The 129,074-nt window shown below is 37.8% G+C and overlaps 3 protein-coding genes and 1 pseudogene across 5 annotated transcripts in view; 2 read left to right on the top strand and 2 right to left on the bottom strand.

Annotated features, from left to right (window-relative positions):
- Positions 1-10,260: 10,260 nt before the first annotated feature.
- PMCA (sperm plasma membrane calcium transporting ATPase) lies at positions 10,261-70,534 on the top strand (the record flags this gene model as incomplete). The annotated part of the gene is given in 23 exon segments (NM_001033650.1): positions 10,261-10,263; positions 10,265-10,269; positions 10,272-10,283; positions 10,285-10,522; positions 12,159-12,284; positions 44,031-44,183; positions 44,530-44,553; positions 50,830-51,024; positions 51,583-51,785; positions 52,068-52,310; positions 55,665-55,906; positions 57,035-57,132; positions 57,135-57,163; positions 57,166-57,175; positions 57,178-57,272; positions 57,729-57,905; positions 58,907-59,101; positions 59,663-59,854; positions 60,603-60,816; positions 61,456-61,667; positions 62,102-62,383; positions 69,256-69,448; positions 70,343-70,534. Coding segments are annotated over 22 exon segments (3,140 nt in total), but the record flags the coding sequence as incomplete, so codon positions are not given.
- Positions 70,535-85,189: 14,655 nt separating this feature from the next.
- On the bottom strand, positions 85,190-85,387 carry LOC115919577 (annotated as a pseudogene).
- Positions 85,388-88,566: 3,179 nt separating this feature from the next.
- On the top strand, positions 88,567-118,665 carry LOC590611 (ubiquitin-like modifier-activating enzyme 1). 3 transcript variants are annotated; one of them, XM_011674098.2, is made up of 24 exons: positions 88,567-88,687; positions 95,870-95,974; positions 96,286-96,347; positions 96,876-97,044; positions 97,656-97,790; positions 98,703-98,900; positions 99,412-99,495; positions 100,971-101,117; positions 101,649-101,795; positions 102,342-102,518; positions 103,317-103,424; positions 104,755-104,835; positions 105,402-105,557; positions 106,302-106,467; positions 106,931-107,192; positions 108,923-108,971; positions 109,348-109,494; positions 109,852-109,926; positions 111,037-111,172; positions 111,805-111,950; positions 112,660-112,752; positions 114,071-114,262; positions 114,844-115,037; positions 115,872-116,007. In XM_011674098.2, the coding sequence occupies exons 2-24, from the start codon at positions 95,870-95,872 to the stop codon at positions 116,005-116,007; spliced, it is 3,165 nt and encodes a 1,054-aa protein (XP_011672400.2). In that variant the 5' UTR covers positions 88,567-88,687. The 3 variants fall into 3 exon arrangements, with proteins under 3 accessions (XP_011672400.2, XP_030828830.1, XP_795302.3); XM_030972970.1 differs by lacking the exon at positions 88,567-88,687 and adding an exon at positions 89,177-89,348; XM_790209.5 differs by lacking the exon at positions 88,567-88,687 and adding an exon at positions 89,403-89,502 and having other exon boundaries at positions 115,872-118,665.
- Positions 118,666-119,166: 501 nt separating this feature from the next.
- The window catches only part of LOC100888904, a 17,487-nt gene continuing 7,579 nt past the window's right edge, over positions 119,167-129,074 (bottom strand). The window contains exons 2-6 of the mRNA XM_030972971.1: positions 124,578-124,737; positions 123,235-123,429; positions 122,634-122,869; positions 120,730-121,617; positions 119,167-120,444 (exon numbers count right to left, since the gene is read on the bottom strand). Coding sequence (XP_030828831.1) covers positions 119,690-120,444; positions 120,730-121,617; positions 122,634-122,869; positions 123,235-123,429; positions 124,578-124,714 — 2,211 coding nt within the window. The 5' untranslated portion in view covers positions 124,715-124,737 and the 3' untranslated portion in view covers positions 119,167-119,689. The remainder of the gene's footprint in view (positions 120,445-120,729; positions 121,618-122,633; positions 122,870-123,234; positions 123,430-124,577; positions 124,738-129,074) is intronic.

Genomic DNA, 129,074 nt, shown 5'->3' with positions numbered 1-129,074 from the left:
AGGATCAGATGATTGTGAAGATGGTAAGAAGGATGAATATGTTGTGGGAGATGAGGAAGGGAAGATGATGATGAGGGAAGATGGAAGTGAAGAAGAAGAGGAGGATCAGGTGATTGTGAAGATGGTTAGAAGGATGAATGTCTTGTAGGAGATGAGGAATGGAAGATGATGATGATGAGGGAAGATGAAAGTGAAGAGGAAGAGGAGGATCAGGTGATTGTGAAGATGGTTAGAAGGATGAATGTCTTGTGTGGGGGAAATTGGGTAAGGGTAGATGATGATGAGAGAAGATTGAGATGAAGAAGAAAAGAGTGAGGATTATTAAAATGAATGTGAAGATTGGTAGAAGGGCAGAGATGTGTGGGAGATCTGGAAGATGAAGATGAAGATGACAGATGAGGAGGAAGAAGCTGAATATGGCATGGATGTGAAGATGGTTAACAGGGAGATTGGTGTTATGTGGGAGATGGGGATGAAGCTTGGGAGGTAAAAAAGGAAATATTATGCATGCCAAAATAGTTGGAGGTAGACAATGTCTTATAAAAGCTGAAGGCGGAGGACGAGGGGGAGGAATTTTCAAAGTACGAACAAGAGAAGTGGGGGTAGTACAGGATTACTCTGTCATGATAATTGGGTTAAGAGAAGTTCAATATAGGTGAAAGGTTGGAAGTAGTCTCAGAACTTCATATATATTTTTTGAGAGGGATCAGGATTGTGGAAACACTGACAATTTCAAGTCAATAATAATGGTCACAGGTTTAGAAAATCATGATTTTTCTTCAAAAATCAGACTATTGAATCACATGAACATGCAATTAACTCGACTTACCCAGCAGATGTGCAGGGCCTTGTTACATTTGATTTTTTTTTTTTTCTAATTTGGGAATTGTGATTTTAATCAGGGGATCAGAACTTACTAAGGATGAAGAATTTGTGATAATGTGTAGAAAATAATATCTGTTGTGCTTAAAGCCGAAGGTGTTCAATACATTACACAAGTACAGAGTTAAAATCCACCAGATGACATTATTGTGTGTAGGGTCATGTATGGTCTGAAATTAGGATAACAGATTAAATTTCAATTGTCTCAGAATCTATGTGGCCTCTTATTCCATAATACATTTCTAGTAGAAGAAAGGAAGCATTAGCTAGGCATTACTTTTCCTTTCATTGTATTCATGATATCATCTCGCAGGTGAAAATGCATCTTGCTCTTTCTCCTCATCTCTCCCCCGTCCATACTCTTGCCCACATCATCCCCCAAGCCAAAAAAGTGGGGCGAATGTTAACTTCCCTTTCTCCCATCTCCATATGACGAGCTTGTTACCATACGCCCACACCCTTCTTACTCAGCTCAGAGCAAGTTATCCTAAGGACAGTAAGGATAAAATTTATTCTAAGTTTCCAGACTCTTTGTCCAATCTGATCATGTTTCATATTTTATCTTCATTCTGTTTAATTTGATATCTATTCAACAATTGGATATTACGTATATTCAGCCCACAGTGTTCCGCTCTAGACTGTGTTCAATGTCTGAAAACCCCATCTTAGGAAGAAGAAAAAAATGGGTAAAGTAGGGACGTATGGAATTTTACAAAAGTACCAATCATGATAGTATTACAGGACTAGCTATTAAAAGCGAACTAGAAAAGCAGACTATATTTACAGGCATGGCTTTAATATCATAAATGAAATAACATCACCATCTGCAAAGTGCACAGGTTTATACTAGACACCCCTGCAAGGTGTTAGAGAGCCTGTGGAGTGACCTTTTATGTGAAGTATGTCAATCTGCAACAGAGACAAACTAGCTTTGGCACCAAACACGATACTGCAATTACATGTAGATATACATGTTATGCATTTTGAATGTTTATACTATATCTGGACACAGATATTGTAAGGATGTGGCCAGATTGTGAGTCAATTTTTTTTAATTTTAATTTTTATGTTTATTTTTTTAAATATTTTTTAAAAATATTTATTTATTTATTTATTCATTTTTGATTTGATTTTTTTTTTTTTTTTTTTTTTGGGGGGGGGGGGGGGGGGGGGAGGAGGAGGCAATTTTAATCTTGTTGTAGAATTTAAACAAGCATTGCCCTGGCATATAATTTTTTAAAATGGTGTCAGTATTATGTCATTGAATCATTGGGTATGTGTGGCCATTTTGGGGGATGCTAGAAAGTAAAATTTCTGGTAAAATGATATGAATCGGAAGCAACTCCTGTGTATTGCAGTATACATTTACTGAAACTATGCAATATGTGGATTAACTCATCGCTGCGACTAAAACTAGTGATGGTTATATACTGTAATGTCTTTTGAATGTTTATACTTTCATTTGTTATGTGTGTGTAATATAAATCACTAATACATCATTGAATGAACTGCATGCTACATGTATACCCCCTTTCCTTCATTTTTCACGTAACTTTACTTGAATTACAAATTCCCTACTAACCTCTCTCCAATCATGGACTTACTATGCTCCAATTAATCACCACTAACATCCATGTATTTGCTCACGTTGTAAATTATATTCCTGGAAATTAAACCATGACCCTGAAAGTAACTCCCAGGCCTCAGCTCACCTTCCTCATGTAATGTAATATATGATTATGATCTTACTCCTAGCTCTAGTTCATTGATTTTTAATCAAGGTCTATGACAGGTGGCCAAGGTTATACACTTCGGGCTCGTTCAGACTCGATGCGTTAAACTGCTTTAAAAAACGCTGAGCATCACAGTATATAATGATTATAAGCATCACATGCGCCATATTGCTGTATCAGATTATTGAATATGCCTTGTTGCACCCACCTCCTTTTAATTTCCCCCCTTCTAACCTTTTGTTTACTTGTAAAAATGGTTTGAATATGGCTAAGTTTTATTTAGAATTATCGGGGTGGTTTCATCACGTCGTGTCTGAACAAAGCTTTAATAATGTGTTATGTTAGACCCTGTGATTTTGCATTGCTCTGATTTGAGCGCTTATCCCATCTAATTCATCCGACCTTCACCCGGTATTTGTGTAGGTGCATGCTGGGATACAGCTTAAAATGCGACAGGATTTGTGATAGAGGGGATGCTTACAATGAATGCAGTTGTATTATCTGTGCATAGATTAAATCAAATTTCTGTGAGATTACTTTTGATGTTTTGTTTCTTCTAGAGCGTTTGAATTTTGGACTGGGAGAATAATAATATTGATAACATATCTTGTACTGCACATATCACACAACCTATCTCTATGCACTTCAAAGGGGTTTGGGAATTATTACCCCATTAAAGACATGACATTGCAAGCTAGTAAATTTTCCAGAGATAAGTCTCTCACCATTTTAAAATTTGTTTTTGCTTGAAAAATTACGATTTTTATGTTTACAAATTTTGCTATTTCTTTGTTTCTTTACAGGTAAGGTAGTATAGATCAAAGATATTTTAAAATTGTTTGTGCTTGAAAAAAATATTTCTTTGTTTCTTTACAGGTAAGGTAGTATAGATCAAAGATATTTAAAATTGTTTGTGCTTGAAAAAAATATGATTTTAATATTTACAAATTTTGCTATTTGTTTGTCTCTTTACAGGTAAGGTAGTACAGATCAGGCCATTCTAGATGACGGAGTACGCCAACATGGCCGACGAAACGGATGATGCCGCCTTTGGCGTAACAGTGGAGGAGCTTCGACAGTTGATGGAACTCAGGAAACAGGACGCAATCAACGAAATCAGCGCCAAGTACGGCGACACTTTAGGACTATGCTCCAAATTAAAAACATCGCCCACACATGGTGAGTTTGAGGGGAGGGATGATGGGTGTTATGTTAGGCAGGGCATCATTTGATTTCAAAAATGTGTTTTCTCTTTTGAGAGTTCATGCTACCGTTACATGCATACCGTGGTTGTAAAGGGGGCGGCGTATAATTTCGCTAATGGACTGTATAAATGGCAATCAAGCAACATCCATCAAGAATGTGATATTAAAGCAAGACGATAGGCAAGAGCGATCTTGTTTTAGAAGTCAAGTAGTTTTGATGTGGGCACAATGATATCACAAGTGGGCAATGGGAGTAGTGAAGACCTCACGTTTCTCTTTGTAGAACATGCAGTGTAGAAAGTAATTAAAGCCCCTATCAGGGATTTGCAATCTCTCAAAGAATTATCTCAAAATTTGCCAGTAGTATTAAGAAGAGTTCAGAATAGTATGTATACAATCTTTTCTGCTTTTTCAATAAGTGAAAATTGAAGCCCTAATTTTGTTCACAACAAATGGGTTGAATAAAAATAAAATTCAAAATTTGAAGAAAAAAAATGACTGTAATATTACTAATAATTGATATTTTGTCACATACTTTTAGGAAATTTAACCATTTTTTATTTCTGAGATTTCTTATCATGCAAATCCCTGCCACACCCTCTAAGGCTAAATAGACGATATAATTTTTTTCAAATGAAAGAATTGATAGGACACAAAAGTACAAGTTTATCATTATTGTTGCTCCTTCTAAATAGAAGTTCTAAAACCAAACACAAAACACAGAAGAATACAGTGTTGCTCTGACAATAATAATAATAATATGTTTACAAATTTTAAAGGTAGGAAATTCATCACTGGATGTGCACACAATGAGTTCAGTGCAAGTGTAAACTAAATTTTTGGAATGTTTGAAATAAGACAGGTGTATTACAGTCCATGCTTAGACACTTCATGTTAGATAATTATGGTACATGAGGGAAGGTGGCAGGGGCATATTGACTGGGTTTTTAATTATATCCCAGCTTCGGTGGCGGGTAATGTTTGGTCTTTAGGGTCCCCGAGTTACTACGCCAATATTTGAACAACATGGCAGTGTTGGCACATGTCCATTCAGTTGATTGATACAGATTGCGTTAACTTTTTGCATGGGCAGGGGGGGTGTTTCACAAGTCAACCTTAACTCTAAGTTGGACGTAAACATTATGGAGAGTCATTTGGAGTCTTCAAATAAAATATATTCAAAAGCAAAAATTCAAGTATTTAAGACTTTTCATAAATTCCACATCAAGAACATGAAATTTCCTTGATAATAGAAACATAAATGATTTGAATTAACATTTTATGCCTTTAAAATAAAGGATACAAAATATTTGTAAAATATTTTAAGGGCATAAAATGTTGATTCAAATCATTTCCAAAGATGCTAACAGCTTTCCATAATTGTTAAGACTAACTTCCAGATAAGTTCAACTTAGGTTCTTTGTGAAACACCCCCTCCCCCCTAGTTGTTGTGAAGAGGTTGAGTTTTGCGTGATGGCCATCACTCCTGCTTGGATTCAATTAAATAGTGCTACAATGGTTTGCTTAGGCTATAAATAAAAGTCATTAGATCAATGTTCTGTAGTATTACCCTGTCTCTATTCAGAATTTTTGATGTTATCTACACAAATCGTTCCGTAAAATCATGTTGGCAACATCGATTCTTTGATTACTAATTACAAACTGATGTCTTGCGTGGATAAAATGCAAATTAACATGGACATTCATGAGGGGGGAGGGTCCAATTTTTTTATTTTCAAGTACCTTCTGCCTCTACTCTTTCTCTCATATTTTCTCCAATTTTAGAATTCTATCTCATTTTCTCCTTTCTCCTCCTCCCCCCCCCCCCCATCCACTTGATAGAGTAGGGGGAGGAGGCACATGCCCCCATAACTACACCTCTATCCATAGTTTAGCATTCAGTGTTCTGACTTGCCACTTTCCATTTACAAAAATGTGGTCATGTAAAACAATAAGTATAGGTGTTCATTCCAGTATACTTCTATCATCCAAAGGTCAAAGTACTGTCTTCGTGATTTCTTTGTATATCTATAACATGACCATCTGTTCAATTTAATGCCCTTGTGATTCTGATGAATACATGTATCCTTGTGTCTCCTTTGGAGGGCTTTCAGACATTGAGGCATTCATTATGAAACATATTCATGTAGTAAAAGTGGTTAAGAAGGACTTGTGATGCTTGTATGTGTGTTTGATTATATGGGAAATTGCGTTTTTATATACCTACATGTGTAGATCACATGAGAACATTATGATGATAGCTACATTTATATCGTGCACATATCTATCCAAAGGAATGCTCAAGGCACCAACAAAGCACCATTATCACCCGTGATTTAGCCTAGCTACGATGTGGAAACTATACAAGGAATGACTTTCTAATAGGTAGCAATTTACTACAGGGGGTAGATTGTGGGCTTTTGTGGCAGGTGTAGTTTAACGTCTTCCAAAGGACATTGCTGCCATGGTGGGACTTTTTAATTATTTATTTATTTATTTATTCGTTTTATTTAAACAGGGTAACTTTCTCAGTATTAATACTGTTTTTCTGAGAGGCCCTGTACACAAAAAATGATTACAAATACATGAACCATGTGATCCACAGTCCGCTGATGTATCCACTAGACCCAAACATACAAGGAATTTGGTACAGTGAAACCTGTATATAAAGACCACTCAAAGGTCTTTATGAGCAGGTGGCCTTTGTGTACGGGTGACTTCGTTAGAGGTTTAAATGAGAAAGTTTCTAGAAGGGAAACAGGAAATATAGTCTTTATAAAGGTGGTCTCTTTATACAGGTGGTCTTTATACACAGGTAGTCTCTATTAAAGGCAGATTTAACCATATATATATATATTCATTATCTGTTTCTTTTTTCTTTCCCCAGGTATCAATGGCCTTCAGTTTGATATCGCGAGGAGAACAGAATTGTATGGCAAGAATCAAATTCCCCCCAAACCCCCTAAATCATTCCTGCAGCTTATGTGGGAGGCTATCCAAGATGCCACTCTCATCATGCTTATGATCGCCGCTGTCATCTCGCTTGGACTCTCCTTCTTACCAAAGTCTGAAAGTAAGTCTAACAAAATATTGCTTGATAATAAGCCATTTCACGGTTGCAGTCTGAGCATGAACAGATAAAGGTCATTTCAGAATATATTTTGAAATACACAGAGACAAAATACTGGATACGTGAAAGTTATTTAATCACTATTCATTTATGCCCAAGCAGTGCACTCCACGATACACTGGTGGAAGCATACTTTGAAATGGGAGACGAAGGCTATTTATGTAGCACCTCCATCGCTGTAGGAGTGATTATTTCAAAATGTACAAAGTGGGACCTCGTCATGTTTTGAAGATCTGTGGATATTCGGGGGGTCATTTGAGACATGTGCTAACCGTGAACTGGTCTATAGATAATAAGCCGATAATTTATTTATTCTTATCCACAAATGTGGAAATATACCTTCCAGCATCATCAACAGGCAGTGCAGTACAATTCAAACAGGAACAGGAACGATAGAAACACATATTGACTGTTTACATTTGAACATAATCCATTTACATTGATGTTTGCCTCTTGCTCGATTCCCATTTAACACCTGGATTGAGAGAAGAAGTGTGGATAAAATGCCTTGCTTGAAAACATAAGTACAGTGTCATTTTTATACATTCTAAAAAAGTATACCGCTGTTGTAATATCTTGGCCTACATAACTGTCTATGGTCTAGACGTATCTCAAAAGAAAGCCATCCTTTTCCAGAGAATCAAAATTGAATCAAAACTTGTGATTCAGGGGAAAATTAGAAACTAAAGATGAATAATGTCCTCTGTATGACGGCAATATTTGAAAGTGAGTGACTCATCTAAAATTGCACTTTTGTGCATGTCTTTAATGTGATTTTAAATTGCAAAATGTAATTTACTTTTATTTACTTGTACTTCATAAATCAGATGGTTAATGTTTGATGAAAAATCTTAGAAGTTGAGTGCTTTTCCATCAAACCTTATGGAAAATTGTTTAAAAGGATGGAATGGAAATGGGTCAGAAACATTCATGTTCATGTTTATAATTTGTTTAGTTTTGTGGCAAGGAGTTTGTATGATAGAAGGAACACCGGGAATAAAGTGATAGTTATGAAACATGTGGTATAATATTTTGAAGTATATATTTCTTTTATATACTCTTATCATTTTATCGGGGGGGGGGGGGGGGTGGCTGTGACGAACAAAATCCAGTGCAAAACACATTTGATATCAGGATACTTATGTGCACTTTTGACTTTTGAATTGCACTTAGTAACAAATACAAAACGGAAAAACTTCTACTTAATAAAGAAATGATCACCTTTTTCAGGCATTACCCTGACTGGTTTATTTAAGTATTTGGAGGTACATTTAGACACCCTTCAACTGCCTTTATTGTTATATTGAAGAAGAAGAAAAAGTCAGTGGTACCTTAAATTGTTCTCTGATTCAACAGACCACTTATATCCTGTCATACAGCTAGTACAGGGAGATGAAGACACCTTTGGTTGGCTCTATCATCTTACCCATGATATCTCTGTTTGATAGTAAGGAGAGATTCAGGGAGCGTTGGCTTGAATTCAAATGAGAAATGAAAATGCAAGAAAGAAAGATATTATCTGTGAGAAAATAATTGCATTCCTGTGATTTCCTGGAAATGACCACAGCTGTCTGCTGTATCTCTCCACTTGTTATAGTCTCTTCACCATTATTGATGTATTTCTATTTTAATTCATTTGATGTGTTTACTTTTCTTTACCACCAGAGTTTTATTACAAATATATAGCGCAGCCTTTTTTTTCTTTTCTGTTTATATATCGGCTGTATGATAAAATAATATATGTGGACTGTTATCATAGAGATATAAATATAAAAAGCATTTATTGGTAATTACAGTTCATAGGTACAGTCTTCACAAGAAGACATTGTATTATGAGGGAAAACCCTTGTGTCTAGACAGTGAGACTGCACAATGACACACAGTGTGCTGCTTTCAGGCTACTGGAAAAAGGGAAAGACACGGTTGGAAGAACTTTAAATACTCGTTATTCTAGTATTAGATCATATGAATACACTAGGAGAAGGCACTTGATAGCAAAAATCAGGAAACCAGTTTAAGTTGACCTTTGATTTTCTTTTTAAAACAGTGCCAACCAATTTTTTTTTTCATCAACAACTTTTCAGAGAATGAGTTATTTGTGCAATTCAGCACCTTCTTCCGGCCATGTTATTTTAGATGCGCCATTTGTAATGTGCTTGTATCTATTTACATGAAGAAGATGTTAAGCTCACCCAAAGATTGATGAACTAGTTCATTGAGGTTCTGCCAAAAGGGATAGATTGGATGCCTCAAATTTCTTCTTGTCGTATTGATCGCCAGATTGCAATCAATCGCGACCAGCTCTCCCATGGCCCAGGCAGCGGAGAGAACATGCAGCCAGTATAGGTCATGCATTAGACTCCTCTGGCTGGCTTCGGTCCCACAAACAGTCTTACGTGTAGGTCAGGTCAGGTGCGAGTCAGTGATAATGTGATATCCCCTAGGCTTGCTGGTATGCAGGTAGGGTGTTGGATGCTGTGAGATTTCTCAATCACTGGCCGCTTACGAATGGTGGCATCTTGAAAGCAACACGCGCCTATCTGCTTACCAATGAGGATGGAATAATAGGCAGAGATAATACCTGTATATCCTGCAGTGAATCATCAGTTCAATTTGCAAACATCTTTTTTCCTTCTAATTAAGTGGTTATTTTTTAGCATTTGAATGGAGAGGAGTTATAAGCAATGGACATATCGTCGCTGTTTTCATGAAGTGACGGTAGTGAAAAAAAATTGCATTCACTTTGCGTTACGATTTTCCTCACTACCGTCACTTCGTTAAAACAAGGACGATATATTAATTTAAAAGGTGCACTTAGACTGAATCAGTGCTTGTAGTTGATTAATTAACACTGTGCCATGATAATGACTTCATTAGGAGGTACAAAATGTACTCTCATGCATTAAATACATGATATTGTTTTAATCATCTCTTTTAATCTGTTACAGTCTTTATCAAATTGTAAATATTGTATATTACATAAGTACATTCCTGTTGAATTTTGAAAATACATGTAGTATCTATTTATTTACAAAAATGTATTGCTACTTCTAGTAGCAGGTTATTTACTGAATCTCTTACCAAAGTAGATGTCCCATATCTTCAGCCAACCATGGTTGGTGAATTTATAAATTAAGTAAATAGAGTAATAGTTTTTTTTGTATTTTTTATATATTCAACATGTGCAAATTACAGGTTTAAAGCCCTTGAAATATTAGGTGGATATATTAAAGTCCATTAACACAGAATATGAATGCCATGGCCTACTGCTTTGGTCAGGTCAAGATATCTAATTAATCCACTCCCACCATCACTCTCTCTCTCTCCCTCTCTCTCTGTAGCTGAAGGTGGAGAGGCAACGGCCAACTGGATAGAAGGAGTAGCCATCTTGGCTGCGGTAGTAATTGTCGTCTTGGTAACAGCATTCAACGACTGGTCCAAAGAGCGCCAGTTCCGGGGCCTGCAGAACAAGCTGGAGTCGGAGCATACGATAGCTGTGATTCGAGCGGGAGACGTTGCACAAACAGTAGTCCAAGATATAGTAGTAGGGGATGTATGTCTAATTAAATATGGTAAGACAATTGTTTAATTTCCTACCTTGTGTGATCGTAAGTGTTTCAATGTTCCATTAGAGCTGTAAAATATTGGCTAATATAGGAAAGGGGTCATTTTGTTTAAACAATAGAGGAAAGATTTTTCTTTTTTCAATAAATATTTTGTCAGATACAGATTTGATTTTATATGTTTTACATCCTGTCCTTATTGACTGAATATTAGATATACTGAACAACAAAGTATTTTTGGCAAGTTTTATTTTCCTTTTTCTTTTTGTTGATGAAATAATATGGAAAGAGATAAAGAGAAATGTATCAGACCTATTATTTATGTGTGGAAGAAAGAATGAATATGAACAATAATTCTAAAAGATAAAGAGGGAAAAATAAAGGAGATTTTTACCATTTGTGGGTTGTTTTCTTCAAATCAGGTGCATCAGTCTAAAAAAGGGTAAACACGATACTTGCAGGAGAAAGCATACAAAAGATTAGACAAAAGTATACAGACAAGTATTCAAAGATATTGACAGTTAAAAGAGATGATTTTGACACATTTCACAGGTTGTTGGATCTATTTCAGACACTGATAGGCTTATCATGGATACCTTGTGTGGGCGTATTGATTTTTCAATCTTGCCAATATAATGACAAATGTTCAATGACATTTAAATCATGTCCGTGTGGGATGAATCGATATGGCATTCACAAAGAAGAATTTGCAGCAGAAATAGCTTTACAGCAGCTGGTTTAATTATTTCCCTTGGGGGATTTTTAATTTTACGATTTGCGGTTCCCTATTTTTCCTCCAAGCTTATTTAGATTCTAAGGCTTGTATAGAATGTGGTGAGAAGTACAGATTTGTGCAATTTAAAGCAAACTTGGCTCTAAAGCCTGTCTGCACTAGTTTGGCCAGGAGGGATTAGACCTCCCCGCATGGTCACTGACGGGTGGTTATCTCATCAAATCAGCTCTCACTTAACATAAGAAAAAGGGGATCATGGGGGACCAACGGGTGCCACTTAGGCATTGTTTGCTATATAGAGGGCGCAAGTAGCTACAAGTAGTGCAGTCCCACTTTAAACTGATGACAAATGAATACCATTGTAGTGATGTCAATGGTGGTAGTGCTTTAGATGATGATGGCGAATTAAAATTTAGTAATATAGAAATATAGATTATTGTGGGTATGGTTGTGGTAATGAGACTAATATTAACTGGATCGATTTATACAATGATGGTGAATAAGCTTTTATAGTACTTGTACTGGTGTAGTGGCATTACAGATGGCAGTTATCATTTTCATGCCTCAGTAAGCCCTGTTTAGATGTGGCGCTGTAAAATGCCCCAGATATTCACTATGGCAAAATTATGAACTAAAAAAAGGGAAATGAGTGTATAACAATTGGTACTCTTTTATCTGTAATATGTCTGCTTTACAGATTTTTGCTTGTCTCATTTAATTTTGCTGCTGATTTTTTGCTTTGGTCACTTAACCACATCACATGTGGGTGGGGGGGGGGGGGCATAACAAAAGTAAATTGGCTATTTCATAATGAGAGCATGGTATATGGTCACAACGACAGATGATATTGTAAAGGCATCATTGCATGGTCCATTGCTCAATGTTTTCTCCTTGTTCTTCTTCAACTCCCAGGTGACCTTTTACCTGCTGATGGGGTCGTCATCCAGAGCAACGACCTCAAGTTGGACGAGAGTTCACTCACCGGTGAATCAGACGCCATCAAGAAGGGCGTCGAAAGAGATCCCATGCTCCTCTCTGGTAAGATTCATTAGATTGTTACTTTTGTGCCATCTTATGTTTGTCCGTGTGTCTGTCTGTCTGTCTGTCTGTCTGTCTGTCTATTTATCATTAGGTCTTAAAGTGTATTGCTCATGTACATCTATAGTATCTATATACCTGTCTGTATTTCTCTTTGTATGTCTGTGTCTATCAACCCATCTGTCTGTTTGTCTATATGTATATGTATGTACCCATTTGCATGTTTTCTATCCCTATTTGTGTCAAATAGTTCATTTGCCTGTCCTTCTATCTATACATACATGTATATACGAAAGTCAGAAAACTCTATTTTGGCAGAGCTCTTGAGAGTTATGATGTTTTTAAATCTTTAAAAAATGTACGGTATCTAGTTGTCATTTGAGGTATCTTTCTTATCGGCTTTGGGTGTGACTCTTCTACACACAAGGCCTCCAGTTAACATTCTGTCCAAAGAACGGAGTGTTTTTTCCCCCGAAACCTGGGCCTGCATCGAGAACAGAGGGGAGAGGTGCACTTTAATATACACAATGCCTCTTACTATGTACATGCAATGTTCTTTGGCTTTTATTTAGCTGTAACTCTGTCTCTTTCTTATATATGTTTATCACATACCTGATAATGAACCTCATCAGTCGCAGTCTCTCTTTCTCTCTCTCCCACTCCCTCTCTTTCTCTCTCTCTCTCTCTCTCTCTCTCTCCCCTCTCTATTTCTCTCTCTCCTCCCCTCTCTCTATCTCACATAAACTCCCTCTTCATTACACCTCCTCCCCCTCTCTCTTTCTCTCTCTCTCTCTCTCTCTCTCTCTCTCTCTCTCTCTCTCTCTCTCTCTCTTTCTCTCTCTTTCTCATTCACTCGATCTCACTTGTCTCTTCAGTACTCTCCTTATTGGCAAGGAACGAAGAAGGCTTCTCATTTTCAGTTTTAATCGTATCGTCTCTGTGCACATGAAACTTGATACTCTTGGTATGTGTGGAGTGTTTGGTCCATATAGCCGCCTGCCCTCTGCCGTTAATTCCTCTCGTCACTCTACATGAATGTGCATCTCGATCGGGATGCATGCTGTAGTTGATACATTCCTCTACCAGTCGTATATACCTCAAGTTAGGCATTTTCTTACTAAATGTGTGCATGATATCTGTGTTTTAGAGAAACCTGTGATGGAAAGGAGATATGTCATAAAAAATGTTTTGAAAAGGATAACATATCTTCTCCACAATTCATTTAAGACCAGCTAGTATTTAGTCACTGACAACTTCACATCTAAGTTAGATAGAGCTTTTCCAAACATGGGCTTTCCCAATGAGTAGACTTTGAACCTACTCCTTCATTTATCAATTTTATATTTATTGATTGGTGTTAGCATAACCTGTTGTGTAAGTAGGTTTTGTTGGAGTTAATTGTGGATGTGTTTTTATCAACATTGAAAAGCTTAGAATCTCTTGTTTCAGAAAATGCACAAAACTAAAAATGGGTTCCCTGGTGGATTTTTGGCAATGGATGACATTTGATGACCTCATATTTTAGACCCAAAACACCAATTGTCATGAAAATGAGACGGTAATTTCATCTTTTTAGTAACACCTTGTTGAATGTGGATCAAACACATCCTATCTCTGTTTCAACGATGTGCTACATGGTGACATGAGATACGAAAATACCCTCTGTTTGAGGATCGATTCGAACACCCGTACTGGAATAATGCATAAAATAGTCATAATCAGATAGGATTCCTAACCATTTTGACTTGTCGTGTTTGTATTTCCCTGGAGCCCTATCCTATCTTCATTGAATGGCCACCCCAAATACCTCATCTATTCTGAAGACAGCGCCCTTCTAGACTTCCCCTGAAAAATTTTGTTTGAAAGGCTCTCTCCAAGCTTTAAGCTGAACATTCAGATAGATAATGCTTACACTTTCCTTTATAATAACCAAATGAAGTGTAAATTTACAGTGGTCATTTGATGATGATGCCAATTTCAGCAATTAATGAACCTGGTCCCATGTATAAGAAATCATGTGGGCTATCATATAGTAATGTATAGTGTAACCACCATAATGGAGCACTACAAAGTATGTTCCAGTTTCAAAGAGAAGTCATATCTTCCATATTTCAACTTGAGGGTAAGAAAAGGCGTGGTGAGAAGGTAGGACGGAGAGGAGAGGAGAGAAAGAGAGATAAAATTGAGAAGATTCTTTAAATGTATGAGAGGTAATTCAACAGCTCTGCATCACCCTCTTTGTATGTGTGATGGCCGCAGGACAAGGGTTGGATTGCTCCTGCGAATGTGGCACTCCTCCCACGGGTAGGCTAATGTTGCAGACATTGATGGTTAGGGAAATCAACGGACATTTATCAAAGGATCTCGGTAAACATAACTTGATGGTGATCGACAAACCTATCGTCTTTCTGAATCACAATATTCATATATGCGGATGGCATGAGTCACGACAGGGAAGATCCAAATAGACGACGTGAGTGGGAAAACAACCCTTCGGGACGGAATGTCTGAGACATCGCAATCAAGACATGAATGTCCTTTTAAATTCTTCATATACGAAAACCTCAAACTAGATATTGCTTGGATTTTGGGTTCGTACATCTATAAAGTTCTAGACTGAAACTGTGTTGAGATAAACTGCCTTTGAAACCTTTTTTAGTTGTTATTGTAGTCTTTAAAAAAGCCATCTCATATTGAAAGATTGTTGGAACCGGTAAAATGAAATTGAAATTGTTTAAATTTTGCTGAAAATATCATTTAATGACAATCATGTACCTACTCCGATGGCATTTAAGAACAATCATTTCACATTACTCGATACGCATGCAGCCTTTTTGCAATTAAAAAGAAAAAGGGGGGGGGGGACTAAAAAGCTATTGCTTCATGTTGGTAGGTTTATACTTATAGTTTGCAATGTCTAAAGATGAATGAACTGGATAAAACTCATTTAAAATTCATAGTATGACTCATGACATGAGCATTGAGACATGATTAAAATTTAACAGATTCAAGTCTCTCCAATGAATGAATGGAAGGCTCTGATTATCACACTGGCAGGTGCAAAAATACTCATTATTAAAATCGAGGAGAAGTTTGAGCGACCTCGTATCAATTTCATGTAAAAAAAAAAATCATCAATGTCTCCCTGTATGCAAATTAAAGTTGGCTTCTGGAATCTGCATAATAATCTGATGGGGACATGAATGGCTTGAGGGCGGTGGGGGTGGAGTGTGAGGCTAGGATTTCTCTCCTGATTTCTTCCTGTGGCTACGATTTGAGACGATTTGAGAGCGTTTGAAGCAGGGGAGGTAGTATCTAAGCAGCATGATTCATCAAGACAAAGTGAGTCATCTTAAACTTCATTCATTCATGTGCTTGTTTGGAGAGATTGCCAATCGCTATGTGGTTGAGTTGAATCGTTGGTATTCCCTCCTACCCCTTCAAGTCAACTCCCACCCTCATCCATCCATCCATCCATCCATTGGATAGTGCAAGGAAAAGTTATCCCTGGTTTGGTGATTTGGGGATGAGCAGTGTTGGTATAATGGATGTTGGCAGTTAATGAAAATTATTCAATTTTGTTGTAGTCCTTTCTTCAAGATGTAATAGTCTAGGTCTTTCACAGGATATCTAGCTATCCAGGAAATCAAGGAAAAACTGGTAAATGGGTTACCTTTCTCCAGTCAGGGAAAAGACAATTTAAGAAATTTTTACTCAAATCAGGAAGAAGAACAAAAATCAGAGAATTTCATTGCCCCTCCCCCCCAAATAAAAAAATGTAGTCGGTCTGTTATAAGATGTTTTGTGTTTAAACAGCATATCCTTTGGATGATCCTTGATTTTTGAAAATTCAATGATGAAAAAAGATGAAAGGTTTGTTTCATGAAGTGCTGAAATCCTTGTTTCAACAGTCAAAGCAACACCAGAGACCACCTGTATTTCGAGATGATTATCTTTCTGTTCCATTATGTGAATTTTTAAAACTGTGATTGGCTGGTTATTTGGTTTGGTAACATAAGCACAGTCACACCAAAGACAGTCGTAATGTCAGTGGCATATGAGGTTTCCAGTATCAAGTGATGTAAATCTTGTTCCGTAGTAGTACAGGTACCGTTACAGTGGCCATGCTGCTTCCAGTAAACAGATATGATCTCCTTTTCACACTTTCAGCCTTATTGGATACTATCCAAGAAAGAGTACATCTCTGCTTCACTATCCTCTTCTTCTCTGCCAAGTTTTCTTGTGCCTGGAGTCAAAAAAATGTCTTTGTTTGGCAGCATTTCCCCTCCGTTCTCTTGGACCTTGTTATGCGGAAACTCTAGAATGAGACACTTGTAATCAAAGGGCACTCCCAACAATACACGCATTGTACGAGCGGGTGCATTCAGAAACTGGCTGCTAACGTCTTTGCCATGTACATCCTAGATGAATAGAGTGCCCACGTGAAGGGAAGGAAAAGAAGTCCTTGTGCTGCATTCTGCGTGCTTCCCCCTCCGTCTCGTAGACTCATGCCCGGCTTCTTTCAAGCTCGGCGCAGCAGGATAAACACAACCAATTCCTTGAGTAGCTATAGAATCGCTCCCCGATCACAGGATGTTGACATAGGGATTGGCTATCGAATTTGCGAGTATATTCACATTTATAAAGCACATGTGTATGAAATGAATAACGCTGCTTGAGATATTGTAAGAGGTAGAATGAGCGGAGAGAGGAGAGTCAGTGAAATTATTCATGCTGCTTTTCATTCAGGTTTTGAAATGGAATGACTGGTTGAAATGGAGTAGAATTGAATAGCATACCGATAAAAGGAGCTCACTTACAATATGAGAATGGAAAGGAAAAGCTTCTTCATTGAATTTGACATTAACGTGACATCACACACAACTACGCAAATATGTACATAGTCAGGAATTTCAGGGCTTAGGGAAGGCTTTTGTGACTGTTTTGCCAATAATTCCCCTTAATAGACGTCTAAATTTCTGCCTCAGTGACCATTTTCCATATTACCGGTAGTTCCCTGTTAAGGCACACATCCCATTGTTAAAAGAGAAGAAGGAAAAGGAAAAGGAAAAACTTCTGCTAATAATCTCCCTAAATAATAGACATATTTCTGCCTCATTGACCATTTTCCATACTACTTCCATGAAAGGAACCCAGCCCGTTATCAAGGAAGAGGAAGGAAAATGAAAAACTGTTGTATAATGTACCAGCCCGTGGTAGTGCTGATTACTATATTGTTCAGACTTCTAGCGCAGCACGAACAGCCATTCGTGCACTGCCTCTGTAAAGGTTGAAGTACTTTAAAAGATGAGCATGCCTGTTGGAGTAAGTCACAGTGATCTACATTCATGTGCAGAATATTCTAAGATGGAGATATAACTTTAGGTTATTATTACACAAGCATCATGCTCTAATTAGCAGTGTAGTATAATAAATGGCAACAATCTTTGATATCGAAACACTTTACTTTACCTTTGCCCCTACAAAACCGAATGATAGTGATTATAAAATCATACTTCTAGAAGTAAAGCAATTACAAAATTTATGTAATTTAGCTAGTCTGATTAGTTTTTAAATACGTTTCCATGTATAATTCAACATTTTAATGAGACTGCAAACGTATTTACAGAAGGATCATGGTTTACTCTACAGATATGATGATTGTGTTTGACAGTCATTTTAAACTTTCTTTTCTTTGTATATCTACATTCTTTGCTGTCAAAATGGCTGCTTTTGTTGATGTTTGTTTCTTTTCTCTATTTGTTGTTGTAAGAACTTCCTTGTTCCTTTTCTACAGAATTCCATTTTTGAAAAGAGTTTTGAAAATGGCTTTTGTTTCAACAAGAGAGTATACAGATAGGTCTCACGTGGCACATTAAACTAGATGAGATTTAGTTATTTTGTTGGAGCTATGGGATTCTTTGTATGATTTAGACAGTGCATAGCAGGTTACCGGTACTTGCATCTTTACTGTTCTTTTTGTATCGGTATATTTTCTGTTTATACCAATTTTACCAGAAACATTAAAATTCATGGAAAGTTTTATTTTTTTGTATTTGTGCTAATCTGCATCTTGTGTCCGATTAACTAGGCCATAATTGCTATTAGGTTTAAGTATAACAAATCCCATTGATGTTTTATATTATTTTACCGGTCATGTCCAGTGTCACTAAACTCTGAATTTGACAATTTACTTTCATTTATCATGGAGTAAAACGCAAAAATTTCAGGAGGGATATTTTCTAGCTGATACATTTTGATATTTCATAAGATGCGACATGTTTTTCTACGTAACAGAAATGATGAATGGTATTTTCCAATGAAGTGTGCTAAATATATCTCAGTACAGGGATTACCAGTGATCGTACATCTGAAACATAATAAATCTATATTACCCAACTAATCCACGCTGAATGCACAGCATATTTCATAGGGGGGAACATACAGGGGGAACATCGAGGTAACAATTTACATTCGATTCTAAACAATTATTATTACCTTGATGAAATTAAGAGGATTGCTGTATACACACTACCAAAGCCTTGTGTGTTTAGATAACCTTTCCGTTCGGACAGCGGGGAGAAAAAAGGCTATTGAATTACGAAACAGGCTTCTTTTTTTTTCCTCATGTCCTTTTTCTTTTTTATATTTGTATGTACTGTCTGGATGGATGGCTGCTCAGCTAACACGTGGTCCACCCACTCTCCGTTCGAAACGTCTGCTGCCCTCAGGGGATCGCATGTCGTAGGGTGTTACTGACAGCTGTCCCCAGAGTGGTTATTAGGTCATGGTAATATGGACGAGAAGGGTTCTGTCCCCTACGAGAATGTTACCTCTGAGAATTGTGTATTCTAAGATATACATGGAGAGAGTGCAATATCGATGCACGTATTCTTGTTATGGAAACATTCACGCCTTAACCCAGGATGGTCTCAACCACAACCTGATTTGCATAATTTTCTCTCTCTAAAATTTCATGGTTTCTCCTTCGAATTCTGTTTTGGAGGAATGTAGATTAATATGAAGTCATACGAGAATCGTTCTTGTAAATTAACAGATAAAATTGCATGATCTTTGCATACTGGTACTCCTCAAATTTACTTATATATTTCTGCTAACCAATACACATAGCCATCATATACATCAGTATGTTTGCTTTAAATCGTATTATTTAATCCTTCTGCTTACCTATTCTATCTATTTGGTTTCACTTGATGATGCATTCATTCTTTACACAATCTGGCTTGCACTGATATTTGGTTTTGCAACCGCAAAATCAATGAATGATTTGAAAAATGAAGAAAACTATTCATCAGAGACCAAAAGAAGAATGAGGGCACATTATGATATCTTGAGTAGATGTTAATGTAGTCCTCTATGTTTTTACCATATCTCTTGAAAGTCTATGTCTCCCTCTTTTGAAAGTTTTTAAAGTGTATAGGTTCATGTAGATGCTCAGTTTGCTCACATAGACCCCATGCTCTATATTCATATTATTTACAGTTTTTAAGGTTTATAATGTGTTAGAATGACCATGCTCATTAATACTAGTTCAAATACAGGTGACATCGGGAAATGGAATACAAACTTGATGATCCATCTAGATATTAATCTTTTAGCACGTTCAAATTAAGATCTTAGAACTTGTGAAATTGTAGAAATGGTATTCTACATTTTGTGAGTAATCAAATAACTGTCTATAAATCAATTAAACGTGATCAAAGGGGGCTGCTGATTTGATGGGGTAATAAACGACATAATCATGCGTAAAAGAGGCCGCGTCTTTCAAAGTCTAGGGAAATGAAAAAAAGATCTAATGAATTTCCCCTAAATCATGTCAGAGGTAAATAACGGAGGTCAAAACTGATTGAATTTACGAGGATGGTTATGAAATTTCTGTTTATGCTTCCTGTGAAAGGAGAGTGATTGCTTTTCTGATATGACCTTAAAAAGCATGCTTAATTTGCCGTGGGAATCCCGGGACGGGTAATTTCCAACCACTCTCGCCGTGATTACTCCTGTAAACCCTTTGCTTTCCTCTTCGCCGATCATAATCCATTTACAGCCCAACATTTAGCACATTAAGCCCCACTCTCCCTGCCCTTTTATTTTTGCTCACTCCCTGCCCGCCCGCCCAAACTGGGCATGTCCTCAAATACCTCTCTCACTGCCCCATTAATTGATCGCAGAACTCTGTCTAGGCGGTGCAAGCCACTGTCGGACTGCACGTGGGGTGTGTGCGCTGGTTAACAGTCACAGGTCATGGTCCTCACAAATAGATACATGCTGATCAAACTCTTGCTGTGGGAACACCCCCCCCCCCCCTCCCCCTCCAACCACCTCACCCCACCCCAACTTGCATCCCTTTACCCATGTACTTGAATACATCCAATTTCACATGTGCAAGTTCTAACCGTGATAGGCAATTTCCCTGCACAAATAATGGATCTTAGAAAGGTAGTTGATGACCACAGGGAATAATTTAGGGCTAGTAATGTACAAAGAATGGATGTTGTAATGGGTATGGACATTGCTTCAGTGGATTCAAATTCAGAAGAATCAGCGATTAGAGTCGAGTTCACCAGGGTGTCAGCGAACAACTTCTGAATGTGCACTTGGCTTTGAGATAAATCAAACAATCAAAACATGCGCTTGCCTTTTTTGCGTTTTACAAAAGAAGTTTGACCATCTTATCATTTAATTTGCTTGTTTCCCTTATATTAGTTCTTGTCAATTGTATTAATGTGAGATTAAGGAGCTGGTTTTCTCATTCGTTCTTGGAATCATTCAGTTCCAACTCTGCAGGAAGATCTGAGATTGGCCAAAGTACCAACATTTGTTTGGTTGGAAGCAGTTTGGTTACTCCATAGAATACTTCTCCAATTTCTCTAAATTTATATCAATTATTTTCTGTTCAGGGTAGTTCATTGCAACCATTGCATATACATTTAAGAATTTCATCCTCTTACTGTAACATTGGCGCCATCTTCATATAATGTATTTTTGTTTTTAGCCCAAGGATTATCTAAGTAAGCCCTAGAGTAAATGTATTTGCCAGCGTTACATCGTATCACTGGCAAATGTTGTTTATACGGCAATATTCCTCATTTTCAGTTGATATTATCTAGATATTCAAAATTCCAAACAGTTTTGCACATTTCCTGGTGGAGTAGTAACTGAGTCAAGAGGTGAAAGGTAGTTCACAATACATCACCATGTAATGAATACACTTTTATTCCTTGTAACTGCTGTTTAATCTTTCCATGGTGAATTTAATGAATAAGGCAATATTGAAGTTGTTTATATCCACAACACTCCTCGTGACTGTTGAGGACATTTTACTCTGTAGACACCTTCAATATTGCCCACTTTAGTCAAATATTAGAATTTCAGATTTGTCACTGATCCCTATTGCAGCTTTTCCGAAGAAGGTTAAGAATCGGGAGAAACGCTTGCTGAATATTCAAGTGCAAGTTTCTTTTCAAACCTTGCTATGAAGCAATCGATGTAGCTTTCATGGAATTTCAAGTCTCATAATGGGATTTTTTGTTCCATCAGAATGAATGCTGTTACCGGTATGTTTAATTTCAGTGGGCTTAGAAATTTTCTTTCCTTTACATTGATATATCAATGAAAATAAAAAGTGGGAATTTGAAATTAGCATCTGACAAAATCAGTCATAGATTCATATTTCTCATCATTTCTGCTTTTATCACTTATATACAAGAAAGAAATGTAATCAATAAATTTGATCACTGATTAATGCATCGTGAAGTCACAGCCAAAACAATAGATATGTCTGTGATATTGATCTTGCTTATTTTTAGCGCAATATATTCGTCAAGCTGAGCGAAGCATGCTCACGTCATACCTTTGCGTTCATTGATTACGGGACTCCTTTCGATCAATAAGATCAATACTGTCAGCACCCCCCAAGATTGGCAAGAGGAATTAATCCATTCCGATCCTAGGTTTACCACCAAATTTCATTCCAGATGTATCTCTCAATCAAGGTTTAAGTGCAGAAGAAAATGATAAGAATGCAAAGCTCATCTTGTGCTCGGCTTATCCACAAGCCACCAGTGCAAGATCTTAAATCTACGCCCCCTCTTAGCTTATTTATGTTCATTCGCCGTCTCTCGATTTGCACCAATTTACCGCAAACGGGGATGGATATTGGACGTTTCCTTGGATGCGGTCTGAGCAGTTCATGGTATGAATTCAGGATATGTCAGGGGGTTGCGTCGGTGATTTGATTTATTTCCCGAAGACCCCCAAAATGTCAAGACGGGTCGCTTCACTCTGGGCCGTTATTCGTGAGCCATGTTGATGGTTATGAACATGGTTGTTTACGATCTTGTGGGGAGTATAATCCGTGCTTTCCTCATCATTGTCAGGGATTGGAAATGTCAGGAAAGCTATTCCATTTCATGTGCTCCAGTGCCACAGAGAGCCTGATCGAAATTGAACTCCAAACGATTGGATAGAGGAAGACCTTACTAGTTGGATGTCTAGAAGCTTAGAGAAGTCCTATCTGTATGTCATATGACGATTGCTGAACAAAAAGTTCTATATCGAAGCAGTAATTCCATAACCAGTTCTATAATCATGTCCTGTCTGGGTGTCTCTGACACCATTCTTCTTCTGCAAAGGTTTTCATGTGGTGTCATGACACAATTTTAAAAATTCCATTGGTCTTACCCCTGTGTTCTCAGTGCAGCTTAAGGTTGCAGGATAGAATGTATACATTCAGAATTACCAGAATGTGTTATGCATCATTTAGAGAGCCCACCCATTTCTGTACATACATGTATATTTATTAAAGGTACTACAGTGTATGTCCCTTTTGCAGGCCAAAAAATGAAAAGGTTAGATTCCAATGGCATTTGAAAGATAATACTAATTTAGAACTCCCCTTAAAAGAATGGGTGTTAAAAACGTCTTTAAGAGGGAAAATAACGACTATTAGTTGTCAAATCGACTTAGGAGCCATAGAGCAAATAAGTAATAGTCTTGATTTCAGACCATTGTACCGCATGGTCATACGTTTTATGCTGCGCAAAGATTCAATCAGTTTAATTTTGGCCATTACAAGAAGTGGGTTATTGTAGTAGACAAATCCTTTACAGCTCATTGTATGTATGTTAATACCAAAGAAGAAGAAAAAGCCATTCAGTCACTCAAAACTGACAATAGTGTCTGACAGTGAAGTCTAGCAAGTAAACAGGTTTTCTTGCATAATTTGAATATAAGGACACTGCTAACGTTTAAATTTCACAGATAGGATATACATGACATATTCATAATTCCTGCAAAGTTCTACAGAATTTGAGGTTGGCTGCAAAAGGGACATAGTATCTTTAAGTGTTAAAACATTTATGCCTCATCAACACATGATGGCATACACTGCCTGAAAAATAATCGAGGCAAATTTTGTTTAAACTTTGGCGTGATATGCTCCGAATTTACCTATCTGATAAAATACAGATGTGTGAGTATGCTTTAATAGGAGCCTTTGTTGAGAGCAGCTACTTTTGTTCACACCCTTTTGCCATGCGTTTCCAGGTAACTCTTAAACGTTTTTATCTGCATGGCGTTTTTTGAGGGAGCTGGTTTACAATGCCACGTGTGAACATGGCCCGAGCGTGTCAGAGCGTAGTGCTGTCACCAGGCCATTGTGTAACTCAGACTGACTAGATTCATACAAAGATGATCTAGATCTCTTGCTGTCAAACTGGTCTGCAGTCATCTTGAGAGACCAGGTGAGGCAGGTGTGGGTGTCTATTCCTGTAGTCCCATGTGAGTTCAACCATGTACCTTCTCATTGCTCATGCTCTTGTAAACCTTTTGCTGCCGGAATGAGGTACTGTATCCCTTTCACACTGCCAAACCAACCTATAACCAACAAATTTGGGATACTCAAGGTGATGGTTGGTTTTATTGTAAGTTTTTATAATGAAACCTTTATATAAAGAACACTCAAAGGAGACAAGAAATGTGGTCTTTATGAGCAGGCTGTCTTATGTGTAAGTTCCTTTAATACAGATTTCAATTAAAAACTCTGCTCAAGAGACACAAAACATGTGGTCTTTATAGACAGGTGGTCTTTCTACACAGGTGATCGCTAAAGCATGTTCGACTGTATATCAGTCTTTGATTGGAACTGCTTGCCATTCAATGGTTTTTAGTTGGTTCTTGAATTTCGTGGGCTCTGATCTCTTGGATTTGCTCAACAGATTTTCCATCAAATATAGTCACAGTTTTGTTGGTGATCGTAAAGGAGCAATTTTGGAACAATGCATCATGCATTGGCTTTTGACAAAGTGAAACTTGATCATTTTTTTTGTCGGTCTATTGTCTACTATTGTCGGTCTTGCCTGTTGTGCCTGGGGTATTACACCGAGTGTAGGTAGGGCAGGGTATGAACTGAGCTAATAAGAGAAAGGAATATTGACTGCTTATTGACTGAGAGAAGTAACGGAATACCTTGGCTGGTTGTTTGCTAGTACCTCTGCATCAGGTTTTCAATAAAGAGGGTTTTAATGTCTCTAACTATGTTAAATCTGAAAATTTATTTATTTACAAAGAAAGATATCTTGCCTTTATTCTTCTAATTATCTTCCAATTTAATACCAGTTGTATGCATGCAGTATCAGGAAGAAAAGGATGTGCTAGATCTACAACGAAACACTCTATGAGTTTGGAACGACAGGATCTAACTCTGCTCCTGTGCATGTTGATACTTCTATATTAGATATGAAACTGTTCCATTTTGTTACTTGACTGTCTAGAAGTGCCTCTCTCTATATAGTACCATGAATAAATTTGAAAAAATATATTTAATCAATAACGAATGATTTGTTATAAAAATAACTCAGACTTGTTCTTCTTGATAGGCATTACATTTAACTGAAGACCCTTTGATAATTGTTTTTTCCCCGGAGAGAAAAAAGACAAACCCAAATTACCTTGCGGAATGTGTCACTGCATTGACAAGAAGCACACTCCTTATAAATCTGTTTCCTTCCGGATCAGTTGATTGCCACCTCCGTGTGAGATAGAAATCAGATCGGGCGAGACTGGTAACTCTGTGATTCAAGACAAGGGACGGGGGAAACTAGGCTTGATGATATCGCTTACATGGAGACCATCTTAAAGGTTAAATCATTTTGAGCTATTCCCTAGATCCAACGAGTCCGGGATGCATTTTAGATATATGTCGTCCCCCCGAATAGTGCATCTACGCAAACACGCTGTGCCTGTCGTCCGTAGTGTCTGCTCCACACGTGTCTGCGAAATGCATCGTAACTTGATATGATAATGTATTTATAAGTGTGTGGGGCCACTTTTGAAATGTGACCACTTTTGAAATGTGACCGAAAGGTTTTTAGGACGGTGGTGTTGTGGATGGAAACAGTGAGTGGGAAGAGCATGTTCGTTCAGTCGTAGAGAAGGGAAAGATATTGTTGAAGATAGAAAGAGATTAGGTAAGAATGTACTAAAGCACAAAGAAACCTGATGGAATATTTAGTAAGTTGCTGTATCTTGATACCCTGAAACTGGTTCTTTGCCTGAGATGTGATATGGCTAGTGGAACGTGCCTGACATTTAAGGTTGATATAGACCAGTTTGTACGTACATGTAGCTTTGGTACAAATGACCCCGAAATATCCACGGATCTTGTACACATGGAGACATCCCACTTTGTGCATTGTAGAATAATCACTGCCAAAGTGATGGAGGTGCTTCATGAATACCTTCTGTTTGCCCTCTTGAGAAGAATACCTCCACCTGTGTATCAGAGGATGTACCATCAGTAAATGAGTGAATAATGAATACATTAAACTTTCATGAGCACAAGTCTAATATTTGTCTGAATGGGTTTTACAATTTTGGTACAAACATCCTTTATCTGCCCATGCGCAGATATGAACTGGCTTCTTGACTGGCCATTGTGATCCCTGTTTACACTCTTCCCCCTACAGCATCTGAGCTTTCAGTACATTGCCTGGTAATGGGAACATCCCTGATTCCTCAGGTAGATGTAACCAAGCCAATGAGACCTTTGTTTACACTGGCCTTGTTTGTTGAATCATGTTAAAATTTGGCTGCCCTGGGAGTTACATTAATCATGGCTCACAGCTCATTGACACAGAATGTGCAGTCAAAGATTTATCTTGGAAGAGGGCAAAAGAACGTAAAAGTTCATCAAATACCAGGTCAAATCATCCATAGTGATAGTCTCCCCTGAATGTTCCCCATGTTGTCTGTAACTCTATCTTACCCTGGTTTACTTGAGAAATGAAAACAGAAATTAATTATTGATACAGTACAACAAGATATTTTACTCGCCGCCGGGCGGAAAAAGAAAGGAAGTATGATAGTTAAATTCACAAAAAAAACAGTTGAAGCTTTAAAGGGATCCGGTAACTTTGTCTCAGATTCTGAAACAAAATTCTGGATTTAGCTCATGATGCAATGATAATTATAAACCTTTAGGTAAGTCAGGAGCCCCATGACTTTTACAAGCCGATCGCCTGTCTGATTATCAAGATATTTATGACTGGAATTACAAATTTTGAAAACCGTTCGCCTGACGGTTTTCATAACACTACAGTCTATTGGGAAAAACGAGTATGGTAAAACCGGTCACTCAAAGATTTTTACTTTTTTGAGGCACTTCTTGATCATTTTGAAGCGCAATTTTTTTAGGGCTTCAATATTACACCATATCACAGACACTGATAACACTTAGGGCCGTGTATCTCAGATTTAACATTGTTAAACGATCCCTTTAACAGGGCAGAATCATCCATAATATCATTATTCAAATGACACAGCTCCATCGATCTGCTTCATCAATCTGTACTGTTTAAACAAGGATATTCTACCCTGAGCTAGAAGGCTGTTACCTCTAATTGAAAGTACATGAGTTGATGCCCTTATGACTCCAATCAGTCAATATCATTCCCCCATCGCATGTAGACATCTGCAGCCTATAAGCCCAGTTTGTGTTGAAGAACAATTCAACAGGACAGATTGATAAAACAGATCCATGGATCTGTGTCAATTTGAATGATGATATTTCTACCATGTGATCGGGTCTTTCACCCAGATACTTGGCAGAAGCTGGGGCGGAATCATCATGCTGCTCCACTCCTGTCCATAAACTGTAGAGGCCCCCTCTTTCTCAGTCGGTCGGTCGTATCCCGTCGGGCTTTCTCAAATCCAGATCCTCTGAATTATGAATTTCATGAGGTTTCATGTATCACTTTGAGCCATGCTGTATCTGCAAGTTATACTCTGATGGACAGAAAGCCACAAAAAATTATTCTTAGACGCATAAATGCAGTTGTGACATGGTTTTAAGGAAAGCGCTGTATTAAAACAGGTACCACGTAAAGGATGCATTTTGGGGGTTTGTGATACAAGATGAATTTGATTGCGAGCGTTGAACAAACAGAGGGAGGGGTACAAGTTTTTCATGTAACAAGAAGAGCAGTTCACAGATAATGGGATAATGAATAGGATGAAAAGGATAATGATAAATCGAGGGGTAGAGATATTAGAGAAGCAGAGGGAGCATACCATATACAACTCTCTGTTCATTGGGCTGACTGGTAGTAGTATCAGCATGTTACAAATATTATGTTGAGAGTCAAAAAGGGCTTATAGCTCCTATAATTCACAGACCTAATGCCCTTGTGGCTTTTAAACAGATGAAATAATATGAGATAGAAGTAGATGGAGAGATTTTTTGTTGACTGCCAATATCTTGAACACACAAGGAACCAAGCAAGCAAGCCATGACACTAATGGAGGTACTTGCATGATGTCTTGGTCATAGCCTGCCAAACATCATATGAGGGGTAGATCAGAAATACTGGACAGAAGGGATCATCCTCATTCCATTTTGATCCCCCTCTTTCTCTTGGGGATCAGTATGGGTGTAAAGATCTCCATCCCCTTGATCCCGTCTCATGCTGGCTGTACCGTGAAGGAATTTGGCAGGTGTGTTACTCACCAAAAAATGCAGCAGGACTATTGCTTCTTGCTTAGATGCATTGTAAATGCTGTGTTGAGGGGTTGACCCGGTCCGTCCCTTATTGATTTTGAATACAGCAGGGGCCTACTGTTTGAGGTTAGACAGAAATGGGGGGTTCGTTTTGGGTTTAATGAAAGGCTCATGCTAAGTATATAGAGCGATGGTCTTGTGTTTAGTAGGCATTGTGCTTCTAGAATAGGTTCTCCACACTGATTTGAATATGCACATCCTGTGGTTGCTTTCTTACAAGCACATGAATACTTTCTTATGTTTCATATAAAATGAAAACGAATGCTAGGATATTAAAAACAGGCATACACGTATACTTGCATTTAAATCACATTAATTGTGGATCTGTATACATCTGATTATTCTTTGATTCTGACTTGGGATGCAGAATCAAGCTACAGATCTCATTGTGATGCTATCAGCTGTGTCAGTAGAGCCCATTCTACTTTCATAGTAGGTGCATGACTAAGAATTAGTATTGTCCAAGATGTATTAAGTCAAGATTGCTGTAAGAAGAGAACATTTTATTAACTACAGTGCGAATTTGCCCAAACAAGGAAATGCATCACCCTTTTAGAAAAGATTATCTCCCTAATTCAGCTAGAAAGGAAATCTTCCTTGTCAGGTAAACCCCCAAATCAGCTCATGAATAAGTGGTATGTTAAGTGACTCTAAGACCTCGGATGCATCACATCGATTTATGTTAAAGATCCTGGAAGAGACCTGACCAAGTGCTCAGAGACTGTCATTCATCTCCTGTGGTTTCAGCCCCTTCATGATACCTCTCAGCTGCCTGCCACAGTGTGGTTGTATGTTAGAGGTCAAGTGTTTGTGACACATCGGGGTCTAGGATAGCTTTCACATGGCACAGGAGAGTCCTTATCCTTCCCGCAGAGCTTCCCTGCAGTTGCCGACATGGCTCAGGGTGTTAAAGGTCAAGTGCAGGTGCTACAAGTAGAACAGGGCTGATGATTTTAATTATAGAGGAAGGGGGCACCCGGCAGTAGGATAACATTCTCGTTTCTGAGAGTCATCACTGTTATACCATTGCCTACAGGACCTGGATGGTTCCTGTATTTAGCCAAGGGACGATGAAGGAATTCAGTAGTCTTTGGGTTAGGGACAAGTGCCTCCCGCAAGGAGAGCAGGTCTGATTTTAACGCATGGGAAAGGGCGGTTCAGCATTCTGATTAATTGCTGTTCAGTTGGTATATGAAGCCTAACTTCTGAGCCTTTGTTGGCCTGCAGTTTATATAGGTGTCCTATTCCTGAAATGATTCATGAATGAATTTGAGAAAGCATTGTTCAAGGAAGATTCTCACCTTCACATACTATCATGCTTGGTTGGTGGTACCTCTTTTGTACGCCACCTTAATGTTGTTAGACTGGAAGGATGCACGGTGTGATCTATCATTCCTGAGCCATATGCCAATCCAATTGCTTCTATAGTTCTCCCTGGAATAAATAACATGATTGCAACATGAGCATTCTGAGTAATTCAAGGGAATGGTTTGCAGTTAGGAGGGTAGAGACCTCTGTGATAGCATTCCAGTAGCTCAGTTATCATGGGCAAGAGGGAGAGTGACTGTTAGTGGGAAAATGTTTGTCATTTGTAGGGTGGGGAGGAGGGGTGTTACATAGTGATAGTGCCCGTGTGAGTGTTTGTCATTTGTAGGGTGAGGAGGAGGGGTGTTACATAGTGATAGTGCCTGTGTGAGTGTTTGTCATTGGTAGGGAGGAGGAGGGGTGTTACATAGTGATAGTGCCCGTGTGAGTGTTTGTCATTGGTAGGGAGGAGGAGGGGTGTTACATAGTGATAGTGCCCGTGTGAGTGTTTGTCATTTGTAGGGAGGAGGAGGGGTGTTACATAGTGATAGTGCCCGTGTGAGTGTTTGTCATTTGTAGGGAGGAGGAGGGGTGTTACATAGTGATAGTGCCTGTGTGAGTGTTTGTCATTTGTAGGGAGGGGGAGGGGTGTAACATAGTGATAGTGCCTGTGTGAGCGTTTGTCATTTGTAGGGAGGGGGAGGGGTGTTACATAGTGATAGTGCCTGTGTGAGTGTTTGTCATTTGTAGGGAGGAGGAGTGGTGTTACATAGTGATAGTGCCTGTGTGAGCGTTTGTCATTTGTAGGAAGGGGGAGGGGTGTAACATATTGGTAGCGCATGGGTGAACGTGTGGTGGAAGGGGGGGGGGAGAGGGTTCAGATAATGATAGTGACTAAGAAAATGTGCGTCATTCAGATGGGGGGGGGGGTACATGATGATGTGCCTGGGTGAAATAGTGGAACAGGGGTACTTACAATGACGAGACTGAGTGAATATATGACATACAAAGTGGGGGGGGGGGGGATACAATGAATGACAATGAGAAAATGTTGTGTCATACAAAGGTGGGGAGAGCTACATGGTAGGGGCTGGGAAAATGTGTGTCATGCAAATAGGATATATATAGATAATGGCTAGGAGAACATGACTTGGGTGGGGAAAGGGTGGGGGGTTCTGGAGCTATGCTGATCCTCATATGAAGTATGCTGTGTTAAGTATGAAGGCCAAGTATGTTTGTCATGTGTAGAGCTTACAACGTGACAAATTGAGGTATTTTATTGTGCACAGCATCCCTATACTTCCAAAGGTCATGTCGACTACTTGAACTACTACATCACTTTGAATGTGACTAGCAGATATTCTTAATGATTTATTACCTTGTAAATATGATTCAAAAAATCTATGTGTCTTGCAAGAATTTAGAACCATACAAATTATAAGAAAACTCCATAATCTTGAACTGGGGGAAAAGCATACATGTAGGAAAGCACTACACACAGACGTAAGCATATATAGGAACACAGCAACATTTGAATAAATGTATTAGTCATAAGTAATGAGCTATTTTAGTAATTTCTAAAAATATTATTCTATTAATTTCAGAAATAAAGCCGCAGATAACTCTTTACCTGCTTTGACCAGCCAATGGAACTAACAGTTGAATGCCACGACTGACTTTTCTCACACATGCATTTGTGGTATACAATATTCCAACAAAGTGGCAGTACAGAGATTCACTGTGTAGATGTAGGAATAAATGAATATCATCAGTGTCACACCACACAACGTCTGTTAAGAGGCAGAAGGGTGTTAACTCATATCAGTTTACATGGAGTTAACGCCCTTCTGGCTCCAAAAAGATGACATTTTACTCGAAAGTGGATATCCTATTATCCTTCACCTATATGAGATCCTATTTCAAACTGAGCATGTGACCAGATATTCTTCTCTTAATTCAACTTCCAGCTTTATTTCATTTCTGTCACTATAGCCGTAATTCATCCAACACCACATACATGTATGACTTGCCCTACATATCATCTGTATAGAGGTGGAAAGGTCCTAAGTACTGCCGTATTAACACAGAGGATTGCAATGCTGTTATACAAGACGATTCTTAAGGATGGTAGCTGCAGGGAGCAAACTTTGAAGGAGATCTCATTAAAATTATGCAGCTATGTATGCATGTAGGTAGTATGGTATATAACACTGCCCTGCTTCTATGCTTTGGTTCAATGAATCTGTGAGCCAGAAGCGCATTTAACATAGAGTTAACTCCATTTAGTCATCGGCCCACAAGATAATTTATCTCGTGTAGCAAAACGCTAAGTCCATGTGAAAAGAGTGGTTGCTAAATATTTACAGTTTAAATATGTAGGTGTTATACATAATGTTTAAAATTTTCTTTTCAGAATAGTCACAAAACATTTTCTCTAGGGGAAAATATTAATTTTTTTTGTTGCTAAATAAATTTTCTGTTGAAAGCTATGTTTTTGAAAAATATATGAACATCCTATAAGAAAGATTATACACTTTAAAAATAATTAGTTATCTTTGAACTTTGTAATAAAAAAATAATAATTAATGGATATTGTTGTAAATTCAGGAAACTGACACTCCTAGCGGTGTGCATTGTAGGTTATTATGAAACATAGGTATTGTGTACATGTAGGTTCTTTGATTCTCTTGGGAATTCCATTGGATCAATTCTAGAGCCGTTCAGTTAGCGTATAGCAATACAGGTCAGACTGCATATTGTGTGTGATTATGCATGCTGGGTTTGAAGTGGATTGGATTGGATGAAGACGGCCGTGTGTGTGTGTTGTACAGGCACCTAGGGCTAACAGTCTGTAATCCAACCGCCTTTATACAAATACGCGTATACCCACAAAAGGTCACTGCGGAAAAAATAGTAACTTGAGGGTTTGGAGAGAGAATGCGGTGAAGAGCGTATGATGGAGAGGGTAGAGAAGGGGAGGGAGATGGAGGAGGAGGAGGAGGATAGAAAGGAGAGAAGAGTGTAAGTGGAAAATTTGGGGAGAGAGAGAGAGGGAGGGTGGGGGAGGGAGAGAGGGGGAGGGGTGGAGCAAAGGAAAGAAAGATAGACAAGAAATAATAGTAAAGAGAGAATTGCATTTGGTTTAGTGCATGGGAAAAAATGTTGTAATAGAGAAAGAGAGAGAGAGAGAGAGCAAGAGAGAGGGGCAGAGATAGAAGGAGGGGGGGGGGGGTGACAGGCAGACAAGAGAAGTAAAAAATGAAGTAATGTTAGTCGAATGAGTCAGTGCTGACTTTTATAGCCTGATCCAGAAAAAGACAATTTAGAATGGTTGCATGTAGCCATAATACTTTGGATAGTGTTTTAAAATCCACTCAAGATAACATCCCCCATAGCAGAATGAGATTGAGATGTTTGGATATAACCATTAGTCATCAGGTAATGTTTTAATATCTACTCAAGACAACATCCCCATTGCACTATACATGTTAATCCTTCCAACACAATTGTGGGAAGCTAGACTTTTTGGTTTTGTTTGTTGTTACATGTTTGAATACATTTTCCAATTTATTGAGATTCTAGATAAATAAACATTTAGTGTTAGAGTTGATTGCCAATAATAAATGCACATACCAATATTACACTAAAGTAAGTAACTTAATTATTCACTAAAGAGCTTGATCATGATACAATGATTATTTGTTTTCCTTGCATTCTGCAAGTTGTCAATTCCATATAGCTTTTCATTAATTGCATGACATCTAATTATCATAGATATCAATGATTAGCTGAAAAATTCAACATATTCAGTACTAGTTTTAAGTTAAAAAAGAAATGCTGTAAAGTCTTGAAATGACACGACATAGCATGTATATACTACAGCTGTTGTATACATCTAGGCTTCCAGTTGGGCCCCGCTTAGCTGGCTGTAGCTAAAAGTGGAGTGCCATTTACTGCGTTATTGAAATAGATCTGTTCATTAAAGCAAATCAGCTATCTCAGTATATTTATCTTGGTGGATATTCTGCGATAAATGCCAGCTGTATCAAGTTTCATCTCCCTGGTGATTACATGCCAGCATAGCTTTGCGCAGCATGCTTAAAGAGAAGGTCCAGTTTTGGTAAAGATGGAAAATTATTTGTGAAAATTCTCTTTTTATTTTATGTCAGTTTGTAAAAAAAGTCATGATCGCATTGTTACCTGAAAAGGATTACTCTTCAAATTCCCTCATTTTCAAAATATGACTAGAAATAACTGAAGTGCTTTGACCAAATAGTCACGTCACTTAGGGTGTGTAGTCCCATCTACACATTTCCAGGTGACTGAGTCGATTTCCTATCAATTGGATGATTTTGAAGCCTTACATTTACACACCAATTCCTATGTAGTACATAATCTTTTCCATTTGCTTCCAGGTAGTTTCTTTCACAAACCAATTCCAATGGCCCCTTCTTATGAAGAGTTGCAATTGATCCAAATCAATCGCAAATTCTCAAATCAATCACTTGTTTACAGTCCCCTATCTCTTATGTACATAGTTGCGATTGATATCAATCACAAATAACTTGCGATTAATATCAACTCTGTATAAGCCGGGGCCACCCAGCAGAATTCGACTTTGCCTTTAACTCTGGGACATATCTCCCGATGTGTGGAGTCATCACTGATGATCATTCACTGATATTTATTTGGAGTATGGCAGTGTTTGTCAGGAAGGGGAATGGTGTATCACTGCATTCGGATGGAATTTCAGAATGGATGTTGATTTGAGATAATAAACCATTGGACACCATTGGACTTCAGAAGTGTATGATAGAGGAGAGACGTGTGTCAAAGTATTCACCAATGTTCTCCTAAGAGGTGGTAAACAGCCAGCCTATAAAGCCATTTTAGGTTGTTTATCATTTTGCTTTGTTTCCACAATTTTTTTAAGATGTTTAACCGCATCAGGTGTGAACAATGCTTTATAAGAAACTAGTTTCATTGATGTCTTTTCTTAAGATATATTCTAAACCTGGTGAATTTTTTTCTCCAGTCTTTTTGTACCAGTGCATATATCACTATGAATATGACGGACAAAGAAAGAGGACAAAATATACAGTTCCTCAGGTAGACAAAGGAACATCCCTTGACTGCTATTATGTAAAAATGTGTAGAACAGGTGTCACATGCATATTCACCTGTTTTACTCATTTTTACATAATAGCAGTGAAGGGATGTTCCTTTGTCTACCTGAGGAACAGTATATTTTGTCCTCTTTCTTTGTCCATCATATTCATAGTGTATATTGCCCCTTTCAGAGCAAACTGTATTCTTCTTTTGTTCAATGGTTAGCAAGCGGTGTGTGTACCACTTTTGTAAAGAATCATTGCTTATTTTTAAAGAAAACATATGACTCAGATTGATAAGTGATGTAACTGCTGCAGAAATGAATATGAAATGGCAATCTCATCACAACTTGAAGAGAGCACAGTGACAAGAAAAGAGAAAGCTCTGTTGTATCCCAGCACAATTATCACCGTCTTCTTGCTTTATTATCCCCCTCTATACCTTTCCACTGTTCTAATATCAATTCCTAATAGAAACCTCCAGGTCATCATCATCCATTCATTCAAGTCTATCCCATGGTCCAGCCAGCCATTAAACAATATCACTTAATGGCACCAATATTGATTTGTACGATGATGAAGTAGCTGTAAATGCCTCGTGTTGCTTTTCAATTTGTGGTTGGGTAATAATGGACAAAAGCCCTTCAATCTGGCCAATGTATTCAGCCATTTCTTGTTTCCATCCTCTTTTGGCTGTATTAGAAAAGAATCGGCCATTATGAACCAATGCACCTGAAGATATGCATTTGTGGGGATACCAATATTGTAATTGGAGGTTTTCTAGGTGGAAAAGCCATGAGGGTTCATATGGCTTAGTTAACCACCTTTTTAAAAACAAAAAATCAACAGTAATGTACAGTGTAGTGTTAATCTAAACAATTAGAAGACCTGTCTAGACGCCCACACTTTCTTGCTATTTTCCTTCCTCTCCAAATGAATGCTGTACATTCTTGATAATGGTTCTCCTCTTGTTCTCTAGACGCATTTTATTGGTATCTTATATTTTCTCCAAGTCTGATGTATGATTTCATTCCCATGTTATTCATAATTCCAAAGGTTCCATTCCTATTTTCACTCCTCCCCTTTGCTCCACATTTCCCAATCTCTCAACTGGCCATCATACCATTCTCCTCCTCATTCTCCTCCTCATCCTCCTCCTCATCCTCCTCCTCATCCTCCTCCATCTCAAATCACCACCTCCTCCCAACCCTCATCATCGTCCTCCCTCAATTTTCTCCTTGTCAGCTTCTGCATCGTTCCTGACAGAGATTAAGAGTGTTGTATGAACCAGATGTCAGTCACACTTGCCAATCTACCTCTGTTGGATTTGTTTCCTCTCCAAACAAACTCATGCCATCATGTTTGTCACACAACTTCTCTTTTCCCTCCCGGTTGTGTTTGCACTCCCAATTTTGCACGTCAATAATGGTAATTTCAAAGAAAACGGAGCAGCGTGAAACATGCATAACGTACAAACTTTAATCTGTTGTTTTGTTTATGTCTTCCAACTGCATATCTTGTTTTTATATGTCCGTATGACCATCGAATCAAGTATGATTGGGCAGTTTGTGTACACTGTTTTTTTCCTTTGAAATATTTTTCATATTTCTTTGAATGTTCATTCTCTTGTGATTGGTATTCAAATCCTTATCAAACTAGCTTTTCATTTGTTTTTAGAAGAAGAGCCATTCATGCATCTATGCATTGTGGATGTAATAAGTGTGCTCCACTTCATTCAGAAGGAAAGAAAAACACATTTATCATATTTGAGGGTGAAATTGGAAGTGATTCAATTTTGTCCAATCTTACCGCAAATTCCGCCTCATCAAAAAATGTAGGCAAAAAGGACATTGCCCTTTACATAAAATGAGAGAGGACTATCACCGCACAATGTGAGTCTGTTTTCATATGGATAGTCTTGCTCCAAGACTTGTGTATTATTTGTTCATTCTGTGGAGGAAGAAGGGAGAAGTGTTCTATGAAAACAGAAATTTTCGCAATTTGTAAAGACAGTAATTTTCACGGGAAGGAAATTGCAAAATCCAAACCCCTCGTGAGAATTGTGAATCATTCACATTAAATTTTCTAATTTTGGACCAAACATATCACTACATTTGAGAGCATTTCATGAGGATATGTACTAGGCATGATAAAAATGCCAAAAGCAATGATAAAGAATTTATTTTTATTGGTCAAATTTACAGAGTACCAAATCTGAGTGCAACTCCATATTTTTGGTCTGTCGTTCAACTCGTTCCTCTACTTTGCATTTCACATTATGACACCATGCCTCAGAGAATGATAATCAGAAACCATCGGGGGGGGGGGGGAGGATATCTTCCATCGTAAGTCTATTCCTGACGATCTGTTGTTTCACTGCACATGAGCTATTCGTTGGTTTTCACTCACAACAGTGGACGAGATCCCCACGCTGCCCAGACGGATCATCATCTCGAGACCATGGCAATGTTTGGACAATGGGAGGACTGATCGGCTTTGTTATTCTACCTTTTAGGATTCATCCTTCATCGTTGAGATAAATGGAGTGGGATAACTGTCCTCTCCTTGCCTAAGAATGTTGTAGTGGCCGTTCCAGTCACTCATTAATGGGGAGAAATAAATTTGAACCAAGTTCTTGTTTGTTTTTGTTTTTCCTTCTTATTTGACTAGTGATTGTGAATTAATCATGATGTATTGATTAGTCTGATGAAATTGATTCCTGCAGGTGGCTGTGCCTTGCATGATTTAAAATAGAAAAAGAAACAAGAAAAAGAAAAGGTCTTCAACAGACATAATGCACATTTCAAGAAATAAAGAGCCACACCTTGTAGGCAAGAGTGGGGTTAGTGCTTGTACTTTTATTCAGAAAAAATACGCGCTATTACCACCTTCATTCATTCAATTGATAGTAATTGGCTCTTAATTTTTGCTGTCCAGGCACATAAATCTTTTGAGTACATGTATAATGATATTGAGATAAAATGTGCAAACAGACAATATGACGATTGTAGAACAAAACTTAAAGATTAAAACGAATTATTTTGGGATGTTAGATTGGTTCATTTTTAAGCCCTCAAGTTATACATTACGACATATTAATAATAAGAAAAAGAATTATTGATATCTCCCTCCATTCATCATACAAGAAAATGAGGTCATTCTGACTGGGAGGGATGAAACTGAAATTAGGTCATAAAGGAGAGACATCATCAATACCCAATAAAACAAATTCACATTGAGAGAAAACCCTGAATAATTCATGGCCACCGCCATCTTCGGGGAAACACAATATCACTTCTTAAAATGCCGCTTTCCGGGAACAAGTTTCCTCTGCGTTTCCCAAAACGATACATCGGCACACCTTGAGTGGAGAGAGAACTTGAGGAAGATGTACACACGTTGAAATAGAAAGAGAGAACCTGCATGCTCTGAACGTATTTACTAACACTCTACAGCATGAGCTCTACGTGTTGACTCATGTAACTAGATTTCTCTTTGAAGTATTTTGGTTCGGCGTCACAACCTGCTCACTTCAAAGGTGTGCATTCATTCATGTCACAAGGTAGTTCTAGGATCTACATGTATTTGTGAAAATGAAGAAGGCTTTGTTACCCTAGTTCCAATTTCCTTCTCTTATATTAAAATTTGAAATTTATCAGGGAAGCAAAAGAAAAAAGTCTTTACGAAAGGGTTTCCTTTAATGAATGTAAGCACACCCTTTATCAAATGAATTACATATACATTTCATGGTTAACGAAAGACGAATGGTTGTTTACAGAAATGGAAATAGAAGAGACAAAACCAGGAACTGTAACAAAGAACCTGTCTGAACTGTTTCATTTGTAGCATAATTTTGTCACTGAGGGAGAGAGAGAGAGAGAAAGAGTTAAACTTTAAACTGGAGTGACAAAGGCATTTCAGGTAATCCCCAGAACACTTATCATGAACCTGCCTAGTCTTGTGTGTAAATGGCTGCATCGGTAAGATCAAATTCAGACATGTTCGTCAAGTGTCTTGGCAGCACCACCACACTGATCCCGAATTCTGACATCTTCAATTGTCATAATGCAATGAAACTGTGTCGTGCCTCCTCGGCTGAACAAATGCACACGAGCTAGCTCGTGGCCCGGAATTCGCTCAATAAAAAATAAAGAGGGAGATAGAGAGTGGGAAGAGGGGAAGAGAAAGGTGAGAGCCTCGGCTAAAAGAAAAATTAAGCCCTTTCTAAAGGGTAGAGGTTGTGTTTGTAATTCTCCCTGGCAAGCCCTCCTTGGTAGCGTGGCCTCATGCATGCATTTATTTAAAAGCAAGAGCAGGGGAAAAGAAAGAGGAGATTAAAAGCAAGCAGCGGCAATTTGAAGAGGTCTAAATATTGCAATCGGCACCTTTGTAATAGTGGGAGATGTAAACAGATTAACTTGTATTTGATTGGTGAGCTGGCTGGTTTGATGACTTTGGTAAATTGAGATCATTCTTTTATCAGTCCTCTCATGTATCACAATTGATTTGTGTCTGTACAGGGAGTATTACAGCTATGTACCTTTTATCAAATTGAGATATCGGATTGTGTGAAATCATAATATTTATTTTAATTTAAATATATATAGGACTGATGTTCTGTTTTTTTTTCATGTCGGACAAACAAGTAAATTTTTTAATGTTTTAATTTTCGTACAAGGTAATTGCCTTTTTGTACATACTTGCTTCAGCTTCTCTCACTTACTCCCTACTTCCAACATTACACTGTATGCTAAGTTGCTATCTTGGTTAGATAGTAAAAGAGTCAACAGGACATTGTTTTTAATACACATGACTAGCAAGAGTGTTCTATAAGTACCACTTCAAATCAATCACATTCACCCCTCTCGCCCCACTCCCCCCCCCCCCAAATAATGTCCACAACTGCCTGTAAGAGTTCACTCTATATGTAGTTATCTTAACATGACACTATGAACGATTCAACAGTTGGTAGTTCCGTCTTGACACGGCTGCTGTTGAAAGTGTTGTAAATGTATGTTTATCCCCATAGTGTTCAACAAATGTTTGAAGTAAACTAAGCCTCACAAACCTAATCATAGAACCTACTTATAACACTCTTCGCTGACCTATCAAGCCTCTCATAAATCTGCATTTCCTCGGAGCCGCGGCGCACACACGTATCCCTGTCGCCGAGCCCCAATTTGCTGCTCACCGTGACAGGGCCCCTCCACATATATCTCGTGTCTGTTATCTCAGGTAGCAGCGTTCTGTAGGTCATTCTCGGGACACACCGCTCGAGGGAGGTCTTCGGGCGGGTGCATCCAAGCCGGTCAGCTTGCTTGCTGCCGATGCGCTGCGAGCATGCACAGAATTATGCACTGCCTGAGATATCAAGCGCATGCCGTGGATTGGCAGGGATGTTTCCCCTCGAATGGCTCTAGTTGCATTATTACTACAGATAAGACTAAGTCGATTCAGTAGTGAAAGCAGATATATTCCCTTTACTTTAAATGCTAAGTAGGTCTTTCTCTTATGGTATTTCCTTCATATTTAGTTCAAATATCTGATCGCATTGGAGATTAAACCAGGGAAATTAATACGAGATGGAGAGATGGTCAGGAAAGTAGGAGATGCAAGAGTCTTTCAAATTGGACTATTTATTTTAGAGAAATTGCCTCTTACAAGAGTCATGTTACAACTCCTTGGACTACTTCTTCAATTTACAAAATGTCTGCAGAGACCCAGAAGGGGATTATGTTTGTCGAATGATACAAAGATCATGCCTTATTTGGCTCTTAGCAGACAATATTGTCATTTGAGAGGGAACTAGGTCACTGCAATTCAACTCGATGCTCTCAAACACATTCTGTTTTTTTCTCTTCAGTTTGGATATCTTCTTTTGTAACCATCTTCAATACCCACTATCGATAGGTTTACCATCTCCCCACCAACCAATTTCTTATCACAGTAAATTTTATTGTCACTGGTCTTTTCAATATCCCGACAATGATTATTTTTCACACTGTGCCTCATTCCTTTTTACAGTAACAACAAAATTATTCATACCTCTGATTTAAAATCTTTTGTGTTTTCCTTGAGAATGAAAAATGAATTTTGTAAATGATATAGCTTAATTATTCTTACAATTGTTTGTCCCATGCTTATTTCCACACTAATTATCTGAAAAACAGAATTGAAAAAAATTCAAATCTTGGTAAGAATATGAATGATTTTGTTGTGAACTGTATATCATTCTTTTTTCCACAAGTCGAGATACAAGCTCTATTTCATGGTTGAGTTCCTATCCTCATACATTGACCTCTGACCTCGCTTCTATTTTAAATAGCGCCCTCAAGATCATTGTCCCCGTGGCAATGCTCTTGCCTATTTAGATGTAAACATATTGATTGCGTTTCGCTTTGGAAACCACTATCATCATCATCTAACCATTAAATAAATGCATAGAGGCAGATAGTGATATGACTTTGGATAGCTCTCCAATGGCTGTGCGAGACTCAAATTGAGCTCTGAAAAACCAACAAAAAAAAAAAAAAAATCTACTCTGGTAATTTCACTTTTATTGTGCAAATCAAAAATTATCGTGTGAAAAGTAGTTTTTATATTGAATTATCATTTGGCTGGTAGTTGTGGACCAAAAGATAATATCACAAACATACTCCAACCTCAATATGAGATTTCCATACTGTCCACCAAAGAGAGGTCCAGGAGAGCAATACGTTTTTCTATCACATGTTTCTTAATTATTAATGGTTACCTATATTAATAAGCAATACAGAATTCATCGCGCCCAGAGTTTTAAGAAAAATGCATTGTTATGCATTCTATTGCTGATGATATCCTATACCAGTATCTGATGAATGTCATCCTTGGTCCTTCAAAGCATCGGAGCTTGCTATGCCCCCTATCCAACTCTCATTATTACCCTCGTGCACTCTGTAATACAGACTTGATTAGATCTTCATTTATTGAGTTACTTCATGCCCTGAAATTATAACTGTTAGCAGGAATCCTGTCTCTGGTACGTCTCTGGTATGAGCTCGCATCAGATCAAATCATGAAGCTGGCTGGGGCCATCCTATCATCGTTAGAGCAGTTTATTGGTAGGGGAGATTTATGAGATCCGAGGAAACACAATTGCTGGCAGCATTCGTTTAAACTTGTTTCATTTTCATTATTGAAAATGATGAAATATCCCTATAATTACAAGCATTTGGAAGAGATTTAGGATGGCATGAGATGTGTATGTACATTTCACAAGTGTATTTGTACATGGATTCCATGAATGTTGCATATAATTTGGATATAATCAGTTCTAATTACTAGGTTAATCATGTGATCAATCAGTGATGCCTTTTCAAAGAGTGTAACATTGTCCCACCCTGTAGGCATAAACAGCTGATGCCAACTTGCATAGTCAACCTTTCTTGGATGTTCAACATTAGATGTAATATAGATGAAGAAAAGCTATGTACATGTATTAGGAATGAAACTTATGAAAGATGCTCACCCTTATTATAGTACTATCGTATCTTTTATATCAAGTTTGTGCCTCTGAAAAACACGCTCTTAAGCCAATTTTGGAAACAACCAAATAGAGCGGATCAAATTCAAAATCCTATACACATGCGCCTATTGATTTTTTAATTTTTGTAAGTATAGATATAATTTAGACTTGTAATTGCCTAGTGAAGTTATGCTAGGTTGAAATAATGTATTTGTAGCTACCTGCTATAGACAGCATAAACAAATTCGGAAACTGGAAAACCTCAAGCTCAAAGCGAAGTCTGTTATTGATTAGGCGACCGCCTGTTGCGCATGCTACATTAAACACGTGTACCTCTGCCAATCTATCTCTTTGAAAAGAGCGGGGGAAATTCTTAAAGGAAATCATCAGTTCTGGTGATATCTAAAATACAATTTTCTGAGAATCTACGAAAGGGAATGTTGAAGACTTTTACAACAATGAAAAAAAATTGAAGACTAAAAAAAAATCATAAAGGATACAGACAAAAAATATGTATGAAAGCAGAGGCTGCACATAGGGTGCCTTTATTGACCAATTTTTTGCCTAGAATCAGGTTTCTTAAACGTCTTTCAGGCAAATTTTTAAGGTAATGAACGCAAAGCCTTTTTCAAACATCTTTAGATATGGGCATATTGTTATGCCAAAAAAAGTGCGTTTTGAATATGACATAGCCAGAATCACGTATCTGAGACATGATAAATGCAAAGCTTTTTTGAACCCCACATACAGATCGGACCTTCCCAGGTTAATTTCCGGTCCGAAGGCTAGCGCGGGCCATGTGTTGTGTCATGTTGTTGTACAAGCATGTGTGTGTAGTTGACCTCCGAGAAACTGTCTGCTTCCCGGGTCAAACGGCGCAAAGCAGCTGCGCAGAGACAAGGCCTTTATTTTGAATCGTGAAGAGACGATAAACGCGACATCTCGCAAATCACGTTCGTATTGTGGGGTTCGATATGTACATATCTAGTGGCAAGACACGATAAACGTACCCATAGATGAGGAAAGTAGGGAGATTGGACTGCCAATGGTAATGCATGTATGTGGATCCGTGTTGGCTTACATGTATATGTTAGTGTTGATCTATGTTGGTTTTCTTCGCTTTATGTGAATTATAGCAAGATTTTGTAAAATTGTTTGCATGTTTCATGTGAATAACACTTTCCTTTCATACAATTTTTTCCCATAAATCTAGTTTATTTCAAGAACTAAGATGACTAAAGATGATTTTCTCTCCAAATAATGACCAGAATAATTTTCTCATTAGGGATATTTTTACAATTTGATATGTTAGGTATGCCATTCTTTTATCTATTGGTATACTGATGATTCACATCTACTATTTGCAGTGTATTTATTTTAACAGTATTTTACATTAAATATCATAGTATGTTCATGTAAATGTATTTAACTGGCCATCATTGAGAGCATTTTGATAACTGAAGAATCATCCCTGCTAACTGAATATAACTGGGATAATAACCCCAACCTGCACCAGTACAAGGTATACGGATTAGGGTCAGGGCCATGGTCAGGGGTAGTGTTAGGGTTAGTGTTGGGATTAGTGTGAAAGTGAGGATTGGGGTCAGGCGCAGGGATCAATATAAGGCTCTAGGGTCAGGTTTAGGGTTGGGGTTAATTGTGTGATGGTGTAATCTTCAGTTGTTAAATCAATCCTTAAAACCGTTCAAGATTTCTGTCTCAACCGCAAACTTTCTTCTTTCGTCACCGTGCAGGAACTCATGTCTTGGAAGGAAGCGGGAAGATGGTCGTGACGGCTGTAGGTCTCAACTCACAGACGGGACAGATCTTCTCCCTCCTACTAGATGTCAAAGGTCAACGAGGCCAGAAGCTGGAGATGGAAGAGGCAGCCATTGGCAATAATGACAGTAAGAACATAACTTGTTTCTTTTTATGGATCATTTTTTGTAAATGTTATTTTTTGATGTGGTGTGATGTGATGTTTATTTCCATGTTAGCAGCATATCAATACATTGACATGGAATAATAGATAATATGTAACGAGAAAGAATTTGAGATATTATATCACATATTAGGTGTATATTTGGGCCAATCAAAACCTCACGATTGGACATGTCCAGAACAGAAGAGTCGTTAATGAATTGCCTTTCATGAGTGACTTGTATTCATGTACATACCCTACTTGTGCAAGTTATCGATCTCATTTTTTTTCTTCCCAAAACTGTTATTGACTTTGTTCTCTTTTCTTGACAGACAAGAGAAAAGTGATATACATAGGTATGATTATCCCCTTCTTGTGAATGATGTAGAACTAACAAGGTTCTATAACTTAATAAACAGGCTTTTAATTACTTACTGCGGGGCTCGACACTGACATGGGTACTGTAAATGTAGGCCTGAAATGTATTCTCTGGACCTCAAATTCTGGAAATTGTTCAGTGTCCCAGACTCTAAATTTTCAGGCAGGACCCCCATGTGAAAAGAGTTAGTGTGGAGCCCTGCTTTCTGTGTTACATGTTTTCCACACAACTTGGAATATACTGTAGTCTGCTATTCACAGCACTATCTTGGACTAAAACTAACTTACTGTGATGATCATACTAATAACTTTTTCTTGTTTCTGAGTTGTGAGCACAGAGACAGTGGTGTTTCTCACTTTCGGTTTTAAGTGCATGATGTTTCTTACATAATACTTGGATTTACAAAAAATTGTTAAATTAAAATGAGATAACAGATTTTTCCTTTATGGTGGTTTGTTAATGGAAGATGTTTGTTTCTTTTTTTTTCCTTCTGTTTTCCACTCTTCTTTTTTTATTTAATGCAAGTACATATAGTATATACCTGTATATGTGTTGTAATGTGTGTGGAGAGGAAGATATGATGGGGAGCCCTATACGTCAGCGACTCAATTTTTTTAATTTGAAAATGAGCAAGAAATATTTTTGTGTCATTCCTGAAGTTATGCACAGTAAATGTGCCAAAAAAAATCTCATCAAAATTTGATCAAGAACAATTTCATTTTCGCGGGAAGAGACGGCTCTGTCATTTTAGCATTGCAACAATATTAACGCCCTTTGTCTGCAAATGTCATTCATTCGATATGTAATCCAGGATTTTTTATGTAAAAGTTGACATTTGAGTGTTCGAAATGGAAATTCAGACTTTGCCAACAATTTTGGCATGCTTTTACAATGAATATATATATATTGCCAAAATAGTGACTCAAACTATGTTGCATGTTGTATATAAAGTGTGCCATTATGCACATTCACAGACAAGGGCACTTGAAAACGTACGATCTTTAGCTTTACTAACTAATAAATTGATAACAGTTGCCACATAGTTAATCAGAATTATGTTTGTGAGGCATGATATTTGTCTGTTTCAGATTTTAATCATAGATTTTATGCATTTTTTAAAAAATTTCTTCTTCTTCAGTTGTTGTTTTTCCATACTGACATAATAACGAGGAAGGCAGAATATTCTAGAGCAATGTGTTTGCAATTGTTCTGGGTGTTTAGCATAGAAGAAATCACTTTATATGCCATTTCCAATCATTGTGGGCATTCATTTTCCTTCAAATTTGTATAAATCTCATGCTTAGTGAGGAGTGAAAACAGTGCTGCAATCCATACCGGTACACACTCTTCAGACATTTTTCCCCAACTGATAAATATATATGATACCTATCAAATTCAGCCATTAAAGTGTTAGGATTGTAACAATTTATCTCATTTTCAATCAGACTTCTCAGGATTATTGAAAATTGCTTCCGAGAGTTTTATTGTCTTCTTCCCCCTTACGACATATCTCGACACATTAGTCGAAAAGAGAGATCTGAATCTCATTAGTAAATCCAGTTGTTTCCTCGATACCCCTCTGCAGAATGATGTTAGCTATATTTAGATTGTGGAAATACATACAAGTCTAATGCCATCAAATTATGTCTAGAAAAGACGTTATGCTCATTTATATTCCATGTTCTGGAGGGTTGCACAAGAAAATCTGAGCAATTTATTTGAGATATGTCTTTCATTTTGAGATGAACATGAATTTCAAAAGGGATATTCAGGGATTTGACAATCATGGAACTGATTGGTCCTAGCAAACATTGCCTTCCCCTGAAATTACAGAAAAATTTGAGGATTTCAATTTATTTTTAGAACATTTAGGTCAAATAAAAATAAAATGCATGTATAGTTAGATTTTAAACTGTAACGTTGCCAGAATTTGTGAGATACCTGTATTAAATATTTTTTTAGAAATACGATCAATTAAACTACTTATACATAAAAAGAGAGGTGTATTTTGATCCTACTGTGTGTGTGATATCATCTTTTCCCCCCTGATAGTTTGTTCAATTTTTTTTTTAAATATTAAAAAACTGATAATTTGGGGTTAATTATAGGTCACATATTACTCTGTAAATGTAATCGAAGAGGATCCCGTCCTGTTTTCAACTTGGCACATGCTAAGAAATCTGATATGCAAACATTTTACTACGACCTGCAAGAGTCACCCAGAACTATATTTCACATTTCAGTTGCCTGAAGTCTAGGTGTGATGTGTAGATTTTTGACAGGGTGGGTGTGAAGAATTGGATTAACAAGTTTGGAGTGTCGGCCACTTTGATCTCTCTTTTTTGTCTCTTTTCTGTTTGACTTTGGGGTTTTCTCTATGATTTGTTTTGATCTTTGATGAAAGTGCATTAATGAGGCAAAATGTATTCCGTGCATTGCAGTTGTAGTGTGGAAATCGAAGAGGATATACCTTACAAGCGAGGTAAGAATTAGATATTTGAAAATCTGTTTTCTGTGATGCTTAATTGGATTCAAATATCAATGATGAGGATGTTTAAAACAAATTCAGGTTGTGAAAATTATTGTTAAAGATGAGGTTGGACAGACATATTTTAGTATTGATTGTCCTTAATGTCATTATAGAAGTTGGGCAAAGCAATTTGAAATTATGAAAAGCCTTTTGAATTAGTTAAATCATAAAGCAGCGTATCTTTAAAAGAAATATTTAAACAAAAAAAAAATCTAAATTATTTTTAGTTTTTGCATTGAAAAATGGATTCCGCAATGCCAAATGAATTGAACATTTGGTTCTTGAGACATTTTTGTAGACTAAATTTTGTAAATAATCACTATTCATTAGATTTATTTTGATCCTGTATCAATATTTTTAGTGATGCAATTATTTAAATGAAAGAAGAATTAACATGCAATATTTTAGTGATATTTACTAGATAAAGAAAAGTATGCCAATATCAATGCATCAGTAGTGATTAGAATTTATGAATTGTATTTGATTTGAAGATTTTGTACTTTTCATGATTGAAAAAAAAAAAGAACTTTGTTAGTACAGGACATATATGGATATTTGATTTTTTTTTTAATGCAAAGACAATTTTCATAAAACTCACTGTTTTTTACAAGTTGTGTTAAGCCTGATTTCTTGACTCATGGCTAATTGTTGCAAAGTGTATTACTGGGCTTATTTTAGTACCAGAACACTATTTTCTACTATGCAAACAGTTTTGAAGCCATTGTGACACAGATGAAAAGTTATAAACAATTGCTTTGAAGCCTTTATCAAGAAATTAAACTAACCATCATTTTGACAACCCCTGCCTTACCATACTACTTCATTTTCATGAAATAATTACAAATTTCGTAAACTTTTATTTTCTCAGTTATTTATAAGGGAATAGATTTCTTTGATACAGGGGTTTTATAGAAACATATTTGCAATGATCATATTTAGGGTGCATGTATGATTGACATTTTTTATAGTATAGAGCAAGTAGAAAGGTACCTTGCAAGATACTTCAGAGTTGCCAATTTATGTTTGATTGATCCCAACTTCAAAAAATTAATCACTCTTTTTGTTTTAATAGGATTTTGCTCAAACTTTCACTGACCTGTTCCTCTCATTTTTCTGCTTTTATTAAAAACCAACATAATATCAGGATGGACTTCCCCTTTAATGGCCGCCTGCCTTTAGACAAACAATAATTATTCCAAACATCCAGGCCTGTTACGTTTCCTTTTCATATTACAAATGATATTTTGGGCAAAATTCCCATTTACAAACATCAATTTGGATCCATGCCAGATGAGTAGGAAGTATAATCCACAGCATATCATGTTCTTAGCTTTGTTTGGGAAATGACTTGTGTATAGATAGCATGAGTAATGGGCTATATTTAGATTTGTTTTAATCATGTAAACATCAGTTCACCTGGATGTGTTGGATTTAATAGGCATTTAGGAAATCTGATATTGGTCTATTTATGGTTTTCATATGATGCAGACTGATGTGTAATGCATTCACTTTTCAACAGTGATGCAAAAGATATAATGGAGGTTGTATTCATATTATGCTTATCTCAACTTACATCAGAGAAAAAGATATAGGTGTATAATTTTCATACATAGATATTTTTAGATATATTAGGATATCAGGTTGAAATTTCAAAGCCAGGTGAAAAATGTGTAGAAATCATTTTAGCCATTTAAAATAAAAGAGGAAGAAAAGAGGGAAAAAATGCCTGCTCAGGGCCCCCCAAAAAAGTGTTACAACTTGTATTTGGCTTGAATGGAAAGAACAACAAAAACTGGAAGAGTAAAGAAAGAAAAAAAAATTAAAAAGAGAAATTAAATTTTAAAAACAAGAAAGAGAAATATTGTTAGTGTATCCTAATCATTGCTATAACGTTGGGAAAAGCTATCTTGCAGCTCTGACAGTTCAGTGCCTTTGAAATAAATATGTTGTAATAAATATATTGTAATAAATTACCTTCCAAATTGAAACACCTATTAGTGAGCAGAAGGAGTGTCAATCGGTTATGGCACCTGGGTAGATTAATTACTGATCGTAAAATAGAAAACCTTTCTCAAGGCTTGTAAAGAGGTAACACCCATTTAGATCATCGTGGGATTAAGCTCGGAAAGAAATTCCGGGAGTGAAAGACGATACGAAAGCCCTGCTATCACGAACGACGGACGCATATCATCATCGGACAATGTAAGAATGTGAGAGATCAGCTAGGAACCTGATACGCACATGCAGGGTTGAAACATAGCTGCTTGATTAGTGTACTACAGCAAAGATAAAATGATCCACTTCCAAATAATCGCAGGGAATCGTGTTTCCACTTTTTGTTGTTGTTTGATCTGTATTTTCTGTAGTATCGTCTTATCCTTCTTGAAGATTAGTAATTTGGGTAAGATTAATCTCCGCCTAAAGTCAGAGTTAACTGTCATCCATGGAAATATTTAGCGGTAAAAGCAATGAAACTGATCTAAGGCAGGGGATCAATTCTGTTGAGGGCAGAGGGGTAGCCCCATCCCACAAACATATAAAAAATGATTTGGTATTTAACATGTATCCTATTGAGCATTTAAATATGATTAATGCATTTTTTTGTTGTTCAGTCCTGAAGCCGTACCATTGCCTATGATACAAATTATGAAAGTTTGCTTCTGGTAGAGAAACAAAATTATAATAGAAATTTTGGTAAAAATAGAAACACAGAACCTCCCTTTTCATACTGTCACCCAAAGTGATGAAATCATCTTCTAGACAGCATCAAAAGCAACAAAGCAATTATTTATGATTTTTCATCAACAAATATTATCTCTGTATTTCTGTTGTTGTTTGAAATTTGCCTCGTTGAAAAATATTGCTTGGACAGCCCTGAATGAATTAAAAAGTGAGTGAGAAAATTGGAAGGGCTGGGAGAAATTAGGTGAAAGTTTGTGGGTAGAATGCCCTGGAATGCGGTGAAATTCCTGACCATTTTAATGACTTAGGGATGTAGGGAAAGCCCCTATCCACTTGAGACATTCAGGAGAGACTTGAACGAGAAGGCTTATCCTTGATGATGGAATGGATAGCTTTGGTACCCTCTCGTTATGCTTTACTTTATGATGCCAAGACTGGGCAGAGGAGGCTTGGGTTCAAGTACTTAGGGTTCGAGAAGAGAAAAGGATTTTGAACATTAGATGCTTAAAACTACTCTTTATATACTTCAATTAAGTAGTGAGATGAATTTCATTGATAAAACAGTTTCTACATTTTTGTTACCTAATGTTTTCTTTTTGTTATAGTTCGCTTCAGTAATATAGGCTGTTACATATAAATAGTCAGATATTTACCCACTGATGGTTACTAATCAGTACTGTATTAGATCCCCCCCCCCCCCTTTCTCTTCTACAAGACAATATTATGACATCACTAATACAATTTTTTAATTTTATATTTGTGTTCAGTCATATCTTAATTATAACTTTTTGTGTTTTTTTTTCTCACTTTCTCTCTCTCTCTCACTTCTCTCTGACTCTGTGTCTTCCCCCACCTTCACAACTCTCTGTACCCATTCCCCCCATCTCCCCCCCCCCCTCTCTCTCTCTCTCTCTCTCTCTCTCTCTCTCTCTCACTCACTCCCTCCATCTCTCTCTCCCCCCCCCCTCTCTTTCCCTACCACTCCATGTCTATCTCACTCTCTCTATCTCTTGTTCTGTCTGTCTGTCTCTCATGCTACAGCTAATAATGTGCCGGTTGATGGTAAGGCTGCCGATGGCAACGCAGAGACAGAGGTCCCAGACACCATGCCTGGGGAAGCCCCTCACAACGGCAAGAAGAAGATGATCATTCCAGAGAGGGATGAGGGCATATCGGATGGGAAATCTGTGCTCCAGGGCAAGCTCACCAAATTGGCCATCCAAATTGGTTACGCAGGTCAGTGTACCTTGAAATTGAATTTCCCCTTACATGTGCCCTAGACCTCTCAGACATTAAAAATCATATTTGGATCATGGACCTACTTCGTAGTAGGTCCATGCTTGGATAGAGTTCAGGAAAGTAATATTCCTAACCCATGCATTATTGCAAATTTGATGTGATGATGGCCTAAGGATAACATCGTCGCCTGGCTGGCAGAAGGGCGTTAGCTCGAACTTCAGGTAAAAAATGAAGCGTTAAGCAGAAGGGCATTAGCACTAAATCACCTCAAAATTTTATAAGACTGATTTATTTCCAACAAAAAATTGTGGCCGTGTTTCTATTAGTCTTTTAAGTTTTAAATCAATTTTCGGTACAGAAAGCAGTTTAAATATAAAACAAATCTTTAAATGCAAATAATTCGAAAACGCCCTTCTGCCAGCCGGCCGACGACATGTCCTTTGATTCAAACATTCTTGAGAAAAGGATCAGCATTTACAACAAACAAAAAATTAGTTGTTATACGTCTAAATGTTGCATGACTCAAGATTTCAAATGACTTGTCTTGCCCAACAGGTTGCACTGTTGCCGTACTGACCACATTAGTCTTAATTTGCCGGTTCTGCATCGTGGAGTATGGCATCCACAAGAATAGCTGGAACAACAGTCACTTGCAGGAGTTTGTAGACTTCTTCATCATTGGTGTAACCGTGTTGGTGGTAGCTGTTCCGGAAGGTCTCCCTCTGGCTGTGACCATTTCTTTGGCATATTCTGTCAAGGTATGTACAGAATGGATGTATTTATTAACTGTTGCTTCTTTTTCTCCTCCTCCCTTTCCTCCTGTTTACCTCTTTTATTTTCCTCCAAGTTTCTTCGTCCTCTAATAGGATCGCTTTCGTATTAGTGTTTTCCTGTTTTCTCTCTCCGACATCTCTGTCTGATATTGATCAGTTCCTCTCTCATCATCGTTCTCTTTAACATGCTCCTTCAGCATATATGCTTTGTTTAAATGGTTAAACTTCATCTTTTCAATCAATATACCTCACTTTTCCCATCCACAGAAAATGTTGCACGATAACAACTTGGTTAGGCATCTGGACGCCTGCGAGACCATGGGTAATGCCACGGCGATCTGTTCCGACAAGACAGGCACCCTGACCACCAACAGAATGACGGTCGTCAAGAGCTTCATCGGACGTAAGATGTTTGTTGAGACACCAGGGAACAACGAGATTGACAGTGAGGCAAGGCATCTTCTGGTGGAAGGCATCTCGGTCAACAGCAGCTACTCCTCTAGGATTCTGGTAAGAAATCAATGAAGAAAGAAAGAGAGACAAAGACCATGATAGTTTCTTTGATTTTAAAAAGTACTATCAAGCCCCCCCCCCCCCTTTCTGATTACAGGGATGCCATTATCCAGGGTTTAAAGTCACTTCCAGCCCTGACACCTCTCAAGTTTAGGCTTTCCCAAGCCTCATATTGTACAATGCATAAGATGCTTTAACCTGTCAGGGTGTCACTTCCACTTCATTAGATAAACCAACCTATATCCCTGAGATTAAAACGATGTCCAGCAACCTGGTGTCTTGCAGGAGTCTCCTTGAATCCCCCCCCCCTACCCTTCTTCTGCTCTTCAATCATGACTTTAACCATGCTTCTTTGACGCAAGCAGTGGTGTCAGACCTTGAAAGCTTCTCACATTTTCAAGTGTTATAACTCCTGACAACCACCGTGTATCCAGACTGTTACCAGGTATGGTAGAAGCTTCCGGATGAACGAGTTTTGTGTCGTCGCCGACATGCCTCTGCCAATCAATCGTGAGATTGCTAGAAGCAAGACAGACTGCATTGCCCATCACACAAATGGAAAGAGTGCTTTTTAATATCAGCTAGGTCTAGATTTTTAGTAACCCTCTAAAGGTGAAATGTCCGTCTGATCATTATATCCTGTAGAAAGGAGCTTAAGTTGTACTGGAACGGACAGGTATAATGGAATTTGCCCTTTTCTTCAACGTAATAACTCTTTGTGAGACGTATTACAGGCTGCTTCAGAGGCATCATTTAGAGGAATGGCCCCTTATTCCTGATAAGTGGAGAGGGCAAAAAAATTGGGGGAGGGGGGGGGGGGGACTTTCAAAATTTGTGATTGAGAAAGACATTTTTTCTTTTAAGGGCAACAAAAAACATGCTTGAGACTGCATGTTGTATGATAGGATGTAACTTTACTAAATAACCAGTAGAAAAGTCTATCATTAACACACATGTAGGATGTTTATAGCACACTTGACCAATTAAGAGATGGATAAAAGCATACAAACATGGGATAGATTAAAAAAGTTGCTAACATTAAATGAATTCAGGCCACTGTGTGCACATGCTTACACATGTGTGTTCAATATCTCCCAGTGAATAAGCTTGTCATTGTCATTTCTTCCAAGTAAGTCTAGTTTGGTTGGCCCTTTGTATTTTCACTGCTTCATCTCTTGAAAAACCCCATCAGAGAATTGAGAGATGGTCTCTTCAAGAATCCCTGAGATCAGAGAAGGTGATACATGTCAGACTGTGTTTCAGGTTGTCTCCTCTCAATGCCCAAATGGCCATGGTCTGTCCAAAATAGCAGAGTGTTCATTCAGACGTGAAATGTCTAGTGACGGTCCACTGAATGATTTGCATCCCTGTGGCCTCCAACTGTGGACAAGAAGAGATATCCACTTTTCCATCCAGTCTTTACTATTAAAACAGAAGGTGCACATGCTCTGGTTGAAGGAAGGGGTGATATCCCCCCCCCCCCCTCCCCCTCCCCAGAAATGCCCAAATTCTCTTAAGAATAGCCTTGCCCGTTGTTTTTCTTCAAGGAGTTATTCATGATGGACATGTTCAAAGGTTAAAATGTAATGAAACATTTATGACATTTTTTGCTGGAGATTCATGTCATTCTTCACAAGACATGTTTCAGCACTCCGCAAAATAGACCTTCTCTGTTGGCTTTAACTAGAAACATTTTTTGGGGGAGTAATCTTATATATACTAGTTTGTGTGAGAGGATTGTTTTGCTCTGTTTACACCATGATAAGTTGATGGACACTTCATTTTACACATGGAACAATGTATCACTTGGACGAAACAATATTGAGAGGAGTAGGGGACATTTTGTTAAACTGTGCATAAAGTAAAGTGAATGAACAATACATGTAAACGCTTGTCTGTACGTCTCAGAGGGTAGTTTCAATCAAAGTGAGTAGACAATGTTCATGCTGGTGCAATAAGCTGTGCATTTTAATGGGTTTTAAAGAAACATATCGCTTGGGGGCCGGCATGCTATCCATGTTTTTATCCGCATGAGTCACTCCCTTAGACATCTAGTCTTCAAAACCAGACTCTCTTCCAAATCACCCCAATTTTTGACTTATTTTCTTCCTGCATAAATTTATGAATTAAATTTGCCCAGAGTAGGCTGAAATAAGGGGGGGGGGGGGTATTAACTAAATAATAACAATAAGAAATAGGTGACACTTTCCAAAAGTTCTTGATAGTTAGTTATCCCATGTAAATCAAAGTATAACAGCAATACCTGTCAGTCTAAGGTATAAAAAAATTGTCTGAATTAGGAGACAAAGTACAAATATAGCCCAGACATTCATGCTTGTATGTTGACACAGTATGTCCCCCTGTATGCACATGTCCCCCTATCCAGGAAAGCACGCCCATGTTTGTTCACCTTCGCGCACTGGTGTGAACAAAATGATGACATAATGTTGCCCCAGGGCATTGTTTTCTCATTTAGACGATCGATCCATAACTAGCCAATCCCAAGCTCTACATTTATTTAATAAGGATTATTTGAGTGAATGAGGAAGTTTGAAGTAAGAGTAAGGGAGGGCGAGAAGAGCTGGAAAGAGAAAACGATGTACCCCCTGAGGGCGATGTGATCTAGAAAAACCCGTCGACCAATAAATGTGCAAACCTACAAGCAGGATTGTCTCTAGAGCCAAGAAAAACAAGCCACTTTAAAGATGTACTTCATGTTGATGTTTCATTCATTAAAGGGTGCTGCACACAAAGTTGTTTGGGTTATATTTTAATTTAACCATCATATTTCAAGGAGATGAAATGGAAAGGGACTTACTTGATGAATACTCTATCCTGCATCGGTACAATGTTACCGAGTTATGGTCATTGTTAGACCCTAATGGTCAGTACAATGTTACAGGGTTAGGGACAGTGTTAGACCCTAATGGTCAGTACAATGTTACAGGGTTAGGGTCAGTGTTGGTCTGTTCGACCCTAATGGTCAGTACATTGTCACAGGGGTAGGGTCAGTGTTAGACCCTAATGGTCAGTACAATGTTACATGGTTAGGGTCAGTGTTAGACCCTAATGGGCAGTACAATATTCCAGGGTTAGGGTCAGTGTTGGACCATAATGGTCAGTACAATAACAGGGGTAGGGTCAGTGTTAGGGTTAAGAGGTTACGATTACTTGTGCGGTGGGGGTATTCTGTGGTTCTCCTTCTCATAGCAAGTAACCTTAATAAACAGTATAAGTCTACAAGTCCACCCGTTTTTCTCATTAAGAAATCCTCCTCATTGGTATTTCAATTAAACAATCTGCATGTACCTATTAATCCTATCCCCTTCTTTTCCCTCTACCCACACACAGCCTGCTGAACAGCAAGGTGAAATGCCTCGTCAAATTGGCAATAAGACAGAGTGCGCCCTCTTGGGTTTCGTACTGGATCTTCACGAAGAGTACCAGCTTTCAAGGGATCGATGGCCGGTGGAGAAGTACACATGCGTGTACACCTTCAACTCAGCCAGGAAGTCCATGAGTACGATCGTCCCTCTCCCCGAAGGAGGGTTCAGGATGTACTCTAAGGGCGCTTCAGAGATCATGCTTTCAAAGTAAGTTCATAGTTCAAAATTCAAAGTTCATAGTTCAAAGTAAGTTCACAGTTTAATGGAGGACTTTTCATAAAGTTGTAGGTTCAAGTCTGAGTTCGTCTTTTAATATGGTCATCCCTCTACCTGAAGGAGGCTTCAGGATGTACTCTAAGGGCGCTTCAGAGATCATGCTTTCAAAGTAAGTTCAGGAATAGAGGGCACAGTTTTATGGATGACTTTTCATAAGGTTGTAGATTCAAGTCTGAGTTTGTCTTTTAATATGGTCATCCCTCTCCCTGAAGGATGTTTCAGGATGTACTCTAAGGGTGCTTCAGAGATCATGCTTTCAAAGTAAGTTCAGGAATGCAGAGGGTACAGTTTGATGGAGGACTTTTCATAAGGTTGTAGATTCAAGTCTGAGTTTGTCTTTTAATATGGTCATCCCTCTCCCTGAAGGATGTTTCAGGATGTACTCTAAGGGTGCTTCAGAGATCATGCTTTCAAAGTAAGTTCAGGAATGCAGAGGGTACAGTTTGATGGAGGACTTTTCATAAGGTTGTAGGTTCAAGTCTGAGTTCGTTTCTTAATATGGTCATCCCTTTTCCTGAGGGAGGCTTCAGGCTCTGTTCCAAGGGAGCATCAGAGATCATGCTTTCAAACTTAGTTAATGAACTGGGTTACTGCAGTGTTCAAGTAGACTTGATATTAGGTTTAGGATGTAAATCCCAACAGGTGCTTGTTCCCTATAAAAGAAATTTTGTCTAAGGTTGTCCGGGTCATACATGGTATAGCTGTTTGGTACCAGGTGTGAAGAAATTCCTGCATTGCTATAAATACTAAATATAGCATATGTATGACTGAATGAAAAATGTTAATGGTCCTTGACGGAATTTTAGGGTCTAGTCTTTGGAAGAATTTAGTCTTAGCTTAAAAATAATGCTTCCTTCTTGTAAATTTTCATCGCTTTAATTCTACAGGCTTTATATTTTTTTTATTTTTTATTTTTTAATATCATGTTTGATGAAGGTCATGTAAGCCAATAGAGCTGCATCTAAGAACTCATCAAAAGTTCAGTGATTTCCAGTTTCTATTTGTCTCAGTTATTTTGCATAGAATAAATATTTACGCACGATTTATGCTCGTGTCTAGGTGTGAGTACATCCTTGATGAGTCGGGTGAGGCGCAGCCATTCCCTGCCAGCGAGAAGGAGAAGATCGTCAAGGAGGTGATTGAGAAGTGGGCCATGGAAGGTCTGAGGACACTCTGTCTGGCCTACAAGGATATCACCAGGGACAAACCTACACCCCAGTGGGAGAAAGAGAACACCGTGGTCAAGGAACTGACCTGCATCGCTCTGGTTGGCATTGAGGATCCAGTCAGGAATGAGGTACGGTGCTCCTGCAACAATTGCTATATGGTCTTATTTCTCATCCTGACCAATTTTTGAATTCAACTTTTGACCTAACACTTCACCAAGCTTTGCTCCTATTCCTTAATCAAAACCTAGCCTAGAACCTGAATTCCAGTCCTTCATTACCCTATATTTCGACAAAGCAAGTACATTCTCATAGAATTCAAACTAACTAACATTGGATCTTCAAGGTTAAATACTCGCTGATTTATGTATTATCTAAAGTCCTGTGGTTGCCTTGGACATTAGGCAATTGCGATCATTGATTCCAGTTTAAATATAGGATAGATTGATGTTTTGAAGAAGAACAAAAATGGAACAAAAGCTGAATCATTACCTACCTTCGAGCAGTTGAAATCTATCATTTAAATATCTGGCATCTTCAGTTTTTGGTTAAAAATAAGATTGTTTTTGTTTTTGTGAATGTTGCAGGTTCCACCAGCCATTGCCGATTGCCAGAGTGCCGGTATCACCGTACGTATGGTGACTGGTGATAACGTGAACACAGCGCGCTCCATAGCCGTCAAGTGTGGCATCCTGAAGCAGGGGGATGATGCCCTGGTCATGGAAGGAAGGGAGTTCAACAGGAGAATCACAGAGAATGGAGTGGTAAGTCACCTCCCCCCCCCCCCCCTAGACCTATTCAAACATGACACAGGAAAACAAAACAAAACATGTAAATTAAAGATAACTTGAGTTCTGGTAAAAAAAAGAAAATGAATTCTCACAGAATCTAACGAAACTTACACTGAATGTTCAAGATTACAAATAAATGTCATGTGCCAAACAATTTTGGAAGAAAATGTATACTGGCTGAGTAATGAGCATAGAAAGATAAGGAAATCAGGGTAGTACTAGCCCCGACACCATGTGTGTTGTCCCATATACATCTTTCTGTGTAAGTGATTGTTACTTTACCAAGACTCTGCCAAATTTATGATGATTTTGATGACTCCAGAACCTTGCATTACACACCATTACTTACATGCTATATGATCAACTTTTCTGATCCATTCCACACCTTTTCTTTCACAATGCAATCGCATTACCAGAACTCAAGTTTATCTTTAATGGCAAGAGGCAATGTTATGGAGACAGAAATTGATAGAGCTCTGCAAGCAACCGTGGCCACCTTTGTGTACCCTGTAATCTGTGTTATAAGACACAGATGTGAAGCACATGATGTGTGTCTGCCAAACAAATGCCAAACTTTGTAGAATTATGTGTGTAGTTGGCAATTGAGGCTAATGAATTTTTCAGAATTCTTTGACTTGTTGAAAAGAAAAGTGTAGATAGGTTGGAATGAAATAAATGTATATTATATGAATCATTTTTACCAAATAAGTTATGTAAAATACAGCATGAATTGATGTGTACGAAGATTAGTAATGTTAGATACCGGTAAGTGTTGTAGAGAGCATGCGTGTAGACCTACCATAGAAAAAATGCATTGTGTATGTGTTTCTCTGTATCTTTTCATCTACCTGGTAGAAAGTTCTAAACATTCAGATGTCACTTTGTTCATGTCCTTCATCCCTTGCCACAATCCCACCTGACACCCCACCTGACACCCCACCTGACACCCCATATGATATCATTCTCTTCTTTAGATCAAGCAGCACCTGCTGGACAAGGTCTGGCCCAAACTGAGGGTGTTGGCCCGTTCCTCGCCCACAGACAAGCACACCTTGGTCAAAGGCATCATCGACAGTAAGCTTACATCCAACAGGGAGGTGGTAGCTGTCACAGGAGATGGAACCAACGATGCACCCGCTCTCAAGAAGGCTGATGTTGGATTTGCCATGGTAAGAATGATGTCTATTCCATGACATTTGACATTTGACCTATTGTTTGCTAACACCCTCGGCCTCCTGGCTCTCAGCAGAAGATATGATTGTATTGACATCTTGAAGTAATTCCTATGAGATTTTTTTCTTCTTCTCCAGCTCATGGTCAGTCATCCAAAAGTTTTGAGCGTGCATATGAAACATTTTAAATTTGTTCATTCTCTTTCCTAATGTCAATCTTACCAGTGCTCAGTCATCTCTGTGTCTTCCTTATGCCAATCTCTATCCTAGTAATGTACATTGCCCTTTAGCAGTGTTTTTAACAAGATTATTTTAGTCCACTTGATAAGAAAATCTCACATTGGTATTTCTCTTTTATAATTCTCTGAGTTTGGTGTGATCACAAGTACATTTTGTACTGGTATATAATCTAATCAAAGATACATATCTCCGCGTTCTTTAGAATTAGTTTTGTTTCTTTTTAAATAGTGTCCGATGTTATTGTCTCTTATAATGGTAAAATATGAATTGCAAAGGACATATGTGACATTTTTAACTTTTTTTATTTGTTTATATTAGGGTTTGGCTGGTACTGATGTAGCCAAGGAAGCATCCGATATCATCTTAACAGACGACAACTTCACCAGCATTGTGAAGGCTGTCATGTGGGGGCGTAATGTCTACGACTCCATCGCCAAATTCCTCCAATTCCAGCTTACCGTCAATTTAGTTGCCGTTACAGTAGCGTTCGTGGGAGCATGCACAATCAATGTAAGTATTTTCTTATAATTATTTGAAGAGGAACTATTCTTGTATAAGGCAGACAAATAATGGAAAAGCTAATGTAGAGTTAAGCTGAACCAATCGAGTGGAGTAAATTTAAGTTTTTTTTTATCTGGGCTACCCAATGCAGACATTGATGATTTTCTTCCGAGATTATATTTTCTTTTTCATTGCAAGACGTAATATGGGGTAAAGTCTGTCCTAGTAGAACACGAATGCATGGTCTTTCTTAGACACATTATTTTGCAGCATAATTTTTATTTTCAAATGAAGGAGAAAGCAAATGAGAACAAATTTATTGTCTTGTGTCTCTTTGTTTTCAACCGGTTTTGTTTAGGATTTATTGTCATTATTTGTGTCTATCAAGTATGATTGTTCTACGTCTTAGTCTGCCATTTTGGAAATCAAGTAGACAAAAAATACATCCCATTTAGGAATTTCAATCACAGATGAATCTCTCTTGATGAATATGTGGTTACGACTATGTATCATAGTTGATTTTAAAGGATATTTTGAAGAGGGCAGGAAATGACGTTCGGCGATTTTAAAGGATATTTTGAAGACGGCAGGAAATGACGTTCGGCGATTTTAAAGGATATTTTGAAGAGGGCAGGAAATGACGTTCAGCGATTTTAAAGGATATTTTAAAGAGGGCAGGGAATGACGTTCAGCGCTTTTAGATAAGAATACATTCCTGTTAAACCTTTTTCTCCCCCACCAACCCCTCCCCATACAGGATAGTCCCCTGCGTGCCATTCAGATGCTGTGGGTCAATCTCATCATGGATTCCTTCGCCTCGCTGGCCCTGGCCACCGAGATGCCCACGGAAGGCTTGCTCAAACGCAAGCCCTACGGCCGTACCAAGCCCCTTATATCTAGAATTATGATGAGGAATATTATAGGTCATGCTGCCTTCCAAATTGTTATAATATTTACTATTCTGTATGCAGGTGAGTGCCACATCAGTGTTGTTTGATGAGAGCTATAGAATGGTGTTGAATCTGTGTCAAAGTGTTTGAGATATCACTCCTCTTGCTTTCACCTTGATTGTTCATTTGTTTTACCCAGTAATTTATCAAAAACTTGCAGAGAGCAAATAACATGTCTCTTGTTCTTGTTGCTCATGCCGCTTCTGTTATGGCAGTTGTTAGTACTTAAGCAGGGGAAAGTGTCCCTTTACCTTCAAAAGTAAAGAGACTTTTTTTGTCATTAATGAAATTAGTTCTAAAGGGATCTTCGTTTCATAGGAAGACACAATAAATTACATACATTCTGTGTGTTGAACACATATGGGAACGCTCCATGTCAGAGGTAAAAAGTGACATTTGTTTATTGAGAGGCGAGGCTTCTTTAAACAATTCTGACATGGCAAGCATGTTTCAGTAATTATGTGCAATGAAATGCATTTGCAGATATTTTTGATGTATTCATTTATGAAGGCTCTTTCTATCTTTAAAAAAATTATTTTTTGGATCAAATTGTTCCCATCCCACTGCCAATTCTATCCTCACTGCATATGCTCTATTTTCTTGAGATGTTTATTCAACCGTTCCCTAACCTTTCCTAATTCTCTCCATCCCTCCCTCTAGGTCCACAGCTATTCGATATAGATGATGGTTCACAAGAGGGCCCATCCGGGAGACCGACTCACCATTTTACCATCATCTTCAACACCTTTGTACTATTGCAAATTTTCAATGAAATCAACTCGCGCAAAGTTCACGGCGAGCGAAACGTCTTCTCCAGTATCCACACCAATCCCATTTTCCTCATAGTTATCATTGGCACCTTAATCGTTCAAGTAAGTACAGGTTTGACTCGAAGACCCTATCCAATGAAAATACAACTTTTATCAACGGAAAGCTGAATGAAGGTAGAATACAAATATATAGGAATACATTTTCCCTTTTCAGTATTGCACTTAAGCATATTAAAACCTCATTTTCCACATCCCTCAAAATTGCGGGTCAACAGGGGTGAAATTTGCCGCATTTACAGTGACGACATTACATGTGGATCTGATTGGCTCGCCTATATAGCTGAGGCGATGAGCTGCGCTTAATTAATGCAAAGTCACTGTGAATATGCAAACTCATGAATTGAATTCAGATCATTGAGAACATTTGTTTACTGTGATTAAGGTTGGGTGCCATCCAACCTTGATTCTTTGCTCGAATCTTCTCTCTTTTCATTCAGTGAAAAACAATTTATTGGGTGTCTGTTTTCTGTCCACAGGTAATATTAATACAGTTTGGTAGCGTAGTGTTCAGCTCGACGGGCCTGACCCTGGATGAGTGGATGTGGTGTTTCTTTCTGGGTCTCTCCTCATTGCTCTGGCAGCAGATCATCGCTTACGTCCCCACCAGGCAGCTGCCCCGCATCTGCACGATCGGCCGCAGCAGCGAGCCGGAACATCTACCCTCTATGACGCCCATCGACGAAGACCATCCCGACAGGGTGGACCATAAACGGGCCCAGATCCTGTGGATGAGGGGGCTGACAAGACTTCAGCAACAGGTAACTAGGCAACCGCATCATCATCACAACCAAGGACGCATCTGGGTTTCTAAGATGTTTGTTGCGTGATTCTGAGAGTACCCAGTGCGTCTGGGTATTGACAAATGGTAGGGAGGACGATTAGGGGGGGGGGGCATTTGGCCCATGTGCTGGCTGCAGACAAGATCAGCACCTTTTTTGTGCTAATGTATTTACTCATATACTTTATTCTCCTCTAGGTGTTCAATTCAAATTTGATATTTTGAAAATAAACAGTAGAAGATAGTTTAATGATATAGCATGGGGGGGGGCACTTTGCACGTGTCTGAAGTTCAGTTCAAACAAAACCTATTTTTTTATTTTTTTTTTATTTTTTTTTATTTTTATGAATTTTATCATATGACATTGATAATCTGATATGACTCTTTTTTTTGCACTAGTGTAGCAGTTTTGTCTTCAAGATTTCTTCATAGAATATGCTGTTCAAAAGTTTACAATAATCAGATCTGGATTTTCAATTGCTGTGACCAATAAATCGGATTTGCAGGACATTTATCCAAACATTTGTTTACTATTCTAGGCAAAGATATTTTGCTAGATCTGTGATGTTAAACTGATTAGCTACTGAGATGTGTTGGATCGGAGGCTATGATTTGGTTAAGATAATACAATTTAAAACAAAGGATGAACATTATGTTTGGAATGAATTATAAAGTAATAGGAGAACAGCAGCATCTATCAAAACACTCTGATTAGAAACACATCCATTTTAGAATACAGCCATCACCCCTTTCATTGACCGACCATTTTGCTCATTTATGTTTTTCATTTCATTATATGGTTATCACCCCATTTGCACTCATATATTTTTGCAACAGGCTTTGCATCTGACATTCTTAAATATCGCAAGATCTATCCATGAATAAAGCCTAAATACTTGAAAAGTAACCCTCATTTAAATTGCTTTAACATGATTTTCTGGTTTTTCTGCCTATACCTTTAAAAATGCATTGTTTTATATTATACATATTATATTTTCCTCCTTTATATCGCTATAAATTTAAGTGTGATTAAAATGCCAGTGATTTAAAATTGAGGGACAGGACAGCTTTAGCGAGCAAGCACACTCACTTTATTAATAACTTTTGATTATGATTTTAAACTGAAGTGATTTAACACATGCCTAACAACAGCAGCTTACCTTTCAAAAATGCTTAAAGTTATCTAACATGAATGCAACTTTTTTTCCTGTAATTTTTAATATTTCAGTTATGACAGCCTTTTTTTCCTATCTGTCTACTATCCCCTCTTCTATTTTACCCTGTTTTTCTCATTTCTGTTTTATTTTCCCATTGATGACACTTATCTAATTGGGGAAGAGTTGAACTTGGCTTTTGTTAATGGCTTTGAGGGGAAAAATGAACTATTTCATGACTGTTCAGAATATAACCCAACAAGATGAGTTTTGGGGGCACTTAATAATTTATGAAAAATCAAGGAAATTATGCACCCTAAGCTCTGAAGCATGATATATCTTTCAGGAAATTATTAATGAGCTATATTTCAACACCAATACTAGATTGATAATTAAATATATGAGAAATACAAGTCAGCAATTGGGGTATTTTGGGGTCAGATTTGTCACTCCATTAAGTCATTTGTCTGACTGATTTGTCTCTTTCAAATTCATCTCATATCATTTTCCATGAGATACGTCCCTTTCGTTCCCTTTTTTTTTTCTCCTCTTGTCACTCACTGACTAACTCATTTTGCTACTCCATTTCTAATTATTTCCATTTCCTGCTTTACTTCTATTATTTCTCTCTTTCAATTGCTCTAAATCAATCTTTTTTCTTTTTCCAATATTTGTATCCTCTTTCACACCTTCACGAGTCACGAGTATGACCAGCCCTACCCCCTCCTCCCCCCGTATTGAAGTTGTCTTGTCCACCCCCATCTGCATGAACTGTTCCGCCCCCATGGCTTGCGTCACATGTCTAAATGCTCTGTGCAGCGATGTCTGCTTGTTCAATCAGTTGTTTTTACCTCACTTTCTTCAACCTGCAACAACTGTTAGTTAGGTTGTCGAAAGTCCGTATTGTTGTCATCTCTCTTGCCTCGAGTACTTCTGTTGTCCTAGCCATTGTTGTTTTTTAGAGAAATGCTGGATGGAATGATTTTCCCTGAAATGAATGAATGAACGTGAATAATTTCAGTAAAACAGAGGACTCTCCCTATTCCCTTAAACCTAAGTTCCACAACTGCTTCAACCTCTCTTTCAGTTGCAATTCCACTCCCAATAACCTGTTATGTATTCATTTAATTTGCAGTCCATGCTACCCCTTATGAGTTTATTTCCGTGACAAAATCAGAAAGGGAACAGTGATAGGATAGGGGTATTTGAAGTACTCAAAAACATTTGAAATGAATAAAGATGTAGCAGTGTATCCAGAATTATTACATTTTTTAATAATGTATGTTCTTGTGTATTCTAGTAATCTATACACATTTGATATGTATTTTTTTCCCCACTAAGATTTCAGATATTGTCCCGTTAATTATTTGATGAAAAAAAAATGAAAATATATGAATTTTTTAATACTGTTTATTTCAGTTTTATTTTTATTCCTTCAACATGAATATATTTTTAATACTCATTTTAATATAGTGTGTATGTTTATCAGGTTCATTGTTTACGAAGTCCATAAATGTACAACTGCTTATCTTTATTGTGTAGAGGTATCTTCGAGCTGTTATTGGTGTTGTGTTTGTACCAGAATCAGTTCAATTTCGAATCGATTGAAGACATTTTATCAACTTGTTTTTACCTAAAGTTTGCTTTTAATGTTCACAAGCTTAGGCAGATCACTATCACATTGAATTTTTCGCTCATGATATCAAATATTTAAAAATCTAATTTGAAGGAAAAAAAGTGTTTGTACACATGTAACATGATATTTGCCACTTTCAAAGTCATGTCACTCGTATTTACCCAAATGGAGAAATATAATTTTTCCTCCACTTATAATGAGCAAGGAAAACTTTTTTTCACCTCCTTTTTTTTTGAGGGCAACAGTTTGATCTTTGAGATCTACATTCTTCTTCCTTTCTACTTGTTACACTGCTGTAACAACGACAAGAATAATTGAATATCACGTCCGTATCACTCTCCATTTCGTCTTCATTCTCACTACACTCTTTAAGTTTCTTTTTCCCACATCTGTAGAATGGTGTCATCTTTTTTTCCTTTCATCTTTTTTTCCTTTCATCTTTCCTTCCTTCCTTCTTCTATTCATTCTCACTTCTTATTAGCCATTCTTGAAAAAAATATTTTACTTTTCTCCTTTTTTTTCTTCATGCTTTTTATCCCATTTTTTTTCCTCCAATCAATATCCACGTCTCTCACACGCTGCCCTCCCGGTCCCACTCTTTAACATCGGCCAGAGTCGTGCTGTGAGTAGTCTCATCACCAGTCTCTTCTACCAATTTGAATTGTGCCTCTCTTGTTGTGACCTAGTGTCTTGTGATGAGGGCAAGGAATCGGTTAATGCAACCTTGCCAGTTGTTTTTTTACTCCTATGCCTGCCGTACCCTTTCACCCCTCACCTGTAAATGATCTTTCCCTTCTTCTCCAAGCGTTTTTTTTTCAAATGGCGTTGAATAATATCCATCTTATAATCTGTGGTCTTGAATATATACACCAGACCTTCAAGATCTGACATGGCAGTTCTCTTCATTAGTCAAACTCTTTCCATTTTCAGTTATTTATTTTTTTAATTCATATTATAATATTCATTTCACCATGCTTTTCATTCATTTTGATTCCAATTATAAGATGGTTCGATGTCCCTTTCATACAAATTACAAGGCTAAATCCATCTATTCAGCATGTAGACATGTTCATTTGTGTTCTTATGTTTATTTGTGAAAGTTCAGTTGCTTTTACACTTCACTCTTTAAACATCTCTGCTTAAAGACGTCATGTGGAACAGAAACAGTCTGTTGTAATAAGTTTCTTCAAATAAATCTCTAAAAACATTACATTTAAGGAGAGGCACTATGTGTGATCTACGTTTGCACAGCATCTGTCCACATCCCCAACCCCTCCCCTTATCCCCCTTATCCCATGTATATTCTTGCTTGCAAATCAAGTGTGCTTTGCTCTCTTGTATGACAACCGCTTCATGTATCACCATGACAACGGGAGGAGGAGGAGGAGGAGAATAGATAGAGCACGCTCTTGAAGCTGGATGCATCAAGAATGATTCCTGCCAACTTGAAGTTTACTCGTTGCCTGCAAATCATCTCTTGCTGTTGTTCCGTATTTTAAATGCCTTTTTGGAACAAGGGATTGCTTCTTTTACACTAGTTTTAGTTGTGCTGACTATAATCTTGCTTATTTCATTCTTTCACCTTGCTGCCTTTACTGTAGCAGCCATTTTTTTGCGTACGACTGTTCCCTTTGAAATTTATATATGGGGGTATAATGACAAGCATTAATCTTAAAGTTCACCTAAAGGTACTGTTTATGTCTTCAAGAAAATCTCTTTGATGGTTAGACACTTACACATACAATCTTGACACCCTGACCTTCATCTTAAAGATGGGACAGGTAAAACTCCCCTTCCCCTCCATCAATTACTGCCTCCTGGCAATAACCCACTGAAATTTTCCCTGAGACTTTCCCCCCTGCCCGTTACAAAAAAATGCTTACCCTCAAACAACTAGCCCTCTATAGTGGTTACTCCTTTTTTAATTGCTACCTCTTGTGCCCTAGTTGCGGGATGGCAGGATCTTTTTTCTTTGGGATGGTGATAATTGTCTTTATCTCATATTCATTCTTTGTTAAATAAGGCATCAATGTTATACTGTGAAACTTTAAAATGTCTACCCTGCCTCCCGATCTCATGTTACTGTAGTTGTATTGTTTGAAGTATAATTTAATGCATGTAATTGCATTACCTCCTTTTTCTGAATATTGAACATTTTAAAATCATGTAAAATCATTTAAAATATATATCGTTCTCTATTCATATTATGAGTATTGCTATAAACTGCAAGAAAACCTTTGATGTATGCCTTCAGTATCTTCTGCAACTCCTTTTATTTGTTGATCTATTTCCAAAGAAATATACTTGAAACCAAAATCCTGAAATTTCAGTTCTCATAATCATCTTTAATTTAGAATGTTCTTGTTATTCTCAAACTATGTTAAGTAATTGTGGTGTAAATGAAATTTAATTCATCATTCATCGTACTTCACCTTTAGAGATATGAAGAGTGTTTTTTTCCTATCTTATTTTTCACTATTTATTCACATACCCTACTTATTTACACACAAATATTTATAGTACTCTTTCTTAATAGCTTTATTGTTTTTCCTTTAGAATTGTTACAATATCTAAAAAAAATACATGTAGTACCTTCTCCACTTTTATATCCCTATACATGATATAAGAATCCAGTGTCAGTAAAATATTATACATGTACTTTTCAGAGATGTTCTTTCAGTGTTTCCTGTATTTGGTTGTTTATCCATTATAATGTGATATAGTACACTATTTAAATTAGGAAACTGGCAAGTTCTGTATAAAATTGAATTCGTAATGACAATACACAAGTAGATATAAAAAGACAGATGTTCCACTGTGATGTTATTCATAGTTCAAACTATTCAAACCTTTCTCAATTTTTTCATTGATATTTTTCAATTTTTTTCTTGGTGTCACTTGAAACAGCTTATCATTTTAAAAGTGTTCAGTGGTATTGACTGAACACAATGTTATGATGATAGCAGGGCCGCGTTTCATGAAACCGTCGTAAGTTCAAGTTCACAGACATCCCATTGAAATGCGTGTACTAAGTTTAACACAAGTTTCAATGGGATTTAGGTGAACTTATACTTATGACGGTTTCATGAAACACTGCCCTGGACACTATTTAATATGAGCACACATAGCAGAACATTAAGTTGAAGAAAAATTGGGCTAGAGTCTATGCCAAAAACTAAAATTTAATTGTAACCAACAGATTAAGTTACGAGATAACATAGGTTGTGAGATCGCAGTATCATTGGTACATGAGGGATAATCATATTCCCATCCTGACTATCTCCTTTGCATATGCGTCATATGGTGTGTTACCGGTACTTCAAACTTTTCCTTTCCCCCACTGAGTTCTTATGTATTGCATGAGACTGATTGTGGTATGGTTGTATACCGGTATATATATATATTTCTCTACCCTGCCTGGAGTTACCCCTTTGCATCAGTGTGATCCCGTTGTATCAGTATATTTTAATTTGATTTGATTTTCCAGCTTCTCTTATAAATGCCTGGGTTTGATGATGGTGTGTCTCTGTTGTTTTTTCCTTGTTGCAATCGCTTCGGTGTATCTCTTGCGTAGTGATTTACCTTGACGATGTATCCAAACAAATGACTTGTGCAGCAAGTTACGGACGTTTTTTTTTTTTTTATCAGAGAGGAGTTCTAAAGTTGAATGAATATGATTGGCAAGCCTGTAAGGGATGTTATTAAACTTTAAAAACCAGTGCAGTACATGAACACAGGCAAGAAAGCCAACAGGGGGCATTAAAAAAAATTAAAAGAGAGAGAAAAGAACCTTAAATCTGACTGGTTTAGCTTTCATTTTCATTTTTATGAAGAAAGAAAACATTCTCTTCTTCATCGTGATGTAGTTGTAGCCATGACGATAACCCTTTAATGTGACCTTGCTGCAGACAGCTTTAAACAAAACCCTGTAGATGAATCCACCACCCACCCTGCCTTACTAATGCGAGCTTGAAGCCCAAAGTGGTATGAAAATCATATGTGCTTGGATTGTGCATTGGTGTGTGACCCTCTCTCCCTCTGGTATTGTTCTCCTCCCATCAGATCCGTGTTGTGCACGCTTTCCAGTCAGGTCTCCAACACCGTATCGAGCGCAAGAGCCTGAGTAACTCGGTCCACGAGTTCATGTCCCCCGACAACACCTACGACATCGAGACGACCAAGCAGGACCAGGACGCCGCCCCCATGGTGTCCTTCAGCACCGGTACTGGAACCAGCTTTGAGACCCAGTTATAAGGTAGGTCCAGTTGCGATAGCCCCGCCCTCTACTCGTACACAGACCGATTCGGAGTACAGGTGGCTCTCGTAAAACGCAGTAGTATGCATGACAGCTCCCCCTCGTTTTGGTTTGTGAGTGTGGCCTCCCGCCTGTTCTGTATATATCCATATATATTATGCAAACATATAGATTCACAGTCTGTGTAGTATGGCTGTGTATCCTGTGCAAGCAAGAAACTAGATCATATTTTATGTTCTTGTTTGAAAGCATCATGAAAGACAAATATATGTGTTCATCACCCAACAAGCACACATTATTGGCTGAGAAGCACTTGATGTAGCGCGTTGACCTGTTTAGTTTGCGTGTGTGTAACATTATAGAAGAGATGGCTAGCGGCTTGTGGCTCCTAGACCTGCTCCCTCTCCTCATATTAAACATGGGAAAGAAGAGAACTGGTGGGAAACTATGTCAGATGAGGGTTCATCAATACACAGGACTTAGATGGGTGGACCGATGACTTGTACCTTGATGATGCGGCAAAGCACCTCACAAAAAGCCTCCTGCAGCAAACTGAAACCAGGGCAGCGTTTCACAAAACCCCCATAAGTACAAGTTCGCCGACAACCAGTCGCAATGCGTGTATTAAGTTTAACATGACTTTCGATGAGATGTGAACTTATACTCATGACGGTATCGTGAAACGATGCTCAGATGCTCAACGAGACATATACGACAAAGACATTACCTTGTCATACATGAGCAGTAGGATTTTTATATAGAGGAAGTAGTCTTGTGCTACTGCAGGAGTATTTTTGAGTTGGTTTACTACCTTATGAAGGAACGAGCCACAATGGTCGCTTTGCTAAGACCCCCTCCTGATCATTTTCTCCATCTATCTTCTTTACCCCCCAGGGAGCAAGCCGTGCTGTCAAGGTCGAGCTACACAGGATGAGCAGCTTGTGAATACGAGATACAACATCAGAAGTATGAAGCAACCTGTTACAAGGTTGAACATGGTGAACTAGTGCAGTTGCGCTATTAATAAGGACAATAATGTGAAGGTTTAGTGGACCATGGAGAAACATAACAATAAGTGAGAATGGCGAAGAAAGACAACTCAGAGACATCTTGTCGAGGATTTGTCCGATGGTGGTGGTAGCGGTTGTACACTGTTACCTGTAAAATTATATATCTAATCTTCGGTGTACCCTATGGTAGCAGGTTTTCTATTATCTTTTCTTCTCCTTTTTGTCAACTTTGCTCCGATAACTAACAGGGAGTGCGTTGCGAATCGGGGACTAGAGTAGGTCAGTACAGAGTTTGGTCAATGTCCAGAGTGAGCTGAATGGTCGATGATGTAGACATTCGATGCAACCGCAGTTGCTCCTGCGTGTGTTCCAGTTGGTAGCTATGGCTCAGAGACATTTTGATATCAGTGGAAGCCTCTATCAGGTCTGTAGTGTAAATGTGTTAGTTAATGATAAACACGACTATATATACATGATACTTATATATACAAAGGTAGCATGAGAGTCACTTAGTAAGAAGTGAGTTTGGTGTTAATCTCACTGTTTATGATAACCTGATTCAAAAATAAATATATATATAACGAACCCCAGAGATGTGTGTAAGAATTACTTTAACATTTTACAGTCACTTTGCATTCTGGCTATTGCCACAGTGTGTATCATTGTATATAGTGTGTACATATATACAGCCACCCAAGCAAAAAGACTTTTCACCAAGTTACAAATGTGAAAACTTTAGATGTCATGCAGTAGCAACAATGTGCAGTAATGTAGAGAATGGTCTTGTGTTTGTCATGTGCTCGGTGTATTACAAAGCAAAAACAAAAAAATTTGAAGGAACACAGTTGAAACACGAATCTGATATGTTGTCTTTCATGATTATCTTTACAAGTAATAGTTCTTATGTGTGATCATTCCCTATTTTAGACACTTTACTTTTAATTTTCAGTTGTTGTTATATATTTTTTTCTTTTTCGTGTAGCGATGTTTAACATATATGAGACTCCAGTCTCAGATGAAAGCCAAGTACACAGAGACACACAAAGCATTGATGTAAGGATTGGTATAGAATTACTTTCTAAGCTGTCTTCTGTTGTTGTTGTTGTTGTTTATATTAAGTAAACAGATATTTGTTGTTACTTTTTCATGCTTATTTCCATGTGAGAGACTTAATGACACTGAATCCGAGTAAAGTTTTGACTTTGATACTTGGTAGAGATGTATATACACGAAAGAACAATGAAGATTCTGTTGAATGCAATGTAAATTCAGTGTTTTTATACTCGTTCTGATTTTTACCAAGCACTCCTTATGGTATATGTGGTGGAGGATAAGTTTTAGCTCTTTTTGTTGTTGCAGTATCACCAAAAAAAAAAGCTTGTAGATAAACAAAACTTTTGAATGAAGACGTTACCTCTCATATGAAAATAAGATGTGAATAACTTGATACCTCTGTTGGAAAGTGGTTTTATTCCATGACAGACGTTGACTCTCATGTGCTACTATCTCTGTTATGTTACATATGTGGAATATAAACATGTCTTGGGAACACATCTAGACCTCTATATCAAAACTCCCTCCCATCGCTGGTATACCAAGGCATCCCCGATCTTGAGCAGGGGCCCGATTGAAGCCATTGTGGCTGTTTATGACATCTTTGTAAGGACTGTGGTGTGTCTAGAGACCTTCAATGTACAGCAACCCTGTATACTCTGGCTGCTATAACGAGAAATGTGGAATATATTCCACTCCACTTGGAGGTATCATATCCCTTTTTTTTTTTTTATATCTCTGGGAACAAACAACAACAAGACAGAATACCTTTTAGAGGTTTGTTCTTGTCTCCAAAACCATTTTCTTTTTAGATCTCTTCTTCCTTTTATTGACTCCTTTGCTTTCTGTACAAATGCAGCCCTAATATTATGTAAGAAAATCAATAGTATGAAATAAACATTCATTTAATATAAGAATGATAACATGTAGGAAGACATGAGAACTTGAAGCAAACTTGTGTTTGTTAACTGACAGTAATAACATATGATTTATACCTAAATTGTTCTATACTCTTGATAACAATGTTGCAAAGAAACGTGTAAATATATTTATGTGTATTCCAAGAATTTTTTGTGTATGTAAGTTGAAGGAGAAGAAACAAAAGGAAGAATAGCAAATGCAAGCAATCAACTTCTGAATACAACATATTGTGCAGGTATAGACAGGGCATTTTTGTATGGCTGTATTTCGTTCAAGTTAAACTTATCAAAATGCCATGGTGAATAAGAAGTTGTCACCCAAAGAAGATGTGTAACATACCTTATGCCAAGAACTAGAGCTAGAGCTACATCTGATATTCTTGTATTGAGGCAAGAACATCTAATTGGTGTCTGCAAATCTAGATAATAACAAATCTAATTTGCAGATGGAAGAAATAACATCATTTCTTTACTGACATCAAACCATCAAAATGTTTATTTTCTCCTGTGTCTGGTGTATCAGGGGCAAAACCGTTGTATGTTTTTCCTCTCAAGGAATCTGACATGTGTCACATTTGTTTGACTTTTAAAATTGAAAGTGGCTGCCAGTGAGGGAAGTGATCGGTACGAACAGATTTTTGTACTTCAATTTCTTTTTAAAGACTCATACGAATCATATCTTATGTATGATCCCACTTTGGTCTGTTTTGAAAGATGATTTTGCTTGATAATTGTGGCTCGAATAGTACTGTTGAGATGTACAAGATAATGTCATACCATAAGTTTGAGTGTGTGATATTATAATTTGTTGCCGGAAAAAAAAGGAGAAATTCTTGAAGCATTTCTAGCGGTGTGTTCATTTTATTACTACTAGTGGAGAAGCAGCACATTGTAGTTAATTTATTTACTGAGCTTGTTAATGTACATTATTTCAAATTTTTTAAAGTGTAAAGCTGATTTTAGGAAGGGATGCACATTTTCCATTTAGCCTTGAATCAAAGTTGAAGGACTCTTTCTCTTCCTCTCAAAATTTGAGACTTCTCTTTTTACCACATCAGTTCTCATCTGCATTCACTGAATAGTATTCATACTTTGATTAAAGTTTTAACCGCTTTTTTCTGGGGGGGGGTGGCAGAAATAGTGCAGACATTACTCTTTTTCTACATAAATCTGTTTACAAAATTTTTACCATATTAACATTCAAATTTTTGACAAACCAATGCAAATTGATGACGGATGTAGCAGTATGAAAAAGTAGCAATTAATTCACAGATCGGGGTAAATTTCTTTGAAGCTTTTATTTGTCAGATTACATGCTAATCAATATCTCTTGTAACATTGAGAGATAATCAGATCCTTATCTCAATTGTATTACTCAAAGAAAGAAAGAAAAAATTGATTGAAAGAGCCTCCATATCTTCCAACTTGTTTTACTCAGCTTTGTTATTATTCTTAGCCGTCTTCTCTTTCTTTCTATCTCTTTCTTCCCCTCTCTATTTATTTGTCTCTCTATCTCTCTCTTTCTCTTGCTCTCTTGTCTATTCTTTCCCGTCCCCTCTTCTGTTTTTCATCTTCCATCTCTGCTTCTTCTTCTTCCTCCGTCTCTCTAAGTTCTTGCTCTTTTCACATCTTCTCTCTCTTTCTCTCTCCTTTCTTTGTCTAGATGTTTCAAAGTTCCACAAGTGAGATTGTTAAGAATGCAAGTCATTGATTCTTTCGTTAAAAAGATCTTTGAAAGGAGCTGCAAACAAGATACAAGCGACTCTCTTCTATTCTTGACATTTGCGTGGAACCTTGTCCTCCTTTTCTAGCTTTCCCCCCCTCCCTTCATTTCAATTGTTTCATCGCTTGTGATGGCTTGTATTCTGTGCATGATCTCACCGAAGTGCTGACCATTTTATATATATATCTAAGGAAAAAAAGAAAGAGATGAGAGTTATGTTTTGTAATGCTTTTATTGAATATTTTTTCTGACATGGTTGATTCAGTGATTCAAATTATGTCAAATGAATTCAAAACTACTTAAGTTGCAAATTTGATTTTGCATAAGTTTGCGCAATGATTTGTTTCAATTGTCACTGTCTAGATTGTTCATGAATGTGTTGGTTATGGATATGATGTTGAGAAGAGTCGACACATCATGCCATGGCTAACAAAACTATACATATGTTTAGCTAGGAATTGCGTATTTTGCTACTATGTTGTTTTTGTGTGTATTTTTTGTTTGGGAACGTTTATATGCGGTAGGCAAAATCTATCAGAAATGACTTTTACATCCTCTATAGTGTAGCCAAACAGCACAAAATGGATGGGGAATAATGGGAAACAGCATAACTCATGATACTGGTGTACTATAAGCTAGGTATATGGTGGAAAAGATGCATACTTCCATTTTAGGTTTATATTTGTGGTATGTGATTATTGGATAACATTTGTTTTATCGTGTGGCAAACGCTCACTTCAAGTGGTGAATGGCTGTTTATTCGTTCACTGGTTATGTAAATAACTATCAACAATAATGGCAACCTTACAGTTTAGAATTATTAATCAACTTATGCAAATACTTAGGGGTCTGCTTGGAGACTACTTCTGTGATACATAAGTGGTATTTTTCTCTTTTATCAGGTAGCTAAGTGTTTGAGGATATTGAATATTTTATCCATTAAATATTGAGAATGTCTCAAATTATCAGGTTAGCATTCTTTTGTTTATATATATTTGAATTTTCTTGGATATAAGAAAAAGTAATCAATATTCCTGTAATCATATATTGAGTCAAGTTATGCACTGTAAATACTGCAAAAGGGTGTTCATTTAGAATCTCTTTGGCAAGGCAAAATTTTGAGATAGTTACAATTTAAATGTTGAAATTATATTTCCCTTTGTTAATTGTTATTTACTGTAGTTACGATAACGTATGCAGGCCATGATGATTTAAGGCGATTAGTCTCGTTAGAATTCTACTTCGTCTTGCTCATACTTGCACCCGAGAAAGGCGCCAAAGCCGTGATTTTATTGGCTCTTGGATGTAGAGATGTTAACTATCGTAGGGTGCAATTTTATCTATCCATGTATAAGATCACCAATGTGTTGCATTCCTATGCATTTTCAAGTAAATAGAAAGTTAGGTAATATAAACATTTATAATCACATTAACCAGTTTGATGAGCATAGTGATATGTGGAATCAGTGTATGATGCTTCTTCTTTTCTTTTTTCCAAGAAAGGTGTATGTATTTGAATTATATATGTATTTCTCTTCTTCGAATTTGAATGAATGAACATATTTGTGTTGATGCTACTTGCAAAGTTATATCGTTTCAAAGACGTACTAAAACCTCTTTGTTATAGAGAGCAAAGAGTCGCAAATCAACATGGACTTGCTGCTGCTATGTAAGGGAAAGCAGTCTAGAAAACTGCTTTTGTTATGTTTGTTGTTTTTTTTTTACTTCTCAAACGATGATGGGTTTCTATATATATGATAGTGTCGGTGTGTAGTGTTGGAACGTAGGACTTGTTTCTTTTCTCCTTTATTACTCGATGGGAACGTGAGCCGAAGTTAAAGAACCCACGTGACTAATGACGTGAATCCATTGCAACAATATGGAGTGTTATAATGATAATTATTATCTATTGGAAGTTGCCCCAGTTTTTGTAGCTCCTTGCAGTGATGTACAGTTAATGACTGGAATAAACAATAAACGGTTCATTCAAAAAAGACATCTTGGCTCTGTGTTTTCATTAATTTGTTTGTTTTTGTCACACAAGTGATAAGCCATATTAGCATAGGCACTGGGATCGGATTGACAAAGCCCAGAGGGAAGAAAGACTGCGCCCTCCCCCTCAACCTCCCCCCCCCCCCCCCCCCCCCCCACATCGGCTGTAAAGAAATAAAGAGAAGGAAGAGCAGAGATAGCAAGAGAGATGGAGATTGTGACAGTGTGAGAGACAAAGTGACAGAGAGAGGGGGAGGCGTTGAGGGCGAGAGAGTGTAACTAAGACCTCCAAAGTGGTACATGAAGTACCAAGGTATGCAGTGCATATTTTTTTGTTAAATTAGTACACACTTTGAAAATCAACTGATGGTTCAAATCGATTATTTATAGTTTACTGAGCACCTGTAATCGATGTCTGATGTGCACTTCGATCCAATTCAAAACTGAAACGTCATTTGCACAAACCAATTATTGCTAGTTTTTGTCTCGCCTGCGTAGCAAAAAGCGAGACATAGGCGCCGCTTTTCCGGTGACGGCGACGGCGTCAACATCGACGGCGTCAACATCAAAAACTTAACCTAAGGTTAAGTTTTTGAATTTTTGATATAATTTTTAAAGTATAAGTTCTTTGTCAATGAAACTTGGACTATAGGGTAATCAAGTATCCCCAATCATGTCACAAAGTCAAGGTCAAAGGTCATTTCAGGTCAACAGACTTGGACTATGTTGTAGCATCATCATCGAAAACTTAACCTATAAGGTTAAGTTTTTGAATTTTTGATATAATTTTGAAAGTATAAGTTCTTAGTCAATGAAACTTGGACTATAGGGTTATCAAGTCTCCCCAATCATGTGAGTAGAATTTCAGGTCACTAAGTTAAGGTCAAAGGTCATTTAAGGTCAACAAAATTAGACTTTGTTGTGGCATCAACATCAAGATTTTCAAAATGCTTCTCCTTCTTTGAAATTCATTATCTATGCTAATTTATTCAAATTTATTCGAAATCACAAAAAATGCTTCTTCTCCTTCATTTCTCGACCGATTTTGATTTGGTTTGCTTTATCTGGTAGAGCTAACTTTGGTACACTAAACTTCTACACAGAATTTTGAAATTGTTCTCCATTAATTAATTATGGTAATTTACGCAAATTTATTCAAAAAATAACAAAAATTGCTTCTCCCTCATTTCTTGACCGATTTTGATTTGGTTTGCCTTATCTGGTAGAGCCAAATTTAGACTACACAGAATTTTGAGATTTTGCTCCATTGATTATTTATGGCACTTTATGCAAATGAAATGAAATTATGTCCCTTCCTGTGAATCAAATTTTTATTTTTTTGACCAGTTCAAAAGTGTACCACATAAAATTTACGATATTTGTTGTAGCGAGATGCGGATGAGCGCTACGTCATAGAATTTTGAGATTTTGCTCCATTGATTATTTATGGTATTTATTATGGTATATCATATTGAATTGCGTTATGCAGGCGAGACCGCCGAGAGCGTTTCCCTTGTTTTTTAATAAGCCAGTGCTGACGCTTCGCTCGCTCGCTCGAAAACTGATATTCGGACCATCACACCCAACTATATGTTGCTTTAAATAAGCGGTAGCTTGTACCACGTAAAGAAAGAAAAAAATATTGATGTCATCCCTTATAGTGTAATCACAATCACAACGATGTAGGGGTATATACCAATATCTAAAAATGGTGCATGTTTTTTGATGTTTCCCTTTGCAGGTGCCCCTTTTTTCCAGAAATTACCCGTATTTTGGAAGACGCTCCGCCGCCCCTGCATCATGCTATTTGGTGGCGATGCAGATTTGTTTTGCCCTACATTGTGATTACAATACATCATACAAGACATTGCTTAAGCATCATTTTTGCAGTTGGGTGTGATGGTTAGAATATTAATTTGCGAACGAGCGAAGCAAGCGAGGAAAACATTTAAGATTTGTGAGGTCGCAGTGCAAACAATTCCATCTTCTAAAGAGGAAAAAACCCAATCATGATGAGGGTAAAAGCACATTCTCATAACGGAAGACTGAAAAGATCTTTGATAAGTAACATAATTATACCATCTTTAAATGTGAACGAGCTTTAGGGGAAATTGCTCTTACTCGCTTTAAAATAGGGAGAGGAAAAGGGGACACTAATTATCTAAAAGGATAAGACACTTATTAGAAAAGGAAAAGGAAAGGAGCGTGTGTCAAAGTACAAAGGGTAATTATCAGAAGTGAAAAGAGGCACTCACCAGGGATTAAAAAGGGCACTTATGAGAATGGGAAATGGGCATTTGTCGACGGAAAAGGGGCACCCATCAGATATTGGGGCGTTTATAAGAGGTGAAGAGGGGCATTTATGAAAAGGGAATAGGTCCCTTATTACCAAGGAAAAGGTGCACGTATCATTGTTGAAAGGGAAATTATCAGAGGTGAAAAGAGGCACTTATCGCACCTGAAAAGGGGCACTGGTCAGATATAAAAAATGACACTTTTGAGAATGAAAAAAAAAACCTTATAATAAAGGGAAAACGTGCATTTGTTGAAAGAAAAGGGGCACGATCAGATTTTAATAGGGGCAATTATAGGAGGTGAAAGGGGGCTTTTGTGAAAGGGGGAAGTAGCTCTTATTAAAAAGAAAAAGAGGCACATTTTAAAATACACGGGGCACTTATAAAAGGGGTAATTATAAGAAGGGGAAGAGGCACTTATAACAAGGGAAAAGAGCATTTATTAGAAAGGGAAAAGGGCACTTGTCAAACTAAAATAAGCATCTCTCAGATTTGAAAAGGGGCGATTATTGGAGGTAAAGGGGGCCCAATTAATTACGGTCAGATGAGCATAATTTTGATACCTTATTCATTATACTGGCAGGCCGCTATAATTGGCGGGGGGTCCAGAGAGCTGAGCCCCCTGAAACTCAGGGTTTTAGGCATTTAATTACGGTCAGAAAAACATATTTTGATACCTTATTTGTGACACTGGCAGGCTAATTGGCGTGGGGTCCAGGGGAAGCTCAGGGGTTTTAGGCATTAAATTACGGTCAGATGAGCATCCAGGGGCCCGCCTTAGGCCCGGTGGGGTCACTCAATGTGACTTCCGGACCGCATGACCGTTACCAAAATCGCGGAAAAAGGGGTCAATTTCAAGCAATGTCCGCGGACAAAATATTCCTCGAAATAAAGAAAATAGGGGGGCACAGGTGTCCCCGAAATTGATAAATAGGGGTCAGGAAAAGGGAAAAGAGAAAACCGGGAAGGGAAAAGAGAAAACCGGGAAGAAAAATTCTCGGAGCCGAGTCTTGTCCTTGAAATATGGTAAAATAGGGGTAAATTTGCGAAAGTGTCCTTACAATCTTATAAATAGGGGTATTCCAAAGTACGATTTTGTCCTTGTTTTGACGTAAAAAAGGGGGTTAAATTTCACAAAATGTCCTTGAAATTGACCGCAAAAGGGGGTTATATGCATTGGTGGTAACGGTCATACGTGTCACTCTTTGTAGGGGAGTGACCCCACCGGGGCCTTAGGGCCATTGGTTGGGTCCAGGAGCAGAGCCCCCGGAAGATCAGAGGTTTTAGGCGTTTAATTACGGTCAGATGAGCATATTTTGATACCTTATTTGTGACACTGGCAGGATACTTATTGGCATGGGGTCCAGGGGCGGAGCCACCAGAGGCTTAGGGGTTTTAGGCATGTTATAACGGTCAGATAAGCATTCAGGGGCCGCGTTAGTGAGATCGAGCGGGCAGAGCCCACAGAAGCTCACGGGTTTTAGGCATTTAATTACGGTCAGATGAACATATTTTTATACCTTATTTGTGACACTGGCAGGCTAATTGGCGTGGGGTCCAGGGGAAGCTCAGGGGTTTTAGGCATTAAATTACGGTCAGATGAGCATCCAGGGGCCCGCCTTAGGGCCATTGGTTGGGTCCAGGGGCAGAGCCTCCGGAAGATCAGAGGTTTTAGGCGTTTAATTACGGTCAGATGAGCATATTTTGATACCTTATTTGTGACACTGGCAGGATACTTATTGGCATGGAGTCCAGGGGCGGAACCACCAGAGGCTTAGGGGTTTTAGGCATGTTATAACGGTCAGATAAGCATTCAAGGGCCGCGTTGGTGAGATCGAGCGGGCAGAGCCCACAGAAGCTCACAGGTTTTAGGCATTTAATTACGGTCAAATGAACATATTTTTATACCTTATTTGTGACACTGGCAGGTTACTAATTGGCGTGGGGTCCTGGGGCGGAGCCCCCGGAAGCTCAAGGGTTTTAGGCATTAAATTACGGTCAGGTGATTTTCTAGGGTCCTGCCTTAGGCCCCTTGGTTGGGTCCAGGGGGCAGAGCCCCGGAATCTTAGGGGATTTAGGCGTTTAATTACGGTCAGATGAGCATTTTTTTAAACACCTTATAATGCGACACTGGCAGGACACTAATTGGCGTGGGGGTTAAAATGTCAAAATGTCTAGTATAATATTCCTCATTCAAGGGAAAAAACAAAGTGGAAATTCCATTCCGTACCGTTCGGAGTTTTGGTTTTCAGGATGGAAATGTTGTAGCAATATATCTCTAACATGTATCTTGAATATGTTTTGCAATGTACTATCTTACTTTTCATTTCAATAAAAAAAATCTAACCACTCAGAATGCGTGTCCCTCCTCCTATTCCTCGCAAAGGAAGAAGAGGAACGCTCATCAATAGACCAGGAGCCAGGGGGGGTCAACCTAGCTGGGAAGGAAACCAGTTTTCATGTGCACAGATGTGAAGATGGCATAGCTCCACATAACAAATTGACCGTCTGGCATGTTCTAAGTGGTGGGTGTGGCTAGGGGGACGCCCCCCACCAAAAAAGTGGCCCTTTTGACTACAAAATAGTATTTTGTAAATAACATTTTAACGAAACCTTCAACCACTATGGGTTTGGTGTCATATGAAAGAGAGTTAAATTATTTACATTTTGATACCAATTTCAAATAATTTGAGATTAATTAAAATCGCAAATTTAAGTAAAAAACATGATTTTTGTGATTTTTTTCCAAAAATTGAATTTTATCAAAAAACACTATTTTCCATAAATCAAAATCGGAAAATGGAATTTTTTCAAAACTTTCCAGGAATTTGCTTATGTACAACAAAAATATCCTGTGCGAAGGAGAAGTTTATATATTGTTTCAATAAAAAGTTATAGCAATCCAAAGTTATGGATTTGATTTCCACAAAAACAACATTTTTGCCCACTTGTGTATAAACTGTATGCAATATACATGCATTAGTGTGTTAAGGACCTGTTTGGTGTGTTTACATCGAGTTTTAAAGATAACTTTGAAGTAAAACCTCTAATCACCATGTATTTGGTGTCAAAAGAAGGATAATTAAAATACTTCATTCTGATAACAATTTTGATGAGTGATGTAGTGTTTGAAATATAAATTTTGAGCCAAAAAGGTGCTTTATGTAGATATTCCTCTGGTTTTGGCCAGTATATCGGTATATTAACTGGACAAGTGATTGGACATTTAGTAGTGCAGAAAGTTCAAAGGATTTAGAGCGCTGAATGCAATTGATCAGTTTTTCTCCTGTACTCTGGGATGTTTCAGGAAATGTGGACATTGGCAGTTCCCTCCCCCCCCCCACCACACCCACCCCCTTTCAGTCGCTTGTCACAATTTTTCCCATGACCAAGAAAATTTAGTTCATCGATCAACATGAATATAATATAATATAATATCGCCATGTTTGGTTTAATGGTTTATTTTGCCTGACTACTAAGAAAACACATGTAAGCAACCAATACTCTGCATAATTCCTATTGTGATAAGATTTAGAATGACATAAACTTTTCTCATGAAATAGTTTTGGCTAGGTATGCAAAGTTTTTTTTCTCTCGATTACAAGTAATTCGGTACAAAAATGCAAGAAACATTATGAAACTAATTGATTCGATTGAATCTCAGTTTTAGTCTTTGTGTTGTTTTAAATAGGAAGTTCCATAACTACAATTGACCCCAACCCCAATTTGAAATCTTTTCTGCTTAGCCATGAATAATTTAAAAGCGTTACTAACTCCTTGAACGATTTGATGATTGGAAAATGTCCTTAGGTACCAGCTTATAATTTTGATAACAAATCACCGTTTACATTAGAGTTCTCTCATGCCTGTTGCATAAATAATATGGTCTTTTTGAACATGTTGCTGAAATGACATGATTTTCTGTGATTTTTTCTCTTTTTTTTGGGGGGGGGGGGTAAATTATAATTTTGTATGCCTTTGTTGGGAAATGACAAGTCTCCCAAATTTACAATAAGGCAAAAAAATATGCTTATTTAGAAGCCTTCATGTCAGGGCCTGCAGAACGGTAGGGCTCGAGCCCCCCTGACTTTTTTGAAAAAAGTATGTTAAAAAGAAAAAGAGAGAGAGAGAAAGAAAGAATGAGTGAATTGCCAGTGTCATAAATGTGGTATCAGAATATGCTCTTCTGACCGTAATTATATACCTAAAACCCCTGAGCTTCCGGGGGCTCCACACCCTGGACCTCCCCAAGGGCCCCAAGACTGGTCCCTGACTGCTCATCTGACCATAATTGAATGCCTTAAATGCTGACCTACATAGGACACAGCCTGCCAGTGTCACAAATAAGGTACATGTATCTAAATATGCTTATCTGACCATAATTTAATGCCTAAAACTTGTGCAGCTTCCGAGGGCTTCGCCCCTTGACCCCGCCGGGGCAAAGACATTGGACCCCATGCTAATTTACGCTGCACTCACTCTGCTCTACCTGATTGTTAATACTCCACTTTGAAAAACGTTCCGCGGGGCCGGCATGTAACGTGTAAGAGTGATGGTGGTGCAGATTTTTCTTCAGCCCCCCAAAACATTTTTACTCATTACGCCCCTGCCCCTGAAAGGTGAGCCCCCTGGAATGTTTGCCCCCTCCCCCAATCCCAAACTGCTTCCGGCGTGCCTGGGTGGGGTGTCTGTCAGATGTCCCTAAAATACCCCAACCTCAATATCGAGCTAGATCAGCTCCCCCCCCCCCCCCCCCATTGAGCGCCAGGGGGAGGGAGGGCCTAACTGCTAAAAAAAAGGGTAAAATTAACGTGTTTTTACACATTTTTTTCCCAGGGCAGAAAGAAAAAAGAGAAAGAAGAAGGGCAGCGCCCTCAGAAGCTCAGGGGTTTTATACATCAAATTATCGTCGGATGAGAATAATTTTATACTTTATTTGTGACACTAGCCGGTCACGAATTGGGGTGGGGTCCAGGGGGCAGAGCCCCCGGAAGGTCAGGAGTTTTGGGCAATAAATAACGGTCAGATGAGCATATTTTTATACCATATTTGTGACACTGGCAGGTCACGAATTGGCGTGGGGTCCAGAGGGCAGAGCCTCCGGAAGCTCAGGGGTTTTAAGCATTAAATTACCGTCAGATTAGCATATTTTGATCTCTATCCCATTATTTCCTCCTTTTTTTTCAAATTGATCTCAATAGTAGTTGTGAAACTTCCTCTTTGAAACACACAAAGACTAAAACTGAGATTCAATCGAATCAATTAGTTTCATAATGTTCCTTCGATATTTGTACTGAATTACTTGTAATCCAGAGGAAAAATAATTTTGCATACCCTAGATGGGGTCCAGGGGGCAGAGACACCGGAAGTCAAGGGGTTTTAGGCATTAAATTACGGTCAGATGAGCATATTTTGATAACTTTGATATCTTTCCACTTTTATTTCCTCCTTTTTTTCAAATTGATCTCAATAGTAGTTGTGAAACTTCCTCTTTGAAACACACAAAGACTAAAACTGAGATTCAATCAAATCAATTAGTTTCATAATGTTCCTTCGATATTTGTACTGAATTACTTGTAATCCAGAGGAAAAATAACTTTGCATACCTAGCCAAAACTATTTCATGATAAAAGTTTATGTCATTCTAAACTAATCACAATAGGGATTATGCAGAGTATTGGTTGCTTACAAGCATACATGTGTTTTCTTAGTAGTCAGGCAAAATAAACCGTTAAACCAAACATGGCGATATTATATTATATTATATTCATGTTGATCGATGCACTAACTTTTCTTGGTCATGGGAAAGATTATGACAAGCGACTGAAAGGGGGTGGGTGTGGTGGGGGGGGGGGGGGTCGGGGAGGGAACTGCCAATGTCTACATTTCCTGAAACATCCCAGAGTACAGGAGAAAAACTGATCAATTGCATTCAGCGCTCTAAATCCTTTGAACTTTCTGCACTACTAAATGTCCAATCACTTGTCCAGTTAATATACCGATATACTGGCCAAAACCAGAGGAATATCTACATAAAGCACCTTTTTGGCTCAAAATTTATATTTCAAACACTACATCACTCATCAAAATTGTTATCAGAATGAAGTATTTTAATTATCCTTCTTTTGACACCAAATACATGGTGATTAGAGGTTTTACTTCAAAGTTATCTTTAAAACTCGATGTAAACACACCAAACAGGTCCTTAACACACTAATGCATGTATATTGCATACAGTTTATACACAAGTGGGCAAAAATGTTGTTTTTGTGGAAATCAAATCCATAACTTTGGATTGCTATAACTTTTTATTGAAACAATATATAAACTTCTCCTTCGCACAGGATATTTTTGTTGTACATAAGCAAATTCCTGGAAAGTTTTGAAAAAATTCCATTTTCCGATTTTGATTTATGGAAAATAGTGTTTTTTGATAAAATTCAATTTTTGGAAAAAAATCACAAAAATCATGTTTTTTACTTAAATTTGCGATTTTAATTAATCCCAAATTATTTGAAATTGGTATCAAAATGTAGATAATTTAACTCTCTTTCATATGACACCAAACCCATAGTGGTTCAAGGTTTCCTTAAAATGTTATTTACAAAATACTATTTTGTCGTCAAAAGGGCAACTTTTTTGGTGGGGGGCGTCCCCCTAGCCACACCCACCACTTAGAACATGCCAGACGGTCAATTTGTTATGTGGAGCTATGCCATCTTCACATCTGTGCACATGAAAATTGGTTTCCTTCCCAGCTAGGTTGACCCCCCCTGGCTCCTGTACTACAATGACGACGAGCGAGTTATCGAGAAGGTAACACTCGAAGTCCGCTTCGCGCTCAGAGGGAAACGCTATGACTCTTCATCGTGGTTAGGTGTGGGGACACTAGTGTGTCGTAAGAGAACGATACATACTATAGAAATGATCCCTAAAAGTATGATCTTAATTTGTTAAGTGAACTGAAGTAGTATTATATTAAAGGATAAACATGATAAAATATGGTTAGAAATACATGTTTTCCTGGGAAATACCGAATCGAGGAATGGTTAAAGATATTTATACTTTATTAAAGAGTTATATCTTATTTCACAATAATGATTAAAAAGTACTATTATTATATATTGGCCTGGATTGTTTTCTAAGATTAAAAAGAAGTGAAATATTGTGTAGATGCTTGGAAGAGCTGGAAGAGAAGAGCTGTATGATGAATATTCATTAATTAATTATCATTCAAATTTGTTGTGTAATTGATTGTGGAGGCAACATTGTGAAATGTCGATTGATAAGGTGTAAACATGTCGGAGGTAAAAAAAAAATCGCCAGGCTCCAGTTAGTTATGTAATGCAATTGGTGTGTACCGTGAGGTTTCGGAATTAATTGATAACAAATCTTCTCAATCTTAATGAAAAGTACATAAACTGCACACAGAAATGGGTATATAATGGACTATACAACTACGTGCAGGCATGTCCCTTTGGTCAAAACACTTCAGCTATTTTTGTAATGTCTATCATATTTTTAATATAAAGGCATTTGTAGAGCTATCCTTTTCAAGATAAATTTTTATTAAGTCAGTCTATGTACTGATACCAACTGCCCCCAGCCCCCAGCCCCTACGCCCCCCTCTAGGACTACACCTTGTTGGCGAAAAAATCGCAACTGATCTCTCCTACCTTTCTTTTTTCTCTTTTGTTTTCTTTCCCTTTCTCTCCTCTTTCACTTTCCGTTCCCTTTCCTTCCTTCTCTCTCTTTTATGTTTGCTGGGGGGGGGGGCAAGGGCCTTTCGGCCCCTGATCCACGCGTCGTTATATAGCGGGAAACAGTTGCAACTGATATCCCCCTTCTTTTCTTTTCTTCTTCCTCTTTTGCTCCTTCTTTTTATCTCCTCTTTTTCTTTTTTTCTTTCCCTTTCATTCCTTCCTTCTCTCTCTTTTTGTTTGATGGGTGGGGGGGGGGGGGGGGGGGTAACAGCCTGGGAGGCAAGGCCTTTTCGCCCCCCCCCCCCCCCGATCTCCTTCTTTTTCCCCTTTTCTTTTCTTCCTCCTTGGCTTTCTTAATAAATTATAATGAATAAATAATAAAATAAATTATAATTTTCACATCACAGGTGGCCCCCTTTAGTGGTCAAAAGTATGCATACTCTTTGTGATTTATGGGGGTCTATTCGAACTTTTTAGCCTTTTACATAATTTTTAATAAATCGTATGGGAATTACAATTATTTGTTAAATACCTAGCTGTTTTTAGGTGTAACCTATGCCCCCTGCACGGTCAAAACTCAAAAGCATACACATTACATGGGGTTTATGGGGGGGGGGGGGGGGGGAGGTCTTTTCAAAATGTTGATCCTTTATCAACCTTTCCTTAAGGAAATTTAAATGTAAGTTGCACTTTTTATAATTTAATAAATTGTAAGGGGAATCGAAACACTTTCATTAATCAGGATAACAAAATGATGCGATCTAAAATGTCCGAGGTGACAATGTCTGAGGTAAAAATGTCCAAGGTAAAATTGTCCAAGGTAAAAATGTCCGAGGTGAAAATGGCAAAGGTATGAGGGATAACTCCGTCATAATCTCTCGATGTTTTGCTTTCACATTCCTTTTAAAATCAATGTAATCAGCATTATTAATGCCAATAACAATTATGAGCCTACTTTATATTCACCGTACATGCCCGGTTTGATATTAATTGAGGAGGTATAGGGAGGGGCGTCTAAAGGGGCTTCTGTTCCGAACTGAAGCGACAAAGAGGGTGCATGTATCAGGCACGTAGACACGGGGGGGGGGGGGGGGGGAGGCACGTGACCCCCCAAATTTTTTTCCAAGATCGGTTGAACTTTTTTTGACCTCGATCGATTACATTATGTGCCCCCCCCCCCCCAAACATCAAACTCTGGCTACGTGCCTGGCATGTATGGGTGTCAGTTGCAGCTTTTATACCACATCTTAGTGATATGCTATACTCTACGGTACAGAAATTACAAATCTAATGTAGGCTACGACTGCCCGGTTTCTCACTGAAAGGAAAATTGTTGGCTGGTGGATAGTGGCAGGCGTGGATCCAGGATTTCTTGGGGAGGGGGGGGGGGGGGGGGGGGGGGGTAGTGAGCACATTTTTTTTTTTTGCCCTCGAAAATTTAAAAATTTGCATCCCCCCTTGAGCGCCAGGGGGGGGGGAGCACAACCCCCCCCCAAGGTAAAAATTACGTGTTTTAACACGTTTTTTTTTCCAAGGGGGGGGGGGGCCGGGTCCCCCGGGCTCCCCTCCCTCCCCCTGGATCCGCCACTGGATAGTGAACCCTCTTTAATCCTTGATTACATCTTTTTCTGTAACTTTTGCAATTTGAACATTGACCCTTAATCGTTAACTGACGCTTTGATAATAGAGTATAAGTATTTTGTGATAAAGATACCTATACTCTATTATCAAAATAAATAATTTTTGTCATTTTGCGGGGGGGGGGGCAGGGAGGGCGGGGTGGTTTTTTAAAAACCTTTATAAGCATTCTCCCTTAGGACCATGCATGCATACACAAAACAAACAAAAATCAGCATAATAAATAACCTAGCCAATATCACATGTACTAAAAACAAGCATTTTCATTTCACCTCCGCCCCCATGCCCTTCCAAATTATTCGACTATATTACACTAGTGACTGTTGAGTGTTGTGTGGAAGAGGTTGCACACTAGTATTAAAGAAATAATATATATAAAAGGGGGGGGCGTCATCATATATTCCTGAATGTAAAAGGTGCACAATAATATTTAATGACATTTTTTGTTCATATACTTAATTGGTGTAATATTTAGTGTGTGTTTTTTTCAAGTGAGAGAATTAAAGGGAAAAGGGGTTGTCATAATTAAATTTCCAGGTATAGGCCTATATAGGTGCCTATAATTATACCGACCTTTTGTGTCGAAAAATGTGAGGAGCACGTACTGTTTTGGGGCCCGGTTGTATACTATAATTTTATAGGGCATATATACAAATTTAATAGGCAAAGATATATGCACTTGCGTCTGCCAATTAAGGCTTCTCAACTATAACTTATACTCTCAACCCTATTGAATCGACTGTTCGATCACTCAATATCATAGTGCACCACTCCTCTCAATTACTCCGCTCAATGTACGTAGCTTTTGTCTATTTTAAGATCATGACATCAGCATATATAACCACCCCCTCAAATTAAATTCCTTTCAGCGTTTACTCATCAACGCTCTCGGGAAAGGGATACCATGTAAGTATCAATGGATAGCTGATCTTTAGTATATGTTTTTTTCTCTTTGAGTACCATTTGCTTGAATGTTTAATGTGTGTATAGATAATAATACTCTCATTCGAATGTGTTCGCTGAATCGCTGAGCTGAGTGCATACTTGGGCCCTATACCGGTATTATTCAAAAGGCCGCCCAACCCAGTTGATCAATGCATGACAACCAATGTGAAAATGAGAGAATATAGTTCATGGAAATTCCATTTTCAAGGAGCCTTGTATACTTGTAGGCCTAAATTAATATTTTCATCGCACAGATTATATGTATACTGTATGCAACATTCATCTTTTCATATATTTTGCAATGTTGAGTCATAATGAGACAATATATCTCCAGGCCGTATAATATATAGATACGTAGGCCTACGTAATGTTTGTATCTTCCGTATTTTTCGTATATTGCCGCACGACTATATACGAATACATTTCCGTATATTTTACCGGCATAGTCTATTACATTTCTTGCAAACTACCACGTCGTTTAGCCTTGCTATAACGATCGGGAAGAAACCTTTAGAAATACAATTTTACCAAATGTTTTTGTCCACATATTGGTTTATTCTTCACATTTGAAAATAATTTGATTGTTCTTTGGGAATCCCTATTATTCGTTCGGGTTGCTTTGGTAAGTAAATGTATGATAATTTGTGTTATGCATAAACGGAGTTGTGTATGTTGGATGAGACCATTATTTTCTGTGGCTGGTCACGTGAACACGTACACCGGGTTATAACCGGTAGACGATGCACTATCCGGGAAATAGTCGCTGAGGTTGAGAGGTATGACTTTGTCTTTTGATAGCAAAATTTTACTAAAATATGCAATTTAAGACACAATGTCGCATTGAAAGTATTAAATATACATTTAAAGAATATATATTAATCCGAAATAATGATTTTTAGTAATGCATTTACCGTTATTTCTGAATTAAATTAACCCACAACCACGTGCATTATTGCACCACATTCATCGAGTTCATTCATTCTATTGTCGTTTGCATGCAGTGCCAGTGCAGTGTGCTCAGCTCAGTGTATGTAGAATGATCGCGAATCTTGTGTGCAATGAATGGCCTTGAGTGTGTTGGGCAGCCTACGCAACCATCATTAATTTGTCTTTGGTTGTCTAGCATGATACTGAAAGATCTTGTTGTATCATGTATTTTTTTTGCAGAGTGGATTCAGAATCTTGCCTTGTTTGGCAGGGCTAAGTTAGGCTGTGTAAATTAACCTGAACATGCTGGACATTGGATTGGAATGGCCTAAAATAAAAGTTAAACCAATGCAATGGCAAATGCAATGAAAAAGTTTTTTAAAAAGTAGATCTAGAAGTCTAGTCAGGAATGGAACTTAAAAAAAAACACCAAAACCTGTATTTAGTTCAGGGATATCATGGATATGTTCTGCTGAGACTTGGTCTGGCTTAACCAAATCCCTTGTACATAGACCAGTAAGGGCGCTGGTTCGAGAATAAGGATCGGTAATTCGTAGACGCGGTCATCAGTAGGGGCGCTGGTCCAAGAATGAGGATCGTCCTCATAAACAAGGATATCCTCATAAACGAGGACAAAATGCGTCCTCAAAAATAAGGGTCGTCTGCATTTTCGAGGACGTTTTTTTTCATCGGCGCTCTGGGGGTTTCATGTTACAGAACGGCCTGCTGGCGATGCCAAAAACGGATTCCCCGGGGGAAAATAACCCTAGTTGTCCGTCTACTTTTATGGGTTGTCCGTCTTCCCAAGGATTTATTGCTGATAATGTGAAAGTCTCTGTACAATGTCAATGTAAAATGCATCAAGAAAATCATTGCAGAATCCGTTTTTTGCATCGCCAATGCGCCAAATTAAAATTTGAAACGTCTGCAAAAATGCAGACGGTCCTTATTTTTGAGGACGCATCGGTCCGTTTTTAGGAAGACGATCCTCGTTTACGAGGACGATCCTTATTCTCGGACCAGCGCCCCTACTGGTCATGCAGATGCGTCCTGAAAACATTAGGATCGTCCGTTATTGCGCGGATGATTGTTTTTTCCATTCCGAGCGTTGTCGATGCAAAAAATGGATTCCGTGATGATGCTCCGTGATGCATTTCACATTCACTTTGCATAGAGACTTTCACGTTATGAACGATAAATCCTTGGGAAGACGGACAACCCATAAAAGTACCGTAGATGGTTAACTGGGGGTATTTTATTACATGGAATCCATTTTTCGCATTGCCAGCACACAGATCTGGAACCCTGCACCCACAGAGCGCCGAAGAAGAAAAAAAGGCCACGAAAATGCGAACGATCATTTTTTTTTTTTAGTACGCGAGGATATCACTATGAATATGACAGACAAAGAAAGCGGACAAAATATACAGTTCCTCAGGTTGACAAAGGAACATCCCTTCACTGCTATTACATGTATGTAAAAATGTGTAGAACAGGTAAATAGACCTATGCATGTGACAGCTGTTCTAAACAATATTTACAAATAGCAGTGAAGGGATGTTCCTTTGTCTACCTGAGGAACTGTATATTTTGTCCGCTTTCTTTGTCAGTCATATTCATAGTGTATACTAGTTTACGAGGATATCCTTGTTTATGCGGACGATCCTCATTATCGGACCAGCGCCCCTACTGTAGACTGTAGTTCGTCCTGCGGTCACGTAGTTGGAATTCATATGTGCGATTGTGGGAACCTATGATGCTACAAATGTACCGCCCGTTGCGCATACCTCGTGCTTCTTCCCTAAAAAAAAATAGGGCTTGGAAATGTCTTTAAGTGGGAAAATAACGACTATTAGTTGTCAAATCGACTTAGAAGCTATAAAGCCAGTAAGTATTAGTCTGATTTTTCAGACCATTGTACCGAATAGTCGTACGTTTTATGCTGCCCAAAGATTCAGTTTAATTTTGGCCATTAGAAAAAGTGGGTTATTCATGTAGACAAATGCACATGTACCCTTTACAGCTCATTTTATGTATGTTATTACCAAAGATGAAAGAGCCAGTCAGTCACTCAATAGTGTCTGACAGTGAAGTCTAGCAAGTAAATGGGTTTCCTTGCATAATTTGAATATTCGGACACTGCTCAAGTTTAAATTTCACAGATAGGACATCCATAACATATCCATAATTCCTGCAAAGTTCTATAGAATTTGATGTTGGCTGCAAAAGGTCCACCCCAAAAATAATAAAAATAAATCAGACAAACCAATCAAAAAAAAGTTTGAGCAAAATCGGATAACTAATAAGAAAGTTATGAATTATGAAAGTTATGAAATTGGCAACTCATTCATGAGTCTGTGACGTCATTGCTTCACTATCCACTACCGGTACTGTAAATCTCTGTATATAAGCAGAGCTGCCAAGTAGTACGGATTGGCCGTATTCCGTACGGAAATCAACTTAAAATAGGCTACGGACGTACGTTGTTGTTTTTTTGTTTTTTTGCCGACTCTATCGGCAGCAAGCCAGGTCCGTGTTAAAAAGAAAAACCCACGCGGGAAGGACTTTCATTTAACTGCGATGTGCAGTTGAATGTGTAAGATCATTAATGTAAAATAAAAAAGGACCTAGGATAGAACCTTGTGGTACGCCATGTGTAATTGGAGGAATTATTATTTTAAACTTCATTTTGAGATCTATCAGAAAGATGACTTTCAAACCAAGATAACAGACAAATTTGAGTGTTGTTCTAGTTTCCAAGTGGTAAGTCAACACACCGATTACTGAGCTTGGAGACATTGCCAGGCATTGCGCCAAGTGGAGGGGCACCCCCGACTTTGAATTTTTTCGGCGGCAAAAAAGTGCATATTATACACGGAGATTAACGGTAGTGTAGATCTAGTACAACCCTAGTACAACATTGCCGATATGCATGCATATTTTTTTCACATGGAAAAAATACTGATTTTTGTCTTGCCTGCGTAGCAAAAAGCGAGACGTAGGCGCCGCTTTTCCGGTGACGGCTATGGCTGCGGCGGCGGCATCAACATCAAAAACTTAACCTAAGGTTAAGTTTTTTAATTTTTGATATAATTTTTAAAGTATAAGTTCTTAGTCAATGAAACTTTGACTACAGGGTAATCAAGTATCCCCAATCATGTGAGTAGAATTTCAGATCACAAACTCAAGGTCAAAGGTCATTTCAGGTCAACAGACTTGGACTACAGGTATGCTGTAGCATCATCATCGAAAACTTAACCTAAGGTTAAGTTTTTGAATTTTTGATATAATTTTGAAAGTATAAGTTCTTAGTCAATGAAACTTGGACTATAGGGTTATCAAGTCTCCCCAATCATTTGAGCAGAATTTCAGGTCACTAAATTAAGGTCAAAGGTCATTTAAGGTAAAAAAACTTAGACTTTGTTGTGGCATCAACATCAAGATTTTCAAAATGCTTCTTCTTCGTTATTTTTCAACCGAATTTTGATTCTGATTATTTCATATGATAGGGCTAGGAGGGGGATTTAAAATTTCTACACAGAATCGTGAAATTCATTATCTATGCTAATTTATGCAAACCAAAAAATGCAAATTTATTCCAAAAATAACAAAAATTGCTTCTTCTCCCTCATTTCTTGACCGATTTTGATTTGGTTTTCCTTATATGGTAGAGCTAACTTTGGTACACTAAACTTGTACACAGAATTTTGAAATTGTTCTCCATTAATTAATTATGGTAATTTTATGCAAATTTATTCCAAAAATAACAAAAGTTGCTTCTTCTCCCTCATTTTTTTGACCGATTTTGATTTTGTTTGCCTTATCTGGTAGAGCTAAATTTGGAACATTAAACTTCTACACAGAATTTTGAGATTTTGCTCCATTGATTGTTTATGGTACTTTATGCAAATGAAATGAAATTATGTCCCTTCCAGGGCATCAAATTTTTATTTTTTGACCAGTTCAAAAGTGTAGCACATAAAATTTACGATATTTATTGTTGCGAGATGCGGATGAGTGCTACGTCATTGACGTTCTAGTTTATCATATTGAATTGCGTTATGCAGGCGAGACCGCCGAGAGCGTTTCCCTTGTTTTGTAAAAATACTGATTTTGGGGGATAAGAATACTGAAAATGCAAAATGAAAGTCTGGGGTGCACCTAATACACAGGTACAGAATATTTTGAGTCCTCAAAATGCTACTTTTTAGTGGTTTCTGAAAATCTCTGTGTCTCAACATGAATTACATAATGAAAATAAAGAATAGGATCTACTATTTGAAGTTAAACTACGTTCCTAATTTGAAGGGAAGAGAATTTTTTTTTTTTTTTTTTTTTCTGTCTCGATAAATTATGCCCCTTCACAAAGCACTTTGCCAGCCGAAGCTCTCCCGTGTCTCCAGCTCACTCACCTGTATCCTGCAGCTCACTTACACAGTGGATATTGACTCACCACTCGAAATCTAGCCTGTCCAAATTTCGGTTTGGACTCGGGAGGAAAATTTTTCTGTCATCTTTAGTTCTAAAAACAACATTGTTACTATTCTTTTTTACTTTGACTTTTTGACTGTAAAGTCGTAATAAATAAAAGTCCTTCCCAATTCCATGCAGCATGGCTTGGGTTTCCGAACGGGACCACACGCTGAAATAAGAGAATCTGAGGTGGTGTCTTCAAAAAAGCAAAAGCAAACCCAAAAGGAAAAAAAAAAAAAAAAAATTGTTTTAAATCTCTAAAAATAGGGGTGCGCCTTATACACAGGTGCGCCTTATACATGGAGATTTACGGTAATTGTTTTCCTTATATTGATATATCAAAAATTTCCCAATTCCCCCCTTAAACCTTATTTCTTCACACCAGCATCTAAGTGATATTGATAGTAATATGTTTTTGTGTGGGTGCACAAATAAAGAGTAATTTTTTTCAGTTAAATCATGAAAAATGTGAATTTAAATGAAACTATTTATATAAAAGTCAATAAAAATCAAGTATGAATATGCAATATTCAAAAAATGTTATTAATTCTTCAAAGTTGATTTTCTTAAATGTCATGCACGTAATATTATACAAATCATATACCAGTAACGTAGACAAAGGCACAGGGAAATCAAGTTTTGGGGAATAAAAAGGGAATTTAATGGGATTGAAATATATACTGTAATTAACGGTGTATAAACCGCACCTTTTTGCCGCCGAAAAAATTTAAAGTCGGGGGTGCGGTTTATACCGGTACACCAAACAAATTTTTTTTTTTTTTTTTTTTTTTTTTTTAAAGTTTCGATTTATACCCCTCCACCTGGCGCTATGCCTGACAATGTCTCCCAGCTCAGTAATCGGTGTGTTGGCTCACCACTTGGACACTAGAAAAACACTCAAATTTGTCTGTCAAATTTGTCTGTGATCTCAATATGTAGTTGATAATAATAATTCCTCCAATTTTTCTTCTATTACATGGTGTACCACAAGGTTCTATCCTAGGTCCTCTACTGTTTTTGAATTTAATTAATGATCTTACACATTCAGCTGCACCTCGCAGTTAAATGAAAGGCCTTCCCGCGTGGGTTTTTTAACACGGACCAGGCTTGCTGCCGACATAGTCGGCAAAAAAATGTCGACCAAAAAAAAAAAAAGCGATTTCCATTGGTCCATAGTTTTTCCTAGTTCCTTAACTTCCATATTAGTTATCTGATTTTACTTCATTTTTTTCTTTCTTTTTCATTTGTCATTTTTTTTGTCATTTTTTAAATGAATATATTTCATTATCCTTTTTTTTGGGGGGGGGATTTTTAAATCATGTAATTACTGTGAGGCTGTCTTTGTGTGTAATGTGTTGATAAGTTTGATCTGTTTTGTTTGAGATTTATTTTGAAAATTCAATATTTTTGTTAGAATGTGGCAATGTGCTGTATGAATCATCAGTTGATATGTCTGTATCAATTCTTGTGCAGTATGTTCACCTCTGAGCCAAGACCTTACCTCATCTTGATAATTCCTTTCATTAAGGGGCACTCCTTCCTTCACCCAGCCTGGGAATAACAGGAAGTAGTATTGAAAGCCCTTAATCAAAGTGATGACAGAGAAGGGGAAGGGAGAAAGCTCAAAACTAGACCTAAAAACACAAAGAAAATCCAGGGGTTGAATGATGGTCAGACTGATTAAAGAAACAAGTTTGGTTCGTTGTTTCGAGATTTCTTTGAATTTCGTTTTTTTGTTTTTAGATGTCTGCGAGTAGCTCTGACGCCCAGACATCACCAGCTGCAAAAAAGCGGAGGCTCGAACAGGAGTCTAACAATACCAACCAGAACTCAGTCAATTCTAACAACGTGAGTACACCGTTTGAAAGAATCTGTTGTATTGTCTTGCCCCTTTCATTTGTCACATGCGATACTACATGTACATGTTGTAAAGTTAGATTGTTAGATAGCTACATGTCGATAGCTAGATTGAACAATTGGATTAAGTTGATAGACAGATGGTCTTGTTTGAATATGTCTAGTGAATTAATCAATTTCTGAACATAGAATGTAGTTTACATAAAGAAGTACAATTTCATATCTCTTGTAATTTGCAAAGTAGACATGCCTGTGCAGCTTATACATGTATGTTATTTAATATCTCTTCTTCTTTCTGACAGAGGGAGATGGCCAAGAATGGAGGGCAGGATGAGATTGATGAGGGGTTGTACTCCAGGCAGCTGTAAGTTGACCCTTCCTTTTATTTTTTTTTTTTTTTTAATTCATTGTACATCTAGAATAATAACAAAAATGGGTCTGTGTTAAACTTCCAAGCACATGTTTATAATGTGTCAGTGCCTAAAGTAGGTTATTCATATTTCTAGAATTTTAATGTAAGTCAAATTTTTATACTTTTATAGTAGTAAAGTTGTTTCATCAAGAGTAGATGAATTGGTAGCTATGAATACTTCAAGTTCAAATTGTGACTGCCATCTCAGTTACTTTTTGTTTTCCTTGGTATGAATAACCCTGCCAGCAACTACTTAGCCAATTTTGTAACTCATTGGGGCTCAACAGGTATATATTGAAGTAAATGGTCATGTAAATGTCAAAAGGATTTCCAAATTAAACTTTAAAAAAAAAAAAAAAAAATCTTTTTTTTGGGGGTTATAGTTTGTGACTGAGAATATATTCAATTCTTGCCCCATTTATTCCTAAATCCACCATTTTCATTTTCACTAATCTCACATTCTCTTCCCATGTCCATCAGGTACGTACTGGGTCATGAAGCCATGAAGCGTATGGCTGTATCCAACATCCTCATCTCTGGTGTGAAGGGCCTTGGAATAGAGATTGCCAAGAATGTGGTCCTGGGTGGCGTCAAATCAGTGGTCATCCATGACGAAGAGGACGTCTCCATTCAAGATCTGGCCTCCCAGGTCAGCAAATTCTTCTTCTTTCTTTCTTCCTTTTTTGATTAAAAAATAACCAATGTAGAGATCTTGTAATTGAAAAAATAAATGATTCTTTGATACACCCAAATTTTGTTGAGGTATTGTCACAAGTAGTGCTTCTAACATAGAACTTTGAATCTGAAATGTAGTTAAATCATATGGGTTAAAAAAAAAAATCTGTTGCAACACAGGAACCAGTGATATTTTATTTTGTCCGTTAGCTTACAGGTAATGCTAATTGTTGGGAATAGTCCAGGGGCATGTCAATTTTCTTTTCTTCTTCAATTTATCTATTTATGAATACATGTACGAGGGTCAAAGATAACCAACCTTAAAACTTTGATTAAGAATGATTGCCTTTTCAAGAAGTCATGATTGATTTCATTTTTATGATTTTATCTCAGAAATTATCATCATCTTGGATTTCAGCTAGTTTGCTCTTAAAAAGGAAATTCATTATCTTGAGTTTAGACCATCATGAATCACCACGTGAAACCTGATTTTCATCTATGCTTACAGGTATATATTACCTCTAAAAGAGGGATAGTAGTACTAGACTTTTAGATAAATCTATTGTGCTTCCCCTAAACCTGCAGTTCTTCTTCCGAGAGGCAGACGTAGGAAAGAACAGAGCAGAGGTAACGGAACCAAGGCTGGCTGAGCTCAACAATTATGTATCTGTCACAATAAGCAAGTCGCCCCTCAATGAACAGTTCATGAGTAAATTTCAGGTGAGTAGCTAATCATCTCTGTCAACGGAACTGTTATAGACCATTAATCTGGAAATCATCAATCGTATGTGATTGTTTGATATTAATTAATCTTTTTTTGTTGATTTTGTGATTAACTGAAAAAAATCCAGATTCCAACTATCTGCAGAATTCCTGTTAATTTTGTATTATGCGTAAGATGGATGTTGGCTGCCTTTCCTTTCCATTTTCTCATTCATCATTCACTATGACCCTGTTCATTTTCTTAAGTATCTTTCCATCCCTACTCTTCAGATTGATACGTTATTTACGTGATTGCAAATAAAGCAAGTATGATGCTCCTAGAACAAGAAGTAGTCGACCTGCAAGTTAATGTCTTCAATAGACTTATTAATGTAGGAGGATTGAGGATTCATGCGTTTATGAAGAACACGATGGCGTTACTTGGTTAGAACTTTGACCTCATGGTTACATGATCACTGCTTTGCCACCAAGCCATCTGGTTTTCTATATCTTTATGTTCTTTTCCCCCTCTTCTTTTCTGTTTCCAATACTGGGCCAAATTTCTTATAATTTTGATGATTCCAGAACCTTTATTACACACCAATACTTACTAGCGAGATGATCAACCTTTTCTGATCAATTCTACATTTCTTTCACAACAAAATTTGCCAGCACCATTCCTTAAAGCTTTGTCTTTTGATTGGTAATACAAGGCTAAAGTATGGTGCCAGATAAATTATGTTCCTCGCATACAAACTGCTGAAGTCTATGGGTAGTTTGCCGTACAGGATTCATACATATATCCTCGTAAGGATCACTCTTCTCTTTATTATTTCTTTATTCTCTGGTGAAAAAAAAGAAAGAAGATATGATAACCAGAACTCAACTTTATCTTTAATTTATTGTGTCCATCTCTCCTTGACCGTTCAGGTTGTAGTCTTGACCACCAGTAGCCTGGAGGCACAGCTGAGGATAGGTGACTTCTGCCACTCCAAGGGCATCCATCTGATCATCGCCGACACCAGGGGTCTCTTCGGTCAGGTCTTCTGTGACTTCGGAGACGACTTCACAGTGTATGACAGCACTGGAGAGGAGCCGATGTCTGTCATGGTGTCTGCTGTATCAAAGGTATGTCCACCATGGAAGGTTCTAGATTCTCACATTTAAAGCCTGTCTGTACTAGTTTGGCCAGGAGGGATTAGACCACCCAGCGTGTTCACTGACAGGTGGTTATCTCATCAACTCAGCTCTCAATTAACATAAGAAAAAGAGGATCATGGGGGACCAACGGGCACCACTTAGGCATTGTTTTCTTTATAGTAGTAGCTACAAGCAGTACAGTCACAGTGGGGCTTTAAGATACAGGTAGTGACTTGGTAGAGAAACAAGTTTGGGAGTATTTATACATTTTGCTTTCGATGTGAGAAATGTATTCAATGTTGGTGTGAGTGGGTAAATTCTATAGCATAGTCTTTTGTTGCCTTTATAGTTTACTTTTCAACATGTATTCTCAAAGTTAAATTGTATCTCCATGATTTTGAATAGTACAAATGTTTGACCAATATTTTCAAATGCAGTACCGGTAGTATTTCTCAACACTTGATAAAACTTACGTTCATTCATCATATTTTTTCCATAGGATGATCAAGGTGTAGTAACTTGTCTTGATGAAAGCCGCCATGGTTTTGAGAGTGGAGACTACGTTTCATTCTCAGAAATAAAGGTAAATGCAAGCTAGTCAATTTTTCTAGATCCCTTATTTGTAAGATACAGCAAACCTGACACTTTTCTAAACGTGAAACTACACAAAGTGCAAACGATAATCGTTGAGTCAAATGTAATATGATTATTATTCTATGCCTGTAAAGACTTGTCGAAATTTGCCAGCACCATTCGTAAAAGCTTTGTCTTCTTCTTGGTAATACAAGGCTAAAAGTAAGGTGCCAGATAAATGATGTTCCTCGCATACAAACTGCTGAAGTCAATGGGTAGTTTGCCGTACAGGATTCATACATATATCCTTGTAAGGATCAATTTTCTCTTTATTATGTCTTTATCCTTTCATGACAAAAAATGAAGGAAAAAAATGATGAAATTCATATTGTCTAGTTCCCTGATGTGTAAGATACAGCAAAACCTGAAGTTTTTCGTAATTTAAAACTCCACAAAGTGTATACAATCATTGTTCAGTCTAGTGCTGTAGTCAAACGTTTAATCGTCCGGTATCCGACCGCCCATGGCGGATTCCGTTTTCAATTGGACGGTTTCGTTTTCCCGTTTTTTTTTTTTTTTTTTTAAATAATTTTTTTTTTTTTTTTTTTTTTTTTTAAATTTTGATTTATGCCTCTCCACCTGTAATATGCCTGGCAATGTCTCCTACCTCAGTAATCTGTGTGTTGACTTATCACTCCGAAACTAGAACAACCATCCAATTTGTCTGTCATCTTGGTTTGAAAGTAACCTTTGTAATAGATCTCAACTCAATATGTAGTTTATTATAATAAGTCATCCAACTTTTACACACGGCGTACCACAAGGTTCTATCCTAGGTCCTCTACTGTTTTTAATTTACATTAATGATCTTACACATTCTTCTAAAAACAACATTGTTACTATTATTTGTGACAAGTTCACAAGCACAAATTGGCGCCTTCAAATGCACCTCACAGTTAAAAAAAAAAAAACATTTTTTTTTTTTTTTTTTTTTTTTTAAATTGTTTAACCGAAAACTGTCCGGTTTTGACTGACGGTTAAATGGAATTGGAGATATCCGTGATGTTACAGCACTAGTTCAGTCATGAAACCATAGAGAATCTGAAGCTCTTTGTGATAATAGCATGCAAACGTTTCTGTGTTTACTGTAATTTCTACAAATTTTGTCTTGGTTTTTATGGTAAATCAATCATTAATATTACAAATGAAACACAACATGGGAGGAAAAGGGTGTGATTTAAAGTATTAAATTAAGAGATGAGGCGCTGTGACTCAATGATCTTGTAACCAGGAGGTTTGGGATTCGAGACCAAGTTGTTGCGCTAGTGCCCTTTGGTAAGGCATTGATCCTCATTACCAATTCCCTTTGAGAGGACTTAAAACCATTGGTCCCCTATCTGCTTACTTGGAGGCATACACAGGCAAATTTTACTGTTTCACACTGTATCTGTAAGGTGTATTCACTTTCCTTCATTGAATCTGTAGGGTATGACTGAGCTGAATGGATGCCAGCCGAAGAAGATCAAGGTTCTTGGACCTTACACCTTCGATATCGGAGATACCAGTGACCTATCAGACTACGTCAGGGGAGGAATTGTATCCCAAGTCAAGATGCCCGAGAAGGTTACATTTGTAAGTATCTTGACCTTGTTCTTTAGTCAGTCGGAGAGAAAAGGGCAAATTGATTGAGGCTAGCTGAATGTGTCACCTATTGTTCCACTGCTATCAATTATTACATTTTTTTTTTTACTGTTCTTTCATGAAATAGATGTAGCCATGCTTGTGAAGCAAAAAATTGTGACAGATATTGTGACAGATATCCCCCCTTCCTTTAGAGACATATGTACAAAATTCAGCACCAAGTTTTAAGCTTTGTCTTCTGATTGGTAATACAAGGCTACAGTAAGGTGCTAGATAAATTATGTTCCTCGCATACAAACTGCTGAAGTCAATGGGTAGTTTGCCGTACAGGATTCATACATTATCCTTGTAAGGATCAATCTTCTCTTCATTATTTCTTTATCCTTTCATGACAACAACAAAAATTAAAAGGAGAATGATGAAATTCATGTTTTCTACTTTTATGCCTAGCACATAACTAGGTGTTTAAAACCGCCTGCCTATACAATGCACTGCATCATTTCTTTCCATCTTATCTTTTAGAAATCATTACGAGAATCCTTGGCAGAACCAGAAATGATTATAACTGATTATGCCAAATTTGACCGCCCCGGCCAGCTTCACGTCGGCTTTCAGGCTCTTCATAAGTTCAAGACAAAGTATGGCACACTTCCAAGACCAAGGAATGATGTGAGTATTCTGATGTACAAGTGTGTCATGGAATTGAAATTTTGTTTTGTAACCTATCGCCTTCAATTAATCCCATCTTAAATTCTATCTATCAAGGTATCTTCTCCTAGCTCAGAAGTTGATTGCACCATTTTTTCCACAAATTTCTATTTTCTGCCACCCTAGTACCCTCTTGCAGTGTCATTCCACTCCACGTCTTAATGTTCCCCTCCCAGATATTTCTTGATTTTCCTCATGGTCTAGTACCTTCTACTTTTCCTTCCAATAAATCCTTCAAGAGGCTCTTATGCCTTTTACTGTAGTTACAGTATTTTGCCTTTTTTTTCCTTAATTATTCGTATCAGGATGTTTTGGTTAAGCTCTGCCATAGCTAGTATTTCTCTGTTGGTTTTGATATCTTTACATTGATATTCTCATTATTTTCCTGTACACCCAATGTTCAAATGTTCTTTTCCATATTCTTTGTTGATGTCATTGTTTTGCTCCACACAATAGATCAGACCAGAAAGGAAAAATATTGATTTTATCCTTCTTTTTTTTCCCTAGGATGATGCAGCTAAAATGATCGCTCTTGCCAAGGAGATCAACTCCCAGGCATCGGATGCATCCAAACAGGAGTCTATCGATGAGAAGCTCCTCACCCAGCTGGCATACAATGCTTGTGGTGATATCTGTCCAATCCAGGCCGTCATCGGTGGAATGGCTGCGCAAGAAGTCATGAAGGTAAAGCTTTGTCCCTCTGTAACAAGGGAAAGATAAACCCTCGACTGTGTCAAGTCTTTTTCACAAGTGAACTTCCAAGAGTTAGTTTTCGTCATAAGTGAACTTCCAAGAGTTGAATATGGCTCGTACTGCTTTGGTTCATTATTACGTAGGGCATTCAAAAGAAAAATTGTGGCAATTAACTTCACAAAGAATATCCCAGATTCTGCTTTTATATGTACAGGTAGTAAAATTGTGTGGTTAATAATTGATAAGTCAAAGCTGAAAGATTGACATTAGGGACTTTTAGATTCTGCACGACGAGAACATGGACTGCCCTTTAAGGCAATGTGAGGTCATTGCCAGTGCCTTAAAAGGACCGTCACATTGTCTTAAAAGTGAAGGAGGGCATGTCCCTGTATCTGTCTGTCTGTCTGTCTGTCTGTCTCTCTCTGACTCTGTCTCTGTCTGTTGGTCTGCTGTTTTGAAATATATAATGTTCCTCTTTTGTGTGTATTTTTACGCTTTTGATTTGTAACTGTTTCTTTCTATATCTGTATCTGACAATGTATTGTTTGTAATTTGTGGAATGGACCTTGTGGCAGATAAGCCTTTTGGTAGACAAGTTATCCAATAAAGTCAACTTCTACTACTACTCTCTCTCTCTCTCTCTCTCTCTCTCTCTCTCTCTCTCTCTCTCCCTCTCTCTCTCTCTCTCGCTCTCTACCTATGTCTCTGTCTCTGTCTCTCTCCCTTTCTCACTCTTTTAAAGTGGATGAATACTTTATATTTAGTCTAATATGTTCTCTTCTCTCATAGGCTTGCAGTGGTAAATTCAACCCCATCAAGCAGTGGGTCTACTTTGATGCACTAGAGTGCCTCCCAGAAGATGAGAGCGCAACACCAACGGAAGCTAGCTGTCAACCGGTGAGTTTATAAACTCACATGGTTTTACATACAGTGAAACCTATGTATAAAGACCACCTGAAGAGATAAAGAAATTCTCTCTTGATAAGCAGATGGTCTTTATATTCAGGTTCCTTTAGTACACTTTCCAATTAGAAAAACTGTTCAAGGGGGACACAAGAAATTGTGGTTTTTACAGAGAGGTGGTAGCTAAAGCAGGATTGACTGTACTTTTTTAAAAGATGAATATCTCAGTCTTGGTAATTAGTGGGTTCAATCAGTCTTCATACATTGGCTGCAACAACATTTGATCTGGGCTTCGTTTTTTCAAAGATACCCTGATCCTGTTCCTGTTCATCGAAAGTCTGATGAACACGAAAATTTGCATGTTTGTAGATATTTACGTAAGGAACAAGATGGTATAATTATTTTTTTCCTAATATACAAATTTTTGTCGTTATAGCCTAATTAATTATGCAAAATGCTAATTTTATGCATTTTACAGAAAACTCTACATATTTGTCTGTAGACTTGTGAAGAATGTTGAAAATGTATTGAATAAATATTTCCTTCGTGTCAAATTCATGAGGTTACATTATTTTTATGATATTTGAAAATGTGTAGATTAATTTGCATAAATTATGAATAGGCATTCATGAATATCAAATCTGGAAATATACAGGGAACTAAAATCATAACAAAAATTGTCAGACTCCACTTTTTGAATGTTAATTGAAACTCTTTATTCATATGAAACTTCTTTTCTAACACAAACTAGTTATTTTGATGTAATTAATAATGATAATTTATGCAAATTTGATGCAATTTTCAAATATTTATTTTCTTTTTTATTTTATTTCTTTTTATTTCTTATTTTATCTATTGTTTTATTTCTAATGTATTCTTTTGTTCTGGAATACATCAAGTTACTTTGAGAAACATATGAAAGCAATTTGATATCAATTCATATCTCCATATTAGGAAGAAATACATCTAAACCTGTATTCACATTTCTGCTTGTACATGAATATATGCAATTAGAGCATACTTTTTATGACATGCGCATACTAATTGTTATGTAACACCTTACAGGTATATCCGATTTCGACGAAAATGGTATCAAAATGTGCGTAAGACTTGAGGGGAAAAAAGTCATGAAACGACAATTCAAAATTCCAAGCAGTTGCGGCACAATCTCCAAAAATGTCGAGGAAAGGGGCCTCCCAGGCCCCCCCCCCCCCCAGTACAGTAAGGGTTAACCATTTATTTACATATCTTATTGCATAAATATGAAAGAAAAATAGCATAACTTACATTCAATCCTTTCCTATCACCCTGTTTCTAATTTCAGACAAATAGCAGGTACGACTCCCAAACCGCTGTTTTAGGAGCAGATTTTCAGAAGAAGATGGCAGCACAAAAATATTTCATGGTAAATGAAATAAGAAAATAAAATAGATTGGCATAGTGATTGTATGAATGAACTCATAGGTTCAGATGTACTTAAATGCGAAATAAGAAAGAAAAAAACAATTGTTCTTATATTTGGCTTACCATAACCAGTATCATTGTGAAACTCACCATTAATTCATTTGACTATTATGTGAAGTGTGTTTCTAGTTCATTAAAAAAATACATTCAATATACAACGGTATGTTTTTAGTCAGCTACATATTTTTAAGCTTGCAAACACTCTACACTTGTCACATTTCTTGTGAGTTATGATGTGAATTCTTCCAGAGGTACAAGATATTTTAAGTCGGCAAACACTAAACACTCATTGCATCTAATGATGTGCATGATGTCAAGTTATTCAAGATGTTCACTCCTTCTGGGACCTGTTTCACAAAGCCTTGTTTCAATGACAAATGACAAATATCAGTGACAAATCTGCTGATAACCAATCGGAAGCAAGGATTTCAGTAGCTTGTAACAAAAACTGTCATTTGTCACTGATAAGTTTTGTGAAACACCCCCTGTTCTCTGTGTGTATCTCAGGTTGGTGCAGGAGCCATAGGGTGTGAACTGCTGAAGAACTTTGCCATGATGGGTCTAGGAAGCGCACCAGAAGGAAAGATCTACGTCACAGACATGGATATCATAGAGAAGTCCAACCTGAATAGACAGTTCCTTTTCAGACCACATGATGTACAGGTAGAATTCAACTTTCATTTGTGCTCTTGCAAGTGCTGTTCAGAGATAATGCAGTAAGCAATTTTAACAAAGGAATGGCAGGAGGCATTATATTTTAGGTAATCTGGGAACTTTAACTATCGATATCACACAAAAACAAAGCCATAGGGATGGTGGTGCTTAGAACCACAAGATCAGTGTTGTCTTTTTCCAAAATGTCCCAATATCAAATGTTTTATGCCTTCTGAAGACCATGATGTGACTAGTTAAACATTATGGACAGATACGAGGCTAACATTCACGTCACAAATGTTTTCTCTTTACATGTGTGAAAGAATTCAATGTTAGATAATAACCATAGGAAGCCAATCTTGTCAAATTTTGGGCAAATAGGTCAACGGTCACAGAGGTCAATTGCTGTATTTCTAGATATAGAATTGTACGATAGATCATGTTTAAAGTACCCCAAGTGAAATCTTTCTTGATAAGATTTGGTGTTAAATAAATTTCATAATATTGCACCTGAAATTCATCTCCCATGCCTGTTCTCTGGAGACGTTTCTCTTTCTCTCTCTCTCTCTCTCTCTCTCTCTCTCGTATATTTCTATTTTCCAGTTATACAGTGCCCCATATTTGCATTTATAACGTTGATTGTTGCTGTGCTGGTGCAGTATCTGTTTAGATTAAGAATTAATAGTTACACTAGGAAGAAACTTTTGTTTTTGATCTAACTTTTAAAAAAAAAAACGCTCTCACATATTTCAGAAACCCAAGTCAGACACCGCAGCCAAAGCAGCGAAAGAAATGAACCCTGAAATCAACATCATACCACACCTGAACCGAGTTGGACCAGAGACAGAGAACGTCTATGATGATGACTTCTTTCAATCTTTGACTGGAGTGGCTAATGCTCTGGACAATGTGGATGCACGTAAGTCATTCATCCTTCATAGATTACTTCCTGTGTTTTGTGCCAAAGGCGATGTGATATTTGCGGTATTTTTTATAAATCCTTATCCTTCAGTAATTTCCTTCTAAATATGCTGCTTCAGCAACCCCATTTGTTGGAGTGATGCAAGATTCCTGTATATTGTACACTTTCACCTTGTGTTGCTGATTCAAATAATCCCTTGTGCCTCTGAGTTATTCTTCCTTGATGTATTGTTTCCTGTGGAATTAGGTAGTTGTGCAAGGGATGATGTGACATTTCTGAATATGACAAAAGTCCTGTTAACTTTGTGTGACTTCCTTCTAATTTTACTGTACAATCAACCTCTTAAACACTAGTTGATTCCCCATGACAAGCTTTTCAGCACAATGCGTAATATACCATTGCACATCTCTCTTGAACTGTGCTACATGAGAGGTAACTTGATCTTGATTTCCCTTTTCAGGTATGTACATGGACAGACGCTGCGTCTACTACCGCAAGTCCCTGCTGGAGTCGGGTACCCTGGGCACCAAAGGCAACGTCCAGGTGGTCTTACCGTTCCTGACAGAATCCTACTCCTCCTCCCAGGACCCCCCTGAGAAGTCCATCCCGATCTGTACCCTGAAGAACTTCCCCAATGCCATCGAGCACACCATCCAGTGGGCCAGGGATATGTTTGAGGGACTGTTCAGGAACCCTGCCGAGAATGCAGCTCAGTATGGAACGTAAGTTGTTCTACTCTTCCAGCTTGGATCTTGTGTTCTCTCAGAATAATCACACAAGAAGAGCAGTGTGAAATGAGCTTACAAGTATGCATAATATAACAATGCTTTATTATACAGTCAAACCTGCTTAAGTGACCACCTGTTCACAAAGACCACATTTTTTGTTTTCCTTGTAAATGGATTCTCATTGAAACATGTACTAAAGGAACCTGTCTACAAAGACCACTTTTTGTGTTTCTCTTGGGTGGTCGGTATAGACAGGTTTGACTGTACCATTGAACATTGCATCTTTGTTAACCCTACGTTAACTGGGGGGGGGGGGTCAATTTGACCCCCCCCCTGTAGAAATTTCGCGACTACTCCGAAACCGCGGCAGATATAAAATTTTCCTCTCATGACTTTTTACTTTTGAGTGTTACGCATCTTTTAAAACGATTTTTTTGAAAATCGGACCTACGGTTACAAGGTCGCGTGACCTTTTATCTTTGCATGTCAGCCCGAAAATCGCTCATTTTCGTGATTTGTGTACAAAACATGTAAAAGTCATTTTTCCTAAAATAGATAAAACATTGGTTATTCAGTCTTGTTTAAAGTTTAGATGTTTGTTTTGGGGTCAAAATAGTTGAATTGTAGTTATAAATGAAATAAAACAACAAAAACAATAAAATACATAAGTTAAAAAAACAATGAAATACATAAGAAATTATAAAAACACAAGAGATAACATAAGGAATAACCTGGCTCTTCCAATTTTTTGTGTTGTATTATTATTCCAAATGGTCTAATAAATATATGTAGTGAAAAAGAATACTTAAATATGAATAATCTATGATTTATGGGCCGAAATGTGAATTTTATGACCTTATTTGCATAAATTACCATAAATATGCAAATGAGTGAATTTTTCAAAAATTTGAAATTACCATAGTATTCTATACACTTCACTTAACATGCATGCAAATATTCGCGGCGATCGGCGGTGAAACGGCCGAGATCTTAGGGGGGGGGGGGGTCAAATTGACCCCCCCTCAGTAAAAACCTGGTCTGAAATAGCCCAGTTAAAATAGGGTTAACCCTGCCGCTACAATCATTCCACGTTTGATCCCTAGTTGTATTGAGCACCTTTATCGTTTGACTGCATTGTTCAATGAATGTAGCCATGGTTGAAAGATGTGCAAGATTAATCCTGGAGACTTTGCTGAGACTGCATCTCTCTCTGTAGCTTTCTCTTCATACACTCCAGGACATTCACATACAGTCAGACCTATTTATTTGGCTTCCTTTGTGTCATTTATCCCTCTCAAAGCTGTATACATACATTTTTGTATGAAATACAGTCTAATCTGTCTATAATGGCTTCTCAGTAGAAGCAAATAAAATGGTGATTATAGGAAGGTAAATTTTCTCGACGGATTCTACAACACACACATCTTCCTCTCAGGAGATGTAAATGACCACTATCTACATGACAGGCAGGTTTGATTGTACATGCTTTCAATCACTGTTTGCTTCATGTTCAATTGCTCTGTGATATAAATCATTCCACATTTTGTGGTTTGGCTCAATAAATTTTGATTCAGAGCCTTACATAATATGCCACATGAGAAGAAAGGGCAGGAATGTTTGCACACATGGCATCCACATTTGTTTTGTGACTATAATGTTTCATTCAATGTGACAGGAGAAGGATTGGCCTTGTATCTTATGAAATGAATGTATTTTCTTTCCAGTGATCCCAAATTTATGGAAAGGACTCTTAAGATGCCTGGCTGTCAACCAGTAAGTGTTATTAATTTTGTTTCTTGTTTTCTTGGTTTAAATTAGGATTTGTTCACATATCTTCCATTCACAAAGTTACTACTTCTAGTTAAGTACATTGTGATGAGAGGAAGTAGAAGTTGTATTGTAACATTGTTTTTTAAACGAATGCTGTTATATTTAGTCTTGTTAAAGCTTAAAAATTGTATTTAGTATTTGAAAAGATTACTACTGCCATTTCTGACGAGTCATGATATAGCTAGCCACTACAACTGTCTTGACTTTTACTTGCCATTGGCCACAAGGTAAGTGCTTCTATATTACATTTAATGAGCTGTGTTATTTCATGAAAGTGTGTCTGAACACATATCCACCTGTATCTCTCTCATCCATCTAGATTGAAGTTCTAGAACTGTTAAAGAGAGCCTTGATAGACGATAGACCCAAGAGCCTAGAGGATTGTATATCATGGACCAGGCATCATTTTGAGAGTCAGTTCGTCAACCAGATCAAACAACTTCTCTTCAACTTTCCTGCAGATCAGGTGAGAAACACATTTCTTCCAGTAATTGTCCCTGGTTTCATGGCTTCTGCAAATAGACATATTATATTTTTGAGTTTAGAGGACAAAAGATAGCAAATTCTGAAGTCTTAGTCTACAGACAATCCTTTTGCCATTGAAGCCTGTCTTTTGCAGAAATTATAATTTGTTTCTTTTCATTAAAAAAAATGCAAAAATATAAATTATATTTATAAGACAGAAAGTCCATGACTTAATGTATATATCAGTAAAGAAGAACATATCATCTATTGCACGTTTTAGCCTAAGTTTAATATGTGTACTTTCTTATTACCCATGTATGATATTCCATCTGACTTTGATTTTTTTTCTCTCTTGCAGACAACCAGTTCAGGAGCACCATTTTGGTCAGGTCCTAAGAGGTGTCCACATCCACTCTTGTTTAATCCCGATAATGTAAGCTCTTTACCATCTCATTCTTATTTCATCTAATTATAAATGCTAACACAAATAGCATCTATTCTTTTGAGGGGCTGCTCAGGCATTCACATAATCATGAAATATTAAAGCCTATCTGCACTAGTTTGGCCATGAGGGATTAGACCTCCCTGCATGGTCATTGACAGGTGGTATTTTACTTAGATATTGTCTCCAGTAAATAAAAGTATAAAATGCAATGCAAAGTGTTGAGTATCTTGACATGGCATTCTAACCTTGTCTTGAAAATTGATCTTTGGGATATTAAACTCTCATGGCCATGTTCAATTACCAATGCAACACTACTCTTGTGTGTTGGTACACATGGCTGGAGAAACATTAGTAAAAAAAAAAAAAAGTCTAAAATGCGATTTGAATAAGAGATAAGTAAACATCTTAGCTAGCCATTTACTCAGTAATTTTTTTTTTTACTTATTCTAAGTATTGAATTGAATACCGGCCCAGGGCCCCGTTGCACAAAACTTACCATTGATGGTAACTATCATAAAAACCTTGGATTTTAATTGGCTGTTGAGCCTTGTTACCATGGTAGTTGCCATTGATAGCAAAGTTACCATCAATGGTAAGTTTTATGCAACGGGGCCCTGGTCTTGTTTGATGAGGAAGTGTAAGTGATTGAAAGGATAAACTTTTATTCATAAGGATTACAATCAGGAAACTCTGAAACAGGTAACCCTGGAAGAGGTTTTGCACGTAGAATAGTGGGATTATTTTGGTGTTGTCATGCCATTTTATTGATTCTAGGACAATACTCCAAAACTAGAAAAACTGTTTTTTGAGAGTAACTTCTATTATGAAGGTAGTTTTAGGAGGATACCAAGGAGGACCCCTCCTCCTGCAAACTTTGCTGCTCATTTCAAACTACCGTGCTTTCTTTTCTTTAACCTCGTGTTAGCCTGGAAAAAAAATTATGTTAGAGACAAAGATGAGAAATTAAAAAATACATTAGAAATTGTGGTCAGTTTTCTCGAACAAGCTTGGATCATATTTATCATGAATACATTTGAAAATTGCTCTAATGAATATTAATTAACCTGTTTTGTAAATTGTTTATTATTTTGTAATCAGGATATGCATCTGAGCTATATAGTATCTACCAGTAACCTACTAGCAGCCGTCTATGGTCTGGAGGGTAACCGAGATGACAGCTACTTCAGGAAGGTCTTGCAATCCATAGATGTACCGGTCTTCACTCCTAAAGCAGGTCAGTTTGCCTACTTGGAAGGGTTGAGAAGGGCTCTAATTATGCTCTTCCACCCCACCCGGGTACTTTAATTTTAATATCTGTCTGCCAATGCAGTAGTATATCACGTTTGTACCATCCTGATTGGAAATAAATATCCCATTGTTAGTTACTGCTGTATTAGAGTTCCTCAGACAAGGATCTTAAAGTCATGTTTTTTCTAAAGATCCTGGTATGAGCACACCTGCAAATATATTTGTTGCCAGTAAGATAATAAATATGAATTGAAATGTCATTAAAGGTTAGACATATGTTCAAGAGAAAAGAGTGACAGCATTATTTTTACATAGCCCCATTCATACCCTCTTGTGGGGTATGTAGATGTTCATATTGCAGCATTGGTTTTACATAGTCCCACTCATCATCTGTAGTTTGTAGATATGCAGATGACAGCATTGTTTTATGTAGTATATGATATTCTTTTGTGGTATGGTGGTGTAATGATTGCAGCATTGGTTTTACGCAGTCCCACTTATATTCTTTTACGCAGTCCTACTTATATTCTTTTATGCAGTCCCACTTATATTCTTTTACACAGTCCCACTTATATTCTTTTATGCAGTCCCACTTATGTTCTTTTATGTTATATATAGGTGTGAAGATTGCAGTGAATGATGCAGAAGCTCAAGCGGCTGCTGAAGCCAATGCCGATGATGCTCGTCTCAGAGAGATTGTAGACTCTCTGCCAACCCCCGAGCAGCTCAAGCAGATCACCATTAAACCACTAGACTTTGAAAAGGTATGGAGGACTTTTATTATTATTATTATTATTATTATTATTTATCAGCAAAACAAAGTGTATACAAAAGAATTACATAGAAGAACAAATCTTACAAAATAAAGGATGAAAATCATTTAAAAAACATTATCGTGATTCCCATGAGCATTTACAAGTTGCCAAGAATGGTGCAGGCAAAATAAATCACAGAAACCATGAAGGTCCCCCATTCCGAGGGGGACTGCCATCTTTGTATCATTTTTACAATAGGATGCATCTCTGCATGCTTTTCATGATGTAATGTTGTAAAGTAACACTGTAGATTTGAAGGAGTAATGGTACACATCGACTGGTGCCCCGTTTCATCAAATTTCTATAACAACTTTTCTCTCAGCCAATCAAATGCAAGGATTTCAGTAGCTTAAAACTGTTATAGTGACTTGTAATTGATAACAAGTTTAATGAATTGGGGCCCGATCTGTTTGTTGGCTCTTTGATTTTTCCATACAATCCCCCGTGTTTGAATCCAAGTCGTGCCTTGCAGATGGTGACATTTTTGTGTCATGGAGATACACAGTGCAGCTATTAGAAAACTAAATTGATATGGTTTTATGTATGTACATAGTTACAGAAATGTCCTTTTTAACCTGTGGCTCGTAACAACATCTGTAAAGGTTTGCTTGAGAAGTATATATCGATTCAAATTGATGCATTTACTCTTCGTAAACAGGATGATGACACCAACTTTCACATGGACTTCATCGTGGCAACATCAAATCTGAGAGCTGAGAACTATGGAATCTCGCCTTCTGATAAACATAAGGTAAGCATGCCAGCATGTTATAGGCACATGGGCAAGAGCACATACATCCAGTACCATTGGTATTAAGTGGTAGGTTCCATGTATGATATATTTTGTTGTTGTTTGTTTTCACAAATTTTGTTTCTTCTTCAAATAAGTAAAATCACTGCAGTACTGGAGATGACAAGATTAAATTGTTATCTATTAAAATACTAAGTATACCTGAAGATAGCATCATGGGGGTATTCATACAAGAGTTGATAAGACAAAACATCACGCAAAATTATGTTAATTATGGAAATTGATGTTCATCATCCATATAGAATAGGAAATGAACAACTACTATCTTTCCTATTTCTTAATGCTTGCTCTCCCCTTTTCACTCGCATGAGCCCTAGTTGTATTGAGCACCTTATCGTTTGACTGCATTGTTCAATGAATGTAGCCATGGTTGAAAGATGTGCAAGATTAATCCTGGAGACTTTGCTGAGACTGCATCTCTCTCTGTAGCTTTCTCTTCATACACTCCAGGACATTCACATACAGTCAGACCTGTCTATAGAGGCCTCTCAAGGGGATACAGAAAAAAGTGGCCACTATAGACAGGTGGTCTCGAAGACAGACTTTGACTGTACTTTGTTACTTGTTAATGATAAACTTGAGTTCTGGTAAAAAAAAAGAAAATGAATTCTCACAGAATCTAACGAAACTTACACTGAATGTTCAAGATTACAAATAAATGTCATGTGCCAAACAATTTTGGAAGAAAATGTATACTGGCTGAGTAATGAGCATAGAAAGATAAGGAAATCAGGGTAGTACCAGCCCGACACCATGTGTGTTGTCCCATATACATCTTTCTGTGTAAGTGCTTGTTACTTTACCAAGACTCTGCCAAATTTATGATGATTTTGATGACCCCAGAACCTTGCATTACACACCATTACTTACATGCTATATGATCAACTTTTCTGATCCATTCCACACCTTTTCTTTCACAATGCAATTGCATTACCAGAACTCATCTTTAAGAACTATCCCTTCCTGGTTTATTTTTCTCTTTTATCACTGTCAAAGCTATTAAACATTTTCTAATGAAATACATTAAAACCTGTCTATAATGGCTACTTAGTGGAAGCAAATAACATGGCGATTGCAGACAGGTGACTTATCTAGACGGTAAATGACCTCTGTGTACAGGGCAGGCAGGTTTGATTGTATGAGTATTCAAAAGAGGAACATGATCTGTCTTTATATCCTCATCAATGCTTTAAATCACTGTTTGCTGGATGTTAAATTGCTCTGTGATATAAACTGTAACTTTTGTCAACACCCCTAGACCAAGAAGATAGCCGGTAAGATCATCCCAGCCATCGCCACCACCACCTCTGTGGTTGCCGGCCTCGTCTGCCTGGAACTCATCAAGCTCGTCAACCAGAACAAGAAGATGGAGTCCTACAAGAATGGTTTCATTAACCTTGCTTTGCCCTTCTTTGGTTTCTCAGAGCCCATTGCACCAAGCAAGATGAAGGTGAGTCAGTGTGATGAGAGCATATCTTACGTCCCTGGGATAGGATGTTAAATGGAGGCCTCTTGTGAAGAAGAGTAATTGCCCAATGACTGCAATTTAATTACTCTGTAGTAAAAATTAACCACTCAAAATGTGCAGAAATTATTTCTCTTGAACATTGTGGGATTTTCTTAGGCATGTATTTGCATATTGCAATGCACATTAATAATGACATAGTTTTGCTCAAATCATAGTAATGTTTGTGAATACTGTATAGTATCAAATGCTGCATTTCAATTAATAATAATTGTTAAAAGATGTTTGGAAACACAAGCAGAACAGTGTTATGCTTATTTGAATCTTCAGACTTGGAAATTGCCAATATGTTCACTTCTCGTCAGAACTGAATATCCTACTTTTGTTTGTCGCATTTGATAAAAGATTTTTGGCTGATTTTTATTCTGTATATATGATGGTATCGTATACATCCAATTCATAATCATTACCGTATCAAATATTGCATCCTTAGACATCTTACTTTGTGTGTTTCATGAGTGTCTAATTAGCTTTGTTCTCATCACAAAACTTTTTTTGATCTCCAGTATTACGACACTGAGTTCTCGCTGTGGGATCGCTTTGAAGTGAACGTGTCAGACAAAGAGATGACCCTGAAGGGATTCCTTGATCACTTCCAGAATGATCATAAGCTAGAGATCACCATGTTATCACAAGGAGTATGCATGCTCTACTCGTTCTTCATGCCGGCTGCTAAACTCAAAGAAAGGCTGCCCATCAAGTAAGTCAAAAGCTTGTGAAGAGAAGATCTTGGAATGAATGCATCTTTTATTCTATAGGGCATACTTAAGTCTGTACAGTGTCTAGGAAAGTTGAAGAACCACATTTTTGGTAATTTGAAATGTATTTCTCAGAAATGATTATTGATTTGTATGACTTGTAGAAATTTATCAGAATCATCAATACATTTATGTGGTTGGTATAAATTAATGCATTAGTGAAATTTGGTAATTTGCATTAAAAAGAAACTTTTAATGCCTATGATAAATCAGCAAGGCTGCGTCAAACAAAATTCTTATTATTAAATATATTTCATTTCATCCTTGTAATATCGCTATCGTTAATGAGTGGAAATATTTATGCCGTTGTCACCTGGACCTTAAAGATGAAGTTGAGTTCTGGTCATGCAATTGCATCCTGAAAGAAACGTTGTGGAATCGATCGGAAAAGTTTGATCTTCTACCATTTAAGTATTGGTGTGTACTGCAAGGTTCTGGAATCATCAAAATGATAGCAAATTTGGCCCAGTATTGGTCAAGTAACAAGCAATGTACACAGAAAGATGTATATGGGACTACACGAACATGTGGCATAAAAATCTGTCCCAATTTTTATGATGTTAATGCCATTTTTAGAATATTAAGGCATTTGAAGTGCCATGCTTTTCAGGGAACATTTTTTATCTAATGTTCTTCCACACTTGCATAAAACAATGACAACGCTCACAAATTATTTTTCACCTCTTTCCGGAACTCAACCTTCTCTTTAAGAGTGATCATGTATCAATTATAATCCCCATGTGCTTCAATCTGCTTTCATCATCACCCCCATCTAGGATGTCCGAGGTGGTGACCAAGGTCTCCAAGAAGAAGATCCCTAAGCACGTCAAGAGCCTGGTCTTTGAGCTATGCTGCAATGACACTGAAGGAGAAGATGTAGAGGTGCCCTACGTCAGATACACCTTCCGCTGAATCAATCCACCCACTGTCCATCCCCAGCTGTCCTCAATGTCTACTCCAGGTAGGAACTCATGGACTCAACGCTACGTCCAACACCAGAATTTGATTTGGAAAAGAGACATCCGTAAAAAAGGAACTTTCATCTATCGAGATCCCTCTTGTAAAGACTCCTGTTTGTTTAGGTATTCAAAGCAGTGCTCAATCCTTGTACTTGTTTAGATATCTTGTATATTCTGCTACGTGCCAGGAGGATGTTTACTCTTATACTTTCACTTACGGGTTTATGCCCTAACGATATCGTTTATCAGTCCTGGAATTCAGTAGATCATTTTGTGATATTAGAAACAATGAAAATGGCTGTTTGCAGAAATATTGAATGGTGTTTGTGAGCAGTCATTTTCTTTCGTGTAACCAGGGATCAAAATGATGTAAAAATTTGGCTCTGCTCTTGGAGAACACTTGTTCAAAGTGATAACATTGAAATTTGACAGTTTTGATTATTTGTTATGCTAGATATATCCCGTTTTGTTTTAGTTGAAAACAGGTATATTGCTATCCAGAGCTTTACAACATATAAAGATGGTTGTTAGTAGATAGCTTTCATATCTGAATTCCGATTAAGCCTGAAATTATTTTATTTTAAATACATGTATGACATGGTGAAGAAGAAATGAATTAATTCATACCTGGAGTAGACATTAAAGATATAACATGTTCTGAGAGAGCCAACATGTAGATAGATAAACATTCTACCAGTAATCATAAATAATAAGCTGTATATTTAGAGATGGCATGAACAGTTTTTTTTTTTTAGTTCCTCAGATAATGGTTTTTGTTATCAATGTTAGATGTAATTTGCTCGCTGTGGAGCTGGAGTAGAAGAAATGGAAGTTTTGTTTGTATGTGTCACATTCGTTGCCTGATAACATCAAGCGATCGATGTATCAATTGAGTCATGTGAGTAACATGCAAGTTCCCACAATGCCATTCTATAAATTCTAGTGTTTCAATGTAACTCGAAGTTTGGGTAATGACTGAAAGCCTACTAACAACTTAAACGGGATAGGTGGATGGAGTATTCTGAATGCCCATCATTAGTAAGCAATTTACAAATTATGATGGTGTGAAACATTATCTTTTTGAATGAGCTGCTCCAATTGTATTTGTTTTGTTTAAATTTGTGAATAATTTCCACTTTAAATCTAGAAAGTTAAACAAAATCCAGGACTAATGTTTTATATCATATTAGAATGTGCACAAGATACCACAAGAAATGTAATTTGATTATTGATGGAATATATCAAAAATTTACAAGTTGATTATGCAAATGATTATTTATGCAGCGTAGGTGTGCGCATATCAAACGACCGCTTTTTTAGATGATGCCACAAGTTGGATATCATCTTAATGAATACCAGTATCAATATTCATGTAATAAACAAGTTGCAAAGGTAATTGTCGTCATGCCGATAGATACAATCAATCAAATATCACATATTGAAAATACCTATCCAAACAGACTCAATATTATGAATATGTCATCTGTCTAAACTTCATGTTTTTTGAAAAACATAAAGAAAATTTGCTATATAATATAAGCTATCCTGATGTAATCAGTTATGGAGTAAAGTAATAATGTATTTAAGGTCCTTTTTTTGATGGATTTTTGTTCTTTTGATGTGTGTATTGTATGAGTTACCATTACAGAAACTCTTTTTTTTTTCCTTTGGGATCCGGAGTTCTTCGTGTATTAGTTATTTATTGCATAAAACCGGTATCCAGTGGTGATTAAATTCCCAGATTCATAGCGTATTCTCTGGTTGACTAATCCTCTAATTCACACTTTCCACAGAGGTTGATCTCTCCGGGAAGCTCATTAAAGGGAAAGTCCACCTGGATATTAAGTTTGTTTTAATAGAAGCTGAAAATGAAAGGATCAGGTCAGTGAAATTATATTTAGGGTGCATGCATGACTGGAAATTTTCTTTAGGGCAAAAATAGAAATTTCTGAAGTTTTATGCTTCTATTAAAACAGACTTACGGTAATATCTAGGTGAATTTCTCCTTTAATTTGTCTCCCCATTTTATTATTGGTTTAAAATCTTTGTTAGTCACCAATGTAATGGTAAATATGAAGGAAATTGTAATACAACATTCTTTCAGGTTGTAGGTGTCAATGCCTAGAATCTTCCAAACACTAGAAAGTTTTAGGTTTTATGTTCAGAAAATTTTCTGTATGTAAAAAAAAAAAAATTAAGATAAAAGGTTTCACTGTGGTATGGAGAGGGTGATGTTCATGAGTGTAGTCATCATTCATAGCTTGCAGAAGACACCAAATGTTATCATCATCACCACCACCAAACTTGATTTTTCTTTTCACCCAGTCCCAAGCACAAAACAGCTCGTTGTTTCCCACATGTAAATTTGTGCCTTAATTAAACACCAACCTCTTTGGTTCTCTTGCTTAACACTTTATGTTATGTTATTCCTTATGGAGCCATAGCAAGAAAACCCAAAGACTCAATCGTGTTCCAAGATCTACCAGCACACATGGGCTGTGTATGCTTTTTGTGAATTTAATTACTCATGTTGTACATTATGCTAGATATACAGCTTTTTTTGTTGTCTTGTTTGTATTGTCATGATGAATAAAAGTCTCTGTGGAATGCATATCTTGACTGTGTAGTTTCATATATTTGCTAGGTAACCTGAATCCTGTCTATTTATAAAGAATTATGATTGATCTAAATCTTAATCTTGTGAGTGAGCGAGCGAAGCAAGTAAGCAAAAACATGGACGATATATAAAAATGACATCCACTGTGTGTAGGCCTATCCTTGAATGGAGTAATGAAAGCTGGCAATTAGTTTACACTGAGAAATTCATTTTGCATACGTTACATCCCAGGTCAAACATATGCCGTAAGAGTGAGTACAAGTAGTCCATCCAAATCAAGAACGCATTCAGATTTTTGATAATTTTTTCAATATATTTATGTCAAAAAAACAATCACAACCATCCCCCCCCCCCAAGATTTTCGCATCCCTAGCTCTGTCTCTTTCTCTCTGTCTCTCTATCTCTATCTCCCGCTTTAAATTTTGCTGCAAAAGATCAAGGTATTTTTCTTTCACTGTTTCGTGAAAATCAAAGATCAACAATAAACATAAAATATAAATTTTAAGTCTTTATTTAAAAAAATGACTAGAGTGCTCTCTCAATAATACATTTATGTTTGCTCTCGTTCTCGACACACATTAACTGCACCAATAACGTCTCGTAAACTTAAAGCTTACCATACTTGATGCTCGTTGCACACAAGACGTCTTTTGCTTGACTCGATATCTCAATCTAATACAATCTAAGTGATGCTTCCTAGCTAGGGTATATGACAACTAATATGCCGCGTTTTAAACTTTCAGCTCCCGCTCAAAAACTACCTCCCGGACAATTAGACCTTATGGCAAAAACTTTACGCCCTGAATGTGAGACAGTAGTTTAATTTGTTATTGTTAGAATAGTGAATTGTCCCCTTACAATGCCAAGCTTTCTTTTAATGTTGAGCTCTTTCGATTCCTGAGGAAGCGCAAACAGCAAAGGTGTCATACGTGTCCAAGTTGCACGTAAGATTCTGAATTTCGAACGGATCAAGGTGCAGGCGCACTGCAAGTGGTGCGCTGGTGATCTCCAGAAAATATTACTTTTCATCCTGGAGCTCTGTCTCTTTTTTCTGTACCATCATGCTATCAGCCTTGGCTCTTTCTTGACGGACCTTCTCTCGCATGAGCTCTATTTCTACCTCTTGTTTAATTCTCGTCAACTCCATCTGCTGCCTTGCTGTTTGCAGCTCCACCTCCAGGAGCTCTCGCCGACACTTAGCCGCTCCTGCCTCCTCTTTGACTTTCTCCACCTCGTAGAAGAGCAGATCCATTCCTGCCTTCCTCTCCTCATCGGCCAAATCGTACCAATCTCCATCTTCGTTCGGATGTTCACCAAGTTCAAAGGAATGAGAAGGATCTCCGGTTTCGTCATGCTGGTCATCGACGTCATCATTCAGCTCCTTGGCATCATTTTTTTCAGTTTCCACTGGGATGAAACTGACATCATTGTCTTCCTCCATAACCTCATCATCGTCGACGTAATGCAGATCTTTCTCCAGCTTTTTATCCTCATTTTGGTCACATAACGTTGATCTGGGGTTGGCAAGGACAACCTTATCTCTGTTTTGTTTTTTGGACCGATTCTCATCTGTTTCCAAAGATTCCCCTTGCTTCTTTGTACTAGACTGTAGGGAGACATCACCATTGCTTTCAGCAACTGTTTCTGTTTGTGTAGCTACGTTGATGATGACTTTGGTAGCCTCTTTGGTGATGTTTCTTGTCTTATTTTGGGGTTTGGTTCTTTCAGTTCTAGTTACTGTTTCCACAGAGGAATTTATTTCATGAACCTCATCTGTAGGATTAAAAATGTAGAAGCATTTTACATTAAGCCAAACATTAGGTTCCAATGAATGTAAAATTAGTAAGAAGTATTGGTTTATATGCAAAAACAGTAAAATACAGCGGCATAAGTACACGTAATATCACAAAAACCAAAACACAATAATCTAAATTATGCTAGAATACAGATGTGTAATAAGTTTTTAGACCGAACAGCAAGCTACATTTTCATTCCAAATACACATGTTACATTGGTAATGATCTGTTAAAAGAAGGGAGAATCACTAATCACACATACCTTCTGTTTTGATAATTAGCTGAATTTCTTCGATGTCACTGTCGTTTGTTGCTTCACTTTCCTTGGGTCTTGATTCATCACTAATACTTTTGACGTTTGATATGACCGGTCCTACTGATTCAAGAACATTCTCAAGGTCATCCAGACTCTCAATGGACCTCACTTGGGTAACCGTCTGGTAAGTAATAGGTGATGCATTGGCTGTTGATTCCTGAGGTAGCAACCGTTCTGCAACAGTAACCGATGCAATCCCGGGATTGTCCTCTGCGTGCAGATGTTGCAATGATACACCTAAACCAGGTGCGTCGTCATGAGTGTTGTACTGGGTTCGAGTGGCATCCGACCTCATTTCGACGGTCTTCCCCAAGAACTCCCCGACGGTCAATCGCTGCGGCATGGGAGGTGAGAACTGTTCCATCTGTGACAGGATGGTGCCTGGCTGCATGGCCATCGGCTGCGATCTATTGGAGCTCTGTGCAAGGTTCTGCACCACTGTTAGCATCTGTTGTTGACCCTGAATGTGTGATGGAGAGATGTCACGCTGAATGTTACCACTATGTTGATCTGCCGATCTTGCATCGTGCATCAGATATCCCTGACTCGTCCTCAACTCAGGCAATCTCTGGACCTCACTGGATTGTGGTACCACGTCTGCAGATCGGTGTAGTTGTACAGGCCGCGGCTGTGTTTGTCGGTTGATTGGCGGATCTCTTCTGCCCTGTACTCTAAGGTACTGATGTTCAGTGTTACCTACTCCAGACTGTAAATGGTAGTTGGAGAAATCCTGAGCCGACTTTGCAACTCCATATTCCCTTTGTTGTACTACGTCTCGATTGTATCCTTCATGCTGTTGCATGCGCTGCCTTGACTTTTTGATCTTCAGTTGAGCTGAGAAAATAAAACGGGCGAGACAATAAAGACATTGATTGTTAACTTGAGGTTTAGAAAAGTGGTGCCCATTTCAAATGTAAACTTATTCACCCTCTACCACCCCCACCCCCCCCCCCCCCAAAAAAAAAACCAACAACACAAAAACACTTACAACTTAATTGATAACTAAAAAGTTACTATTGCATCAACATTATTCAAAAGTTAAAGATTCACATGTCATTAATTACTAAGTATGATAACAATGTATAGAACAGGCCTTCTCAACTAGTTTATTAGAAGCGCCAAAGCAAAAATGAATTGAGGTTGAAGTGCCAACCTGTATGTTTGGTGACTGTGTTATGAGGGAGCGTAGCGACCGAGCCGATACCGGGTGGGGTCCAGGGGGCGAATCCCCCGGAAGCTAGTGGATTTTAGGGCTTTTTTGAGGCCCAGATGTGGCATTTTTAACACCTTTTTGTTCCATAAAACATCAATCATAATTTCATATTGATGTGAATTAATTAGTACAATTCCTGGCTAAAATCTACACTGGAAGTTAATTTATATGTAGTTATTTTGGTGCAATAAACACGGAAAATGTCAAAATGAAGTGCAAATCAAGCAAACAAAATGGCTTGCTTACATTTTGGGCTCAACTTCGACTTCGACTTATTGATTTTTCGGAGTTTTTTTATTTTAAAATAAATTGTTTTAATGTTGTTCTTTCTTTAATTTTTAATTTTTAATTTGTATTATTTTTTTGGAACAGCCGCGCGCCACTCTGACTGACCGCAAGCGCCACCAGTGGCGCGCGCGCTGCCAGTTGAGAAGGCCTGGTATAGAACTTGTAGGTTTCTGCCCCACCCATATTTAAGGGATGTTGTTCCAAGCAGTATCTATTCTAAGCGGATCAAATAGAGCAAGAATAAATAAATGTTTGAATTTGAAAAAAATCTTGATCGGTACCGATAGATAATTCATAGAAGCCATTTCCAACATATCTGCCCTGAATATTTAAACAGAAATATACGTACTAGACGTGTTCACCCGGCTCAAATTGGATTTTCGGCTGGCAAAAGACCGACTGTTGAGGGTGTTTGGAGTGCCTGTGTTTCTGAGTCTGATTGCCACAGTCTGTCTCGCCTTGGAAAAGCTCCGAGAGGGTGGCCTAACAGAAGAGCATTCTAGTCCCAGTTGCCGTCTCTGTGCCATGGAGAATTGCGAACGTGCCTTCATGTTCATCCAACATTTACGGAGTTGCGCGGGGTCTCTATAGCAATGGAAAAATAATCAAGGAAAACGATCAGGAAAAACAATCGGGGAAAATGCAGTTCCAAACAAATCTTGCTGATCAAAACTCTATTATAGAAACGCTTTTATCCACACCTGCGTGCAAGCACACACACACACACACACACCTACACTGAAACTTTAGGAAAGTGCCCAACACCTGCCTTTATCTAGTTTTACCATCATCAATTTTAACTTTGCCACCTACCTTTAACGGAACTTGGGATGACTGTTATACTTGTCAGCACACACACACCCACACACCCACACTGAAACTTCAGGAAAGTGCACAACACCTGCCTTTATCTAGTCTTAACATCATTAAAATTTAACTTCGCCACCTACCTATGACGGAACCCAGGATGACTGTTGTACTTGTCAGTAATCAACTGCCATGCTTCTGTTGGAGTCAGGTTCGAGTAGCGCCACCTAGTGTCCTTCGAATTCCTGCGATCCAAGACACCCCTGTACTCAGTGATGAGAGACACCAGGACATCGCGCTCCTCCTGGCGAAAATTCGTCCTTTTTAGAATGTTTGATCTGAAAGTAGTAAAGAAAATAACAGTTATCACCACTTTGGAACTTATCATGACAAACCAAGCGAGGTTGAGATTAACTAACGGTTCTTCTGATAGATATACGAGTCAATCAGTGTATTTAACTTTTTGCAGCACTCAGTTAATAGTATGCTTTAAAGCCTGTCTGCACTAGTTTGGCCAGGAGGGATTAGACCACCCAGCGTGGTCACTGACAGGTGGTTATCTCATCAAATCAGCTCTCAATTAACATAAGAAAAAGGGGATCATGGGGGACCAGCGGTCACCGATTAGGCATCGTTTGCTATATAGAGGGCGCAAGTAGCTATATAAGTAGTGTAGTGGGGCTTTAAAAGATCAGAATATGAAGTATTTCAATATGTATTATGTCAAAGACAAAGTAGGCCAAGCAAATTTATCCTAATCGAGCACATTACTGCACATGACAGTCTTTATTACCATTTAAAGGTAAAGACCAGTATTGGAAACGCCCCAATTTCAAAAAATGAAATGGAAGCTCTCATTACCAATCATGTGAAAGAATGTTTTGACTAGTACATGATGATAAAAAATTTGCCGGGAAACCGCCTACTAATTCATATATTTGGTAAATTTGTTTCTCTCATGGTCTGTGAGAGATATAGGGTAGTCCCATATACATCTTTCTGTGTATAGTGCTTGTAACTTTACGAAGAATGGGCCAAATTTCTTATCATTTTGATGATTCCAGAACCTTGCAGATGCTAGATGCTAGATGATCAACTTTTTCTGATCGATTCCACAACGTTTCTTTCACAATGCAATCGCATGACCATAATAGGTCTTTACCTATAACTCTCGTTTCCTAATATCATAATAAGATGTAAACATTGCAGCAATCATTATCAAGATATCTTTGCATGCAAATATGTATTTATTCAAATGTACAGAGGAGATTGTGTAGGGCTGTAAGATGTGGGGCATATTTTATGAATGAATATACCAGTGATAGGTTTTGGAAAAAACGTGGTGACTTCTTTTTTTTCCTTCATGTAAAAGCAGTTGAGGAGGTACTAGTAATCTGTAACTTTGTCTCGGGAGGAGCTAGGGGGAATGGCTAGAATATTGTAAGTACCATTTTATTTTCTGTATAATATAAAGTCAGAATTTTACTTGTTCTTGGAGACATCTAGATCAACCAGCTGGTACGAGATACCACTGCCACTGCTCGATTGGAGCACTTCTGGTTCTTGTAGTGGATCAATGAGGCCTTGCTGAGTCATGTTGATTAGATCCGGGTTCAAATTCATCCACTTTTACACCACAGCTAACTCTGGAGAAGAGCAAGAGAACATCGGGAAAAATAAATAACCGTATAGTAATATACCCCTAATGATAAACTATAAGAACAAAATGTGCCTCCGACTCATTTAAATCATATCAAAACATTGACAGGTGTGGCCATCATAAACTATACAATTGCTGATGTTTGACTGTAGAAGACATAGTTAATCCGCGGAGGATCGGGTGAGGGGTTGAAACGGCTGCGGCCCCCTAGAATGATGCATGAAAGGCAAGTTTTTGAATGGGGAAACCGGCCCTCAGTCCCTTCGCCCTCTTTCCTATAAAATGAAAAGACCGGTAGAATTCTTGGAATTAGCTCTGTCAATGACTTACTTGGGCCTAATTCTTCAAGAGGTCAAATCTCATGGGCCCAATGGAGCGACATTCCTGGACAGGCTCTTGGCCTATAGACAGGCGCGGATCCAGGATTTTCCAATAGGGGGGGGGGGGGGGGGGGGGGGGGGGGGGGGGGGGGGGGGGGGGGGGGGGGGCGGAAATTTGAAAATTGCGCAGACCGTTTTTTCAAGGTCATTTTAGAAGCACCATACCGGTACAATTTTTGACATTTATCTCTGGGGGCGGGGGGGGGGGGGGTTATAGCCTCTTGCCCGAAAAAAGTAATTTTCTGGTTTCACAATTCGGCTAGTGAGCGAAGCGAGCGAGCAACAATTTGAGCGTAATATGTATTTGTGAAAGTGTTATTTATCACCAAAATAAACGAGAAAAGATATCAAAAACTCATATTCGGGCAGCTCGCTGTCCCGCCCCCCCCCCCCCCCCCCCCCAATATGCGCGAAACGCGGAAGCTTTGACCTTTCATTAATTATTAGAGAAATAGACGATTTGTTGTACAATTCTGGACTCGTCTGATTTCAGTTTACCCCCTCCCGCGCGAAGCGCGGAAGCTTTGACGTTTCATTAAATTATTAGAGAAAGAAGACGATTCGTTGTAACATTCTCGATTCTTAATCCTTGTTTGAAGGCAGTTCCCCCCCCCCCTCTCGCGCGAAGCGTGGAAGCTTTGACATTTCATTAAATTATTAGAGAAAGAAGACGATTCGTGACTCTTAATCCATGTTTGAATGCAGTTTCCCCCACCCCCTCTCGCGCGAAGCGTGGAAGCTTTGACGTTTCATTTAATATCAGAGAAAGAAGACGATTCGTTGTATACCATTCTCGACTCTTAATCCTTGTCTGAATACACCAGTTTACAGTTGTGTGCGCCATTTTAAACAAGGCCAATGACCTAGAGGTCATGTATTTAAGCGTAAATTAAGATTGCGCCCATGCAAATTATGATGATCACTGCCTGCGCGCTGCGTTGTGCGCGCATATCATCATTTGCATTGGTGCAATCTTAATTTACGCATAAATACCAGAGGTCAGAGGTCATTGGCCCCGGAACAGGGCCAATTTGGCCCTGTTCCGGGGCCAATGACCCGAGGTCAACTGTCTGCTCATGCGCACTGATACAACTGTAAACTGGTGTATTCAGTTTCCCCCTCGCCCGTGCGAAGCGCGGAAGCTTTGCCCTTTCATTAATTATTAAAGAAAGAAGATTTGTTGTACCATTCTCGACTCTTATTACTTGACTGAATTCAGCCCCCTCCTGCGCTTTGCACGTAAGCTTAACGTTTCATTTAATTATAAGAAAAGAAGATGATTCGTTGTTCCGTTCTCGACTCTTAATCCTTGTCTGAATTGAGTTCCCGCCCCTACTCCCGCGCGAAGCGCGGAAGCTTTGACGTTTCATTAAATTATAAGAGAAAGGGAGACGATTCTTTGTACCATTCTCGACTCTTAATCCTTGTCTGAATTCAGTTTCCCCCTGCCCGCGCGTAGCGCGTAAGCTTTGACGTTTCATTAAATTATTAGAGAAAGAAGACGATTCGTGACTCTTAATCCTTGTTTGAATGCAGTTTCCCCCGTGGAAGCGTGGAAGCTTTGACGTTTCATTAAATTATTAGAGAAAGAAGATGATTCGTTTTACCATTCTTGACTCCCAATGCTTGTCTGAATTCAGTTGCCCCCCTCCTGAGCGATGCGCGGAAGTTTTGACATTTCATTTAATTATTAGATAAAGAAGACGATTCGTGGTACTGTTCTCGACTTGTCAGAATTTCACAAAATGTTTCTTTGTCTGCTCCTTTTTCGTCCTATGTCCTCTTAGTGCCCCTACCGCCCCTAGCTACGCGCCTGCTTTAAAGGAAAAATGAAACAATCATGATTGTGATAGCACACAATTAGGTAAGTAGAAATGAAAGGGAAAAAAGATCTTTACACCAACCATGGATAAATCACGGCCGGGAGCGTCATAGTTTTGTGTTATCGGGCGAGGGCCGCACGTGGGCCAGGGAGGAACCAAAGTGCGCCAAAACTAAATTTGGGTGATTTATTGTTTCATTTTTTTTCTTGCCCAGTTGAAAGGTAATACATAGAGGAGTACCTCAGTGAAATATTTAATTCCGGTATGCACATTAAGGGTATAAATTTACTACTTCAAACAGCAAAATCCTACATATTCACAGTTTTAGTGCAAAAGTGACTTTTTAAAAAAATCTTTCAATTCAACATGAAGTTTTTAAGTTATTGATATGAAATTGCTCTCACATATTCCTGATAGTTCATTTCGTTGAATGAATGGGTTAAAATTAATAGAAACCCAATTTTCATGATATATTATAAGGTAATTCACCGAAATGGACTAATTGTCCATGTTTTTTTTATAAATCCAGAAGAAATGTTTAGATCTCCGCGGTGTACCGCTTAAATTTTAATACCACCATTTTATCTGATGTCTAAGCTTCAAGTTGATACCAAATTTGGCTGCCCGATCTTGCCCGCTGTTATGTTAGAGCCGATTTTCCTTGCCACATTGCCCCGAAAAATGTGGGTTTTTGGGTCCGCGGGGTGAATCATGAAGGATTCATGGTCATAAATCACGGCGCGAGGGGGCGCGTAACACTTGTTCTGACACCGCGGACCAAAATAAACACATTTTCGGGGCAATGTTGCAAGGAAAACGGCTCTAACATAATAACGGGCAGAATCGGGCAGCCAAATCTGGTATCAACTTAAAGCTTAGACATTAGAGAAAATGTTGGTAATAAAATTTAAGCGAAAATCCCTGGAAATCCAAACATTTCCTCTGGATTCATAAAAAACAAATCCCCAAACATGAGTTTTGGCGCACTTTGGTTCCTCCCTGGCCCACTGTGGGCCGGGGCGTAGCGACCAAGCGAGATTTTGCAATGTTGAATGCTGAAATTATGCATTCTAGAAAATCCCTAAGCCCAATATGTGCGTTCTTTCCTTTATATTTCTTTTTAGCTATCTTTATAAATTTCCTGGGGGACGTGTCCCCCTATCGGGCCAAGGATTGCCGCCCCTGTCCATGATTACTACCAACATGAGTTCAATACAAGCACAAGCGATTTGGTATGAGCTGAATCCGAATGAAGGGCAAAATTAAGAGTTGTGAAGCGGCCCTACCGTAAGACATCCAAAATATTGTGCCCTTTTTCAAATTTCTCACTAAAGAGTGATGACCGCAGGGGCTGTTCTTAACGTTTAACTTTGAATCCGCGGCTCGAGATTTTAAGCGGCCGGTGTCATCATATGTAGGACTTCTAAAAACAAGATTATCATACAGATGGCCCCCACATTGAGCTCTGAACCCAACAATTTTGAAATTTGAGCGTGGGCCTCAACATATACAAACCCTAAAGAATTATATTCATGACCGCCTATGAACAAAATAGTTTGGGAACCTGCATATGTGCGGGGGCTCCACACTAACTTTTTTGTCATAAGGAGTCTATACATTTTTGGGGGTTTGTCTACATACGGCACTTGTTTTTATTTTTAGAGGGGAGGGGGGGGGGGGGGGGTCATCTTTAACCTATTCCTAATTTATACTACCATCTGTTTTGTAGTTAACCTTGAATAAATTGATACAACTTTTTCAACCAGATAATGCAAAACATTTTTATTTACCTCTTATTAGTCTAATATATTTGTGGTCCCAAGAGGTTTCGACTTGTGCAAGGTTACCTGTACATTTAACGTGTTAAATTGTAAGACTTAGGTCCGGAATAAGAGTCAGTGACGAGCTCCGAGGGGAGGGGGGGGGGGTCAAAAGGGCACATCATGCATTTTCTGAATTGTATTGTAAGAAAGAGAGAGAGAGAGAAAGAGAAAGAGAGAAAGAGAAAGATAGAGAGAAATAGAGTGAGAGAGAAAGAATAAGAGATCATGGTCAAGGATTTAAATTCAATTTTTCTTTAAAATTGTAAACCTGGTGTTAATGAAACTATCTGATATGTC

Source organism: Strongylocentrotus purpuratus, unplaced genomic scaffold (genome assembly GCF_000002235.5).
Source record: "Strongylocentrotus purpuratus isolate Spur 01 unplaced genomic scaffold, Spur_5.0 spur5_scaffold_6, whole genome shotgun sequence".
Taxonomy (NCBI): domain Eukaryota; kingdom Metazoa; phylum Echinodermata; class Echinoidea; order Camarodonta; family Strongylocentrotidae; genus Strongylocentrotus; species Strongylocentrotus purpuratus.
Note: the sequence above shows the minus strand (reverse complement) of the source record. Positions and strands in the feature narration are given on the sequence as shown.

Coding starts and splice junctions, on each gene's coding strand:
- LOC590611 (XM_790209.5), top strand. CDS start 95,870: ATGTCTGCGAGTAGCTCTGACGCCCAGACATCACCAGCTGCAAAAAAG. Junction 105,558..106,301: donor TCAGACCACATGATGTACAG/GTAGAATTCAAC, acceptor CACATATTTCAG/AAACCCAAGTCAGACACCGC. Junction 112,753..114,070: donor CGCCTTCTGATAAACATAAG/GTAAGCATGCCA, acceptor CAACACCCCTAG/ACCAAGAAGATAGCCGGTAA.